General features: G+C 49.9%; 6 protein-coding genes across 13 annotated transcripts; 2 read left to right on the top strand and 4 right to left on the bottom strand.

The window, feature by feature from the left end:
* The first annotated feature begins 22,989 nt into the window (after positions 1-22,989).
* On the top strand, positions 22,990-37,594 carry DOK4 (docking protein 4). Of its 2 annotated transcripts, XM_032157445.2 has the most exons (9): positions 22,990-23,179; positions 29,822-30,067; positions 33,550-33,657; positions 33,879-33,993; positions 34,280-34,399; positions 34,520-34,709; positions 35,467-35,605; positions 35,777-35,900; positions 36,018-37,594. In XM_032157445.2, the coding sequence occupies exons 2-9, from the start codon at positions 30,002-30,004 to the stop codon at positions 36,134-36,136; spliced, it is 981 nt and encodes a 326-aa protein (XP_032013336.1). In that variant the 5' UTR covers positions 22,990-23,179; positions 29,822-30,001; the 3' UTR covers positions 36,137-37,594. The 2 variants fall into 2 exon arrangements, with proteins under 2 accessions (XP_032013336.1, XP_032013333.1); XM_032157442.2 differs by having other exon boundaries at positions 35,777-37,594.
* On the bottom strand, positions 37,507-46,833 carry POLR2C (RNA polymerase II subunit C). The gene is made up of 9 exons (XM_032157446.2): positions 46,686-46,833; positions 46,416-46,465; positions 43,494-43,562; positions 43,288-43,340; positions 40,213-40,341; positions 39,748-39,799; positions 39,380-39,548; positions 39,155-39,229; positions 37,507-38,535 (listed from the first exon to the last, which is right to left on the bottom strand). The coding sequence occupies exons 1-9, from the start codon at positions 46,769-46,771 to the stop codon at positions 38,391-38,393; spliced, it is 828 nt and encodes a 275-aa protein (XP_032013337.1). The 5' UTR covers positions 46,772-46,833; the 3' UTR covers positions 37,507-38,390.
* Positions 46,834-48,221: 1,388 nt separating this feature from the next.
* COQ9 (coenzyme Q9) lies at positions 48,222-61,999 on the bottom strand. 6 transcript variants are annotated; one of them, XM_032157437.2, is made up of 9 exons: positions 61,856-61,999; positions 58,243-58,411; positions 56,512-56,647; positions 52,828-52,970; positions 52,459-52,543; positions 51,121-51,225; positions 49,760-49,915; positions 49,381-49,434; positions 48,222-48,900 (listed from the first exon to the last, which is right to left on the bottom strand). In XM_032157437.2, the coding sequence occupies exons 1-9, from the start codon at positions 61,926-61,928 to the stop codon at positions 48,865-48,867; spliced, it is 957 nt and encodes a 318-aa protein (XP_032013328.1). In that variant the 5' UTR covers positions 61,929-61,999; the 3' UTR covers positions 48,222-48,864. The 6 variants fall into 6 exon arrangements, with proteins under 6 accessions (XP_032013328.1, XP_032013329.1, XP_058297006.1 ...); XM_032157438.2 differs by lacking the exon at positions 61,856-61,999 and adding an exon at positions 61,743-61,811; XM_058441023.1 differs by lacking the exon at positions 61,856-61,999 and adding an exon at positions 61,398-61,669.
* On the top strand, positions 61,996-80,826 carry CIAPIN1 (cytokine induced apoptosis inhibitor 1). Of its 2 annotated transcripts, none has more exons than XM_032157439.2 (9): positions 61,996-62,092; positions 68,411-68,622; positions 70,031-70,183; positions 72,633-72,709; positions 75,133-75,301; positions 76,781-76,854; positions 78,104-78,219; positions 79,033-79,114; positions 80,093-80,826. In XM_032157439.2, the coding sequence occupies exons 2-9, from the start codon at positions 68,466-68,468 to the stop codon at positions 80,201-80,203; spliced, it is 939 nt and encodes a 312-aa protein (XP_032013330.1). In that variant the 5' UTR covers positions 61,996-62,092; positions 68,411-68,465; the 3' UTR covers positions 80,204-80,826. The 2 variants fall into 2 exon arrangements, with proteins under 2 accessions (XP_032013330.1, XP_032013331.1); XM_032157440.2 differs by having other exon boundaries at positions 62,058-62,092; positions 68,435-68,622.
* Positions 80,827-93,062: 12,236 nt separating this feature from the next.
* On the bottom strand, positions 93,063-95,271 carry CCL17 (C-C motif chemokine ligand 17). The gene is made up of 3 exons (XM_032157436.2): positions 95,141-95,271; positions 93,956-94,073; positions 93,063-93,360 (listed from the first exon to the last, which is right to left on the bottom strand). The coding sequence occupies exons 1-3, from the start codon at positions 95,208-95,210 to the stop codon at positions 93,264-93,266; spliced, it is 285 nt and encodes a 94-aa protein (XP_032013327.1). The 5' UTR covers positions 95,211-95,271; the 3' UTR covers positions 93,063-93,263.
* A 28,349-nt stretch (positions 95,272-123,620) lies between these two features.
* On the bottom strand, positions 123,621-136,477 carry CX3CL1 (C-X3-C motif chemokine ligand 1). The gene is made up of 3 exons (XM_032157434.2): positions 136,324-136,477; positions 128,935-129,055; positions 123,621-126,634 (listed from the first exon to the last, which is right to left on the bottom strand). The coding sequence occupies exons 1-3, from the start codon at positions 136,391-136,393 to the stop codon at positions 125,632-125,634; spliced, it is 1,194 nt and encodes a 397-aa protein (XP_032013325.1). The 5' UTR covers positions 136,394-136,477; the 3' UTR covers positions 123,621-125,631.
* Positions 136,478-137,574: the final 1,097 nt, after the last annotated feature.

Below are 137,574 nucleotides of genomic sequence, written 5' to 3'. Positions count from 1 at the left end.
TACCTAGAGGTAGGTGTGGACACAATAAATTACAACCCCTTTTTTTTTCCCCTAGCCCTGCCCTAGGTAGTGAAATTACAGGCAGTTTTATTTTTGGTATTTAATTTCCACACCTTCTAAAACCAGCAGATTTACGTTAAATCTGATGGAAACAGTGATTAGAAACATGGTAGCAGGCGGGGCATGGTGGCTAACGCCTATAATCCTAGCACTTTGGGAGGCTGAGGCAGGCGGATCACCTGAGGTCAGGAGTTCAAGACCAGCCTGGCCAACATGGTGAAACCCTGTCCCTACCAAAAATACAAAAATTAGCTGGGCCTGGTGGCAGGCGCCTGTAATCCCAGCTACTTGGGAGGCTGAGGCAGAAGAATCGCTTGAACTCGGGAGGCGGAGTTTGCAGTGAGCCGAGATTGCACCACTGCACTCCAGCCTGGGCGACAGAGCAAGACTCCATCTCAAAAAAAAAAAAAAAAAAAAAAAAAGAAACACGATAGCATACACTTTTGATCTTTCCCAGTCAAAGTGGCTTTTGGGGCATCTGCTCTTTTGATGGGACCCTTTAGGTAAATTCTCAGTACCCGGGCCTGCTTTCTGCAGAAGGAAGCATTGCCAGGATTATTCTAGCATAAAGAAGGTGGTGAGCTCCCTGTGTTTAGGGCTGTGCAAGGAGAGGCTAGGGCTCCAGCCTGGCACCAAAGAGCAGTTAAATTCAGTTGACAAAGGGGCTGCCTGCTAGGGGTGGGAGAGCTGCACTAAATGATTTTCTCTCTTGGAGTGGCCTAGTTAAGAGGGAGCCCTGAGGCCACAATGCTCAGAGCTGTCCCAGGGACACCAAGAGCCCTGGGGACTGTGAAGAGGAGAGAGGCAGACCCAGGAGCCCAGCTGGGCGCTAATAAATATGGGCACTGAAAAATTTTCCGTTGCCAACACTAAATTAATGATGTTAGCGAGGTGGGTTTGCTGCCATGGCAAAGCCCCTGGGCTCTGAGGGGGATGGAGAGGCTGAGTGACACAACCATGGGGACTCCCGCTTTGTGGCCAGTGGAAAGTCAGCGCCAGTGGAAAACAGGGCTTTGGGAAGAAGGTCATTTCCTGCCAGGGATCTGTCTGCTTTCTCTCCCAAATAGGAAGTTGGTCCCAGAAAAGGCTGAAAGTGCTGCCCTTTGACCCTGAAGAGCTAGGAGGCAGGAGCCAGGCCCTCACTGACACTGGCTCTAAGAGCCACCTCTGGCTGGACCTGCCAGAACTGCCATTCCCAGACACAGAGCAGACCCCGTCTGGCGCGGCCAGGCTCCCCCAGACTCCCTGGCACCACCTGTGAGATAGCACTGAGCAGGGGCCTCATTACAGCCCTATCTCCCAGGCAGACTGCTCCTAAGAATGTCAGCAAGGAGAGGGTCTGGCTTCCCACCTCCATGGTACACAAGAAAACAGGCCTGGGGAGGGGAGGGACGGTTGCAGATAGGGCTTGGAGATGGTCCCAGCCTGGAATGCGTGCTGCTTCTGCTCACAGCCCTTCTGTGGCTCCCCAGTTTACCTGCAGAGAAAGTCACCTAGTGGTCATGGCGGCCACTGCCAAAAGAAGCATTAGCCTTGCCGCACATGATACTTTAAAAAAATATTTAATGCGTTGCTAACATTAGTAATGAGAGGTTTTCCCACAAAAGCGTGGGTTTACCTCTCTTGAGAAGTTAGCATCTCTGACCAGCCTGGACTCACTCCCACATGGCTACAGCTGCTGGGCTGAGAGGAGGCTGCTCCCTGGGGTGGGACATAGGCACCCTGGGCACTACAGTCCCCACCACCACTCCCTGCAGGCTTCCCTTGCACCACCCTCAGTCATTTAAATTACTGCCCCACTCCCGGAGGCATTTGAAGATTTTTCCTCGGGCTTAGTCCAGTTTCTCTTTGAGCAAGTGAGGAAACAGAGAGAGGGGGGTCGCTGAGCCCGCCAGCATGAAATGTAGTCAGGCCAAGAGCACGTGTCACTCGCGGGCTCAGATCCCCTGCAGGCTCCTGGTCACTCCAGGGGTGACTTTCAAGAACAGCTAGAATGTGTTGAGCCCCCCTCCCACCCCCCTGTGCCTCACAGGCATCATCTCACTGATCATTCCCAACAGCCACATGTGGTAGGTGTCACCATCATCGTCCTATTTTATGCTGAGGATCCAGGGGCTCAGAGAGACGGAGTGATTGTTCCAAGGCCACACAGCTGATTAGACATGAAACTGGGATCCCAGGCCAGAGCCCACACTCCTTTATTGTTTTTATTTATTATTATTATTTTTTGAGACAGTGTCTCTCTGTGTCGCCCAGGCTGGAGTGCAGTGGCACAATCTCGGCTCACTGCAGCCTCTGTCTCCCAGGTTCAAGAGATTCTCCTGCCTCAGCCTTCCATGTAGCTGGGATTACAAGCATGTGCCACCATGCCCAGCTGTTTGTTGTTGTTGTTTGTTTTTAGTAGAGATGGGGTTTCACCATGTTGGCCAGGCTGGTCTCAAACTCCCGACCTCAAGTGATCCACCTGCCTTGGCCTCTCAAAGTGCTGGGATTACAGACATGAGCCACCGCACCTGGCCCACACTCCTGATCATGGGCCGCCACCCCACCCTCCAAGGCAAGGCCCCATGTCGCCCCTGCCCTCTGCCGCACCACCACACTCTACTCTGCAGACGCTGCAGCTCCAGCCATGCCAACCTCCTTACTGCCCCGAGTACTGCCCTGTACTCATCAAAGTCCCACCAGCCCTTCAGAACTCGGTCTACTGGGTTCATTCTTAGCACGTTAGAGGGGCTGTTTATGTGTCTGCTGCTTCTGCCTCCCTGGCTGCTCCTGGAGGGCAGAGAATCCTCTAGCAACCAGCACATGCCTTGGGCCTAGTGGGAATCTTTAAGTGTTAGAGGGGAGACAGGAGGGAAAGCGTGATGGATGCATGGAAGGATGGATGGAGGAAGGACGGATGGGTGGGATTGTAGAAGCTGAAACCAGAACCCCATCCCACCCCCAGCTCCACTGCAATAACTGCCAGGCCAGTTCTAGGAGGGTCTTGCTGCTGCCCAGCTAAGTCTTCCTCCTGGAGGGGGGCATGGAAGTCCCCCAAGCCCAGGTACCAAAAGCCACAGCAGCCAAGGGGCAGCAGTGCCAGGGCCTCTCCTCACAGGCCGGAGTGCCCAGGTGGACTGGAGAACCAGCTGAGCCAGACACTACCCCACCACCCGGCCCCTCCTCTCCTGTAGTGGGAGGGCTGAGGGCCCTGAGCCTGTCCTTCCTCTTCAGCCAAGGCCATTTTGTCCAGCCTGACTCTACCAGGCAGCCCCTAGGGGTTCCTGCCTAGAAATCCATGTCCAACAGTGAGCCCTCTGCACTCCAGCCCTCCAGACAAACCTGGCTTCTGGCCCCAGCCTGCTCTCTGATGGACTGTGTGTCTTCCAGTGAGCTCCTGCCTCTCTCCCAGCTTTGGTTTCCCGATCTGTCAAATGGGGACAGGAACAAATGGGCTGTCCAAACCCGCCTTCACTGACATGACTGTGCCGTTCTATTCCCCCTCTGACTCTCCCTGCTGCCCTGTATTTCCTCCCAAGCCCACGCTGCCTTGTCTTCCTGGGGCCCTCCAGCCACTCCAGGCAGCACTTCTGGGCCAGTGGAGGGGGGCTGGAGGCAGCGGCAGCATCCAGAAGCCAGCTGCAGCTCTCAGCCGGCCGCCTCCCACCCCCACCACCACCGGCTCCCCTGCCTACTTTACTAATTGCAGGGTTGCAAGATGCCATCTCCCTCCCAGGCCCCAGGCAGGCGCCTCCCAATGGAGCAGGGCCCCCCCGGAAAGCCTCCCCGTCTTCCTCAAGCCCCACAGACCCAGCTGCACTGGGGGTGGTCTCCAGAGTGCTCAGATTCCCTCCCCATCCCAGGGAGGGGGCCTGAAAAGGTGGAAGCATGAAGCCTTCCTCCGAGGCTTTCCCATTTCCCAGGCTTCCCCTACGTCAGAGAGGAGCAGCCTGGCCTTCCCCTCCCCTGCTGAAGGCCTAGCAGGGCTGGCCACATCCTGGCTCCTGGGGTGCCCCAGACTCTCACCCTTGAGCACATTCTCCAAGTGGGCTCAGCTCCCTGTTGCTCTAGGAAAAAGTCCAGATGGGCCCCTTGCTATGGCCTCTCCTCTTCCCCAACTGCCTTCCCCAACAATGCCACTGCACCTGCCTTGCGACCTGAGCACCAATGACCTGGTCTGACTGCATGCCAGAGAACACAGGGATTTGGGACCATGCTCCATCAGCCCACCCCTGGACTCTGAGCTCTGAGCTCTGAGGGCAGGAATCCTGCCTGCAGGAATCTGAGTGTGTCCCCAGGAAGGGAAGGAGAGTGTCATTCAGGGCTCATGCTCCTTCTCTATTTTACTGTTTAATTTTTACCTTCATAACCCCCTGGGAGGTGAAAAATGGCAAATGAGAAAACTGAGGCCCAGAGAGGGAAGGATCCAGCCAGGAAGTAGCAGGATCAGGATTCAAACCAAGGTAGCTCCAAAGGCTGGGCATTTGCAGCTACAGCACTGAGCCAGTGATGAGCTGACAGCTGTCACCAAGCCCTCTCCCTTCAGATCATTCTGCAAAGCCCTTTCTCACCCAGAGTCTCACCTGATCCCCTAACTTAGAAGGGTTGCAATTGGGAATCTCATTACCTAGATGAGTAAACTGAGGTCCCGAGAGCAAAGTGGTTTGTCCCAGGATACCCAGCATCTGTGTCCTGAGAATCCCCAGATCCTCTTAATTGGGCCATAATCCATCACTCCTTTATCCCCCACCCATTCCTTTTTTTTTCGTAGTTAAGGAAATAATGACCCCTTCATTATCATAAATTCAGAGAGCGTAACCAGACAGATGTGGATTTGCCTCCACCCCTAATCATGCAAGCCGCACAACTTCTCGGAGCCTCAGTTTCCACCTATGTAACATGGGATGTGCTTTGGGGCTTAGAAAGGACCTTTGTCATGCCCCTCGCACAGGGTCCAGTATTGCTGTGTGTCCACCTTTGTCCCAGGGCACCTGTCAGGTCTGTGTGGGAGATCAGTTGTTCAGGCAAAAAAAACACACTTGTCTACACTGGGGCAGTATCCTTGTCCAGGATCTGCCTCTGCCTATACGGCCTGCCCTACCCAGCCGCACGTGTCTCTCCCTGCCCTCAGTCCCCTCAGAAACCTCCACCCGATCACTCACCCAGGTATCTTTTTTTTCTTTTTTTTTTTTTTGAGACAGAGTCTTACTCTGTCACCCAGGCTGGAGTGCAATGGTGTGATCTTGGTTCACTGCAACCTCCGCCTCCCAGATTCAAGCAATTCTCCTGCCTCAGCCTCCCAAGTAGCTGGGACTACAGGCATGCACCACCACGCCCAGCTAATTTTTGTATTTTTAGTAGAGACGGGGTTTCACCATGTTGGCCAGGCTTGTCTTGAACTCCTGACCTCGTGATCCACCCGCTTCGGCCTCCCAAAGTGCTGGGATTACAGGCGTGAGCCACCGCTACTGGCCCACCTAGGTATCTTAATGCCGAGCTATCTCAATTCCAGGATAGGATGGGATTGGGAAGTGGCGATGCTTGGAGAGCAGTGACACCTTTGTCTGTCCCTGGACCACCACTCTGTCCCCACCACCCCTGCCCTGATGGCTGATAAACTGGACTCAGGTGTATAACAAAATCCTGTAGGAATCAGTCTGGTAGAAATCCTTTATCAGATGAAGCTTATCTGGTCCCCCAATCCCTGAAGTGTAAACTGAAGAAGCTGCCAATCTAAGAAAGGTAGGGGCAGAGAGAAAAAAGAGGTGCCAGGCTAAACAGGCTGACTTCGTTATTTCTTTTGATGCTCCTGACAGCCCAGTGAGGTGATCACAATTATCCCCTGTAAGGGGATAGTAATTAATTATCTTACAGGTGCGAAAACCAAGGTTGAGATCTTCAGCAGCTTCCCAGGGTCTCAGAGCAACTAAGAGGCAGGGCTCGAACCAGGGCTGGTAACCCCACTGCATCTGCTGCCCATGGCACACCCTAAATATAACACACACCTCTTCCCGGGCCTCCCCGGGGCCCTGAGGTCTGGATGGTGTCTCTTTTCACAGCTTCATCTCCCCACAGCGCCCTCTCCCTGACTATATTCCAGTCCACTGGCCTCCTTTCCGCTCCTCCAACACTCCAATCCCACTCCTGCCTCGGGGCCTCCAGCCAGGCTGTTCCTCCTGCCCAGAACCACCTTTCCCTCCTTCACATCCTTCCAGTCTCATTTTAAAGGTCACTTCCAGGCCAAGTGCACTGGCTCACACCTGTAATCCCAGCACTTTGGGAGGCTGAGGCGGTGGATCACGTGAGGTCAGCAGTTCGAGACCAGCCTGGCCAACATGGCAAAACCCCATCTCTACTAAAAATACAAAAATTAGCCAAGCATGGTGGTGCACGCCTGTAAACCTAGCTACTAGGCAGGAGAATCACTTGATCTGGGAGGTGGAGGCTGCAGTGAGTGGAGACTACGCCACCGCATTCTGGCCTGGCTGCAGAGTGAGACTCTCTCTCAACAACAACAACAAAAAAAGTTAAAGGTCATTTCCCAAGGGCAAGGAAGTGGTAAGGGCTTCCCTGACTCCTCTAGCTAAAAGGATACACCCTCTCCTGTGCCCCTATTAACCTGCATTTCAGTCCCTTGACATTGATTTTTCTAGATGGCTTTACTTTCCTCATTGCCAATATTTTCACCTAGCTGGTGCTGCCCTCCTGTGCCCTTGCCAGCCAGCGAGTTCCTCCTTTTTGCTCACCTTGGTGCCCCCACCACCTATGCCTGCCACATAGCGGGAGCTCATTAAGCATTGGATGGATGGATGGATGGATGGATGGATGGATGGATGGATGGTTGGATAACCTCCCATGCTCCCTCTCAGGCCCCTGCTCTGGGCACTCGAAGGCAGCAAGAGCTGGAGAGAGAAACCAAGTCAGGCAAATGCACTGCACAAAGTTTTTTGAGAGGAAACTCAAAGATGCAGTGCTATTAAAAATTGATATTTCAATGAGATAATCCCTCTCCTAGGCTTTTAATTGATTGTCTAAAAAGCCTTCCTCTGTTGTTGCGCTTCTTTATTTGCAGGGACCATTAATTTTTTTATGGATGATCAAACCCGGATAGGGTGGAGGGGCTACCACACGGCTGATTCAAAAACAGTAACAGAGGCGCCAGTGAGGAACATCTGGGGTCTGGCCATGGAGCTGGCCTTGGCTGTGGGTCCTGGCAGTGGGGGGGCCGACACCCTTGAGGAAGGAAGGGAAGCCCCTATGCATCCAGGATACACACGCGCGTGCGCGCGCACACACACACACACCCCCCTCTGCCCTCTGTCCCAAGGGACAGGCTTCGTAAAGGGAGGAGAAGGTGGAGGCTCAACAAGGGACTGGGGCAACAGGCCCCCCAACATTGAGGCAAAGCCCCATTCTGGGAGGTGGGACTCCTGGGTTTTTCCCTTGCCACTGGTGGCCAGTACCCCATCCACTCCAGGCATTGGTCCCTTGCAGGACAGGGCTGGAGGTGGACAAGGAAGAACAGAGAAGGGGACTCAGGATTTCTAGACGCTGCCCCTTCTCCCTTCTGGGCCTCTTTCCTCCTCTATTCAGTGGGGTAACAGTGGCTCCAGTCTCAAGGGATGGCTCTTCAGGCCAAGCACAGCACCTGGCACCCATGAGTGTGCAGGAAGAGCTTCTGTTGCTCTTACTGTTGTTAATCTCAGCTTTCTTCTCCCGCTCCCCAAGCAGCCGTCAAATCCTTGCCACGCCACTCCCTCCCACATGCTGGGCTTCCACGGCTTTGTGGCTGCAGAGGTGTTATGCAAGCACCTGTCTGCCAGGTCACCGGCCCCATCTGCTTCTACCGCATCTATCCACTCCATCAGCCTGACAGGCAGCCTCAAGGAGGACCCAGAGGCTCTCCGGCTACCCGGCAGTGAGCCAGGGCTGGGCTGGGCTGCTCCCTGAGCTGGTCTCCCACCCTTACCTCCTCTCTGCTGCTCCACGCCTGCAAGACCTCTTTTCTGGGAGGAAGAGACTTGCCAAGAAGGCCAGCTTCATGGTCGTGGGGGCAGCCTGTGCTGTCCCTTGGGGCCCTACACTTCTGAGGGCCCAGGGCTTGGTTAATGCTCTATTGTCATTCCTCAGCAATTTATTAATAATTTGTCGGCAGGGCACATATTCTTTTTGTACTGGGCCCCGAAAATGATGTGGCCAGTCTTGCTGCCAAGGGACAATGCTGCTTCAGGAAATGGCCACAGGGTGCATCCCCAGGGCAATGCCCATACCTTTAGGACATGGACAGTTTCTGCAGAGGGTTGACCTAATCCCCACACCTTCCCTCTTCACCCTACCCTGGTCCTCCCAGCTGCTCACTGCAGATGCCCTTCAGGGGATGCGCAAGTTTGTGGGGAATGATTTCTCCACACGTCGCTAAGTCTCAGACCCTGGAGAGGGGACTTAAGGGTATGACAAGGGGGGTCCCCAAACCCATATGTTCACCAAGTCTCATCTGTGGACTCAGCAAATAATGTTTCACCCAAACAGGTATGACTCTTGTCAAGTGGAAGTTCGGAGTCCACATAGCAGAGGAGGAACAAATTAATTTAAATCGTCTGGGGAATTCCTAATAGCCTTTGGTCAACATATTGGTCTTGGAAGGGTTTTGTTTGTTTGTTTGTTTGTTTCAGGTACTGAATATTAAAGGTAAGACAGCTTTGACCTTGTGGGCATCAGAAGGTTTCCTCCATCAATGCCCGCCCTCAGATGGGAACAGGGCAGGCTGGCGAAATGCAGCAGAAACAGTTCACTTTGAGAAATCTCTCCTAAGGAAGTCTGTAAGCACACATCATCTATAAGTGCAGGCGCAAATATTTAGCCACATGAGTGCTCATTGTGGCATTGTTTACAAAAGCAAAAATAGAGACAGCTAAATGGCCGCGGTCAGGGGCTGGTTAAATAAATGACAGTGTGTTTCTCCAGGGGCACGTCGGAGACTGTTGGTAAAATTCACCTTGTCCTGCGAAAGAAGAGGGAGCGAGTGAAAAATCAGTTTTGGAAAAAAGCGTCCAACGTGGGCTTGGTTTTCTGTCTATATCTGTGGAGGCACTGAGACCATAATGTTCGTCTCAGGGTCATTGTTTTTCTTCCTTCTTATCCTTGAGTGTCCTGGCTTCCAGTAGCCAATCACCAAGGAGTCAGGGACACTTGTCATTCTGAAGATCTCTCAGACCTCTTCAGAGCCACCAACCTTCTCACTACTCACCACCTCTCTCCTTCGAGACTTGCTCTTGCTTCCTGTCTTGCTCCCCCAGTTCCACTCGGCCCCCTCCATATGCTCTCTAAGGACAGCCAGAGGGATGCTTTCTCAAAATATAAACTGGGGCCGGGCGCGGTGGCTCATGCCTGCAATCCCAGCACTTTGGGAGGCTGAGGCAGGTGGATCGCTTGAGGTCAGGAGCTCAAGACCACCCTGGCCAACATGGTGAAACCCCATCTCTACTAAAAAAATACACAAATTAGCCAGGCATGGTGGCATGTGCCTATAATCCCAGCTACTCAGGAGGCTGAGGCAGAATTGCTTGAACCCGGGAGGCAGAGGTTGCAGTGACCCAAGGTCGCGCCACGGCACTCCAGCCTGGGCGACAGAGTGATACTCCATTAAAAACAAAAAGTCAATTGGACCTTATCTCCTGCTTCGTGTAAAACCCTTGACTGGCTCCCTGTTACTCTTAAGACAGAGATGGAACCCTGGGACTGGCCTTCAAGACCCTGTGTCTGGCCTCTCCAAGCACCACACTTCCCCTCCTCACTGCACTCAGCCACCCTGGCCTCCTTCCAAGCCCATCTCCAGGCCAGGTTCTCTTCTGCCAAGGGGCCTTTACACGTGCAGTTTCCTCTACCCAGAACACTCTCCCTCTCTTCTTTACCACGTTAACTAATCTTTCGCTTTCACCTTAAGGGTCCCTTCCTTAGGAAGCCTTCCCAGACAAATCAGGTCTCCCTGTATCTCTGTCTTTTGTTTTTAGTTTTTAGAGATAGGGTCTCTCTCTGTTGCCCAGGGTGGAGTGCAGTAGCATGATCTTGACTCACTGCAGCCTTGACTTCCTGGGCTCAAGTGATTTTCCTGCCTCAGCCTACCAAGTAGCTGGGGCTACAAGCACATGCCACCATGCCTGGTTAGTTTTTTTTATATTTCCTTGTACAGACAGGGTCTCACTATGTTGCCCAGGCTGGTCTCGAACCCACAGCCTCAAGTGATCTTCCCACCTTGGCCTCCCAAAGTGTTGGCATGAGCCACTGTGCCTGAGCCCCGTATCTCTTCTAGCACCCTATAGCTGTTTCCACTCCCTCTGCCCTTCTCACAGTTGCACTTGCCGGTCACTTGCACTAGACCGTGAACTCCTCAAGGCCACGGGCTCTTCATGTGGAACACCATGTCCCCAGTGCCCAGCGCCTGGCACAGAGTAGGTGCTCAGATGTTTGCTGAGTGAATCCATGAATCAGGGAGGGAGAGGAGGCTGGCCCAAGCACTTGGCCTCCCTTCACTCCTGCCTGTCCAGGGAGCAGCTTGTCAGACCTGCTATTAGCATCTCATGCATATGCTCAGGAAGGCAGTCCAGGGAGAACCCTGTGCGGGGAGGTGGGGCTGGAATGTTGTCCCGGGCCTCCTTCCTGTGAGCTGCTCTCTGAGCCCATCAGAAATCGCCCCTCGCCCAGCCTCCTCAGGAGGAAGCTAAAGGATCTAGGGGGCCCCTGTCTCCTTCCTCTCCACGCCCCTCCTGGTCAGTCCACTTTGATGTGAAGGTTCCTGGGGAGGCTGGTTTGTGTCACTGTCGAGTTGGGGAGGGAGACAGGAAGAGGCCTCATCTCTCTCTCTCTTTTTTTTTTTTTGAGATAAGGTCTCACTCTGTCACCCAGGCTGAAGTGCAGTGACACAGTCATGGCTCACTGCAGCCTCGACCTCCCGGGCTCAAGTGATCCTCCCACCACAGCCTCCTGAGTAGCTGGTACCACAGGCATGCACCACCACGCCCAGCTAATTTTTATTATTATTATTTTTTTTTTGTAGAGACAGGGTTTCGCTTTGTTGTCCAGGCTGGTCTTGAACTCCTGGGCTCAAGCAATCCTCCCACCTCAATCTCCCAAAGTGCTGGGATTACAGGCGTGAGCCACCGCACCTGGCCAAGGCCTCATCTTAACTGGCCAACAGGGCCAGCTCTCAGTGCTCCTGTGTAGCTCTCAAGACACCAGCCTCTCACCAATGTCATTTGAAAAGAATTCATGGCCAGGCGTGGTGGCTCATGCCTGTAATCTCAACACTTTGGGAGGCCAATGCGGGAGGATCACATGAGGTCAGGAGATTGAGACCCGCTTGCCCAACATAGTGAAACCCCATCTCTACTAAAAATACAAAAACTAGCCAGGCATGGTGGTGGGCACCTGTAGTCCCAGATACTCTGGAGGCTGAGGCAGGAGAATCATTTGAACCCAAGAGGCAGAGGTTGCAGTGAGCCAAGATCGTGCCACTGCACTCCAGCCTGGGCAACAGGGTAAGACTCCGTCTTTAAAAAAAAAAAAAAAAAAAGAGAGAGAGAGAGAGAGAATTCACCAGTCTGCTACCTGCGGTGACATTGCCCAGGATTCAGGGGACTCCAGGTGTCTTCCTCTTCCCTGGGCCTGGCACCTGGCTCTGTGGAGCTTACCCTTTTCCCCAAGAGTAGACCTGGGGGGTGTGGGGGGAGCAAGGACCTTGTGAGAGGCCCCATTGAAGGCTGACATGAACAGGGACCCCCATCCTTCTAGGTTATGCCAAGGCCCCAAGCAACGGAGTCTCCAGGGTCACCAGTTCAAGTCCTGGCATGACTGCATCATCTTGGACACATTCTTCTATTTCCTGGGCCTCAGTTTCTCTATCTGTGAAATGAGGATTGCTGCCGTGAGGTTCAATAGGCTAGTAAGGTGTCTCCCCAGGTGTGCAGCACACCATGGTGATAAATACAGTGATGTGAGCCACACTCCACAAAATGGCCTTAACCAACACTGGGCTGAACTATGAGAAAGCAATTCCCTATTCGTTTTTCTTGTCCTTCTCTGACTATTGTCAAGGGGAAAGCCTCAGACAGGTGGTAGCTTGGGTTTGGCCTCTCTCCGACATGTGCTGAACTCCTTTTAACAAAAGCCTTAGAGCTTTCCAGGCAGGCATTGTTTGCCAGCCCCGGTTGAATGTGCTTGTCTTATTTTCAAGGTATTTTATTTATACAGTTTGTTCTTGAGGCAAATAGAAAAATGTGAGGTGATTTAAAGAAAGGTCTTGAGCAAATAACAGTAGAGGAGATGCTTGAATCTGGCAAAAATCACAGAGTAGCTAGAATGGCCGGGCTTGCGAAATGCTTTTATAGCGTGGGCAAAAATTCCCTGAAAACTTTCATGTGTGGTATACACACGGTTTGAGGTCGAGGGCGTGGAAAAGTCACATCACAGAAGGGCTTTGCCTTTCCTGGGTGAAAACTTCAGGCTTGCGGGGGCTAAGGCCCAGAGAAGATGATTAAAACAGTGGTTGTCTGGGCATAGTGGTTCACACCTGTAATCCCAGCACTTTGGGAGGCTGAGGCTGGAGGACTGCTTGAGGCCAGCCTGGGCAACATAGAACCCTGTTTCTACAAAAAATATGAAAATTAGCCAAGCAGTCGTGGTGGCACACATCTGTAGTCCCAGCTGCTCAGAAGGCTGAGGCAGGAGGATCACTTGAGCCCAGGAGTTCGAGGTTGCAGTCCATGATAGCACCACTGCAATCAAGCCCGGGCAACACAGTGAGACCCTATCTCAAAAAACAAAAGCATACAGAAATTAGCTGGGTGTGGTGGTGCACGCCTGTAGTCCCAGCTACTTGGGAGGCTGAGGCAGGAGAATTGCTTGAACCTGGGAGGCGGAGGTTGCAGTGAGCCAAGATCGCACCACTGCACTCCAGCCTGGCGATGGAGCGAGGCTCCGTCTCAAAACAAAAACAAAACCAAAACAAAGCAAAAGCAAAACCCCTCAGTACTTGCGACAACAGGCCTCCCTCCATTCCATGAACCAGGTGGGTGTTTCCTCAGGTCTTATTTCACTGAACTTTTAGTGTTCTCATTTCCAGAGGAGGAAATTGAGGCTCTCAATGGTGAAAGGACCCAAGGTGGAGCTGGGATTGGCCCCAGATCCTTCCCTGCCTCCATTCTCAGTGTAGATTTCCAAGTGCCAGGGACGCCGCCTCCTTCCCACCCTCTCCCAGTGGATGCCTGGGTTAGGCCCTGAGGCGTGGGCTGCCATCTGTGCCCAGGAGGTAATCAGAGTCCAGTATGTAACCCCTCACAGAACACTGTCCCCACAGCACCCCCAAAAACAGCCCATGGTGGGTGGGTGGGTAGAGGAGGGGCAATCACATCCCCACATGCCGGAGCCTGTTCCAACAGCTTTGTATCTATTTCCTCGTGATTCTAGAAGGAGAGACACTCTTATTATCACCCTCATCAACCCCACATTACAGACAGCAAAGCTGAGGCACAGAGAGGCGAGGTGAGTTGCCCAAGTGTGGAACCAGGGCTCGGAGAGCGTGGTTTGGCTCTAGAACCAATGTCCTTTAGCACCATCCTTCTCTGCCTGGAATCTTCTTGTCCTTTACAGCACAGCCTCTTGGGCAGGCCATGTGAGGTTCACCCACCCCCATTTCCAGGGGGAAACAGAAGTGCAGAACTGAGTCCACCTCATTCACTGTCCCTTAATTGCCTCAGTTTCCCTAAGCATCACATTCTGACTGGAGGTCATGATTACCAGGGCCTTGGTGTTCCTTCCTGGCCGAGGAGTCAAGGGAAGCCCCAGGTCTGGGCGCCAACCTGGGGCTGCCATCACAACCCCAGGCTTCACCAGATAATGCCCAGGAGAGCATCCAGCTCTCTATCTCTCCATCTCTCTCCTTCATGGCTGCTCAAGCCTATGTCCTCCTAGACAACTTGAGGCAAAAGCCAGCACCCAGAGCCACCAAAAGCCCCAGTAATGCTCAGGCGGGGAGTAAAGCCAGTCTTCCCACCTAGAAAGAGTGTTGGCCGAGGAATGAAAATGTAAGACAATAAAATCCATCTGCCGGGTGGGGCTGAGGGGCCCTGGTGACGGCCATTTGGGGCTCAATGGACTGCTAACCTCCCATGACAGTGACGGCAGCCTTTTGACTCTGCAGGCTGGGGCCCAAAGGATCTAATAAAGCAAACACAGCTGGGACCAGCATGCTGCCCCCAGCCCCTCCTGGCCTCAGGCCCAGCATCAATGCTGGACTGAAACAGGCTGAGGCCCCTGGCAGTGAGCTGGAGGGGTGTGCCCAGTCACACCATCCTCATTTAACCTCTCCTAGGCAGTGCTGGGGGATGGAGCGGAGACTGTCATCTATAAATTTCAGTGCAGCCCTGGGTCCCACCCAGGATTTTATTTAATTTATTTTTTGAGACAGTGTCTTGCTCTGTCACCCAGACGGAGTGCAGTGTCACTATCATAGCTCACTGCAGCCCCCAACTCCTGCGCTCAAGTGATCCTCCTGCCTCAGCCTCCTGAGTAGCTAGGACCAAAGGCATGCACCACCACACCTGGCTAATATTTAACAATTTTTTTTAGAGATGAGGATCTCGTTATGTTGCCCAGGCTGTTCTCAAACTCCTGGCCTCAAGTGATCCTCCAGCCTCAGCCTCCCAAAGTACTGGGATTACAGGTGTGAGCCACCACACCCAGCCCCACTCATGATTGGGGGCCCTGAGGTTCCAGGAAGGAGAAGCACTTGCCAATGGCCTCACAACCAGAGGACATCAGGCCGTAGCTGAGACACACACTTCAGTCTCCACTCAATCAATTCTTGGTCATCCACAGTGCCCACAACCCCAGGCCCTGCCTACACCCAAAGGCGGCACGAACACCTACAGGGTCCAACTTCTAAGATCAGATTTGGAAACTGGACCTTAGGAAGATTTTTCGTAGTAATAGATTGCAAATACTCGATTCCAGGTAACACGTGAATGAAACAGTTTCAGATTTTGATATGTGATGGAGGTATATATTGTATATGCTGTATTGTGATACATATGCGTTGTGTGTAAGCATATGTGTGTGTGTCTCTGTGTGTGTGCACACACGTGTGTGTATGGAATCATACAGAATGTACTTGTCTGGCTTCCTTCACTCTTACTCAGCCTAATTATTTTGAGATTCATCTATGTTGTTGCAGTAGTTCACCCCTCTTACTGCTGAGCCGTATTCCAATGTATGTATATGTCTATTAAATTATTTTAAAATGCAAGCTGGCCAGGCACAATGGCTCACACCTGTAATCTCAGCACTTTGGGAGGCTGAGGCAGGAGGGCGGTTTGAGCCCAGGAGTTTGAGACCAGCCTGGGCAACATAGTGAGACACTGTCTCTACAAAAAATAAAAAAAATTTTTTTAATTAGCTAAGTATGGTGGCACATGCCAATAACCCTAGCTACTTGGGAGGCTGAGGCAGGAGGACTGCTTGAGCCCAGAAAGTTGAGGCTGCAGTGAACCATGATCACGCCTCTGCATTCCAGCCTGGGTGACAGAATGAGACCCTGTATGTAATAAATAAATAAATAAATAAACATGTAAGCTAATAGATAGTGATTGAAGGTAAATCAGTGGTTGCCTGGGGACTGACAGGGGCAGGGAAATGACGAAGAAGGAATGTAAGGAAGAAAAAAACTATAAAATGACAGATATACACACTAACTTAATTGTGCTGTTAGTTTCCTGTGTGTATAACTATGTCAAAATTCATCAGATTGTGCATTTTAAATACGTGAAGTTTACTGCATGTCATATACTTCAACAAAACTATTTATACATATGCATACACACACACACACACACACACACACACACACACACACACACAAACTAGCACTATCAGACCTGTGATTTAATGGATATTCTTGCTTATTGCCTAGTTCAAGGGCAGGGCAGAGCTGGTGCTTATTTCTTTAATTTTTTAAGTGAGTTGGTTCTTCTGCTTGTGAGATGATGGAGTAGGCCTACTTTTTCCTATTCTTCCCAGTAAGTACAACTAAAAACCCTGGAAGTTATAACCAAAACAAACACAAGAAGACTCTGAAAGATGGAGAGAAGGCAGACAGACTAGGGAATGTGGGACTCAAGCAACAACACAGTGGTGATTTTCCTGGGTTTTCCTTTTGCCTCATACATGGCACACTTGGAGCTGAAAAGGCCAGCAACCCAGAAATGTCAGTGGGCACAGAGCAAGAAACACCACCAAATGAGAAAAGCCTGCTCTCTCCAGCCAAAGGACCAAGAAAGGGACATCCTGGCTAGACATAAAATGTTTGGACAATAAGCACTCAGCTCCAGCCAAAAACCACAAAAACAAAACAAAACAAAACAAAACAAAACAAAACAAAAAAACTGGTCTCACCTCCACCCATACCAGCAAAGGCTTAGTGGAGACTCTAGATTTCTTCTGAGACAGGGTCTCGCTCTGTCGCCCAGGCTGGAGTGCAATGGCATGATCTCAGCTCACTGCAGCCTTGACCTTCCTGGGCTCAGGTGATCCTCCCACCTCAGCCTCCCGAATAGCTGGGAATACAGTCTTACACCACTACACCTGGCTAATTTTTTTTTTTTTTGTAGAGATGGGGTTTTGCTATGTTGGCCAGGCTGGTCTCAAACTCCTGGGCTCAAGCAATCCTCCCACCTCAGCCTCCTAAAGTGTTAGGATTACAGGTGTGAGCCACTGCGCCCAGTCCAGGACTCCAGATTTCTGCCCTCGTCAGTCTATAACAAGGCACCTTAACTTTCCCACCAGCCAAAATTGAGACTCTCCTGCTGCCGTGTCAGTGTAGAGCACATGGGAAGCCTGGACCTGCAACTGACCTGGTAGTAATGAAGTGTCCCTCTCCCTCCCTTCTGGGGTGGTGTCAGAGGTGAAGAGTCAAGTCTTTCACTACTGCCCAGTAGTAATGAAGCCACCTCCACAGTGGTATCAGTGGAGAACATGAGGATGCTGGAACTTCCATCCCTGCCCAATAGTAATGAGTGGGCAGCCTGCTGCAAGATATAAACAGAGGCCAAGTGGAGAACGTGGACTTCTATCTCCACCTAACTGTAAGTAGGTGGTGCTCCCCTTCCCCTGCTGGAGCAGTAATCAGAGAAAGCCAGCTAAAACAGGAGGCTTAAACAAACCCCAAAGTCTCATAACATAATACGAAAATATCCAGGTTTCCAAAAAGCACTCATCCCAAGAATCAGAAAAATCTCATACTGAATGAAAAAAAGGCAATCAATAGATTTCAACACTGAGATGACAGAGATGTTAGAATTATCTGACAAAGATTTTAAAGTGGCCATTATAAAATGCTTCAAGGACCAACTGCGAACGTGCTTGAAACAAGTAAAAAATAAAACATAGAAAGTCTCAGCAAAGAAACAGAAGGTATAAAGAGATCCAGTGGGAATTTTCGAACTGAAAAACACAGTAACTGAAATAAAAACCTCAGTGGGTGGGCTGAATAGCAGAATCGGGGAACAGGAAAGAATCAGTGAACTGGAAGAGAGAGCAATAGAAATTGCCCAATTTGAACAACAGAGAGAAAATACACTGAAAAATACAGGACCTGTAGGACTATAACAAAAGATTTAATATTTGTGCCATCAGAGTCCCTGAAAGAGAGAAGAAGGAAGACAGGGCTAAAAAAAAGTACTCAAAGAAATAATGGCTGAGGCCAGGCACAGTGGTTCATGCCTATAATCCCAGCACTTTGGGAGGCCGAGGCAGGCAGATCACCTGAGGCCAGGATTCAAGACCAGCCTGGCCAACATGGTGAAACCCTGTCTCTACTAAAATTATAAAAATTAGCCAAGCTTGGTGGCACACGCCTGTAATTTCAGCTACCCAGAGGCTGAGGTGGGAGAATCGCTTGAACCCGGAGGCGGAGGTTGCAATGAGCCGAGATCACACCACTGCACTCCAGCCTGGGCAACAGAGCGAGACTCCATCTAAAAAGAAAAGAAAAGAGGCTGGGTGCGGTGGCTCACGCCTGTAATCCCAGCACTTTGGGAGGCCGAGGCGGGCGGATCATGAGGTCAGGAGATCGAGACCATCCTGGCTAACATGGTGAAACCCTGTCTCTACTAAAAATACAAAAAATAAAATAAAATAAAATAAAATAAATAATTAGCCAGGTGTGGTGGCGGGCGCCTGTAGTCCCAGTTACTCGGGAGGCTGAGGCGGGAGAATGGCGTGAACCTGGGAGGTGGAGCTTGCAGTGAGCCGAGATTGCACCACTGCACTCCAGCCTGGGAGACAGAGTGAGACTCTGTCTCAAAAAAAATAAATTAACAAAAAATAAAAATAAAAACAAGAAAGAAAGAAAAGAAGAAATAATGCTTTTCCACCTATCTTGGTTACTTCATCGTGTTAAAGATCTAAGTTTTTGGCTGGGCGCAGCGGCTCACGCCTGTAATCCCACTTTGGGAGGCCGAGGCGGGCGGATCATGAGGTCAGGAGTTCAAGACCAGCCTGGCTAACATGGTGAAACCCTGTCTCTACTAAAAATACAGAAATTAGCCAGGTGTGGTGGCAGGCACCTGTAATCCCAGCTACTTGGGAGGCTGAGGCAGGAGAATTGCTTGAACCCAGGAGGCGGAGGTTGCAGTGAGCCGAGATGGTACCATTGCACTCCAGCCTGGGCAAGAGAGCAAGACTCTGTCTCAAGGAAACAAACAAAAAAACAAACAAAAAACAAACAAAAAACAGGCTGAAGATGAAAAATCATATATTATATTATATCAGTCAGTATAGAAAAGCATTTGACTAAATTAAACATTCATTAATAGTAAAAGCTCTCAAAAAATAAGAGAGGAGTACTTCCACAATTTGATAAAGAGCATCTACAAAAAACCTACAGCTAACGTTGGTCCTTAACGATGAAAAATTGAATGCTCTCCCCGAAGATCAGCAACAGGGCAAGGATGTCAGCTCATACTACAACATAGTGCTGAACATTTTAGCCAATGCGATAAACCACTAACAAATAGGTAGAAAAAGAGGAAAAAAACCTTTTCTACATGCAGATCACATGATTATCTATGTAGAAAATCTCAAAGAATCTACCAAAAAAAAAAAAAAGAAAAAAACCTCCTAGAACTAATGTGTTCAGCAAGGTTGCAAAATATAATTATACAAAAATTATTTCCATATACTAGCAATGAACTCATTCATAGGCAGCAAAATTAAAATGCAATACCATTTAAAATCACCAAAAATAAGTAAATAAAATAATTAGGTGGAAAGCTAACAAAATGTGTATAGAACCTGTATGCTGAAAACTCCACAATGCTGATGAAAGACATTAAAAATAAATAAATAAATAAATGGAGAGACATACTGTGTTCTTGAATTGGAAGACTCAGCATAGTAAAAATGTCAATGCTCCCCAATTGATATACAGGTTTAATGTAATTTCTATCAGAATCCCAGCAAGATATTCTGTAAATATAGATAACATTATTCTAAAATTTACATAGAAAGATAGAGAATATTACTAGGACAGCTGAAACAATTTTGAAAAAGAGTAAGTTGGGGCTGGGTGCAGTGGCTCAGGCCTGTAATCCCAACACTTGGGAGGCCAAGCTGGTAGGATCACTTAAGGCCAGGAGATTGAGACCAGTCTGGTCAACATAGCAAGAACTCCATCTCTACACAACAATTTAAAAAATTAGCTGGGCATGGTGGTCTCAGCTACTCAGGAGGTTGAGGGTGGCAGATTCCTTGAGCCCAGGCGCTCAAGGCTGCAGTGAGCTATGATCACGCCACTGCACACCAGCTTGGGGGACAGAGTGAAACCTTGTGGCAAACAAACAAACAAACCAATAACTTGGGAGGAATTAATAACAATCTACCTCAGAGGTCCCCAACCCCTGGGCCACAGACCTGTACGGGTTGTGGTCTGTTAGGAACCTGGCTGCACAGCAGGAGGTGAGCAGCTATGAATGAAGCTTCATCTGTATTTACAGCTGCTCCCCATTGCTCACATTACCACCTGAGCTCCGCCTCCTGTCAGACCAGCAGCGGCATTAGATTCTCATAGGAACAAAACCCTATTGTGAACTATGCATGCGAGGGATCTAGGCTGTATGCTCTTTATGAGAATCTAATGCCTGGTGATCTGTCACTGTCTCCCATCACCCCCAGATGGGACTGTCTAGTTGTAGGAAAACAAGCTCAGGGCTCCCACTGATTCTACATTATGGTGAGTTGTGTAATTATTTCATTATATATTACAATGTAATCATAATAGAAATAAAGTGCACAATAAAGGTATTGTGCTTGAATCATCCTGAAAACAACTCCACAACATCCATGGAAAAATTGTCTTCCATGAAACTGTCTGTGGTGCCAAAAAGTTGGGGACCACTGGTCTACCTGATTTTGAGACTTTTTTTTTTTGAGACAGAGTTTTGCTTTTTGCCCAGGCTGGAGTGCAATGGAGCAATCCTGGCTCACTGCAACCTCTGCCTCCCAGGTTCAAGCGATTCTCCTGCCTCAGCCTCCCAAGTAACTGGGATTACAGGCACATGCCACCACACCCAGCTAATTTTGTATTTTTAGTAGAGATGGGGTTTCACCGTGTTGGCCAGGCTGGTCTTGAACTCCTGACCTCCAGTAATCCACCTACCTCGGCCTCCCAAAGTACTGGGATTATAGGCATGAGCCACTGCTCCCGGCCTTAAGACTTACTATATAGGTATAGTAATCAAGACTGTTATTAACAGAGAGATAGACATGCAGATCAGTGAAACAGAACAGAGAATCCAGAAATATGTCCAACTGATTTTTTACAAAGTTGCAAAAGCAATTCAGTGAGAGTCTTAACACCAAAAAAAGAAAAAAAAAGAAATCAAACCTAAACCAAAAAAAAGACATTAAAACCTCTATCAAATCTCACACCTCCTATAAAATTCAACTCAAAATGGATCACAGACTTAAATGTAAAATAAAATAATGGAACTTTCAGAATAAAACACAGGAGAAAATTCAAAGAGTGTTTAGATTGGGCAACAAAAGTGTGATCCATAAAAGGAAAAATGGATAATTCAGACTTTATCGAAATTTAAAACTTGTTTTGTGAAAGACTCTGTTAAGTGGATGAAAAGACAAGCTACAGACTGGGAGAAAATATTTGCAAACCACATATTCAACAAAGGACTAGTAGGTAGAATATACAACTCTCAATTCAACAGTAAAAAAGCAAATCATCACATGGGGTGCAGTGGCTCATGCCTGTAATCCCAGCACCTTGGGAGGATGAGGCAGGTGGATTGCTTGAGCTCAGGAGTTTGTGACTAGCCTGGGCAGCATGGTGAAACCCTGTCTTTACAAAAAAAATCCAAAAAATTAACTAGGCATGGTGGTGCACGCCTGTAGACCCAGCTACTGAGGAGGCTGAGCAGGGAGGATCACTTAAGCCCCGAGGCAGAGGTTGCAGTGAGCTGAGATCACACCACTGCACTCCAGCCTCAGTAACAAAAAAAGATGGCTTTTTATTGTGAAAATTCATTTGTGTTGTTGTTGTTGGCCAAAGCTCCCCTAGAGGTTTTTGGTATTGAAAAACAGTTTGCTGTGATGAATCAAGTGCTGGGAGCTTTATGGGCTGTGGTTTGAAGCAAAGCAGGTGAGGTCAAGTTTGAAAGATGCATAGGGAGGTCAGGAGGTCGAGGCCCAGGCTAGCGTGGCCATGGGCCTGGGGCTGGTTAGCTCAGGCTGATCACAGACACCACAATGACCATCAGGGAAATTTTCAGACATCCAGAGGCAGCCTCCTTTTAAGCTCCCTGGGCAAGGTTCTCCAGACACCTGAGGCCCAGGTGGCTCTGGGGCAGGGGCATGCATTCCATGGGTAGGTGTTGGGATCCTTGGTCCCTCACTGCTTTAGGCCTATTCCTCTGAGACACCTGGACAGTAGCTGGATGTGGAGGTATTTTCATTTCTCAGGATTTTGGCTGTTCAGGTGGCCTATTATTTTGTTTTGTATATGTGGTCTAAAGCAGTGGTTCTCACACATTAGTGTGCATCAGAATCACCTAGCCTGTTAAAACACACTTTTCTGCTGGAAACTCCCAGAAATTCTGATTTCATAGGTCTGAGTAGGGCAGGGAATTTGCATTTCTAACAAGTTTCAAGGTGATGGGAAGCTTCTGGTCCAGGGACTACACTTTGAGAAGCCCTGGTGTAAAAAGGTACAGACGTGAAAACCAGAGGGGGGACAGCTCCTCCCCAGAGGAGGCACTGGGCAACTTCTCTTGTCCCTGCCTGGCACAGCTGAGGCCTGTAATTGGGGATTCCGACAGATCAGTGACTCAACCGCTGCACAGGCCCGAAGGGCAGAGGTGAGGGGGTGGAGGCTGGGTGGGGGGAGCAATGAAGGGGAATGAAGTTTGGGCTTGAGGGCAAAGTCTCAGGGGGACCTAGAATGGGAGAACTGGATGTTTTGAGGGTGGAGAGGAGACCAGGGAAGACAGAGGCGCTGGTGCGGCTACTTGAGGAGGGGTAGCAGAGGAGGTCACTGTGGGACTGGGAGAGCTGGGCTGTGAGGGCCCAGAGAGTCATGATGGGGTTAGGGGAGCAATGGGTGTGTATGTGATTCCTGAAGAAGTGAAGGGGTTGAGATGTGGGGGTCTGGGAGCTGATGTGGAGTTCAGCTTTCAGGGGCTGAGAGGCCATGTGGGCTTTGGGGCCCAGGGAGGGGCGGTGGGAATGAGCTGGGGGTACCGGGGGCGACCTGAAGCGGGTGCGGGGGTGCCAGGGCGCCAGGGCAGAATCACATGTCCCGCGACTCGGAGGAATACGGCGGGGGCCGGCCGCCAGGGCGGGGCAGGGGGCGGGGCGCAGCGGCGAGACCAGGCGGAGGAGGGAGCGGAGCGAAGTCCCAGCCCCAGCCCCGGCCGGAGCCCGATCCCGAGCCCTGCGGCCGCGCCTCCCTCACCGTCCCCGCCTGGAGCCCGGCGCCGCCGCCGCCCTGCCGCCCCCGCCAGCCGCGCCGTGACGGGGGCATGAGCCTGCTCCGCGGCCCCGCTGAGCAGGCGCTCCTGGCCCGGGCCTCGGCGCCCAGGTAAATTGGGGGGCGCGAGGCAGGGAGGGGGACATAGGCCGCCCAGAGCCTGCGAGAGCCTCGGCGACTCCCACCCCTGAGGACCCTCAGTCACTTCCCGAACCTGAGGACGCTCCGTCCCATGGGACCTTCCTACTCTCGGGTGGGGGACTTAGAGACCCGCCCCCCAAAAGCCAGTGCCTGGGCCCTGAAACTCCCTGCGCTCTCTCCACCCGCAGCTTTCCTCTCCGGGGGAGCCCAGGTCGCGAGCTGACCTCACCCTCACCCACACAAACCTCATCCGAGCAACCCAGGCCCTGCGCTCCCGGGCCTGCCAGCCGGAAGGGGCATAGCCCAGCCCCTGGCAGCTCGCAACCTTCTCTCTGCCTTCCTGCTCCTCCCCGGGGCCTCCTGTTCTCTCAACTCCTCCAAATTCCAAGAGATGATTTTCTGTACCCCAGCTGGCCCCCACTGCCGACCCCCTCCTGCGTATGGGGTTTCTCCCCACAGCCCAAACTCATGGCCAGCTGCCTCCTGTCCTTGACTTTCTCCATTGGCCCCCAAGGTCCTGTCCACCTTCTCCCCCATGGCCCTCAAGGCCCTAGATCCAGTTACATGCTTTGTATTACTGAAAAGGGGCATGAGCCGAGGCTGGGCACCTGGGTGATGTGGCAGAGCAGGGGCTCCCAAGCCATGGGGACACGTCAGTTGCTGGGGCGCTTCCGCTTGGATGGAGGGTGTGGGTTGGAGGGATCTGATGGCCAGGGCAGCGAGGGGCCTGGCAGCAGCTCTAGGAGACTCCACTTGGGCAGTGTGGGGTGGGCTTGCTTAGGGCAGGTTCTTTCATGGACCCTTTCAGAGGGATGTGGCGCTGGTACAGGCTCTTCCTGCCCCCGCCCCCAACTCTGATCCCAGGAGCTGTGCCTCCTCTCCCCAGTTGCTTGCCTTGCTGTGCTGGTACTGGTTACTCCCAACACTTCCCTCCTGGGCAGGGCAGCAGGGCTGGGCATGACCTCACCCCACAACCCTGGCCAAGGTGGGGCCACCCAACTAGGCCTGGCCTCGGTGTCAGCAGCACGCTCTTCCCTGAGGCAGCTCTGAACCACACTGCGGGGCTTGGGCGCAGCTGGTTCTCCAGTAACAACAGCCTGCTGGCCATGCCAGTCAGCTCTGAGACCCAGGAGCTGGGAGCCCACTGTGGCTCACGCACCTCTAGAAGCTGAGCCAGGTCCAGCCAGATGGAGGCTGGTGGTGGTGGAAGAAAGGATGGGGAGGAGGACAGGTCCTGGAGAGAATTATGCGTTCAGCCCCCAAATATTGAGCATCTCCTCCCCACCGGGCACCATTCTGGGAGCTGGGATAGAGCTGTTAACTAGACAGATGAGGCCGAGCCACCAGGGAGCTGACATTCCAGATGTCTCTCTGTGGCCAGAAACAAATGGACAGATGTAAGAACAAGAAAATCCCATGGTGGTGTGCAATGAAGACAGCTGCACCTGATGTTGTGAGAGAGGCTGACTAGTGGGGGTCCTTTGGTGACGGTAGTCAGGGAAGGCCTCCTGGAGGAGGTGGATGAAGCAGTGGAATGAACCATGAGCATGTGAGGAAACAGTGTTGTAGGTGGGAAACAGCTAGTGCAGTGGTCCCTCGAGGGAGGGGGTTTGGCATGTTGAGGGGTGAGCAGGGGACCCAGGAGAACCAGAGTGGTATGGGGCCACAGCATTACTCTCCTGGCTTAGGGTCTGGGAGACCGTGGCTGTTCAGATGTCCCCTCCTTCTGCCGTCCCTGTCTGCCTAGGTGTGTATTTGGTCTGTCTTTGCCATCCATCTTGATGGGACTCACCATGTTGTGGCTGGTGGCCCCTATGTGGATCTGTTGGGAGCACTCCCAGCCGGCCCCTGATAACAATCTGGGAGTGGGGTGGGGGCAGAGCAGCAGGTGATGGGAAATGGCCCTGGTGCTGGAGAGAATCCCACAGATCCGAGCTTCGCCGTCGGGTGGAGACAACCAGACGACACTGAGATGGTGTCCAGGTAGTGCTGTTCCTGCAGCCCTAATAAGATCCGATCTGTCAGGGGTGGGGAGGCCCAGCCAGGCAGGCAGCCGCCCGCCCAGTCACTGGTTGCCAGCCTCAGCGAGTAGTGTTTGTTCTGGAGCCAAAGCCTCCAGGCAGAATCCAGGTGCGAGAGGGAGTGCTCAGCATGGCTGCCCCGTGGGGCAGGTGGGCAGTGAGGGCCCTGGGAGTCTCCCTGCTCCCCCCACCCCAGGACACCTGCCCTTCCCGGGGAGAGGAGCATTTTGGAGCTGGCTCTCCCTGCGCGGAAGCCTGTGGTGGCCTGGCACCAGGCAGGTACTGTCCCTGCGTAAGCAGCAGTGTTGGTAGCAGGCTGGGAGGCGAGATGCGGGGGGCCCTTGCTCCCCTCCTCCCTCACTGGAACCCTGGGAGGAGCTGCTGGACACCCTGCTTAGCTGGGAGCTTGGAGTTCACAGTGTTGGGGAAGGACCCAAGACCTCAGGTCCTCTCGAAGCAGCAAGCATTCTTCCTGCTGCAGGCCTGTGAGGCTGGTGGTGGCTCAGGAGTGATGGGGACAAGGGCCTGAGGGACAAACAGGGCAGGGGCTACTTCAACCCAATTCCTGGCCTGCCTAGCCTCAGCTGCCCTCCACTTTTTATATTTTTTTAATTGATTTTTTTGAAATTTTTTAGAAACAGAGTCTCACTCTATCACCCAGGCTGGAGTGCAGTGGCTTGATCATAGCTCACTGCTACCTGGAATTCCTGAGCTCAAGTGATCCTCCCACCTCAGCCTCCCCAGTAGCTGTGACTACAGGCACGTGCCACATGCCCAGCTTATTTTTTCATTTTTTGTAGAGACGGGGTCTCTCTGTGTTGCCGGGTCTGGTCTTGAACTCCTGGCCCCAAGTGATCCTCCCACTTTGGCCTCCCAAAGTGTTGGGATTACAGGTGTGAGCCACAGTGCCTGGTCTGCCCTTCACTTCTTGCTGTCCTATTGGGCCTTCACAGGCTCAGCTTGGGGGCTGCTTCGCTTGCTTAATGCAGTGCATTCCTTCTGGAGGATGGTGGGTTGGTTCTGGGCCTCCCTCACCACTTGACCCCACTGCCTGTCAAATTTGTGGGTCCACCTATTGGCCCTGACCTTTCCCTCCTCCCCTTCCCAACCCCTCTTTGCCACACCATTTTGGGTCCTAAGTTAGGTCTTGCTCTTGCAAACATCATTAAGGACTAAGTGTGGCCAGGGGTCCCTGTGACTCAGGGCCGGAGTGAGCTGGCAGGACTTTGGCACCCAGCCTTTCCCGTGAAGGTCACTCTTCCCGCTGGGGACCTGGGGTATGGGACAGGGTGGGGCCTATGGACAGATGCAGCAGGAGCACTCCTGAGAGCTTGGGGCCACAGTCCCTGGTGGGGCAACACTGGGAAGGAGCAGGCTGGCTTCTGGTGGTTTCACCGCCCTGTCTGGGCAGCAACTCTTGAAGAAAACTATATATATATATATATACACACACACACACACACACACACACACACACAGCCCTTGGAGTTTTCAAGGCAGAAGCTCTGGCCAGGCACAGTTACTCACACCTGTAATCTCAGCACTTAGGGAGGCCAAGCCTTGTGGATCACTTGACCCCAGGAGTTCAAGACCAGCCTGGGCAACATGGTGAAAACCCATCTCTAGGGGCCGGGCGCAGTGGCTCACGCCTGTAATCCCGGCGCTTTAGGAGGCCGAGGTGGGTGGATCACAAGGTCAGGAAATCGAGACCATCCTGGCTAACACGGTGAAACCCCGTCTGTACTAAAAATATAAAACAATTAGCCGGGTATGGTGGCGGGCACCTGTAGTCTCAGCTACTCGGGAGGCTGAGGGAGGAGAATGGCGTGAACCCGGGAGGTGGAGCTTGCAGTGAGCCGAGATCGGGCCACTGCACTCCAGCCTGAGCAACAGAGTGAGACTCTATCTCAAAAAAACAAACAAACAAAAAAAAACCAAACAAAAACCCCATCTCTACAAACAAGTTTTTAAAAATTAGCTGGGCATGGTGGTATGTACCTGCAGTCCCAGCTATTCAGGAGGCTGAGGTGGGTGGATCACTTGAGCCTGGGTGGTTGAGGCTGCAGTAAGCCGTGATGGCACTCCTGCACTCCAGCCTGGGTGACAGAGCAGGACCCTGTCTCAAAAGAAGTAAAAGAAGGCTGGGCGCAGTGGCTCACGCCTGTAATCCCAGCACCTTGGGAGGCCGAGGCAGGCGGATCATGAGGTCAGGAGATCGAGACCATCCTGGCTAACACGGTGGAACCCCGTCTCTACTAAAAATACAGAAAATTAGCCAGGTGTGGTGGTGGGAGCCTGTAGTCCCAACTACTCGGGAAGCTGAGGCAGGAGAATGGCGTGAACCCAGGAGGCGGAGGTTGCAGTGAGCCGAGATCGCGCCACTTCACTGCACTCCAGCCTGGGTGACAGAGGGAGACTCCGTCTCAAAAAAAAAAAGAGGAAAAAGTAAAAGGGTAGAAGCTCTGTGTCCCAAGTGGGCAAGCAGGTGCCTCATGAATTCATTTCCTCATTTAAAGTAGGTAGATTTATTCTCATTTTTTTCCAATGGGGAAATTGAGGCACAGGGTCCTAAGTGGCTTGCCCAGGACCACACAGCCAGCTGGATTCACACTCCGGGCTGTGCTATATATGTCTGGGCTATGTTGGATGAACCTGGGGGTCCAGTGGCTTCCTGTGGGCGTGTTCTGACTGGGGGCTTCCACACTGTAGACCCATAGCCAGTGATCAGCCTGCTAATCATCTTGGAGGGGAACTCCTGAGCTGGTCCTTGCTCTGGGGAGAAGGCAGCCCCAGAGGCAGACGGTGAAGACAGAGCTGAGAAAATTGACCCATCTCTGGCTGCCAGAGCCCAGGTGTGGCAGAGCTGTTGGGGATCAGTTGCCAGTGAGGGGACCCCAGACCAGACTTTATAGGAGGAAAGTAGACCGCCTAACTGTGGGAGGGTCTTGGACCCCAGGGAGCTGGGATAGAGGCAGTGAATGGGCAGGAGTGGAATTGAGGGGCTATCCGGGTGCAAGTGGGATAGGGGCACATTACCCTCTCTGTCCCTCCCTTGTTTGCGTGTGCCCACTGGGGTAGTCCCATCTGTTCCTTGTTAGGCACTCAACAGACAGGCCTCCAGGACATTAATTAATGCCAAGCTGCTGGCACAACCAGCAGCATGCCTGTCCCAGGGCCCCGTTCTGGCAGCACAGATACCCAGCTGACCCCAGAAATGCTGCTCCGTTCCCACCCAGTGATCCTGAAGACACAGGGGCCACATTGCTGGCATAACCCTGCCCCCGAGGCTGGATGGCAGGGAAGGCTTAGGTGGTGGCAGGCAGCCAGAGATGGCAGCAGGATGCTCCCTCCACAGACTGGTCTCCATCACCACCCTGGACCTTCTCCTTCATCCCTGGCTCTGCCCCAGGCCTGCTGTGTGACCTTAGTCATGTAGCTTACCCTCTCTGGGCAACTTTCTTTCCCCATCTATAAAACTAAAGGGTTAGACTGGGTCATCACTGAAGTCTCCCTCTGAGTCTGAGTCTTTGTTTTCTGTAGATCTGCCTGATTTGAGGTGGCTCTGCTGGTACCCCCATTTCCTGCTCCATATTTACCTCCCCTTGGTGTCCCACATTGTCTCCTGCATGTCTTGTTGCCCAGGCCCTGGCTGGTTCTCCTATAATTAACTCCTGCCCATGCTCAGGACATGGAGGCCCTGCTTGGCTTGGCCAGACCCAGTGGCCTGTTGGGGCCCGGGCCCCACCCTCACAGACTGGCCAGCGTTCCCAACCCCAGGGCCAGGGCAAGGCATCTGCTCCCACAGTGGCTACCTCCAGCCGGCCCAGCACATTCCTCAGGCTTATCTGGGGGCCCGCCCCACTGGACTCTGCCCTCCCACCCAGGAAGCAGCACCCAGAGCTATGTGCGGAAGAGTTGCAGGGCCTGGGAACAGGCCCTGCGTGAGCTCAAGGTAGTGATTCTTAGCCTGGGGCTGGAGAGAAACAGGTAGAGGACTGGGTGGGGCAGGAGGGCAGAGGGGTTTGTGGGGGCTGCTGAGCTGACCAGGCAAATTGTCTTTAACATTGCAGAGCATAGGGTTCACTCAGACACCCAGGAGTCATCTCCTGGGACCCTCCTCCCCCATCTCTGGGAAGCGCTTCCCCGCTACCCCTGGGAGTTCTTGTACCCAGGAAGGGGCTTTTGCTCTTGGCAAGTTGCCCTAAATTTGCACCAGAGTTATCACAGCTGATGGGGCCACGAGCCCAAAATGCTGAGGGACAGCAGCTCCCTGCCACTTCCCTTCCTGGATCCCCACCTCCACAGTAGGAGCCGGAGCCAGTCCTCCCAGGAAGGGGTTAACTGCCAGCCCCAGCCGTGAGGGAGGGGACTGGGCTGGACCATTTTCCTCACTGCTGCCTCCACCTCGGTTTTCCTGAATGGTTCTGTCGTCCTGGGGTGGGGAGGGAAGGGAAGGAAGAAGGGCGGGAGGAAGGAGGGAGGGAGGAGGGAGGGAGGAGGAGTGTGGGAAGAGGAAGGAAAAAAGAGCGAGACAGCGAGAGGAAGAGAAAGATGTCACTGTCTCTAATCTCCCTGTCATTTTTATTTCCAGCAGGCGAGGGGCAAAGGAGCTGCTAGAACAATGCTGAGGCGGGTGAGGTGAGGAGCAGCCCCTCGCGGCAGCCCGACAGAGTGTCTGGAACAGGTGATTGGAGGAGCCGGAGACCCAGGCACCTGGGCATCCTTCCCCTCGCCTCTGCCAGGCCCCGCGCCCCTAAAAGGTGGGAAAACCATGGCGACCAATTTCAGCGACATCGTCAAGCAAGGCTACGTGAAGATGAAGAGCAGGAAGCTCGGGGTGAGTGACCCTGAGCTGCGGAGGGGCCCTGCCGAGGGATGGGGGCCTGAGGACTCGGTCCCAGGCTTGGAGGCATGGCGTGTGGGGCACGCGGCTGCCCTCCGGCTGCTGGGCATCGTGCATCTGTGGTCTTGGGGCTCCTCGCCAACGTGCTGCCTGGCATGTGCCTGGGCTGGGTTCTGCCTGCTGCAGCCCCCGCTCCAGAGGGCTGGCTGGCATCCCAACAGCTGGGCCAGCGGTGGTGATGGTGGCAGCAATGGTGGCCACCGATGGGCAGGCAGCTCCCCTGCTATTGTTGAAGTTATCACCACAGCAGCAGCAGGAGAGGCTGGCAAGGCTGGGCTGTGTCTGAGCTGAGAAGCAGCGTCTCACTTCCCCGGCCTCCTCTCCCTTCCGTTTGCCCCCCGCCCCCGGCCTCCCCTCACCTCTCCTGGCCTCTTTTCTTTTAGGTCATCCTCTCCCCTTGCTTCTGACTGCTTTCCGTGTGCAGATATTTAGTAAATTTTTGGTTGTCGAGTTTAATGTTAAAGAAGTGTTTGAAAAGGGGAGTGGTTGGCTGGGGGAGATGGGGTGGTGTGAGGCACTGAAGCTGATATTTATGTGGTTTCCAAATGAGAACTTTGGGCAGAATGGTCCAGTGCTCTGGGACAGGCTGCTTCCCTCCAAGTTGTTGGCAGGTGACTCTGTGCTTGCTTGGTGCTTGGCCCTGAACTGGGGGCTTGGAGGGGCTACGGAGAAGAGGTCTTACTGGGCATGCATCCTGTCCTACCCCCTGTAGACCCCCAACTGGTGAAGACCCCTCAGAAGACAGGAGCAGAGGGGATCAACTTCATGATCTCAGCGAGGCTATCTGAGAGCTGCCTCTATTCCTCTGCCAGGCCCCCCTGCCAAAGACAGGTCTGGCGGCTGCCCCTTCCCCTGTAGGAAGGACAGCCCTGGTGACTGAGGTCACTCAAGTCTTCTGTTTGACCCAGGACTCCTGTCCCTCTCTCCCTTCTCTCTCCCATTGCCTTGAAGGGGGCGGGTCAGCTCAGCTGCTCAAGGATCCCTGGCTCAGCCTGAGTGGGGTGGGGGGCATGCGGAGTGGGATAGGGATCTGCCACCCAGCTTCCCTACCTGGGTACCAGACAGAGCAGGGCTGGCCTTGGAGAAGGTGGTTCTGGCCTCACTTCCCCTCCTGTGCCTCCCTGCCCTGGGGCTCAACCTAGTTGAGACTGGGCCCTGGCAGCCATGGGCTACTTTGCTCTTCCTCTGAAAGAGGGATCAGCTCACTGACTTGGAGCACAGAACAAAGAGAGAAGCTGAGGCTGAGGTAGGGAGGCCAAGGAGGCAGAGGCTTCGCTTCTAACATCACTCCTCATTCCTATGGCCTCAGACTTAGCAGGTCCCCAGGGGTCAGCTGGGCTGAGGCCTTGCCCGGGGCAGAGCGTGCCAGGAAGGCACCAGCCATAAGGGCAGCCACTTGGGCTCAGTATCAAACCTGTTCCAGAGGGAGACTGAGTGGCTGACAGGTGGGCACAGCCCGGATGGGGAGGTGGGATGCAGCCAGGCCCTATCCATGCAGGGAATTGTCTTCCCTCTAAAGCCAGGAGCCTCACTTCCCCTGGTGTGAGAGGCTGTGGTCCCTCCCCAGCAGCCGTTCTCATCTCAGCCCACAGAGGTGAGGGGGGAGGGGCTGAAAGAGATCAGGAGCCGGCTCTCCTACCTGCCAGGGCCTTTCTCCCGTGGCAGAGCTGTGGCAGAGTGTTTCTGAAGCACTGATCAAAGCCCTGTGCGAAGTGGGAAGGAGGGCTCTTGAGCGCGTGGCTCCCTGGGGCTGTGAATGTGTATCCTGTAACCAGGCAACTGGCATGCTCAGGCCCCCAGGCCTTCTGCCCCTGAAGCTGCGGGCTGCATGGAGCCCACCCTGGCAGGGTGTGTCTGGGTCGGCAGCATCCATCCATTCATCCATCCATTCATTCACGGTTCCTTCATGTGGTCATTCACTTGTTTAGCATGGCTGTTAGATGCTACCAGGATATGAGTGAGGATTCCGTGGATAAAATTCAGTGTCTGTCTTAAAGGAGCGCTGCAGCTGAAAGCTGAGGACTGCTGTGGTTTAGGTGGGTAGAACAGGGGCCAAGCCAGGGTCAGGGGCGCAGGAGCAGACATGCCTCCTAGGGTCCCAGATAAGAGCCAGAAATGGCCTGGCTCTGAGTGATATCTTGAAATGGGGGCTGCCTAGGGCCACTGCACCCTGGGACCCTGCCTGCCAAGGACCTAGTTTACCCATGGCACAGTAGGGTCGAGGAGGGGGTGGGGCCCAGCGGTCCTGGCCTCCTCTGCTGTGCTCTCGGCCGCCACTCAGTCTCCCTACTGTTTCCAGTAAGAGGAACACCAGAGATGCCTGGGGAACAGGCTCTGCCGGGCTTTTGGAGTGACCGCTGCAAGGAGTAGGTAAACCCCAGCCACAGACTTTGGGCAGAAAAAAGCCTAGGCAGGAGGGAGGGGTCGTGCAAGGGCAGCTCTGGCCGGTGGCTGGGGCCAACCTCCCCTCCATCCCACATGAATGATAGGCCGGTCTGTCCCTTCAATCCTAGAGTGGCCACTCCCCTCCCCTCCCCTCCCCACCCCCTTGGGGGAGTCCCTGAAGCTACAGGGAATGTAGGTGGTTTAAGGTACAGGGGCCTCAGCAGTGGCCAGGACCAGGAGGGAAGGCACCATACTGTGGGAGGAGCCTCAGATTCCTAGCTCCGCCCCTTTACCTCAAACAGCTTTGGGTTCCCAGCTGGAACAGGGCCCCTTACACTTCAGGGTTGGTAAGAGAATGAAAAGAGAGGGTGAGTGAAAGCCCCAGGAGACAAGAGTGGGGGTTACCTACGTAAAGACCCTCACCTGACTCAGAGAACTAGGGGCACGGGGATGTACAGGTGGGCAGGGGGCAAGGGTCTAATTCCTATCCCCAGGAGACCCCTCTGTTGTGGCTGGCACTGCCCGAGCCCTGGCCAGATCCTGCAGTGGGCTGTGAGGGTCTGCGCTGGATCTAGACTGCCTGCTGCAAATACCAGCATCACCATTCCTTAGTGTTTTGATGCCTCCCTTTCCCCATCTATAAAATGGGGATGCTAACAGAACTGATCTCAGGAGTGGCCCTGAGACTGTGCAGTGCTAATAACAGGTGTGAGCAGGAAGCACTCAGGAACGTTGGCTACTCACACTGAACTCAGCGGTGCACACAGTACATGGCAGGTCAGGAGAGCGCCCTTTGTGGAACAGCGTTTTGGAGCCAGCCAAGAAGTCAATGACTTTGCAATTTGGGGAGGAGGCTTCTCTCCCAGGGAGGTGACACTGCTGGTGACTCCCACCCCTGGTGTCCCCAGGCTGGTGCTCCAGGGAAGGCTGTGCGGCACCGCCCCCTGTGGCAGGCAGGGGTGGCTGCAGGGCCGTGCTGGTGGGGTGGGAGTGGTCCAGGGAGGCCTGACCCCTGTCATCTCGCTCCACAGATCTACCGGAGGTGCTGGCTAGTGTTCCGGAAATCCTCCAGCAAGGGGCCCCAGCGGCTGGAGAAGTATCCAGATGAGAAGTCGGTGTGCCTTCGGGGCTGCCCCAAGGTTAGGAGGCCTGGGCCCTAGCTCCCCCAAGTGGCAGGGCTGTGGGGGATGGAGAGAGAGAGAGAGGGAGAGAGGGAGAGAGAGAGAGGGGGGAGAGAGGGAGAGAGGGAGAGGAGAGAGAGAGGGAGAGAGGGGGGGGGGGGGAGAGGGAGAGAAAGAGAGAGAGAGAGAGAGAGAGAGATGCACTGGCCTGGCTAAGTCCCTTGTGGATGCTGTCCCAGGTGACCGAGATCAGCAACGTCAAGTGTGTCACGCGGCTCCCCAAGGAGACCAAGCGGCAGGCAGTGGCCATCATATTCACTGACGACTCGGCACGTACCTTCACCTGCGACTCAGGTGAGGCGCGAGTATGGGCCTCCATCTGCCTCCCCTGGGGTGGTCGTGGTCAGAGGTCCAGCTAGGAGCAGGCAGAGCAGGGCTAACCCTGGGTGGAGATGGTGGTGTGGTGCGTGTGGGGTTGGGGGTGCTTTCAGGGAGCAGGCCCTCAGGGTTGAGGCAGGACAGGCAGGCAGAACCCACTGTCCTTACCCTCCCTGCTGTGCATGGTGGCATAAGTCAGGCTGGGCAGATGGGGTGGGCTACCGGGCTCTGGAGCCGCATGATGAAGTAGCATTTTCTTCAGAGCTGGAGGCAGAGGAGTGGTACAAGACACTATCTGTGGAGTGTCTGGGGTCCCGCCTCAACGACATCAGTCTGGGAGAACCTGACCTCCTGGCCCCAGGGGTGCAGTGTGAACAGACAGGTGAGGCTGGGCCCTGGCCCTGGGGGTAGGGAGGGGGAGGAGGAAGAGGAGAGGAAGGGAGGGAGGAAGTCCCCATCTGGGGCAACTCTGGGCCCACTTGTCCACCCTCCCCCACTCCAGATCGCTTCAATGTCTTCCTGCTGCCCTGCCCCAACCTGGATGTGTATGGCGAGTGCAAGCTGCAGATCACCCACGAGAACATCTACCTCTGGGACATCCACAACCCCCGTGTGAAGCTCGTCTCGTGGCCCCTCTGCTCACTGCGTCGCTATGGCCGGGATGCCACACGCTTTACCTTCGAGGCTGGCCGGTAGGACCCTCTCGCCTCCCAGCCCTGTCCCACCATGGTGTGATGGTGGCTGCCATTCACTCTGTGTTGGGCACTGTGCTAGGAGCTTGGTTTACTTATTGGCCTAGCAATCCCAAGGGGGAATGTAATGTTCCCATTTTACAGACGAAGAAATGAAATGGAGGCTCAGAGGAGTAACTTGCCCACAGCATGCAGGTCAAGTGAAGCTATTTACCAAAAGTCATATACTACTTTGGCTTAAGTCAAATGCGGGTTCAGGCACTTATTACTTCTGTGACTGTGGATCTGAGTCTGGGTTTCGGGGATAATAAAGTACCTAACCTCCTAGAATTATAGTGAAGACTGGGTATCCCCTCGCTTGAACTCTGGAGTCAGTCTGCCTAGACTGAAATTCCATCTAATCCTCTGCAGAACCTTGGTTGAGTTACTTAGCTTCTGTATGCCTCAGTTTCCTCATCTGTAAAATGGTTTGGGAAAATGCATAACAATGAGGAAACCATTAATGGTACAAAGACCAGAGGGAGGTGGTAGAGAAAACTGAATGGGTTAATTCTTATAATGCATTTCAAGCACCAGCTGGTATAGAATATGCTCAGCACATTTGCACCGTGTGGTCAGACCCCCAGACCACAGCCCTGCCTGTCCTCCCGGCCTGGAATGCAGCCACAGCTTGCAGTTGCAGGAAAGCCTAACTAATCACATGCATGTCTGTGGTGGGTCCCCACCATCTTGCCCTCTGTGCTATCTGTGTCCCCAGGATGTGTGATGCTGGGGAAGGACTCTATACCTTCCAGACCCAAGAGGGGGAGCAGATTTACCAGCGCGTCCACAGTGCCACCCTGGCCATCGCAGAGCAGCACAAGCGGGTCCTGCTGGAAATGGAGAAGAACGTGAGGGTGAGGCAGCGGGCATCAGTCCAGGGTACGGGGGGAGGGGGGAGGGGGGAACGGGCGGGCAGGCAGGGCCAAGTGCCTGGGGTACACAGTAGAGGCAGGTAGGGTCTTGGGGTGGCTGCTCAGGCATACTGTAAGCCACTAATGGGAGTGACCCCTTCCTTTGCCCCACAGCTGCTCAACAAGGGCACAGAACATTACTCGTATCCCTGCACACCCACGACCATGCTGCCGCGCAGTGCCTACTGGCACCACATCACGGGTTCCCAGAACATCGCCGAAGCCTCCAGCTATGCTGGTGAGTCGCTTCCATGCCCCACACCCACCTGCCAGGAGGCTCTGTGGAGGATGAGGCCTATTGGGCAGGGGTCTTTCGACCTAGCTCTGAGTTCTGAGCCTGCTTCTGTGCCCACAGGTGAGGGGTATGGGGCAGCCCAGGCCAGCTCGGAAACAGACCTCCTCAACAGATTCATCCTGCTAAAGCCAAAGCCCAGCCAGGGGGACAGCAGCGAGGCCAAGACCCCATCCCAGTGACCACAGTGCTGGCGAGCACCGATGACTGCTGGGGGCTGCCTGCTGCGGGGCTGGCTGCAGTGTACCGTGGACAGCCTCAGGGGGCTGTCGGCCAAGAGCCTGGAGAAAGGGAGCAAGCTGCCCCCTCCTTGCCCCCAAGGATGAGGCTGGACTGAGGCAAAGGGCTGGCCACACCACCTGAGCATGTGTGAGGGGTTGGAGCTACCGTGGGACTATATACTGTTAATGATTTTAATATATATGGCTTATGACATACTCTGTATCCATGAGATCCCCTCACCCTCACCCCATCCTTCCCCACCAATACACACACATTTTTAAATCCCATGACCAGGCCACGGTCAAGGCTGTTTTTGAGTATGAGGGCAGTCGTGTCCATCCTCCATGGCACAGCCCTCCTGCTGCCAGGACCTGCTTGAACTACCAGGGCCAGAGGAGGGGGATAATCAGAGCTTGAGGCTGGCACTCTGACTGCTGGCTTTTCCCAAACAGCCCAAGGGCCGGAACAGCAGGTGGCTTCTCAGTTCCTCTGGGCCTGGAGTGACACAGGAAGGATCTGCGCTTCCACTGTGCTGCTTGCCAGCCTTGCAGTTGGAGTTTTAAGCAGAGGTGACATCTGGTTGACGCCTCAGGTGAAAATCTGGTTTTAAAATGTAACTTCTGCACAGGCTCCTTCCTGCTTTGTAGGCTGGGTAGATGCCCTCGGGGTAGGGGTGCTGATTACCTCAGCCATGTGGAGGAAGGCTGGAGCTTGTTCCTGCCCCAGGGCCAGGCCAGGAGGGAAGGCCGCAGCAGGACTGCCGTGGGGAGCACCCCTGCTGCCCCCCTCTCACTGACCAGGGGTGGACAATGCCCAAGCAGAGGGAGCCCCCTGGCCCTGTTTGGCCACCCTCCGGCCAGCCAAAAGCACTCTGAAACCAAGACCTTCCCATTTCCTCCTCCCCACATGGTGCTGAGGCTCCCTGCTGTAATGCAATTAAAGCAATTGATTTTCTAGTGCTGGTATTTGTTGACTACCAAGCAGAAGGGCTATCTTTCTATTCACGTCAAACCTTTGGTTGTGTGGGGTTTTTTGTTGTTGTTTTTTGGGTTTTGTTTTTTAATACTTTAGGGTCCTGAATTGTGGGAACAGACCTTCTTGTAAATAACCACTATTTGAGTTGTGGCAGGAGGATGATAAAGCACTCGGCCCCTCCCAAAGGAGCCTTTGAGCTAGGGAGGTGGTGCAGTCAGCCTCGCTGTCAACGTGACCCGGGGAATGACCACCCAGAGGGATGAGCTAGCCTGTAGAGGGGAACTGGGGTCCAAAGGTCTTTGGGGAGGGAGGCAGAGCTGGCTGGCTCAGCTAAGTGGCACGATGACGCATGAAGGAGATTATGTTGTGCTCTTTATTGCCAAAAATAAACACTTTTAAAAAGACAACTTCTGTTAATCAATAAATATCCTTTCCTTTCTGTACTAGATCTCTGGTTTTCTCCAGGCTGCCTAATTAACTGCTTTGTGCATGTTCCTATCTGGAGACAGTGCTGAGGGGTTAGGGCCAGAGCCTTCGTTAAGGAGAAATGAAATACTCCTCCTGTGTATGTGGGAGGGGGCCCTTGCTCCTGCGGCTGCTTCCACCCCCACCCCCACCCCCACCAAACTAAATGATCAGGCCATTGGAGGTGAAGGGGTTCATAACTGCTGGACAGAGAATGAAATATCATGTTTATTTGGTGGGGAGGGGACAGCCAGGGTCTAATGCTATTCCAAAAGGTTACTTCTCAAATTAGGGACACCTGGGAATTTGAAGTGCTAGCAGGCCAGCCCTGGGGCAAGGACTGGAAGGGTTTATAGGCCCCTTGAATAAAGGCTCTGGCACTTGATCCTAACACCAGACATCTACGGTACAACTGAAAATGACTCATTTTGGACAGAAAGGGTTTAGAGTAAAGAGCTGGACTAACCAGGAGAGAAGTCTAGTTGGTTCCCTACAGGTGCACTGGAAACAGTCCAGCAGGGACCTTCTGGGATCTGGGGAGCACTGCTGCCAATTATTAACAGCAGTCAGGGCCAGTAAAGACCTATCCTGCCTAAACACCACTGCATCCCTGGTAATCTATCTGTGACCCGCTTCTAGTTGGTACTGATGTCCTGCAAAGAAGCTCAACCAACAGTAGACTAGATTCTCAGAAACTAGAAGAGTCTGAAGAGAGACCCCCATATCCAGCTGCTGGCCTGAATCTCCGTTTTTGCTGAAGCAGGCAAGCTGCAGTTAATTTATGGTTAGCACATCACTCTGGATCTCGTGGCTTAATTGAGTTTGTAAATCACTCAGTTTCTTCTTCAATCCAGAGAGGGCTGACAGGACAATGGTTTCAGGACGCAGAGAGCCACAGGACTCCACGTTGTAGTAAAACCTAGGAGGCAAGAGTCCAGTGAGCGCACTGCGAGGCAGGCTGGCCGACCCGAGCTCTGGCCATGGACAACCCTTCCTCCTTCCAGGTCTTGGCTCTGTTCCCACATGGAACTTGACCTTGGGCCAGGGCTAACTTCCTTTCATGTAAAACCTCTTACATAGGGTAGTTTCAACACACTTTGCAAACCCTCAAGGAGGCTACAACTACCTCATAAGGTACCTGTGAAAATCCTAAAGTTCTGTATGTATGCATGCCCCTGAGGAGAGAGTGGAAAACCAAGTGAGCAGTGACCAGTGACAGACCTTTCACAGTCACCCTGTGGAACTGGGGTCCAAATCTCTGCCCCTAGTGTTGACCTGAAGAATCTCTTCTTTGGGGGCTGAAAATCAGAATAGGAACCACCTGGATAACTGGAGGGTCCTCTTTGTCAGTGACCAAAGGGGGCTGACAACCTGCCCCTGGGATGTGCACATACCACAGGTCTAGTTTAGCAGTCAGCAGCCCCTCCTCAGCTTATGAGAACTGCGAGGTGGGGGAGAGGGACTGCCTAACTCACGGCCTGAACCAAAACCATCCCTTCTTACACACTTCACCTTCCCATGTCCGACCAGGCTCTTACCTTTCTGGCTTGCCGTTGGGGTCATAGGGAGCCTGTGACTCATCCTCATCCAGCTCCGAGTACTCACTCTTTGGCCTGAGGTCAAACACAGGTCAGCATAAGGTTGCCACTGCTCCTTTTGGGGCACCCAAGTTCCTAGACAGCCTGCCACATCTCAGTCAACAACAGCCATTTCTATGCCACACCCATCCCAAATGCCTGCCATCACCCCTAAGGGGAACATACCATTCCTCGGGCTTGGGGTACACTGTGTGCCTCAGGGCATTGTCTGGATCGTATTCAAAAGCCACCCCTGCAGTAGGGTTCCACTTGGCATGCTCCTTGCCAAAGCCCTTTTTGGCATAGGCTCGAAGTCTCAGCTCCTGGCCCTTTCTCAACTTGACGATGAGGATGTCTGCAGGGAGAGGCACAAGTCAGTCAAGGGCCAGAAGAGACATGGTTCTCCAAATTCTGACTTGGAGTGCCAATGCAAGACCACACACATCTGGAAAAATGGTCTAAAGCCAATTTTTGAGGAGACCAGGCAGCACGAGAGACTGTGTCTGGTCCCTCCTTTCCGCTGGCCCACACGGTGACAGGTCAGGAAGACTTACCATCCTGTTCCACGTAGTCATTGGGGTCATTATCTCGATTCCGGGACGTCACCTGTAGGGGGTCCACCAGGCATTCATTAGCTGCTCACCTCCCCAGTCACCTCCTCTGGCATCCATATCCCAGCACCTCTAGACTGCAATTTGTCAAGCAGGGAACGAACACCTGACAAGGTGGTGGCACAGATGCCCCCAGGCCTCCAACCCCCACTTCAGGGTGTGGTGATAGCCTCAGGCAAAACAATTCCATGGCCTTTAAAAGAGTCCCTGGGTGATAGAGGGCACGCAGCACCAACGATGCTAATGATGCCCAAGAAGAATCCAGAATTAGCACTTCTCCCTAGATTAAGTCAGAGGGTAACAGGGAAAGTCAACATTTTCTAAGGATCAACGCCGGTCTGGTCCACTTGGAGCCAGCAAGAGAAGAGAAAAGATCCCAGGGAAAAGAGGATGCTCTCCCGCACTGACCGGAATGACCCGGGGGCTGTTGGAGATGAGGTCTCGAGACGTGACATGTCGCGTCTGGTCTTCATTGCATCGCACGTCGAGGGTGAACTCCACTGAGCACTCGGGGCAGAACTCCTCACATGTGCAGTCCTAAGGCAGGAAGGGAAGCAGGAATGAGTCAACAGGGAGATGGCAACTCCTGCCTTGGCTCCTTGTCTTGGCTTCCTGCATCTAATGCCCAGTTCCTTAAGTTTCTTCATCTGTAAAAAGGGGTTCACCAGTATCCAGGTTCTCGTGGGCTGTGACAATCTGGTATACCATTCTCACGGACTGCCCAAGTTTAGAGACAACTTATACATACATTGGCACCCACATTTCCTTCCCACTCCCACCAGCTGCCAGGCCACCTCTGGGGACACACTGCTAACATCTCCCTCTGGTCCTTGAACTACTCTTCCTCAGAGAACCAAGGCTATGAGGCAGAGGAGGATGTTTTCACACTCTATAGTTCAGCTTCCCAAGAACTAAGAGGACCAGCTTGGGAATGTAACCATCATTTAAAATAAAACCACCAAGGAACGGAAAAAAGTACCTTTCAAGTTCTAGACTACTCACCTTTTCTAAAAAATCCTTTCTATTATGGAAAATTTCGTACATATACACAAATAGAGAAGCATGTAAGAAACTGCCATCCCATAACCATCAACCACCTTCCATAATTATTAACATTTTGCCATTCTTAAAACAACTGATTCATTCCCATGTTAGGGACTATTAATTGCAGGTTCACTTCAGGCAAGAAGACAGTTACTAGGATGCAATCAGGCAAGCTGTTCTCTCCCTCATACCAGTGAGGAAAACCCAAAACTCTTTTGATGTTTGCATGATGAAGAAGAAGCAGCAGCTAGAGGTCCCACCTGGGTCGTCTGCAGTCACACACAGGTGAGGTAGGAGGGCAACCCAGACCCTTGAGACAGAATCACTTTTAGAAATATGAAATGGGGCTGGGCACAGTGGCTCATGCTTGTAATCTCAGCACTTTGGGAGGCTGAGGTGGGAGGATCGCTTGAGCCCAAGAGTTCGAGACCAGCCTGGACAATATGGCAAGACCCTGTCTCTACAAAAAATACAAGAAAATTGTATTTTTTGGGTGTGGTGGTGCACAGCACCTGTAGTCTCAGCTACTTGGGAGGCTGAAGCAGGAGAATCATTTGAGCCCAGAGGCTGAGGTCACAGTGAGCCAAGATCATGCCACTGCACTCTAGCCTGGGTGACGGAGCGAGACCTGTCTGAAAAAATAGAAAAATAAAGAAATATGAAATGGGAGAATCAAAATGTAACGCAAGATAAAAATATGAAAAGTTATTTAACCTAAAAAAAATGTACTGAAAGGAGAGGAGTCTGTTTGAGATGAAAAGAGACTAAAGTGCTATGAGGACCAAATGAGTCTTCACTGGATCAAGACTGACCCACAAACAGAAAAACAATAAAGGATATTTGGGGAAAAACTAGGAAAATCTGAATATTGATATTACAGATTAATGCTAACTTTCTTAGGCACAATAAAAGTGTGGTTACATAGGAAACTATTCTTATTAGGAAATGCATACTGAAGTACTTGCAAGTGTTAGGATGTCTGCAACTTTCACACAGTTCAGCAAAAATAACAACATGTATATGAAAAATAAGGCAAATGTAAAATATTAATTGGTAACTATAGGTGAAAAGTCAAGTGTATTTAGTTTTTCAACTTTTCTACAGATTTTCAGAAAAAGCCAGAGAGAGAGACAGAGACCATGCCATCTTTGTGCAATAAATACTAGAAAAAACTTTAATGAAAGGAACTGCTAGGTGATAGAGCATGCGTATCTTTATGTAAGATATCGCCAAATTGCTCTTAATTGGTTGTACAACTGTCCCCACCAATATCTATGTTTTATTTATTAAAAAACAAAAATCTGGAGATCTGAAACAAATAGGGCAAAATGTTAAAATGTGACAACGTAGTATTAGGTGGAAGCATGAGTATTTATTACACTAGCTCCATGCTTTTCTGTGCTTGAATATTTCTTTCTTCTTCTTTTTTTTTTTTTGAGATGGAGTCTCGCTTTGTTGCCCAGGCTGGAGTACAGTGGCACAATCTCGGCTCACTGCAAGCTCCGCCTCCCAGGTTCACGCCATTCTCCTGCCTCAGCCTCCCGACTAGCTGGGACTACTTGGGAGCGGGACCACGCTCGGCTAATATTTTGTATTTTTAGTAGAGACAGGGTTTCACCGTGTTAGCCACGATGGTCTCGATCTCCTGACCTCGTGATAAACCCGCCTCGGCCTCCCAAAGTGCTGGGATTACAGGCGTGAGCCACCGCACCCAGCTGAGTATTTTTTAAAAAATACACACATATTTATAAGATAAATCAAATTAGCCATCACAAAAATGACATGGCCCTTGAGAATTTAGAAAATGGACTGATTCTGGAACACCCAAAGCCATCAAGAGGGAGTAGCCTTAAGCTGCTGTGTAATGCAGCCTAGTGAAAGGATGAAGGTAACCTACTCCTATCCCACTCTCTCCAAACTCTGAAGGCCTGTTAACATGCCATCAGGGAGCAAACACGACCAGGAGGAAGGGGGTGAGACACTAAGAGTGTGGCCATGTTTAAGCAGCATCACCTGCGTAGGAGGGGACAGCATGAATCTGCAGAAACCAGGACTAGTCACCCAGGAACTGCTCTTGTGAGACAGCTCCCATTCCCTCTGCTCCTTGCCTGCCCCAACCTTCTGTTGACTCTCCTGTAGCATCCTAAGGCCCCTGCTACTGGGAAGAGATGCTTTGGAAGGAAGAACCTCCACTCTAAGTATAAATGGGCATTCTGGTGGAGCTGCCCAACAACACTCCCTGATGTTCTGCATGCTAATCAATCTGAAGCCCCATCAGAACCAAGGACCAAGACCTGCCCAGGCTCTAGACAACATCTCCATATTGTTGTTCCAGAACTACAACACTGTGCAAGCTGGATGCCAAATGTCAGGAAAAATCCCTTTGAGAACCAAAGCCTCCCCACCAAACCTCACATTCCACCCAATCACACAACATACCCGAGAGTACTGCAGCTTGTCCACAATGTCATCACTAATGAGGGGAATTAATCCTGTGAAAAACAGAAAAGCACTTTAAAGAAAACCAAACAGCCAAGCCAAAATGAGAACCCAGAAGCCTTCTGGGGGTGAGGCTGGAAGGAGGCCCCCTCCTGACACTAGGCACAATACCCTCCCTTTAACCTTCTAATAAAAGGAGTACTCACCAAGCCTGTGAGCGATGAATTCATCATGAAGGACTGAGGAATTGGCATCAATCTGAACCCAGTCAATGGCTAAAAAATGAAAGAAGCAGACATGGAGTTTAGCCATCAAATTTACCTACAGACTTAAGGCAGTGGTTCTCAAGATTTAGGAATCATCTGACACTAAACTGCAGATCGCTGGGCTGATTCCACAGCATTAGAGTGGGGCCCAGGAACTTGCATTTTAATAAGACCCACACACATCACACCTCACCTCCCTGCCCAGGTGAATTTAATGCAGGGGGCTCCCTGCTTCACAGAAAACACTGACTTACAGAATATCATAAAAGTAGAAACATGTTTATTTGAGCTGAGTATTTCCATGAGAAGCACTTAAATCTGCTACCTGTGCCACCACTAAATCCAAGAACATGAACTATTTGAGCACTTCAAAGTCAGGGAAAACCTCACAGAAGTAACACAGACTTATGGGCCATACTTCATTTTAGGATATAATGACTGGACTGCCCAACTTAGCACTTTTTAAACACTCAATCAACAAATGTTTACCAAATTCTTTTAATGCGCAAAGTATACTAAATATAGAACCCAATCCCTAGCAGCAATGAGCTGGTAGAAGGGTAAAGACTGTATTATCGATCACACACTCTTGACTTCAACACACATTTATTCATTCATAAACATTTGCATGGAACCAACTAAATCCAGGAATCAAATGGCACTGGAGCCCAACTGCCAAATGAGGGACACAGACACTAGGAACAGCAGTCGAAAGAGGACCTCCACCTGCTCTGTCCTGCTATGCTTCCCATTGCTTCCCCAGCCCAAGCCAACTGAGAGAACCCTGACCCAAGTTTTTCTGTCTCTTTAATCCCCCGGCCCTTCCCTCCAGCACACCCTTCCCCTCCTCGCTGTACAGGTTAAGATCCTCTGTGCCTCCTGAAAACTAAGCCTTGCCCGCCCTCTATGCTACAGGTGTGACACTCCCTCCCTTTCAACTCCTCTCTCACAAAACTCTGTTCAGACTTCCCTGAAGACACTTGTCATAGTGTGCCTTGTGTCATATTTGTGTAGCTATGTCTATACCTCAAGCTTCAGAAATTCCTTCATGCAGGTCCTGGGATGTCTTTGTATTCCTAGCATGGGTGCTCAATACTATTTGTAGAACTAAATTTGTCGGGAAAGAGGCATTTAGACTCAGAATGGCAGGGCTGCATCAAGAAGTACAACTCCCTCACCTGACTCCTGATGAAACTGAGGTCCAGAGGCATGAAGTGCTTAGGCAGGGGGAGGTCCAGCACTCCACGCTGAATTGAAGAAGTGACTGGGGCGGGGGGGAGTGGAGGGGGTGCTGGTAGTGGACAAACTACAATGTTCTCTTGCCTAATCATTTGGCCTGCTTATTTCCTTAAAAGTCTAAATATTTGATACCACAGCTATGACTTATATTTATTTTGCCTAACCCAAACTCTCTGAGCTGACTCTCAGAAATGCTTGAAGTATTTCATGCAAGTATAATCAATGCATTAAGCACCTGGAGCAGAGTGGCTGGAACCAGACCAGAAATTGATCTTCCCTCCTCTAAGAGCCAACTGCACCATAACTATGCTTCTCCTGAACTACTGATCAAAGTCTACCTTGCTTTAGTGTTATCTGTGGATTCATCTCTCGCCTGCAACCTCACTGTGGACTCCATGAGGGCAAAAACCCTGTTCTCTACAGCTTTGCATTCCCAAAGCTTACCACCATGCCTGCCACTTACATGCTCCATAAATGCTGTTGAAGGAACAGATTAATAAAAAAGCTATCTACCAGCACTGAGCACTCACTAAACACAAAGAACTTATATGGATTACCTCACTTAATCCTTAACATTACCCTGATAAGGATCATTAGTGGCCAAATGTTACAGATGAGGAAACTGCAGCACACAGAAGTTTAATAACTTGCCTAAGTTTCACAAAAATAGTAAGTGATGCGGCCATAAGAACGAACGAAATCATGTCCTCTGCAGCAACATGGACGTGGCTGGAAGCCACTATCCTCTTTTTTATTTTCTTTTGTTTGAGAAGGAGTCTCACTCTATTGCCCAGGCTAGAGTGCAGTGGCATGATCTCGGCTCACTGCAACCTCCACCTTCTGGGTTCAATCAATTCTGCCTCAGCCTCCCCAGTAGCTGGGATTACAGGTGGGAGCCACCACACCCGGCTAATTTTTGTATTTTTAGTAGAGGCAGGGTTTCCCCATGTTGGCCAGGCTGGTCTCAAACTCCTGGCCTCAGGTGTTCCTCAGTCTTGGCCTCCCAAAGTGCTGGGATTACAGGCGTGAGCCCGGCCTGGAAGCCATATCCTAAGAGAATTAACACAAGAACAGAAAACCAAACACCGCATGGGAGCTAAAACTGGGTACACATGGACATAAAGATGACAATAAACACGCTGGTGACTACTAGAGCTGGGAGGGAGGCAGTGGGGCTAGGGGTGAAAAACTACCCACTGGGTACTATGCTCACTACCTGGGTGAAAGGATCATTTATACCCCAAACCCCAGCATCACGCACTATACCCAGGCAACAAACCTGCACCAATGTACCCCGACTCCAAAATAAAAGTTTAAAACACTTAAAAAGCTTTTGTAACAATAGTAGTGAAAACAGTATTTGAACCCAAGTCTGCACACTGCTAAACCCATGCTTCTCAGCAATGCATACACAGGACAAGGGTGGACCTAAGTGCCCCGTGGGCGCCAGGGAGGCGGCCACTGAGCCAAGGGCACAGGGTATGGTCAAGTCTCCAGCAATGCACTTTTCTCAGCACTACCACCCTCAGCCAGAACCAAGGACTGGAAGGAGCCCCAAGGAGTGTGGGTGGAGAGCGGGGCAGGAACCCGTGGGCCCGGGAACGAGGAAGGGAAGTCGCTTACCTATTATGGGCACCTCAGCGATGAAGACCCTCCGAATCGAATTGGCCACGCTGAAAGATGAAAAGCCAAGGGGCGTGAAGGCGCTGCAGCCTCGACAGGCTGGGCCCGCGCCGCAGGCTCCCAAAGCTAAAGCCCTTGGTGCAGGGGGGCAGCTCTGGAAGGACATCGCCCCCACCCCACCCCACTACACCCCCGCCCCCTGCCCCCGGGGCCCCGGCTTGGACCTCCCGGCGCCCCAGAGCCGCCAGCCTCTTCCCTCGGCAGCCTTACGCCAGGTCGGTGTTCTCGATGATGAACTTGACATTCTCGTCAGTGAGCTCCGTGATCCGCACGGTAGGCTGGTTAGCGTACGGCATCGCGGCCACTGGCGACCAGCCTCGGCGACAGCTCCGCGGTGACTGCGCGGCGCCACCGCCAACACCGGAAGTCAGTCAGCGAGACCTCCGCGGCTTCCGCAAAGACGACTCACAGCGCCGCCTGCTGCTCGGAGGCCAGAACCGCCGAGTGTCTTCTACCGTCTCCTGCTTTAAAATGCACCAGATTCAGCTATCTCGGAGGGTAGTTTGGCAAAACACGCATACGTCCTTGACTCAACAGTAACACTTCTAATTCATACTGCAGAAACACTTGCAGTTGTAAACAAAGATACGAGTGCAGGGACGTTCGTGGTAGTACTGTTTGTACTGTCCATTGATAAGAGACCTGGTGAAGTATACACACATGCAATACTATGAAGCCCTTAAAAAGAACTTGTATATCTATAGAAAAACAAAAGTATATTTTAATATGAACGTATATTTTAGCAAAGTATGCCTGAATTGTAAGTAAATACCCTTTCCATTGCAGTCTCAAGTATGGACCATGCACTTCTGAAAACTTCAGGAAAAGATACAATGTTCTTTAACCTAATGCTTCCTCTACAGTCTGTGTGGCTGTGGTGGGTGAGGGGGAGCTCTTTGTCTCTGCATCCCCAGTGCCTGGCAGTGGGCACCATGTGGGGTGCATGCTCAACAAAGAACTACTGAAGTCCCCTAAACAGACTGGAGAGAGGTTTAAATGGGCCTCAAAAAAAGTGGCAGCTGCTCCAACAGAGAAAAGCTCTAAAACAGAACTCGGCAGGACCTACATTTAAGAGTTGGGAGAAGAGTAACCAGATAAAGAGGAGTTTGCCTTTGCAAAGTGACACCTCTTCCTGAAACAGAGGGTGGGCACTGACAGAACCCTGCTCCATAACCTGTGTCATCTTGGTAAATTAAGAATTATGTTGTCTGCTGAGTGTGAGATGGATGTTATGAAGGAAAAAGGAGAATGCAATGAAAACTGGAACAGCTACTGCATAAACTTCACAGGATGTCAAGAGATACAAGGAATTGAGAGGTGCAAAAAGGATCCAGTGGAAGACCCACAAGAGATCTGAAATTCAATTAGTTGCTGACCTCCTCCATTAATATTCAGCTGACAGGCAGAAGAGAGCAAAGCAGAAAACAGAGCTAACCAGACATGCAAAGGGAACCCAGCCAGTGTAGAGGCTGAGAAAATTACTGGGGCTAAAGAATGTACCACTAAAATCGTCAGACAAGAGCAGCCAAGGGAGCTAATGGTCTGTGGGAAGGCTTCTGTTACCCGTATTTTACTGATGGGAAGACTTGAGCCCAGAGACGCAGAGATACCGTAATTACCACTATGTATTAGGTAGTGGCAGCGCCAGAACACAGGTCTCCTGGCTGCCATAACTGAACCTGTCTCCCTCTGGGGTCCTGGACACCTATCATGATTGATAAGGAAACTAACTACACAACGGGAAACTACTTCAAACATATTTATTATTTTTACAGACTCAAAATACAGTAATAATCCTGCAATGCATGCTGGTGTCATGTGACACCAGGCCTGGAATCACACCTCTGTCCAGCAGGCACTTGTCTCAGGTGAGGCAGTTTTCTGAGGGGGCTCCCAGGAGCAGCACCTCAGGACACCTGAGAGGGAGGGGGCTGCAAGGAACACCTCTGTGTGCACACGCCTGTGCCGTGCTGGAGATGAGCTGTCACCTTGAGGTGGCGTCAGACCTTGACTCTGGCTTGGGAGCCCCAAGGTTAAGGGAAGGTTAAGACATGATCAAGGTGCCCATGAGATCGTGACAAGGACATGCTGGGTTTCTGTGGCTTGACTGCTTGGATGAACATCTCATTTTTCAATCACACAGTTGCAGTGCAGAAAGGCATCAGGAGGCTTGGTCTGGTATTAGGAACTGAAGAAGCAGCCCAATCCCTGACCAGAACAGTAGCATCAAATGCCTTGTGGTTTCCAGGTGGCTGTGGTAGTGACTCAGGAGTCCTTTAGTGTGTTCTCATGAACACCAGGTTATGTGGATGGCACCTTATACTTTTCAAAGCTCTTTCAATCTGTCCGCTCATTCTCTTCTAGGCATTGTAGCTTACACCCCTTCCTCTCACCGACGCTGGTTTAGACCTGTCAAGTTCTTGAGCTGACAAGGGAATGGAAATAAAGAGAATAGTGAGGGCTGCCTGTAGACTCTAACAGAAAAGACCTAGCTTTTCTTTTTCTTTCTTTTTTTTTTTCTTTTTTGCATAGAGATAGGGTTTTGCTATGTTGCCCAGACTGGCCTCAAACTCCTGGGCTCAAGCGATCTTCCCAAATCGCTGAGATGGTAGGCATGAGCCACTGCACCTGGCCAAGATCCAGGTTTGCAAGGTGGCAGGTGTGGCTATGATACAGAGACTTGATATAGCAGGGTCCCAGGAGTCAGTGATATCTCCTGATGACAGGAAAAAATAAAGAAGTGGGGTTTTTGGAACCAAGACACTAGGGCTGAACCACTGTCAGCCTTATTATTAGATTATTGTTTCCAGGTTAGCGCTACAAAATGATGTGAAGTCAGTAACACATGTATCACAGGGCTGGAGTGGGAGAGAGGAGGGGCAGGGATGTGCTGGGCAGTACTCACCGTCACTGCTGCACCCATGAGTCCTTGCACCAGTGCCTCTCCCGTGGACTTTACCTAGAAGGAGTCAGTGTCAGGTTCCCTTAGGCCACCAACACAAAGTTAAAGTTGAGACAGGCAGGACAAATCAGGAGGCCTATGAGCCCCAGAAGGTGGAGACAAGGGGGCCACGTTACTGGAAGGAGAGCTTTGGACAACACAATCACAAACGGGCAAAGTGTGGCTCTTAGGGAAGGGCTGGCCTGAGGAGGAACCAGCCAGGCCCCCTGGGAAGGCCCTCAGGACTGTCAGCTGAGGCCAAAAGGGAGCAAGACCAGCTGTGACCTGAGGAGAATAGGTATGCCTTCTAAAGAGGGTTCTCCAATGGCTAGTCCCCAGCTACCTGCTTGGCAGTGTGGCCCATGTTCATTGCATCATTAACTCGGTTTTCCAGGAAGCGCCAAGTGTCCTCAAAGTCTGGAGAGGAGTCCTGCATCATCACCAGCTCTGTCGTGTTGTAGATGGCAGCCAGCATGGCTCGGCGGGTGTACCAGTTAAACTGCAAAGAAACCCACACTACCGCTGTGGGCTGGGCAAGTCTGAGGCAGTTCCTACCCAACGCCATGGGAACTCCTGGGTTCCCTCTTGACTACTTCTTTCTCTCACAGATACATCTGGCCCTCTGGCCAACACTACCATCTCAAACTTGACTGAGCATCAGAATTACCTACTTGATTAAAAATGCAAGCTCCTGGGCCCAACCTCTTAAGAGCAGAGTCAATGGATCTAAATAAAGTGCCAGGAATCAGGAAACTTAGTAAGTATCCCAGATGATTTGGCTACATCCAATCCATTTTGGAACTGCTAGTAGAAAGCCTACATCTTAGGACATCTGAGTCCCAGAAGATGCTGTAATCAGCCAGCTAGGACCAAACCTTGGTGTTCATCAATAAAGTGAGGGCTGAGACAGGCTCATGGACAGATTACAATACCTGGGCAAAGCTGAGAGTTCAAGTCCCTCAGCAACTTCTCATTGTTCTGGCAAACTACTCTTCAGAGGACCAGCTCAGCTGCTTGGTGTTTTATTCAATTTCTTTGCTTTCTAATTTCATTTTCCTACCGTCTCTGTTGGCGTTATATTCCCACATGGAGGAAGTTTATTAAAACACTTTGTTATAACTATGGTGGGAGTATTTCTGTGCCTCCTCATCCAGGATTCCACAAAGTATCATCACATTTTCTTTTATGAAGGTGTATTTTTTAAAATTTCCTACCAGAAATATGATAGCATTAACAAGTCAGATTCTTTCCTGGTGCTGTTGAAAGAGCCTTATTGATCTCTTAGCAAAACAGGCCAAGATGGGCTGGGGAAGGGAATTTCTTTTTAAAGCAATGGGTGCCTCCATGGCATTTCTTTTTTTCAAAAGAGGAATTTTGCTGCAGAATCTACATCTTAGGAGAGAGGGAAATGATAATAAAATGGCAGCCCAATTAGCTTTTGCCAACGCTAAAGGCTCTCTAACAACTGGTGTCACCACAAGCTGGAAGAAATAATAACTGGTTTGTGGCTAGCATGCTGGTCCCTGAATGAAGATGACCTAGATCCCACTTTGGCTTCTTGATGACCTTCCTCATACCTTAGATGGGAATGACACTGCAGCCCCCCTGCAGGGGCTTGTGATCAAAGAAATTTCACAAGCTTCTTAAAGAAATGCTTAACATAAGCCTTTCCCAGCCTCCTGTGGGCCTGCAGAAAGCACTCACATCAGTGGACTGGTCCCCAGCGTAATGCCACATGTCATCCACCATGCTGGTGAGCAGGCTCAGGCTGGACGGGATGTTGTGAGGGAGCATGAGGACGCTGAGGGCCTGGGGAGAGAATGGCAGAGGAGTAAGCTCTGCTCACAGGTAATGGTGCATAGTTGACCAGCATCTATCTCTCCAAGAGGTGTATGAGGGGGACTGCCAAGCTCTGGTTCTCTGAGACCAGCATCTTCACCCACCGGTGTGAGTTCTGGGCAGCTAGCAATGCTGACTACAGCTGAGGAGAGCCCAGGGGCATAGCCCTGTCTTATGCAAGCCTAAGCACATTCTCCATCCCTAGCATTTGGAACTGGGAATGCAGAGGGTGAGAGGATCTAGACTGGTCTAAGCAAGGATGGGCAAAGATACCCCAGTCTGTCACACAAAGGAAGAAGCAGAGATAGGAGTCCGTTCACACACATCAGCTCCTACTGACAAACAGAACAAGATCCTGCCACTTTACCAATGCTACATCCACTGGGGAGGTGGTCAGAGAGGTCCTGGATTGGCTGTAAGGTTTTCTCTTAGTGAGGTAGCCCAGAAGAAAACACTATGCTGAATCAGGAAGGCAGCTGAGGGCCTCATACATGCACTTCCACTGCTTTAACTGCAAGGTGGAATGAGTCACACTCGGCCTGGGGTTAGGCACCACCATAAGTGTTCAAATGTCTATCAACTGAATGACTGAAACTATGTGCTCAGTAGTCTTCCAGCTGAGCAAAGGACACAAGATATCTGAGTCCCTCTCACTTCGGGTGTACTTTCACTCTGTACTTTCTTCACTCAGAGAATGGCCCATACGTGACATGCTTTAAAAACAGAGGAAAAAGGAAGCTTCAAAAAAGGTGAAAAAACCCCTTGCAACGAATATGCCAGTCCCCAAGCATCACATTGACAATTGACAAATCCCAGTCCTCGAGATCTAAAATGCCACAGGGCTGTTATTCAAGTGAAGACAGCCAATAAAATCTTCTGACTCTTCTAACCTCCTGCATGGATTCCTCCTCCCTGCAGACCTCGTGGCACGCTCAGGCCACTAGGAGAACCCCACCCAGGATGGGATCCAGTACCCGGACCACTCACATTTCTAAGAACTGAGACACAGATGGCTCAGAGTCACTCTCTTTGGTATGCCCAAGTTTGAAACCCAGCTCTACCAAGTGTACTAAGTATTCTCGGGTTTATAGAGATTGAGGAGCTAAGTTCTGAACAGTGTACAAAGTCATCTGAGTGAAAGGTGCTGAGAATGATAAATATTAGGATTATTGTTGCTCTGGGGCCTAGATATGGACTTGGTACCCGCGGCCAGTGCTCAATGTACGGGATCAGCATTCTCAGTCTGGTTTCCACTGCATCCCTCAGGAACTGGTCTGTCTTCCTCTTCCTGGGAGAGGGAAAAGAAAACAGTGTGTCTCTGAGTGAAAGGCAGGGGCTCAGTGCTCCACGGTTTACTCAGCCCTAGGGAGGAGGGTCCCACCAGCTCCTGATGCTGGCCTGACTAAAGCTGTCAGAGACAGGCTGCCAGGTTTCAGTCCCATCACAGCAGCAGGGCTGCCCAATGCTGCTCTCTTTGGGTTCTGCTTGGATTGGCCTCCTGGGGATAGCTGGTAGAGCCCAAGTTCCCTGATCCTTAGCTGCCACCCTGAGTAGTAATGCCATGGGACTTACTCCGCCTGGCCCAACTGTACCAGCTTCTGCTCCTCTTCCAGCACACGTGTGAGCCGGGTATTGCACTGGGTCACAAAATGCAGTATTAGCTCACTGCCATCCTTCCCGAACATGCTGGCTGCTGCACTGGAGAGACCCAGAGACTACAAAAGGGGAGACAGAAAACAGAAAAGCAGTGCCCAAATGTCGGGTACATTTGTTGCCTGTTCATCACTAGAGTCTCTTCCTAGTAACAGCAGCTTGATTTCTTCACTCTGGGTCCATGTGATTTTGGTGAAACTGACCACCACTGGTCCCTCCACCCCGCAAAGCCCCTTGGTGTGTGTGCAAGAGTGGGATCTAGGCTTGAATAACAAGTTCACAGAGACTAGCTCAGGGATGAATGTATCAACAGGTCTTCTTTCTTTTTTAGAAACTAAGCCTGCAGCTGCTTTCTCCAACTTTGTACCTAACACATCTAAGGCCAGTCTTTCCATCTGTTGTCCAGATCCCATAATTCTTGCCTTCAAGGAACCTCATCCTCTTGATTTTGACTATTTTCTCTTGTAAATTCACCCTCACTCTTGTTTCTTTCCTTTTTCTTTTTTCTTTTTTTTTTTTTGAGACAGTGTCTTGCTCTGTCACTCAAGCAGTGGCATGACTGCAGCCTTGACCTCCTGGGCTCAAGCAATCGTTCCATCTCAGCCTGGGACCACAGGCATGCGCCACCACATCTGGCTAATTTTTAAATGTTTTTGTAGAGATGGGGTCTCGCCACATTGCCCAGGTTGGCCTCAAACTCCTAGTGTCAAGCAATCCTCCCGCCTCAGCCTCCCCAAGTGCTGGGATTACACATATGAGCCTGGTCCACTCTTGTTTCTGTACTCTTCCCATTTGTGTTCAATCATGTGCAAACTTCCATCTGTTTCCTCTGCTTGGTGCACCCTAGTTCTCTTCTACCCCTCGCAGCCAAACGCCTCGCCACTTCCTCGCCTTCTATGCACACCTCGATCCACTCCAGTTGATTTCTGATCCAGTTCTCCACCCAAACAGTTGTTGCTCCAGTAACCAGTGTCTAGCTGCTTAATCCACACTCTCCTGCTTTGCCTCCAACATCAGGATGCTCTGACTTAGACTTTGACGGCCCATCCTATTCTACTCTCCCCTTAAAAGTCCGCGTTCCTTGAGAGTCTGGACTCCCCTCTCATATGACATTATATTCTTGCCCTGGACAATCTCACTGACTTCCATAATTATTATATATATATATACAGTATATATATGCACGCTGATAATGCCCAAATGTGTATCTCTAGTCCAGCTGTCTCCTCCAGTTCCCGACCTGTATGCTTGATACCTCCGCTGGTTGACTCAAAAACTCCTCATACTCAACAAGGATCAAGACTGTACCCTTCCCCAAAGCTGGTCCTCTTCCAATGGCCTTCACCTTAGAAAACACCACCATTGTGTACCCACACATGCAAACTTGCAACTCTGGTGCCATCCTGTCACTCCCTCCCACGTCAAAGCTATTCCTGAACTTACCCACTGCCATTATTCTAAGCCAGACCACCTCATCTCTCCTGTATGTCTGGCAGCAGCCCCCAGTGAGTCTCTCTCTGCCTCCAATCCACTTTTCATCTGGCAGCCAAAATGAGCATTTTGAAATGCCAAATTTAATCCAATATCTTCAATTGTTCTTAGAAGAAAAACTTGACTCCTCATCATGACCTTTAGGACCTTGCCTGATTTGACCTCGACTGACCTTTCTAGCCTTGCTCATCTCCAGTCTCTCTTCCTGCACTCTCTGCATGGTGGTTCTCTGTGGTTCTCCTAATGTACCATCCTTCTTTTTCTTTCCACCTTGCCTGTGCAGTTTCTGTATTTGGACTTGTCCATCTCCTACCCACAAAGTCAGGTAAAGCCTATTCATTCTTCAATTCTCAGCTCAAAAGCCTTTCCTGACCACCCTGTTACCCACCCCATATATGGTTTGAGACAAGATCTCACTCTGTTGCCCAGGCTGGAGTACAATGGCATCATTATGGCTCACTGCAGCCTCGATCTACCAGGCTCAAGAGATCCTCCCACCCCAGCCTCCCAGGTAGCTGGGACCACAGGCAAGCACCACCATGCCTGGCTAATTTTTGTATTTTTTGTAGAGATGGGGTCTCTCCCTATATTGCCCAGGCTGGTCCCAAACTGCTGGGCTCAAGTAATCCCTCTGCCTTGGCCTCCCAAAGTGCTGGGATTATAGGCATGCGTGACTGTACCCAGCTCTCCAACCCCTTAATAGGACAAATTAAACTATTTATCATAGTTTAATAGGCAACATGTTTTCTTTTTTTACTGATGAACTTAAAAATGGTGCTTCTTACAACCAATGGCATCTTAGAGTCAATGAAATATGGTAGTTTTGATCACAGACAATTCTTGCCAATAGGTTGCCTTTAGAACACAACTCTCAAGAACCAATTCCATAGTTCATTACTTTTATATCTACAAAATAAAGCCATTTCCACCCTATTGAGGGAAAAAAAAACAGTCAATCTTGTACCTGTGACCTGATCTAATGATCGGGTCCCTCCATTATACAGCCCAACAGCACCTTTCCTTGATAGCACTTACCACATTTTCTAAGTAAACGTCTGTATATATTTTATTAATGTTGCTAGACTGGAAGCTCAACAAGGGCAGGAAGCAGGTCCATCTTGACCACCTTGACCCCTGTCATGTCCCTTGGACTAGCACAGTGCCTAGGGCACATTATTTGCTCAATAAACATTTAAAGAATGAATCATATAAAGGGTTTTAATTTGAAAGATCTAGGCATAAATGTTGACAGTATGATCTTTGGTGTGATTATAGGTGTTTTCTACATTCTTTTTTATATTTGTTTGTATTGTTCAGTTTTCACAATGAGCCTACAGTGGAGTCAGAGCACCCGCATTTCACTAATGAGACTTCTGTTACCAAATGTGCACTTGGGAGTGAGAGAAGACAAAGAAATAACAGTTAAATTTCAGTAAAGCAGCAACCTTGCCCACTGTCCATGGGTAGATGCCCTGCAGCAAGCCTGGGGTGGGAGATGCAACTCTGTCATCCCCTCAGTCTCTTGGAGGATGGTATCTTGCTATGCTGGAGGATTCTCTACAACATGGCCTGAACATGAGCCTACTGCCTAATCTAAAGCAGCAGTCTGTACTAATGCAGGAAATGCTATTAGTTTCTGGGAAAATAGTCTCCAAAGTGGTGCCTTCTTGGGGGTTTTCAAACACCATATGTCATTAATTCTAAGATGCAGATATATTTTTCATTTTAAAAAATCAGTGTGAATCATGGCAGTGCTCTGTCATAGTTCGAAGGGCAGTATGTTTTCTCTTTTACTGATGCATTTAAAAATGGTGCTTCTTACAACCAATGGCATCTTAGAGTCAATGAAACATGGTAGTTTTGATCACAGACAATTCTTGCCTAATAGATTGCCTTTAGAACACAACTCCCAAGAACCAACTCCGTGGTATGTTCTTTATAACTACAAAATAAAGCCAGTTCCACCCTATTGGGGGAAAAAACCCAGTCAATCTTGCAGCTGTGAGGGGCTCTGAGCTAGACTGGAACAAGGCATGAGGCCCTCCGCTCTGCCTGGTGTGACTCCATCCTGGCTCATCTTGGTCAGGTGGCCCCACCCTCACCTATACACACCTGGGCTCCTTCTGCAATCGCCTCTGCTGTCCACCCGTGGGCGGGCACAAACTCCAGGGCTGCCGTCAGGATGCGATGCTGCAGCTGCTCCTCACTTTCATAGTCCTCCTCCTCCTCGCCGCCCTGGTCTGTATACCTGAGACAAGAGGACACAGCCCAGCATACTTCATCTCCTGGCATGTACAATGGGCATGACCAGAAACTAGGGGCTCTGAGTCTCCTCTAAGCACATGCTGGGAAGACATTTACTCTTGTGTCACTATCAATGTGGTTTTTTCGTTTGTTTGTTTTTTGTTTTTGAGACAGAGTCTCCCTCTGTCGCCCAGGCTGGAGTGCAATGGCGTGATCTCAGCTCACTACAACCTCCACCTCCCGGGTTCAAGCGAGTCTCCTGCCTCAGCCTCCTGAGTAGATGAGACTACAGGCATGTGCCACCATGCCTGGCTAATTTTTGTATTTCTAGTAGAGACAGGGTTTCACCATGTTGGCCAGGCTGGTCTCGAACTCCTGACCTCAAGTGATCCGCCTGTCTCGGCCTCCCAAAGTGCTGGGATTACAGGCGCGAGCCACCGCGTCCAGCCAGTACCAATGTTTTAATGCCAACAGAGTAAAAACTAGATCATCCTTCCCCTCCCCATGGGCACGGAGAGGAATCCAGCAAATGAGGCCATGTGGTATGAAGGCATTGCTGCACCCTGGAGTTCCCTGTCTTCAGCCCTTAGCACACTGTGCTCAGAAGGTTTCTTCATCTAAACTTACACCAGACTACCTCCCTGAGGGCAGGAGTAATGCCATATTACTCACAGGGCCTGGCATGATAGTAGGGCCTCAAAAAATATTTCTTGAATTGAAATGAAAAGTACTTTAGTTAGGAAATCAGAAAAATGAAAAGGAACACGCTAATTTCAGATATAGAGAAACTTTTCAATGGCAGGATTAGGAAAAAAAAACACTAATGGAAATGTAAATTAGTATTACTTTTCTGGAGGGCAACTGGCCCACATAAGTAACAAATCTTTAAATGTACATATCCTTTGACTCAGTGCTCCCACTTCTAAGGAGAGATTCACACACTTTATCACATTATTTCTTATACTAGTGAAGGAAATGTAAATATCCATCAATAAAAGACAGGTTAAATAAATTTCGGCACAGCTATTTGCCGGAATGTTATACAACTATTAAGCTATGAAAAGACATTACAAATGTACTGTTGAGTGAAAAAACAGGTTCTAGAACAGCTATAGAGTTTATACACATTATATCTATTCTATACAAAAATTTACATATGAAATAAGCTTAGAGAAACATCTAAAAGGATATTCACAAAAATGTTAGCACGGTTATCTCTGTAATTTTGGATAAAACTGCTTTATTTTTGTGAACGTCTCTATACTGTTTAGGTGTTTTAGAACAAACAGGCACCAATTTTATAAAAACAATAGGTTCTTTCCTAAGATAGCCTTGGGGCCAGGTGCAGTGGCTCACACCTGTAATCCCAATACTTTGGGAGGTCTAGGCGGAGGACAGCTTGAAACCTAGGAGTTTGAGACCAGTCTGGGCAACGTAGCGAGAAGCCATCACTACAAAAAATAAAAAATTCTAAAAAACAAAGATGGCCTTGGAAATGAAGGAAGGTACAAAAGGGGATGGAGAGGAGAGAGGAAGTGAAGGAGGAACAGACATACTGAAGCATGTGAAGTAGCCAGAAATAGGTGGATTGGTGCCTACCTGGGAGGTGAATGAGAAGACTCTGGATCAGGTTTTTCTGCCCCCTGTGTCTCAGAATGCTGCTGAGAAAATGAGTTGGGAGGCTGCTGCTTCTGCTCATCTGAAGACCTTAGGCCCACAGCTGAAGCATGGAAGGCACGCGGCACCAGGGCTTGTCGGCAACGGGCCACTGAAACAGAAACTGGTCAGTCAGGGACATTCAACAGAGAAGACCCTTTCAGACCCAGAGTGGTAACACAGATAAGGAGGAGGAAAAGCAGGCCAGAGACTCCTGTAGAACCACTTATCCAAGTGTTGGGTCCCACACAAAAATATTGGGTAAACTGGGAACTTTGGGACATGAAGTGGTAGCAAAAGTGGTAAGACAGGAAAAAAGATCTACCTAGCATCTTGACCTGTTTCTACCACTTGTTACCTGGGTGGTAATTGGCAAACAATTTCACCCCAATGTGCAGATTTTTAAAACTGCAAATTTAGAGTAATAATCTCTACTTGCTCAATGAGAGCACTGTGTGGCCCAAACAAAAAGTAAAAGTGCTTTTGCAAATGTTACAGATTTATATATATTATGGCAAGAGCTCTGGAATAGTAATTTAATGTCTCAGTCCTACTCCTCCAGTGTTTATATGGTATCTTTGGACAAGTCACTAATCTCTATCTGCTTTCTCATCTGCAATATCTGCAACATCTCCATTTACTTTAAGAAAGATGAGAAGTATGTTTCCTAAGCATCAACTCATAGTACTTTGTTATTTCCCAACATTTTTTATTCTAAATTTTTTTTTTTTTTTTTGTCAGAGTCTCACTCTGTCGGCCAAGCTGGAGTGCAGTGAGATTATCTCGGCTCACTGCAACCTCTGCCTCCCAGGCTCAAGTGATTCTCGTGCCTCAGCCTCCCGAGTAGCTGGGATCACAGGCACCTGCCACCACTCTTCGGCTCATTTTTATATTTTTAGTAGAGACGGGGTTTCGCCATGTTGGCCAGGCTGGTCTCAAACTCCTGACCTCAAGTGACCACCCGTCTTGGCCTCCCAAAGTGCTAGGATTACAGGTGTGAGCCATCATGCCCAGCCTATTATAAAAATTTTCAAACATGCAAATTGAAAGAATTATGGAATGAACACCTGTATATCTGCCACTAGGTTCAACACATCTGTCATGTTCTTCATTCATCCATCTTGATTTTCAGTGCATTTGTTGCAGATATCAGTATTATTCATCTCTAAACATTTTAGCATGGAAGACTTCTGTGTTCACTGTTTTGTTATTCAGATGCCATTTACACACAATGAAATGCATACAGTAAGTTTCTATGAGTTTTGACAAATGTATACACTTGCACAACCTAAACCCAATCTAAACAGAGAACATTACTGTCACCCCAGAAAGTTCTCCTATGCCTTTTCAGTCATTCCCCATTCATACTGTTCTGAATTTTTCACTCTAGGTTAGTTTTTGCTTGTCTTAGTTTTGCCTGTCCTAAGATTTCATCTACATGTACATGTTTCAGTAAAGCTTCTTTCACTTAGGACTATATATGTGTGTGTGTGTATATATATATATATATATTTATTTTAAGTTTAAATAGAGACAGAGTCTTGCTATGTTGCCCAAGATGGTCTTGAACTCCTCGGCTCAAGCAATCCTCCCACCTCAGCCTTCCAAAGTGCTGGGATTACAGGTGTGAGCCACCACACCTGGCCCACTAAGTATATTTTTGAGATTGATCCATATTTTTATGCCTCTCAGTAGATCTGGCAAAGATTCTCTCCTTGATCAGGCTCTAACAAGGCTCCTCTGAGCCCTCTTCTTATCTAGGCCTCAACCTTGGCCTATAAAGACTTGAACACACACTAATATAAGCATCACTCAGGGCCACATCCCTTAAGATAACCCTATCCCTCTTTAAAGTGCCTGCCTGAGAAAACTCAAGGCTGTCAAAAAAATTTTTACTGTTTGTTCTGGCTAACACTTAAGGATAGGGCTTGTCTCCCTGTGGAAAAACAGAATCCTAACTTTGTTAACTGCCAGCTAGCAGACCAATCTTATTTATAATTATTCACTTTCCTGACTCGAGTCCCCACCTGCCTTCCTCCCTCCTCCCTCATTTTTTCTTTGAAACACCCAGTTACTTCTGCATGCACTAAACTCAAGGTTGGGCTCCGTTCATGCTAGACTCTTTTCCCTATTGCAATAGTTATTACTGTTAATTAAAAACGGTCCTCATCACTTTAGTGTCCAGCTTTCTCTTTGACTGATTTTTAGTTTTTATTGCAGAATAGTATTCCATAAAAAAAAAATATTTTGTTGCTAGACAACTGGACTGTTTCTGTGTTTGGCTACTATGAATAAAATTGCTATGACTATACTTGTACTAACTTTTTTGTAGACACATACCTTCATTTCTCTTGGTGGATTTACGGGGTCATAGGCATTACTTTTACTACACATCTTTAGTTTGGAATTTCGTATAAATACAACAAAAGGGGGCTAGGCGGTGGCTCATACCTGTAATCCCAACACTTTGGGAGGCTGAGGTAGGCGGATAACTTGAGGTCAGGAATTTTGGACTAGCCTGGCCAACATGGTGAAACCCCGTCTACTAAAAATAAAAAATTAGCTGGGCATGGTGGCACAACCCCAGCTACTAGGAAGGCTGAGGCAGGAGAATCACTTGAACCCAGGAGGCACAGGTTGCAGTGAGCCGAGATTGTGCCACTGCACTCCAGCCTGGGTGACAGAGTGAGACTCTGTCTCAACAACAAAATTAGCCAAGTAGGGTGGCACGCACTTGTAGTCCCAGCTCCTTGGGAGGCTGAGGAGCCAGACCCTGTCTCAGAAAAAAAAAAGAAAAAAAAGAAACAGAATAGTATGTAAATATCAATATTTTAATACATGTACGGAAAGATATGGCACAAATACCCATAAAACTTTGAAAAGGAAGAAGCAGATGCAAAGTATGACTGTAGTACCACTGAGGGTCATGAGAAGATTTTAGGTGAAATACAGGTGAACGTTTCATCAGTTATGTATGTATGCTAAAGGGTTAATGCATACGTTCTAATTAAGAAAGGCGATATTAGCTTTCCATTTATGACAGTGATATAAAGTTTCCTCTTTAAGAACTCCTATTTAAAAATAAAAATACTGAGTACATAGTGGCAAAGGTGGTAAGAGAGTATCCCACAGAATTCGTGAAGTGGTGAGGAAACGACTGGCTTTCGGGAAACAATGGACTAGGCTCTCTGTGGCCGTGTCCACCTGTCCTTCCAGTGGACTTGGCGATGGAGTTGAGAATGGGTCTGCGACTGCCAGTTCTGTAACCAACAGGCTCAGGCTGCGTGACCTTTGTACCCCCAGCCCTCTCTGAGGCTCTGCTAACTCCATGAAATGTGGGTGACAGGCCCTGCCCCGCTGCACCTGCCCCTCACAGGCAGCGGAGCAGGGCCGAAGCTAGCCAGGCGGCTCGCCCGGGCCCGCGCCGATGCCCTTCACCTCACCTTGCTCGCGGGCCGCCCCAACGGCCTCTTCCCCCCACCGTCGAACCCAGCTGAAGCCGGCCTCGCGCCCCCTCCGCGCTCCCCGCCTCTCCCTGGCTTGGCAGCCCCCTCACCGGGCAGGCATCGCAGCTGCAGGAGCCTCCAGCCCGCCCGGCCAAGCGTACCAGACACCGCCGCCGCCGCCATTTTGGAAGCGGGCACGTAGCCCACGGCGACGCGACCGGCAGCGTCGGGACCACGGCGCTAAGGAGGGCGGAAGTAGTCGCGCCGTGGAGGCTCCTCCTCTCGCGAGAGGCGCGAGGCGTGGAGTCCACGGCTGGGGAGAAGCCGGGAGCCAGCCCAGGCGGCAGGTGAGAGTGGTGGGGGCCAGCTGAGCGCCAGAGCTCCCTCAACTGTCCCCTCCCGGCCCACCCTCGTCCCCACATCCTCTCATTTCCTCTTCCCACCCCGTTCCTCGATGGAAACGCAGCCACGGCCGCCCCGCTGAAAGCCCCGGCTGGTTTATTCCTGAGAAGTCGGTGTGAGGGGCCAGGGCCGGCCCTAACCGCCCCGGGGTCCTGACCGGGACTTTCTGCCGTTCCCCGGCTGCCTCGTCCCTTGCGCAGCCGGCCCTACTCTGAGGCCCCGGGGACACCACGCTGAGGAGAAAGGGCCCCGAGCTCTGGGGTCCGGGAGACCTGGTTCTGAGACCCGGTCCTACCAATAGCCAATCGTTGTGACCTTGGGCCTCAGTCCCCGTGACGTTTCGGTCCCTGGGGGTTCCTGGCAGCAAAGCACGAAAGACTTGGAGTCGGGGGGTACCTGAGCTCACGATTGTAATTTCGAACCTGCAACTTGTCCGAACCCCCAGCGTGTTGAGTTGATATGATTAAGTATCCAGATCGGAAGGATGCTTGTTACTAGAACAGACAGCTAGGCCTTTGTCCAGAAGGATTGATTGAGTGGGTCTGGGTGTGGTCCAGGAATCTCATTTTAACCACTCCCTCGGGTGATTTGTAGGATCTGCAAGTTCGGGGAAGGCTGGTGCCCTTCATTCTGACATTACTGAATGCCAAGTTCTGGATGGCTCAAGGAGGTCACGGTCCAGCCACTAACAGAGCACTTCACCGGGTGTCATTAGAGAAGGCTTAGTAGGAAGAAGTAAATGGTTTTTGGACTAAGAGTAACTGACGACAAGAGCATGTGATTCTGTCGATTTTGTGTTTGCAGTCAGACCCCATCTTTGTATCTGTTGAAGTTGTGCTTTGCACACCCCTTGTCAAATCTAGGCTTTTCAGAATATCTGGCTCCCCCCTGCACGGGTGTGGGGAAGACCTCCTAAGCCAAAACTTACCCCAAAGGTTAAAATTTTAGATCGATATTTCCGGTTTTAGGTAAAACACTCCTCTCCATGAGGATTTGTTTCTGAGTTCTATCCATGCATCTCTGAATGAGCCTTTCCTGTGGAAATTAACATTTGGGTATCCTTTCTGAAACCCTAATTCCTGACACACGCCAAATGCCTGGAGACATTCCTTTTTAATTGTTGATTCTCACTTTTTAAAAAAAATTCTGGGCCAGGCTCATGCCTGTAATCCCAGCAGTTTGGGAGGCTGCAGCGGGTGGATCACTTGACCTCAGTAGTTCGAGACCAGCCTGGGCAACATGGCGAAACCGCATCTCTACAAAGAATACAAAAATTAGCTGGGCGTGGTGGTGGGTGCCTGTAATCCCAGCTACTTGGGAGGCTGAGGCAGGAGAATCGCTTGAACCCCGGAGTCGGAGGTTGCGGTGAGTCAAGATCGTGCCACTGCACTCCAGCCTGGGCAACAGAGCAAGACTCTGCCAAAAAAAAAAAAAAAAAAAAATCTCTAAGGTCTTGGTCTAAGTGTCTAGACAGAGTGTTCTCTTGAGGGCAGGGAACAAGTGTCTTCTTGTCTGTTTCCCGTGTAGGGACAGGCACATAGTAGGTTTCTTAGGTCTCATTTGCAGGTTCTAATTGTGCCTTCCTACCATTCTGCTAAAGCTGGCAGGGAAACTGAGGCCCAGAGAGGGGCAATGGCTGACTAGGATTGCACAGCAGGCTGGTTAGGCCCACTTGGTACTGGTCACCCAGAGGCCAGGCAGTGACATGTATGTGCACAAGAGCTTCAGTTAGTTAATTTTATTTTTTTAATTTAATTTTTTTTTATTTTGAGACTGAGTCTCACTCTGTCTCTCTGGCTGGAGTGCAGTGGCAAGATCTCGGTCCACTACAACTTCCGCCTCCTGAGTTCAAGCAATTCTCCCTACCTCAGCCTACCAAGTAGCTGGGATTACAGGTGCACACCACCATGCCCAGCTAATCTTTGTATTTTTAGTAGAGACGGGATTTCTCTATGTTGGCCAGGCTGGTCTTGAACTCCTGACCTCAGGTGATCCACCTGCTTCAGCCTCCCAAAGTGTGGGATTACAGGTAAGTCACTGCACCCAGCCCAGTTAGTTAATTTTAATTAAGATTTTCCTTTCTGATAACTGTCAGTATTCTTGGAACTTTTATGCACCTGAGTTAAAGAATTTTTTGAACTGAAGCCCAAACTTCAGTGTTATTTTTTACTTTTGTCCCCTTTCACCAGAAGAGAGACCAAATGCCTCAAGATTTGATGCTTACTGGGCACCTAAAAAACAGTCTGTTCTCAGACATCCGCTTTTACTGCCTGCCAGTAACATTTTAGAAGGGCCATGCACATGTGTGTGCCTCAGTCAGAGTTGGAGAGGTACCTAACAAGCTCAGTGACGTGACAATGATGCTACCTCTTATTATGAAACTGGGTCCTGACTCACAGCTTCTAAGCATGTTGTCTTAGATACTGGACACTTTTTCCTTACGGGTTTTTTTGTTTTGAAAGACAAATTCACAACAGCAACATAAAACTCTGATGATGAAAAGTATCACACTTTGGCTTTAGATATTTAAAAGAATATTATCTCCTATTTTATTTGAAAAATGCTGACTGAAAGTAGTGGCTATGCCTGTTTTTTGAGGGTTGATGTTTAATGAATGTAGTTCATAAGCTCCTCTTGCCATAAGATTAGTTTTGGGAGATACGGAACGCAAAGCATTTTACATTCTTCTAATTTACTGACACAGTCCCACTGGAGTACTGTCCAAAGATCGTAAAGCGCAGCTCTTACACTGATTCTAACAATGAAAAAGCAGCTTCCCATCACTCCCTGGGGTGTCCTCCTATCAGGCATGGCTAAGGAGAAGCAGGGTTTTATAGGACTGTTTGAAGCAAAGGCAGGTAAACTAGCCACAGAGAAGTGGAAGCCCAGAGTTCTAGAACATTACTTTACGGAGCTGTGTGTGCTAGAGCCTGCTGAGTGCCTTGCATATTTTTGTCTTCTCATTTGCTTCTTACAGCAGCCTCGCAAAATATGAGGTTTTTATCCCTACTTTACTGATGAGAAAACAAATTCAAAGAATCTAGTAACTTATCCATGGTCATGTGCCCGTAGGATCCAGTGGTAGATAGAACCCTAGGTCATCTGCACTCAAAACCTGTGCCCTATAAAAGCCTCTGTAAATGTTGCTGAAAAGGTCTAGACATTTGGCTTTTTGTTTTTCTCTAGCTAATAAGTAAGCTTTTGCCCCTTGTTTTCTTTATGAGGGTTTTTCTGTAAGTACAGTGCAAAGTTGTAGTAGTCTAGTAGGTGGGGTCTTTTTCATCCTTTTCTATTGTCCCAAGGAAGAACCTATTCCAACATCATTCTAGAAACAGGTCATTTTTTTTTCTTATAACTTAATGCCCAGCAATACATACTCCCATCTTACCTGGCTGGTTCTTAAATGTGAGATTGATCCCATATTGCACACCTTGAAGTTTGCAAGGGTTCTTCCTCGACATCATGTGCCAGTTAAAAGTTTCAGTTCTTGATTGTGTGCTGTTTAGGGATTTAAAAACCAAAATCGGCCAGGCACGGTGGCTCATGTCTGTAATCCCAGCACTTTGGGAGGCCGAGGTGGGTGGATCACTTGAGGTCAGGAGTTTGAGAATAGCCTGGCCAACAACTCTGTCGCTACTAAAAATACAGAAATTAGCCAGGTGTGGTGGCGTCCACCAGTAATTCCAGCTACTTGGGAGGCTGAGGCATGAGAATTGCTTGAACGCTGAAGGCGGAGGTTGCACTGAGTTGAGATTGTGCCACTCCATTCCAGTCTGGGTGACGGAGTGAGACTCTGTCTCAAAAAACAGAACAAACAAAAACACCACAGAATTAGCTGGATGCCATGGCTCACACCTGTAATCTCATCACTTTGGGAGGCCAAGGCGAGTGGATCACCTGAGGCTGGGAGTTCGAGACCAGCCTGACCAACATGGAGAAACCCCGTCTACTAAAAAAATGCAAAAGTAGACGGGCATGGTAGTGCATGCCTGTAATCTCAGCTACTCAGGAGGCTGAGGCGTGAGAATCGCTTGAACCCAGGAGGCGGAGGTTGTGGTGAGCCAAGATTGCACTCCAGCCTGGACAACAAGAGTGAAATTCCGTCCTCCCCCCCACCCCCAAAAAAAACATAATTATTCTCTTTTTAATTTTTTTTTCTTTTTTTCCATTTTTACTTGCCCTCTGTCATTAACAAAAACAGTTAAATGACTAAAGAATCCTACCTGTCTGATAACACGTAGCATCCTTTTAGGGGCGCTTGCAGTTGGATCATATGGAAGGAGCTAGATAAAAGGCATGATGAAGGGAAAACGCAAAGGGTTTTCATAGAATAAGGAGGGATCACTTTGGAGTGGTGGGAGATACAGGTAGAGCCAGATTATGGAGGCTGTGGATCCAGAAGGCTAATTGACATCACTCTAGCAAACAAAACCTTTAGTAACTCCTTTAGAAAAAGAGTGACAAATCAAAGTGCTATAGTATTTAATGCTTGAGTGTTAAATATTTAACATCCTGGGTATGTTCTGTAGGCAAAGAGGAGAGTTACTTGAAGTGAACTTTGATTTTTTTGAGACAGGGTCTGGAATGTAGTGGCACAATCTTGGCTCACTGGAGCCTCAACCTCCTGGGCTCAAGCAGTCCTACCACCTCAGGCCCTCTCTTCCACCCCAGTAGCTGGGACTACGTAAGATTACCACATAAGACTACCATAGATTCTGCCACCACGCCCAGCTAATTTTTGTATTTTTAGTAGAGATGGGGTTTCACCACGTCACCCAGGCTGGTCTTGAACTCCTGGACTCAAGGGATCCACCTGCCTTGCCTTCCCAAGGTGCTGGGATAATAGGCATAAGCCACCACACCCAGCTATAATTTTTTATTTTTTAGTAATTGATTTTTTTTGAGACGGAGTCTCGCTCTGTCACCAGGCTGGAGTGCAGCGGCACGATCTTGGCTTACTGCAACCTCCACCTCCCAGGTTCAAGCGATTCTCCTGCCTCAGCGTCGTGAGTAGCTGGGATTACAGGCATGCACCACCACGCCCAACTAATTTTTGTATTTTTAGTAGAGATGGGGTTTCACCATGTTGGCCAGGCTGGTCTCTAACTCCTGGGCTCAGGCAATTCGCCTGGCTCGGCTTCCTAAAGTGCTGAACTTACAAGTGTGAGCCACTGTGCCCAGCCGAAGTCAACATTTTAAAAGAAACAAGAGTGTAGTGACTTGGCTTGAATTCAGTCTGTATCTGGGGTGGCGTGATTGCCACTGAGTTGGCCACCTCTGCAGAAGTCTGAAGTGTTCAACATAAAACTAATCCATTTTGACCCCTCTACCACAAATTGTTTGTTTCATTTATTTGAGCTATTTTAAATTGGAAACTGGTGTCATTAATGTTTAAGAAAGAAAGGAGGAACTGAGTAGAGTACTATCTCTTGACCTAATTTCTTTGTGAGCATATTGTATACTCACCTGAGTATCAAGTGGAAGAGAAAGTTGATCTATGGAGGGAAATTTCCATAGGTTAAAAGCATGGGATTTACAGTCAGATGAATTTGGGTTCAAATCCCAGCTCTCACTTTATCCATGTAGCACTCACTAGCTGTGTGACTTGGGCAACGTAAATTGCCTGAGTTTCCAGACTGTAAAATGGTAATAATATCTAGTTTAAGGCTGTTCTGAGATGCAGTTGAGATAATATTTAGAAGATGCTTTGAACAGTCTGGCTAATATTAAATGGTACAGACATAGTAAGTATTCTTGATCACTACAAATTCAGTGGAATTAAATTTTCATATTTTGATGAAAGGGGAAATACCAGTATTCAGTTTGCAAATTTTAAATGTGTTGTTTCTTTTTAAAAACATTGAATCTGTGGTTGGGTTATTTCTGTCAATTTATTTGCCTTCCTTACCGAGTAACACTTTGCCTAATTGATGTCCTGTGTGTTTTCCATTCCCTTCATGCTGAATTATCTTAGGTCAAAGAGGAAATCATCTTTCTGCCTCCAACCTTCTTACTTGCCTCTAATCCCCTTTCTTGACTCTTCCAAGTCAGGATTCTCACCAAGGAAGCTATCTGCCTTCTTTGGGAATGTTGGGATTATGAAGACTTGAGATAATGGGGTTCATGTATTCAGACTCTTTAGCATATACAGTAGGGTTTCTAATGTTGTCAGCATTCCCTAGTGGGTGGTTACAAGTTAGGTTGGGATTCTAATCACATTTTATGATATCTCACAGATTAAATTGCACTTTGTCTCTGCCCAGTCTTGATTCTCTTTTGGCCAGCAGTTTTTAGGTCCGTCAGTACTGCACTGCAAGAATGGCAGATTTTGGGATCTCTGCTGGCCAATTTGTGGCAGTGGTCTGGGATAAGTCATCCCCAGTGGAGGCTCTGAAAGGTCTGGTGGATAAGCTTCAAGTGTTAACTGGCAATGAGGGCCACGTGTCTGTGGAAAACATCAACCAGCTGTTGCAGTGTGAGTACCCACCCACGTTGTCTTTATGAGGCTGGAGGGGTTTCCATGGGAGTGTTGCATTTCTGTGGTTCCTTGATATCTGAGTTTTTGTTTAGGGTGGCATGTGATAGTGGTGGCTGGTCACCCTGTTGTTTTTCAGTTGAGATATATTGGAGGAACCACCCCCAGTAATTCAACGTAAGTTCTTTTCTATTTCCCCTAAGTATCGGCTGGTCTGAGAAATAAAGGGAAAGAGTACAAAAGACAGAAATTTTAAAGCTGCGGTTCCATGATGCCCCCCAAACCGCAAACCAGCAAGTTTTTATTAGTGATTTTCAGAGGGGAGGGAGTATACGAATAGGGTGTGGGTCACAGAGATCACATGCTTCACAAGGCAATAAAATAAGGCAAATGGGGGCAGGACCCCCATTTCGCAGGACCGGGTGAAATTAAAATTGCTAATAAAGTTTAGGGCACGCATTGTCATTGATAACATCTTATCAGGAGACAGGTTTGAGAGCAGACAGCTGGTCTGACTAAGATTTACTGGGTGGGAATTTCCTTGTCCTAATAGGCCACGGGAGACCAGGGCTTATTTTATCCCTTATCTGCAACCATATAAGACAGACATTCCCAGAGTAGCCATTTTAGAGACCTCCCCCTAGGAACGCATTCTCTTTCTCAGGGCTGTTCTTGCTGAGAAAAAGAATTCAGCGATATTTCTCCTATTCACTTTTGTAAGAAGAGAAATATGGCTCTGTTCTGCCCGGCTCTCAGGCAGTCAGACCTGATGGTTATCTCCCTTGTTCCCTGAACGTCGCTGTTATCTTGTTCTTTTTTCAAGGTGCCCAGATGTCGTATTGTTTAAACACACATGCTTTACGAACAATTTGTGCAGTTAACGCAATCATCACAGGGTCCTGAGGCAACATACATCCTCAGCTTATGAAGATGATGGGATTAAGAGATTAAAGACAGGCATAGGAAATCACAAGAGTATTGATTGGGGAAGTGATAAATGTCCATGAAATCTTCACAATTTATATTCAGAGATTGCAGTAAAGACAGGCATAAGAAATTATAAAAGTATTAATTTGGGGAACTAATAAATGTTCATGAAATCTTCACAATTTATGTACTTCTGCCATGGCTTCAGCCGGTCCCTCCGTTTGGGGTCCCTGACTTCCTGCAACAGAGATACACTGAGCTTAGGAGTGTAGTTGATGATTTCCATAGGTATGTTCTTCTTTCTTGGTAGCTATTCCGTGTTTTTTTAAAACACTCACTCTATTCATCCAGCTTCTTGGATGGATATTGAGTGGTGTCCATTCTCTCAGGGTGAGGTCTGTAGCTTTTGTTGGGGGTTGGAAGGGACCAGGAGATTGTCCCAGGCTGAGGAGATTGCTAATTAGAGTCCTCTTCATTTCAGCTGCCCACAAAGAATCCAGCTTTGACATTATTTTGTCGGGTTTAGTCCCGGGAAGCACCACTCTGCACAGTGCTGAGATTTTGGCTGAAATCGCCCGGATCCTTCGGCCTGGTGGATGTCTTTTTCTGAAAGAGCCAGTAGAGACAGCTGTTGGTAAGGAGATCTTCACTTGAAAAACATGTTTGACAGGGTTGAGTCTTTGAGTATGCATACTGCATCTCCGTGAGCAGGAGGTATCATTGGGAGATCAGTATTCCTGTAGCAAAACCTTTTCGTTGGGGATAAATTGTTAAAATCTGAAGCAACATATCTGGAGAAATTGTAATCTTTGGCTGACTCATTATGTAATAAAATAGAAGGAAACTGCCATCTAAAAATGGGTCCTTTTGCAGGTGAATAAACTTTGATATGTTCATAATATGGAAAGTGATGCAGCAATAAAAAGGAACAAGCTAACTATATGTACATCAGCTTGAATGGATATCAAGGGAAGTAGCTGAGTGAAAAAAGTCAATCTCAAAAGGCTCTGTGCTGTACAAATCCGTTCATATTCTTGAAATAACAAAATTATGGCAGTGGAGATCAGAGTTTGCCAGAGGTTAGAAGTGGGAGGAAAGGGGTGTGTGGAGCTATAAAGGGGTAGTATGAGGGTTCCTGTGGTGATAGAACAATTCTGTGTTCTGAATGTGGTGGTGGTTACATAAATCTACACACGTAATAAAATTACATAGAACTATATAGCCCCCCTCTGCCAAACGAGTACATATAAAAGAAATGAAATCTGAAAAAGCTATGTGGACCATCAATATCAATTTCCTGGTCTTCATATCATGCTATAATTGGGTAAGATGTTAACTGTGGGGAGAGACGAAGTGAAGACCTCCTTAATATACAGAACTTTTTTTTTGTTTTTTCCAACTTCCTGTGAATCTGTAGTTATTTCAAAATAAAAAGTTTAAAAATAATGGCTGAACCCTGGGAATGATGTGGTAATTATTGATTCATGTGAAACTAATGACAGTGTTCATGAAGTAAAAACTTTTTTGATTGGTGGTATAGCTGTCAGAGTGATTCAAGTCTGGATTTTTAATATTTTTCACTAGATTTTCAGTCAAAACAACAATTTCATCAAATAGAATAATAGAAATGAAAGTATTTTGAAATGTATAAAGGTGTTCGTTGTTTATTTGGAAATAGAACTTTGTGTTGTGTATAGTATAAATCAGCATTCTTTGCTGGGAATTTAAACCTTACATGACTAAATGTAGTGTCTTAGAACTATACAGAGAGAGAAAAAGAACTATTCAGAAAGAATACTTGTATTTCTGTGCACTTTGTAGTTCATAAGCCTCTTTTCATAGTCATTATCTCACAACCTCTGGAAGGGGTTTCAAGAAGCAGAGAGTGATAAAAAACAATAATAACGGAATTATAACATTTGAGAGCTTAGGTAAAAACACTTCGAACAACAAAAAGGATTTGTCAGATTAAAATAGTATTTCACTATGGCCAGGCACAGTGGCTCACACCTGTAATCCCGGCAGTTTGAGAGGCTGGGGCAGGTGGGTTGCTTGAGTCCAGGAGTTCGAGACCAGCCTAGGCAACATGGCGAAACCCCGTCTCTACAAAAAATACAAAAATTAGCCTGGTGTGGTGGTGTACACCTATAACCCCAGCTACTTGGTGGGGACTGAGGCAGGAGGATTGCTTGAACCTGGGAGGTCGAGGCTGCAATGAGCCGAGATCATGCCACTGCACTCCAGCCTGGGTGACAAAGTGAGACCCTGTCTCAAAAATAATAATAATAATAATAATAATAATAATAAAATAGTATCACTAAAATATATATACAGTTGTCCTCATCTTACAATGGAGTTACGTCCTGATAAATACTATTAAGATGAAAATGCATGTAATTCATCTAACCTACTAAACATAATTGCTTAGGTTAGCCTAGCCTACCTTAAACATGCTTAGGACACTTGCATTAGCCTACAGTTGGGCAGAATCATCTAACACAAAGCCTATTTATAATAAAGTGCTTAGTATCTCATGTAATTTACTGAAAACTGAAGTATACAGTTTCTACTGAATGAGTATTACTTTCACACCATCATAAAAGTTGAAAAATTGTAAGTAGAACCATCATTAAGTCAGGGACCATCTGTACATTAAACAGAATAAGGTATTATTTTTTTTTGTTTTTTCTTTGAGATCAAGTCTCATTCTGTTGTGCAGGCCAGAGTGCAGTGGTGCAATCTCGGCTCACTGCAACCTCCGCCTCCTGGGTTCAAGCAATTCTTGTGCCTCAGCTTCCCAAGTAGGTGGGATTATAGGCATGTGCCACCACACTTGGCTATTTTTTTGTGTGTATTTTTAGTAGAGATGGGATTTTGCTATGTTGGCCAGATTGGTCTTGAACTCCTGGCCTCAAGTGATCTGTCCACCTCAGCCTCCCAAAGTGCTGGGATTACAGACATGAGCCACCACGCCCGCCTGGTTATTATTGTTTGAATGCCTGCTAACCCATATAGGATTGAGCCTTTATTATTTTTCCTACTTTGACTTATAAAGCTATTAATTGGGATTTTCCTTTTGGCAGATAACAATAGCAAAGTGAAGACAGCATCTAAGCTGTGTTCAGCCCTGACTCTTTCTGGTCTTGTGGAAGTGAAAGAGGTATGTTTGTAGACAACTTTCTTTGCTGCCCTGCAGGTGAGGTAATCAGTATTGCCTAGAACTAGGAAACAAGAAATGCTGTGCATGTAAGATACATGATGCTTCAAAGGACAAAACTTGGGAGAATCGGCCGGGTGTGGTGGCTCATGTCTATAATCCCAGCACTTTGGGAGGCCGAGGCGGGTGGATCATGAGGTCAGGAGATCGAGACCAGCCTGGCTAACACAGTGAAACAAAAAAATTAGCCGGGCCTGGTGGCAGGCGCCTGTAGTCCCAGCTACTCGGGAGGCTGAGAATGGCATCAACCTGAGAGGCGGAGCTTGCAGTGAGCCAAGATCACGCCACTGCCCTCCAGCCTGGGCGACAGAGCGAGACTCCGTCTCAAAAAAAAAAACAGACAAACAAAAAACTTGTGAGAATAATCAACTTCAAAGAGACTCAGCTTGGCCCATGTGGACTGGGGCTTGTTCTTGTCTCCTTGGTACTAGTTTAGTGGTGGTGACAGCTGAGGGGCATGAGTAGCAGCTCTGCTGCTTCCAACACCCACCTCTCAGTAGACCCGAATCCTAGGCCTGGGTGAACACTGCCTACTAGTTCAGCCTCACATTTTTGGTGGGAGACTGGAATAGGTTAGGGGACAAAGTTCCTTTTCTGACAATTCAGTGGAAATGTTTAAATTAAGCAGAAGTATTTATGTTTCTACACTCTTTGATGTTAAAATTTTCTTGTATGTGGGAGAGGTAAATGTTACAGTATGATAGCTGTTGTGCCTGTTATTTCTTACATAATGTAGGGCCTTAAATTCTTTGTTTTTTAATTTTTTTCTTCTTTTTTTTTTCTTTTTTAAATTTTTTTTCTTCTTTTTGGAGACAGTCTCGCTCTGTTGCCCAGGCTGGAGTGCAGTGACACGATCTCTGCTCACTGCATCATCCGCCTCCTGGGTTCAAGCAATTCTCCTGCCTCAGCCTCCCGAGTACCTGGGATTACAGGCGTGCGCCACCACACCTGGCTAATTTTTTGTATTTTTAGTACAGGTGGGGTTTCGCTATGTTGGCCAGGCTGTTCTTGAACTCCTGACCTCAGGTGATCTACCCTCCTCGGCCTTCCAAAGTGCTGGTATTATAGGCGTGAGCCACTGTGTCCTGCCAGGCCTTAGATTCTATATGCCAACCCTTTCTTATTTTTCCTTTTAGCTTAAGGTTTTCTGTGCTTGATTTTAAAATAAGGAATGTGTATTAGGCCATTCTTCTGTTCCTATAAAGGAATACCTAAGACTGAATAATTTATAAAGACAAGAGGTTTAATTGGCTCACTGTTCTGTACAGGAAGCATGGGCCTGCAACTGCTTGGCTTCTAGGGAGGCCTCAAGGAACTTTTACTCGTGGCAGAAGGAGCAGGCACATCACATGGCAAAGGCAGGATCAAGAAAGAGAGGAAGAGTCAGGGTGGGGAAGGTGCCACACTTTACAATAACCACATCTGGTGAGAATTCAGATGGTGCTAAACCATTCATGAGAAATCTGCCCCCAAGATCCAGTCACCTCTCACTGGGCCCCACCTCCAACACTGGGGATTACAGTTCAACGTGAGATTTAGGGGGGACACATATCCAAACTATCTCAGACTCCTCATAAAAATTCACTTTACACCAAAGCATACAGAATATAAAGTGACATCCCACTTCTTGCTCACACTTCCCTCCCCAGAGGAAGCCACCAATGCCTTTTCGTATGTCTGTTCAGACCTTTTCCTATGTATTTACAAGCATCTACATGCACATACTTTTTTTAAAATTTAAATAAGATCATATGTATACATTGTTCAATCACCAGCTTTTTTCCCACTCTTAGATATCATAGACACTTACCTACTTCAGTGTATTTCCCTTCATTCGTATTAATGATGTAATAGTATTCCATGCAATAGATGGACTATGATTTATGTAACCAGTCTATAATTATTGGACATAGAGGTGGCACCCTGACCCTTTTTTTCTACCTTTGTTCTCTGCTACTTTATCCCAAGGAACATAGAAAGGATCTTCCTCCCCCTTTTTCTTTTGGGATATAAATTTATGCTGTCTTCATTGTGGGCGTTCTTTCTGTTACACAGTAGGACCACATCTGGTTCATTTTCATAATTATATTACATCCCAAATAACTAGCATATGCCTCATCCCTAATATTTTTTAAGTACTTTTACATTTTCCAAGGGGTAGGCTCCAAGTAAACATGCAGACAAAGGTTATACTCTAGGGTTCTGATCAGTGAGAAACTGAATGTGAGGCATAAAGTGATATCTGTTACCATCCACTGTTACATCCTTAATGCACAGAAATGAGTCTTTAACTCCTGTGTAGGTAGACATAGTAAACCATTTTATAGAGGAGGGTGGACTAATCCTTTTGATGTCTTGAATTCTAGCTGCAGCGGGAGCCCCTAACCCCTGAGGAAGTACGGTCTGTTCGAGAACACCTTGGTCATGAAAGTGACAACCTGCTGTATGTTCAGATCACAGGCAAAAAACCAAACTTTGAAGTGGGTTCTTCTAGGCAGCTTAAGCTTTTCATCACCAAGAAGTCTTCTCCTTCAGGTAAGGCTGGCCTAGGGACATTCTTCTGTTTGAATGGGCTTAGAGGGACATGTTAGAAATTGAGCCAGCAATAAATGAAATGGTGATATTTTTAGAGAATTAGTCCTTTGATTTCTGCCATTTCCACATAGAATACTTAATATACTATTATCATGGGCATATTAGGATCCAAAACTGAAGTAATACATAGGTATTATCTAGTTCAGCTCCTTCTTCTGCACCAGAAGATACCGAGGCCTCCTAATTCTATAGGACTGAGTCACACAGTTTAATTAAATGAGGTCCTTCCAGGTCCCAGAATAAACGTTTATCCTCAGAAGGCCTCACAGTGTAGTGATAATGGTGGATGAGAGTGCCCTGTTCCTGTTCTCATGTGCTTTTTTCCCCGTGCCAGGAAAATCATCTGTTCTTACTTTGAGGATGCTAAGACACTTACAAAACTATATTTCTTCTGCCTAGAAAATTGTGTACAAGCACACGCGTGCGCTCGCGCGCACACACACACACACACACACAGTCCCATCCTCATCCTTCCTATCACTATTTTTAAATGCCTGAATTGACCCAGCTGTGAGGTATGCAGACATTTACAGATATTTACTGGTACATCCCCACTTGTATGGTTTTGACTGTCTAACCTCAATCTTCAAGAAATCCTTTGGAATCTAACCTTTCGATTCATGGTTCCAGAACGGGTAGGAATAGCTTAGAACAGTTGGCCCTGTGGAAGGTATGAGCATCCAGCTGTGACAATGATCACTAGAGGATACTCTTACCCCAAGGGCCTGCGAGGATTTTCCCACACTGCATCTGAGCCTCAGCTCTCTGGCTCTTCCTTGCATCCTCCTGACTAGACAGAGAACCAGGAGGTGTGAGGTTTGTCTGCCACTGATGGTGTTACCTTGCCACCAGCAGCTCTAGAGCCTATTTTCTTGTATGTAGCAGGTTTACATGAGGCTAAAGCTCTGCTATTTTTGAAGGTTTTGACACATTTCTCATTTAATCCTCAAAACACCTGCAGTAACATAGGAAGTACGATTTAGATTCATGTTGTAGAATGGAAACTAAGGTATCGAGGAGGAAGCAATATGGAACGGAGGTTAAAAGCATCAGACAGGCTTTGCAGCCTGTGGAACCAGCCTAAGTGTCTAAACCTGTTTCCACAGCGATAAAACTAGGATGACAGATAGTTACCTCATAAGGTCGTCAGCAGAATTAAGTTAGATAATGTATATAAGTGCTTAATATGGTGCCTGGTGCAAAGCAAGAGCTTAGCAAATGGCGACTTCTGTAACTATCAGAAAGTGGTTGGCCCAAGGTCAGACCTCTAAGAGGGGTAGAGCTGGACTTTGAACCCACATCTTCTGCCTCCCAGGCCAGTGTGTTCTCTTCTACACAGCAGAAAGCATTTACGTATGTTTGTAATTAATAGTTTCTGACTGCGTTTATGGAGTTTTTTCTTTTATTGCTTGGACTCAGTGAAGCCTGCTGTGGACCCTGCTGCTGCCAAGCTGTGGACCCTCTCAGCCAACGATATGGAGGACGACAGCATGGTGAGCTGGCAGCATTGTCACTTGATTACTTTCTTTCAGGCCTCAGTTTGGGTGTGAACAGCTATAGTGCCCTTTCTGGACTTGTAGGTGTGAACGTATTTAAAGCCCAGATTTGTGACTATGCCTGTCACATCTTTGATTTAGAAGGAAACTCCATGTTGGTTGGTGGTTGGTTTTTTTTTTTTTTTTTTTTTTTTTGGAGACAGAGTCTCGCTCTCTTGCCCAGGCTGGAGTGCAATGGCACGATCTCGGCTTACTGCAATCTCTGCTCCCAGGTTCAAGCGATTCTCATGCTTCAGCCTCCCAAGTAGCTGTGATTACAGGCATATGCCACCACACCTGGCCAATTTTTGTGTTTTTAGTAGAGACGGGATTTCACCATGTTGGCCAGACTGGTCGCAAAACTCCCGACCTCAAGTGATCTGCCTGCCTCAGCCTCCCAAAGTGCTGGGATTACAGGCGTGAGCCACTGCGCTCAGCCATGTTAGTGGCCTTTTAAATTTTTTAGCATCTCTTTTTCCCCACATAATTTCTTGTTCTCACTTCATGCAATATGTTGAAAACTCTTGTGGGCATGTGTAAACCTGAAAAGATTTTGTCAGCTTAAATAGTTTTATTGGCACCTTTGGGCAAGTTGCTGACTGTTCCATGCTTTAAAAAGCACTATTTTCCGTCTTTGATTGGCCGTGTCTGTAATAAAGTTCTTAATTTCTACACCTCTACTATTGAAGTTAGAGTCGTGAGCAAAGTAAGTGAGGTTCATGCTCTCATAGGGTTTACAGACTAAGTGTCTACACATTTACAAAGAATTACATAAAGGTATATATAATTATTTGATTTTTATCTGGGATTATGTAAAAGATATTTTATTCCCTTTTTCACATGACTCTTCATAAACACTTCTCTCTCTCTCTGTTCTGCCTGTTCCCTCCCTTCTCCCCACTCCTGCCCCCGGCCCCCAACATGTGTATATTCTCTACACATTGCTGGCCAGTCATACAGCTTTTCCTCATGTAAATTTGTTTCTAATTCCTTCGCATGCTAGTGCATCTTCTGTGGATGTAGTTTAACTCACCGTTGGCCTCTTGAGCATGTGGTCAGGTTGAACATGATGATCAAGCAAAAGGAGGACAGGGTGGACACCTTCATTACCCTGGACTCCACGTTTCCTCTCGAAGCCTGCGGTCACTTTAGCTTTTCATTAGCAGAGACCACGACTGTATCACTCATTGCTTTGAACACTCTCCAGGATCTCATTGACTCAGATGAGCTGCTGGATCCAGAAGATTTGAAGAAGCCAGATCCAGCTTCCCTGCGGGCTGCTTCTTGTGGGGAAGGGAAAAAGAGGAAGGCCTGTAAGAACTGGTGAGTGTTGGGGTGACTAGAGCCTGCCATGCTGCCTCCAGTGGCTTCATGCTCAAGTCATCGCGGTGCTGTACTATTTTTAAAACATACATTTTCCAGCCTGGGCAACACAGGGAGACCATCTCTGCAAATAATTTAAAAAAAAAAAAAAAAATTAGCCAGGCATGGTGGTATGTGCCTGTGGTCCCAGCTACTTGGGAGGCAAAGGCAAGAGGATCACTTGAGCCTGGGAGGTCGAGGCTGCAGTGAGCCGTAATTGTGCCATGTATCTAATTTCACTCTCCCTCAAAACCCTACCAGTAAGCCACGATTGTGCCACTGCACTCCAGCCTGGGCATCAGAGTGAGACCTTGGTGTCTTCACATTTGTTTTTATAAATGGATGGGAAGGATTGTAGAAAGTTAATCAGCGGTGTTCATCATCAGTGTTAATCATCAGTGTTTTTTAAATGTAAAAGCTGCCAGCATTTACAAATCAGGAAATTTCAAGTGAAAACACAGATCTTTTTCCCTTCTGTTCTTGAATTTGGAAAATATGGCAAACTGGGTCCACTTTCCCCAGCATGATAACCAGTTGAAGCTGAGTAGTGGCTGCCCTCTGTAGACAGAGCACACACGGTACTTCCCTCATCCTCCTCCCACTTCTGTCTCCCTCAGCAGCCTCTCACATTGCTGCTGTCTGCCTGGCCCATAGGCTTCTGAGTTATGACACTGGTGTGAAGAGAAAAGGCTTAAAGCACATTTTGGCACTGTTAGGATTTGGGATTTCTGGGTGGTGACAATTCTCGTTCATTAGTTACTGATTTTCCCACAGCACCTGTGGCCTTGCCGAAGAACTGGAAAAAGAGAAGTCAAGGGAACAGATGAGCTCCCAACCCAAGTCAGCTTGTGGAAACGTAAATATCAGGATCATTCCTCAGCATTCATAAACCCCCCAGGGGGATTAGACCTCCTTCTAAACTAAACACAGACAAGCTACACCTCAAATATTTTAGTAACAGACGAATGCGTGAGCACACGAACGTAGGTAGTAATGGGGATAGAGGCTGTCTCCTGAGAGTGAGAGTGGGTTAGCGTGCTTGTGCTGGTCAGGGAGGGTCTTGTTGCTTTTTATTTTTGGCCCATTTCTTTGTACTTCAGAGTGGGACCTGATGGTTAGACATTTAGCTAAATTTGGTTGTGTTTTGAACTGCATAGAATATAGAACTATGGCCGGGCGCAGTGGCTCACGCCTATAATTCCAGCTATTCCAGGGGCTGAGGCAGGAGAATCACTTGAACCTGGGAGGTGGAGTGAGCTGAGATCGCACCACTGCACTCCAGCCTGGGTGACAGAGGGAGACCCCATCTCAAAAAAAAAAAAAAAGGCCGGGTGCGGTGGCTCACGCCTGTAATCCCAGCACTTTGGGAGGCCAAGGAGGGCAGATCAAGAGGTCAGGAGATCGAGATCATCCTGGCTAACATGGTGAAACCCCATCTCTACTAAAAATACAAAAAAATTAGCCGGGCATGGTGGCGGGCACCTGTAGTCCCAGCTACTTGGGAGGCTGAGGCAGGAGAATGGTGGGAACCCAGGAGGCGAAGCTTGCAGTGAGCCGAGATCGCGCCACTGCACTCCAGCCTGGGTGACAGAGGGAGACTCCATCTCCCAAACAAAAGAACTGTGGCCTCCTAGGGAACTTTTCATGACTATAGTTTTTCACGAAACCAGAAATCTTGAAAACTCTTAGTATTTTGGTCTCAATTGGACCTGCAAACATACTCAGCCATTTCCTTCAGGCCACTGTGGCCACATTATGAAATTAGACATTTCTTTCTTCTGGCTGGTATACCTGGGATAAGCTGACCCTTGGCTTCCCCATTCTCTCTCTGCAGTGCTACCTGGGCGATGCCTTCCGGTGTGCCAGCTGCCCCTACCTTGGGATGCCAGCCTTCAAACCTGGGGAAAAGGTGCTTCTGAGCGATAGCAATCTTCACGATGCCTAGGAGGTTCCTGACATGGGACCCATCTGCTCCTCCAGCCAACTCCTGTCCCTCACATCCCACCATGGTGGCTTCTCCCACCTCCTCTGGATTTGTTCACTCTGAGATCTATTTGCAGAGTGGGTGCTTAGCAGACAGAGTGAAGCTGGCTGGGGGGCACAGTGGTGTATAGTGCTGCTGTGTATCAAAAGACCAAGGTATTATGGGGCCCGGTTACTCAGAATGGGATGGGTTTCTTCACCTCATGTTAAGAGAAGGGAGTGTGTCCTGAAGAAGCCCTTCTTCTGATGTTAAAATGCTGACCAGAACGCTCTTGAGCCCAGGCATCCTTGAGCATTAACACTCTGTGACAGAGCTGCATGCCCCTGCCTTGAGTCTCATCTCAGCAATGCTGCCACCTGCTTGTCTTTCAGAGTTGTTAGTTTACTCCATTCTTTGTGACACGAGTCATCAAGTGTCTCACAACCTCCTCAGGACACCAGAGGACTCACTCACTGGTTGCTGTGATGATATCCAGTGTCCCTCTGCCCCCTTCCATCCCCAACCACATTTTACTGTAGCATTGCATCTGTGTCCTATTGTCATTTATGTTAACCTTCAGGTATTAAACTTGCTGCATATCTTGACATCTTGAGATTCTGCATGTCTTGTAAAGAGAGGGGATGTGCATTCGTGTGTGATGGTGGATAGTCATCCACGCTCAGTTTGGACCATTGGAGGAACTTAGTGTCACACACAAATGGGGCTATTTCTATGCTTAGAATAGGGCCTGTCTGCCCACTTTAGAAGAGCCCAGGTTGGTGAGCATTTAGAGGGAAGCAGGGCAGAACTCTGAACAATATGTCTCTCTGAGCAGAGACCCCTTTGTTCTTGTTACCCACCCGTACGGACTTGGAATCAATCTTGCCAAATATTTGGAGAGATTGTGTGGATTTAAGAGACCTGGATTTTTATATTTTACCAGTAAATAAAAGTGTTCATTGGTATCTGTCCTTGAAATTTGATTTGATTCTCCAAGTTTGCTTTGCTTATCCTAGTCCCTGCTGGTGGATTTTAGTTGTTTGTGTGGCTAATTGAAGTTTGGCTCCAAAGCCCCTTTTATACACAGGTCTAAGATGACACCTAGTGACTCATGCCCTTGTATAATAACCTCCCCCTGAGTTTCAGCAGGACCTGTGAATGTGATGGGATAATCCCTACTGCAATTAGGTTACATTCTGTGGCAAAAGTGAAGGGATTTTGCAGATGTAATTAAAGTTCCTAATGGACTTGAAATTAATTAAAAGGGGGATTATCCTGAGTAGGCTTGACCCAATCAGTTGATCCTTTAAAAGAACTAGAGAAGAATTTCTCTTGCTAGCCGTGAAGAAGTAAGTGCTGTATTAGTCTGTTTTCATACTCCTATAAAGAACTGCCCGAGACTGGGTAATTTTTAAAGGGAAGAGGTTTAATTGACTCACAGTTCTGCATGGCTGGTGAGGCCTCAGGAAACTTACAATCATGGCAGAAGGCAAAGGGGAAGCAAGACACCTTCTTCACAAGGCGGCAGGGAGGAGACATGCCGAGCAAAGGAGGAAGAGCCCCTTATAAAACCATCAGATCTTGTGAGAACTCACTATCATCAGAACAGCATGGGGGAAACCGCCCTCATGATTCAGTTACCTCCACCCCTCTCGCTTGACAAGTGGGGATTATGGGGATTACAATTCGAGATGAGATTTGGGTGGGGACACTAAGCCTAACCATATCAGTTGCCAAGTAGGGAGAGGGCCATGGGCAAGGAACTGTGAGTGCAGGCTCCTCACGTGCTGGCAGACAGTCGAGGAAAAGGGGACCTTAGTCCACAGCTGCAAGGAACTGCATTCTGCCAACACCAGGTTAGGTTGGAGAGGACCCCAAGTTCCAGATGAGAATGCAGCCTAGCCGGCACCTTGTAAGATCCTGAGTAGAGGCCCCGGTCTTCTGTGCCAGGACTCCTGGCCCACAGAACTTGTGATAAGAAATGGGTGTTTTAAGCAGCTAAATGTGAGGTCGTTGATTACACAGCAGTAGGAAACTAATTCAGCTCCAGAATGGTTTGACAGTAACAAAATTATTATTTTTTATTATTATTTTGAGACAGAGTCTCACTGTCGCCCAGGCTGGAGTGCAGTGGCGTGATCTCGGTTCACTGCAAGCTCTACCTCCCAGGTTCAAGCGATTCTCCTGCCTCAGCCTCCCGAGTAGCTGGGACTACAGGCATGCACCACCACGCCCAGCTAATTTTTTGTATTTTTAATAGAGACGGGGTTTTACCATGTTAGCCAGGCTGGTCTCAAACTCCTGACCTTGTGATTCACCTGTCTTGGCCTCCCAAAGTGCTGGGATTATAGGTGTGAGCCACCGCACCTGGCCCGATAGTAACATAATTATTAAGCTGCAGGGCCACTGTTGGTTGCTTCTGCTGCACTTGCCCAGATGAAGGACAAAAATCTCAACCTCCAGGTTGAGGACAAGAGATCCTGAGCCAGAGCTTCCTGGACAGGCCTAGCAAATGCCACAAGCCCTCGCTGATTCTTGTTCTGAGTCTCAGCTGCTGCTGGCAAAAAGGATGCTGCCACCTCCTGTCTGCTGCAGTTGGCATAGTTAATGATTTTACGCCGGCAGTTGCTGTGTCACTCCACAGGGTCCGGGGCAAGCCAGCCAGCTCAGAGTCTGGGGCCCAGAGTGAGGGAAGAGTCCTTGCCAATCAGCAGCACACACCTGAGCCAGGGGCTCAGCCACACCTGCACCTACACCTGCACCCAGTGAGGCAACAGCCAGACAGGCTAGAGGTTTCAGCGTTCAGCAAACTCACAGTATTGGAGCCAACATGGGCTCTTATAATCACTGAGTGCAACCTCATCTTATATCTGAGGAAAGGGTGAGACTGGGAGGGTAACCTGCTGCCACCATTTACCTGAGCACCTCTTAAAAGTACTGAGGCCTGGCTGGGTGCGGTGGCTCACGCCTGTAATCCCAGCACTTTGGGAGGCTGAGGTGGGTGAATCATGAGGTCAGGAGATCGAGACCATCCTGGCTAACACAGTGAAACCCCATCTCTACTAAAAATACAAAAAATTAGCCGGGCATGGTGGTGGGCGCCTGTAGTCCCAGCTACTCAGGAGGCTGAGGCAGGAGAATCGCTTGGACCTGGGAGGCGGAGCTGGCAGTGTGCCAAGATCGCACCACTGCACTCCAGCCTGGGAGACACAGCAAGACTCCGTCTCAAAAAAATAAATAAAAGTACTGAGGCCTGGCCCGGCACAGTGGCTCACACCTGTAATCCCAGCACTTTGGGAGGCCGAGGCAGGTGGATCACTTGAAGTCAGGAGTTCGAGACCAGCCTGGACAACATGGTGAAACCCCACCTCTACTAAAAATACAAAAATTAGCCAGGTGTGGTGGTGCATGCCTGTAATCACAGCTACTTTGGAGGCTGAGGCAGTTGAAGCGCTTGAACCCGGGAGGCGGAGGTTGCAGTAAGGCAAGATAGTGCCATTGCACTCCAGCCTGGGTGACAAGAGTGAAACTCCATCTCAGAAAAAAATAGTACTGAGGCCTGATGTCCTTGGACGTTCTGAGTCAGCCCAATGTGGACTGAGGTGGGGCTGGGGGTGTAGTATATCTTCTTTTTTAGTTTTCTAAAGTCTCTAGCTTAAAACTTGGCAGTGTACATTTGGGACTTCCCCCTTCTGAAATCACTCAAAAGCAGTAAATGGAGGGGACAGCAGAGACAAATCACACCTTCCTTGGGGTTAGGAGGCAGCCAAAACAGAACCACAAAATACTTGGGAGGAGATGAGAGCAGAGGCTTTGGAGCCAGAGTGTGGACAGGAGAGAAGGGAGAGCAGATGAGGGTGCAAACCTGCTCCAGATGAAGATACCCGTGAGCTGCAGAATGGGCCCCCATTTGTAACAATGGGGTCCAAGTGCACAGGCAGGCAGTGGGGCTGAAGGGAGAACCCCACAGTAGAGCCTGGCATGCTGGAAGCACCCTGGTCTCTGCACTGGAGAAGAGAGACTGTGAACAGCCCAGCTGCCTGTCCTCGTGGCAGGGAGAAGGCTAAACAGAAACCTTACCAAGTATTGGTGAAAATGTGGCCAGGTGAGAACTCACTGTTGGTAAGGATACTTTGGGCAATGTCACCCTCATGTCACTTTGAACACTAGCTGCATATTAGAATCACCTGGATAGCTTCCAAAAATAAACCAAACCAAAACAAAAAAAAAGCCTATTCCTGGGTTTCCTCTCCAAAACCCAATTCAGCCAGAATCCCTTGGAGTAGGGCCCAGGACATCAGCAGTTTTGCAAAACTGTCCCAGGTCATTGTAGAGTGCAGCCAGGATTGAGAACCACTGCCCTAGAGAAATTCTTTGGCCCATACACCAGGAGACAAGTATTCAAAGCAGCAGTACTTCTAAGAGACAATCCAAATGGCCATTAACAAGAGCGTGAATGAATGAGCTGTGTGTCCAAGCAGTGGAACACTGCACAGCAATGATGAGCTATAGCTGTGCACTTCAACATGGAAGAATCACGAAGCAAGAGAAGCCACAAAAGCAAGTCACAGAATGTGTGTGTGTGTGTGTGTGTGTGTGTGTGTGTGAAATATTTCATTTACATACAGTTCAAAAACATGCCAGATCCATCAGCTACATGCCAGATCCATCAGCCTGTCATTAAGGATAGACACATACATATGTGCATATACATGATGTATACACACGTGTGTATGTGTGACAAAATAAAAAAACTCAAGGGAAGATTCTCGCTCTGTCACCCAGGCTGGAGTGCAGTGGTGTGATCTTGGCTCACTGGAACCTCTGCCTCCCAGGTTCAAGCGATTCTCCTGCCTCAGCCTCCCAAGTAGCTGGGATTACAGGCATGTGCCACCATGCTCAGCTATTTTTTGCATTTTTAGTAGAGACAGGGTTTCACCATGTTAGCTGGGCTGGTCTCAAACTCCTGACCTCAGGTGATCCACTCGCCTTGGCCTCCCAAAGTGCTGGGATTAACAGGCGTGAGCCACCACGCCCGACCGATGGATTTGTATTTCTAAGAAACTTCATTGAAAAAACCTGAAAACCTCTCACATAAAACCCTGGGTCTTAAAGAGAATACTGCTAGCCCAGGACAAAGTCCTGCATCTCCCCAACACGAACCTCCGTGGAACACTTGACCCCGTTATCATCTCATGCAAAATTTTTAAAGTGGAACTAGTACGGCATCTATGTAAAGCTGCCTCAGAATAATAGTAACAGAGGGAGAAGGTTGTCGTCACAGAGCAGGTGAATACTGTTTGTGACCAAAATTTTTGCTACAAATTACACAAATGTATAAAATACCTTTGTGCTGAGTAGGGGTGGCGACGGGGCAGCTCTCGAGTGGCTCTTACTTCACCCCTCTCGGGGAAAGCAGGGACAGAAGCCCCCACTCAGCCCTTAGTGACTTCAGGTCTCACCTTCAATGGTCACTCCTGGTGGTCAAGCTGGTGGTCTGGTCATTGGTTACCCATGGCCCACCATCCAGCATGAGGCTTTCACCTCTGCAAACCTCTGTGCTGATCTGGAGACTGCATTCAGACTCAGCTGAGTTAGAATGCTCCCTCCTTTCCTTCCTTCTTTCCTCCCTTCCCGCTTCCTTCCTTCCTCCCTTCCTTCCCCTCCCTCCTTCCCTCCTTTCCTTCCTTCCCCTCCTGCCCTCCCTCCCTCCTTCATTCCTTCCCCTCCCTCCCTTCCTCCCCCTCCCTCCCTCTCTTCCCTCCCACCATCCATCCTTCCTTCCTTCCCCTCTTCCCCTTCCTTCCTTCCCCTTTCTTCCTTTTCCTTCCTTCCTTCCCTTCATTCCTTCCTCCCTCCATCCCTTCCCCTCCCTCCCTTCCCTCCTTCCTCCCTTCCTCCCTCCTTCCCTCCCTTCCTTCCTTCCTTCTTGATTTTCTATAATTACTTAAACATTTTATCTCTTAAATCATGAAAGATTTCAAATACAGAGAATTTCCAACAGACAACTACCTTTGCTGTGTTTGATTCCGATCGCTCCTTTTTTCATACCCAAGTGTTACAGCAGTGGCGAAATCCTTTCGCTGCCCTCCCAGAGGACTTCTTTGTCCTGAGCTGATGTATGTCTCATCCAAGCCTGCTACTCTACAGAAAAGTGAATATTGAATATGTCTTTTTTATGAAATTTGCATAACATAAAATGAACGATTTAAAATAAACAATTCGGCAGCATTTGGTACATTCACAGTGTGGTGCAACCACCACCTCTATCTAGTTCCAAAATGTTTTCATTACCCTAAAAGGGTTCCAAAATGTTTTCATTACCCTAAAAGGAAACCCCATCCCCAGTAAGCAGTCCCTTCCCATCTTCCTCTCCCACCATCTCTGGTCACCACCAGTGGGCGTTCTGACTCCATGAGTTACTTCTGACATTTCATATGAATGAAATTATACAGTGTGTGACTTTCTGCCGTTGGCTTCTTTAGCTTAACAGAGTGTTTCGAGCTTCACCCATATCATAGGGCGTATCCATGCAGAAAAATCTTCCTTGTATGGTTAGACCACTTTTGTTTATCTATTCGTCTGTTGATAGGCCTTGGGCTGTTTCCAGCTTTGTGCTGTAGTAAATATCCCACCATGAACATGTAAGTGCAAGGACTAAACAAGTCTTTTGAAAGCTGATTTTTGACTGTGACAATTTCTCAGACTTCCCTTGTTTTGGATGAGCTTAATCATTTTGAGGAGTACTGGTCAGGGTTGGTTGGTTGGTTTGTTTTGAAACAGAGTCTCACTCTGTTTTCCAGGCTGGAGTGCAGTGGACTGATCTGGGCTCACTGCAACCTCTACCTCCCAGGTTCAAGCAATCCCCCTGCCTCGGCCTCCCAAGTAGCTGGGATTACAGGTGTGCACCACCATGCCCAGCTAATTTTTGTATTTTTAGTACTGTCAGAGTTTCACCCTGTTGGCCAGGCTGGTCTTGAACTCCTGACCTCAAGTGATCCGCTTGCCTTGGCCTCCCAAAGTGCTGGGATTACAGGTGTGAGCCACCATGCTTGGCCGAAGGCTGACTTCTTAAAGCCCTGATCCCTTTGCTCGTCTGAGTATTTCACCCCTGTGGTTGCCATGCTGGCTTTGGAGAAGGGCACAGGGAATATCCAGGTGATGGCAGTTCAATTATGAGGAAGTGGCAGGTTTTCTTTTCTTTTCTTTTTTTTCTTTTTTTTGAGACAGAGTCTCACTCTCACTCTCTCACCCGGGCTGGAGTGCAATGGTGTGATCTTGGCTCACTGCAACCTCTGCCTCCCAAGTTCAAGTGATTCTCCTGCCTCAGCCTCCTGAGTAGCTGGGATTACAGGCACACGCCACCATGCCCGGCTAATTTTTGTATTTTTAGTAGAGACGGGGTTTCACCATGTTGGTCAGGCTGGTCTCGATCTCTTGACCTCATGATCGTGAGCCACTGCGCCTGAACAGAAACGGCAGGTTTTCTAAGACTGTGGTCCGCTAAGGGCAACGTGAGAGGTAGAGGAGTAGCCATATTGGCACGTCCCCAAACAGGTGAGAGAAGGTCCAGTTCCATTGCTTCATGGAGAAATAGGCTCAGACAGGTGAGGCTCCTGTGTCCAGGTCCAACGGCCACTCAGTGGCAAAGCAGAGACTCCAAACAGGTCCCTGACCCTTTGTGTTAAAATGTACTTTCGAAGATAAACTTTTTTTAGCTCCCACATGAGTGAGAACATGAGATATTTGTCTTTCTGTGCCTGGCTTATTTCACTTAACATAATGACTGTCCATCCATTTTGCTGCAAATGACAGGATTTCCTTCTTTTTTTATGGCTGAATCGTACTCTGTTGTGTACATGTACCAAATTTCTTTATTTATTCCTCCATTGATGGACACGGGTTGGTTTCATATTTTGGCTATTGTGAATAGTGCTGCAATAAACATGGAGGTGCAGGTATCCCTTTGATATATTGATTTCCTTTCCTTTGGATAAATACCCAGTGGTAGGATTGCTGGATCATATGGTAGTTCTATTTAGGGGAGAGGGGGTGATGGGGAGAGATTGGTTAATGGGTACAAACAAACAACTGGATAGAAGGAATAATTTCCAGTGTTCGATTGCACAGTAGGGTGACTATAGTAAACAATTTATTGTGTATTTCTTTTTTTTCTTTCTTTCTTTTTTTTTTTTGAGACGGAGTTTCGCTCTTATTGCCCAGGCTGGAGTGCAATGGAGCAATCTTGGCTCACTGCAACCTCTCCCGGGTTCAAGCAATTCTCCTGCCTCAGCCTCCCGAGTAGCTAGGATTACAGGTGCCTGCCACCACATCCAGCTAATTTTTTTGTATTTTTAGTAGAGATGGGGTTTCATCATGTTGGCCAAGCTGGTCTAGAACTCCTGACCTCAGGTGATCTACCTACTTTGGCCTCCCAAATTGCTAGGATTACAGGCGTGAGCCACCATGCCTGGCCTTTTTTTACTTTTTGAGACAGGGTCTCCCTCTGTCACCCCTGCTGGAGTGCAGTGGCGCCATCACAGTTCACTGCAGCCTCGACCTGCTGTGCTCAAGTGATCCTCCTACCTCAGCCTCCTGAGTAGCTGGCAGCACAGGCACATGCTACCATGCCTGGCTAATTTTTGCATTTCGTAAAGACTGAGTCTCACTATGTTGCCCAGACTGGTCTCAGACTCCTGGGCTCAAGTGATCCTCCCACCTTGGCCTCCCAGAGTGCTGGGATTACAGGTATGAGCCACTATGCCCAGCCTATTGTATATTTAAAAATAGCTAGAAGAGAAGATTTGAAACGTTCCCAACACAGTGAAATGATAAATGTTCGAGGTGATGGATATCCTGATTACCTTGATCTGATCACTATGCATTGTATGCTTGTGTCACAGTATCATATGTGTCCCATAAATATGTACAGTTACTATGCATCAATTTAAAACGTTTAAAATGTACCCACAGGATTTGAATTGATGGAGGTGACTGAGTGACAACACAGAGCGAATACGGCCACTGAAAGAAGAATTTATCGCTTGCATCTCCCAGGAGAACAGGGCATGGCACACACGCAGACCACACACGGGGGCCACAGGGGGAGCACCAAGTTTGGTCAGGAGGCTGAAAGGAAGGATCAGAACAGCACAGGCCACAGCCTTTTGTGGGGTTTCCACCTGAAGGGCAAGGCAGGCTGGGGGAAGCAGCCCAGGTCTGGCTAGTTGGAATAATTCCAGAGGGCCTTGGGCATAGGGGCCGTCCCTAGTTGTGTCTACCGGCTCTGGGTGATTTAGGGCAGGGGAAATACTGGCTTGGTGTGAGAGTTAAACAGAGATGGTTGGGGGGGTCTGTGATTGGGATTGGTTGGAGGGTTTGTAACTATTATTACTTTCAAACACTTGCAAAAAACAGCTCGCAGCAGAGGTATAAATGCCTTTGGCCCTGTGATTTGGCCCTGTGATAAATGGGTGCCAAATGGACCAAATACAATCTCTAAGAAAATACAGTGAAACACCCCGGCCAACAGCTCTTGGCACTGCCCAGGTTGCGTCTGGAGTTAGTGGCCCTGCTAGTCCCAGCAGCGTTTCTTCCTTCTTCCTCTTCATCCAGCAAAACCCAGACAGTGTAATTGGCGGTTTCTTTGCTTCTGTTCCCACAAGAGGAGAGCTGGCCAGCTACAGACACCCTTGCCCCAAGGCCTAGTGCAGCTACAACCAGATGTGGCTGATCCCAGCCCCTGGGGACAGCGATGGGGCCGGAGTCCCGCTGGTGAGGTCAGGGGCTCTGGCGCATCCGCCTCAGAACTTCCTCCTAAGAGCAGAGTGCCCTCTGGTGGGCCATTGGAAAACAACCCAATTCTAATTTCCACGTTTGGAGATGCAATATGCTTCAAGCCCGGTTATTAGGGCTCCCCAGAAAATTTATCTTTCCCCACTAGTGCCCCTTGTGGAATTCACCTGAGCAGCACTGATGAAAATGTATAAATCAAATATACACTATGCACGAAGCTTTTTTCCCTCCTCATAAATGAGTCTGGTACTGTTTCCTGACCCAAATACCTGCTCAGTGAGTTTATTGGGTAAATCACCCAAGCAGCTCCAATTACAAGGGGTAGAGTGTGGTCAGGATTAGACTGAGGTGAGCGTTGGGTGCAGGTGGAGGACACACAGCTGAGGTTCAGTAGGCTGGCTGTGGCGGAGGCAGCACTGAGTTGAGCGTCGAAGAAAAACTGGATTTCAGAATAGTGGCTCATGCCTGTAATCCCAGCACTTTGGGTGGCCGACGTGGGCGGATCACTTGAGCTCAGGAGTTCAAGACCAGCCTGGCCAACATAGTAAAACCCTGTCTCTTCTAAAAATACAAAAATCAGCCAGGTGTGGTGGCGCACACCTATAATCCCAGCTACTTAGGAAGCTGAGGCATGAGAATTGCTTGAACCCTGGAGACAGAGGTTGCGTGAGCCAGATCGCACCACTGCACTCCAGCCTGGGTGACAGAGCCAGACTCCATCTGAAAAAAAAAAAAAAAAAAAAAAAGCAGGGGTGGGGTGGGGGAGGAGGGGAGGCACCTACCTAGTGAAAGAAACAACGTAAGTCTGGCGCTCCTCCTCAATTTTCACCCCGAACCTGCCCATTCCTCTTTTTCCTTCCTGGCAGTCTTTCCAATCACAGCAGTCTCCAGGTCACACCTCCTTAAAATGCCCTAAGGTCACATGGCAGTTGTCCTATCTCTTGCATCTCACCATCCCCCAACTTGCACCTGATGCTGCTCGTGAATACTTGGATTCTGAATCCTGCATTTTGTTGCCAGTCTTGGATCCACCTCTTCTCTGCCTGTATGCAACGCCCCCACCCTATCTCACTTTCAGGGACCCTCTGGCAATTCTCCACCTCCTCACAGGCCTCCATGGCAGCTCTACTTAACTAAGCTTACAATACGGGCTTCTGAGTAGGATCTCAGAAGGGAAAAAAAAAAGATCTAGCTTTTTTAAACGAAGTTTGCTGGAGGCCAGGCGTGGTGGCTCATGCCTGTAATCTCAGCACTTTGGGAGGCCAAGGCAAGTGGATCACATAAGGCCAAGAGTTCGAGACCAGCCTGACCGACATGGTGAAACCCTGTCTCTACTAAAAATACAAAAAAATTAGCCGGGTGTGGTGGCAGGTGCCTGTAATCCCAGGTACTTAGGAGGCTGAGGCAGGAGAATCGCTTGAACCTGGGAGGCGGAGGTTGCAGTGAGCTGAGATGGAGCCATTGCACTCTGACAGTCCTTCCAGCTCTCGCCTGCAGGGTGCAGGGGTCCAGACCCCGGCTGTCTCTGGCCTTTGCTGTCTTAGGAGCTTCTCCTTGCCTCCCTCCCTTTTTAGATCATCCTTCCTCCACCCGGTGGATTCAGAGGACAATTTTCCATGAAGAACTCAGACTGGGCCACCCCTAGGACTCTGGGTCTTAGGCAGTTGTTCAAGGGATCCTCCTCTGCATCAGGACAGGAGATGAGCCCACTTGCGGCTGAAGAGACCCTAGAGTCACAGGCAAGCCAGTTCACTGGTTTTATCAACCTTGTTATCGCTGTGCCCCTACTGGAAAGTAAACTTGCGTTCTATAATCTGCCCTGCAATGAGCTGACTGGCCACAAGGGAGCAGCAGGAGGCAACAGCCAGGCCTGGAAATTGCCCTTCGAACCGCAGCCCCATCAAACAATGCCCGCCACAAGGTCCTCGGAAGAGAAGGACCCGCGCCCCTGCCGCCAAACTGTGTTCAGAGAGAAGCCATGGCTTCATCGATGGTTGGGAGAGTGAGAGAGAACTAGAAGGCGAAGGCCCCTAATCTTCTGTGCTCAGCCCTTAGCTGGGCATGGGCAGAGGGGTCTGGGGGTGGGGTGTCCTGAGCCTCTAGTCCCCATCTTTTTGAGCACAGGGGTGCGGGGTCCCCGGAGTGTCTCACGGAGCTCTCAACCTAATGGAGGAGCTGGGACTGCCACACACACACACACACACACACGCGCGCGCGCGCGCACACACACACACACGAACCAATGAGAGAACCACGCGGAGAATGGGTCGGCTTCAGGGCAGTCCCTAAGAGCTGGGGGGAGCGAGTCGGTGGGCGGTTGTGCTGGGCCGGCTTCCAGCAGGCTGGGCATAGCTGAGCTAGAGGGGAGGTCAGCCCGGGCCGGGTGGGGATCACACTTCAGTCAGGAGGAACCACAGGGCCGCGTGGCTCCCGCCTGCCTGGGCCTGGAGGCGGCTAGGAAGGCAGCTGCAGGCAGAGAACCCAGGGTCCCCGCCAGGACCCAGGACCCACAGAGCCCCCTCGCCCTGGAGCAGGTCTGGAGTTTGAGCGGGGAGAGGGAATCAGAGCCAGGAGGAGCCGGGCCAGCTGGATTGCAGTGAGTGCAGGGGGAGGCAAGGACAGGGCTGCAAGATTCCCCCACCCTCGGCCAGGGGGCTCCCCAGCACTGAGCAGAGCTGTGGCCTGCGGCAGGGTCCTGGCCAGTCTGTGAAATTGACTCCAGCACCTCGGGGAAGCTTGTCCTCAGCTCCACGTGGGGCAAGAACAGGAGCTGGGCTGGGGGGAAACCGGGAGACCTCGGGGTGGGTAGGGAGAGAATCCAGCAGCCGCCTCCCAGGACTCCGCCAACCCCGCCCCTGCCAGGGCCTCTCACCAGGGCCTCCCCTCACTGGTACGTGGTCTGCAAAGCCACGTGCCCTTCTCAGCCTCAGTTTCCCTTTCCGACCTGCACAGGGCAGGACCAGATGTTCTCTGAGGACCCTCCCAGAGTGACAGGCCGGAGTGGAAGCGCATCTTGTGCTGTGGGGACAGACACGCTGACACAGACTGAGGAGAAAGACTTTAATCTGGGCCCTTTGTGCCCATGGCTCCAGTTCAGACAAGGGGATGGGATCTACTTCACTGTGGCTCTTCTTCGTCCTTGGAAGGCCTCCCCTGGACCCCGGCGCTCAGAGTGGGGGCGGTGACACCAACGGTGGAGGTCCCAGGTGGTCCCGGGAGACAGTCAGGAGTCTGGGGTGAGGAGGCTTCAAAACTTCTTAAGGCTTTGCAGGTATTTAACTGCATTCTTCACTCTCTTGTTGTTGGGGTCCGAACAGATGGCCCTGTCCTGGACAGTTACAAAACTACACAGAAAGAGGACGTTACCAGTAGTGGCAGAGGGGGAAGGGCCCCCAGAGTCCCTGGGACGGCCCGCCCTGTGCTGACCAGGATTCCAACGCTCCAAGAGGGGCAGGAAGTTGCTGCAGTCACACAGGGCATTGGTGGCAGATCTGGGACTTCAGGCTCTGTCCCAAGTAATCTCGACCCTCCCAGGGAGCCGGGGCTGCAGGACCTTGTGCCCACCCCTCAGCCTGCCCATGTCCCCAGACAGCCTACAGCCTGGGACGTGGAGACTGCGGGCAGGGCTCAGGCCCAGGCCAGGGGAGGTGACCAGGGGAGGTGACATTGCCCCTGACCAGCTGTGTGACCTGGGGGTGTTCATCGCTCCTGGGGCCTCGATTTCACCACAAATCAAGGAATAGGTTGGACCTCATGGCCTGCGGCCCTTTTGGGTCCCACAGCGTGGGGAACATGAACTGCCCCAAGGAGCCTGCAGGGGTCGGGGAGGAAGGCCCCGCTGTCTCTTCCCTGCTCCCCAGTGGCCGTCCTGGGAGCTCCAGGGTGCACTTGTCCCCATGCTTGGCCCTGAGGAGCAGGGGTGGAGCCAGGGGGACTTACACGATGGCATCCCGGGAGCAGTCCTCAGATGTCTGGTACCACGTCTTCAGCTTTCTAAGGGGAATGGCTCCCTTGAAGTACTCCAGGCAGCACTCCCGGCCCACATTGGTCCCTCGAGCTGCAGGGAGAGGAGCGGGGCAGGGGTGTCTGTGAGTGTCTGCGTATGTGTTGCGGGGACCTCTGGGGGGTGTTCGTGGAAGATCTGCATGTGTGGGTCCATGTGTGCATGTGTGTGGTGACTGCATGTGTATCACTGTCTATGTGTATGTGTGTGTGTCTGTGTGTTACCGTACACAGGTGTGTGTGAGGCTTCTGTGTATGTTGTGGGGTGCCATGTGTTTGTGGGTATGCATGTTTGTGTGTGTCTGTGGGGGATCCTGTGTGTCCTGTGAGTGCCTACGTGTGTGTCTCTGTGCGTCTGTGTGCGTCCCTGTATGTGTATACCTGGCAACCTTATTTCATCTTTCCTTTCCCAACGTAATATAAGAATCTCTTTTTCAGTCTGGGCACCGTGGCTCATGCCTGTAATCCCAGCACTTTGGGAGGCCGAGGTGGGTGGATGGCCTGAGGTCAGGAGTTCGAAACCAGCCTGACCAACATGGTGAAAACCCATTGGTGGCGTGGTGGCCGGGCACTTATATTCCCAGCTATTTGGGAGGCTGAGGCAGGAGAATCGCTTGAACCGAGGAGGCAGAGGTTGCAGTGAGCCGAGATTGCACCATTGCACTCCAGCCTGGGCGACAGAGCGAGACTCCGTCTCAAAAAAAAAAAAAAAAAGAATCCTTTTTTACATGCTCTTGGAAACAATTCTCCTATCTTTATGCTGATTCCCTCATTGTGCATAAAACCTGTTAATAAAACAGAAGGTAATAAACAATTTTGAGAATTGTTCATTTTCCATTGCACAACTACAGCCACAGCCCCCACCTCACAGCCATTGCAGCCCAAGATGTGCTCGCCTTGGTCCTCACCAAGCCCACCCGCAAGAACTGGGGCATCGTCATCATCAACATTTTTCTCTGCTTGTTTCCCTCAAAATCCTAGTGCTGTGGGTTTCTCATGTCTTTTGTGGGAGTAGGTAGGGTGTAAATAATACACAAACATGTATGTTGCTGCGGTGGTCTTCATGCCCCCAACTCCTGTCCTCCCAGTGCCTGCCCCTGGCCACCTGTCCCCTGCTCTCACCTGCGTGGATGTGCTGCAGAGAAGCCCCCAGGAGGAGGGTGACCAGGGCCAGCATCTTCAGTGGGGCCATGCTGCCAGGAGCCCAGGAGGGAGTCTCTGTGTGCAGGTCCCTCTGCTCAGGGAGACACCCTGCTGAGAGTCGAGGGTGGCAGTGACCTATTTAACCTCTTTGGGGGTCTTGCCCCGCCTTCTGTCACCTCCTCACATCCTTCCCTAGACCAGTGAAGTTCGAAGAATTTGAGATAATTCAGGAGAAGTCCAGCTCTTGGAATGTTTGTGGATTTCCAGAGAATGGGCACTCAACTAGAGACAGAGGTGGGGTACATGTGTCTGAAGCCCATGGCAGTGACACACTTCTCCTTTCAAAGGGGACATTTCTTGGTTCCTCTATTAGAATTGAAAAGCCTCCATGCACAGCTGGGTTCATCTCTCTGTGGCTGGAGAGCATCCTTCATGCATGGTGGCTTGAGCGGGGGGTAGACGGAAGTGTTGGGGAGTCAACCAGGCAGAAACCAAGCAGATCTCTTCTCCTGGACCATGAGTGAGCTTCAGGGTGCTGCCAGGGCCACCCTGGCTGCCGGGCATGGGCACATGGGCATCACTCTGCAGAGAGGTCCATGCTTTATCTGCCTCGGAGAAGCTGAGGCCCAGCCAGGGCACAGAGCAGCTTTGGTTGGTATCCCATCCCAGGTGAGGCCCTGACCGCAGGAGGCAAGAGCCCAGTGGTGCTTCGATCACCATCCAGTCCAAATAGCTCAGGAAACCACGTTCCCCTAAATGGGATGCCTTTACACTAAGATACAGAACAGAACGAAGGGGTCAGTGGGAGATGCTGCTTCTCACTTCTAGCAGAGCTGTGTCCCGGAGTCAGTACTGGACGCCTGGTCAGGGTCCAGCCTGAGCCAGGCCCTGAGCTGACTTTCCAGGCACCCCAGCTCATTGCAGGGCAGATGACAGAACGCAAGTCCACTTTCCAGTGGGGGCAGGAATAAAACAAGAATTGCAATAATAGGGAGGTTGATAAAGTTGGTGAACTGGCTTCTCTGTGACTCTAGCGTCTCAGCCCCAGGTCACGGCATCACTGTATGCGGGTCAGGCCCCTGGCCACCCGAGGAAATTACCGGTCGCCCTGTTGGGGCTCCCAGGAGCCGGAGCACGGGCATCCCTACAGTAGGATGAGAGTCCCATGGCCTTCAGGTGGGCAGCACCAGGGAAGGGCGGCTCCAGGCAGGGCAGCACCTGGACTCTGATTGCGACATGGGGGACCTTGGCCTGGCTTCATCCTGTCCCTGCATGACCAGGGCCAACTCAAAATGACAGCACTGCCCCTCCAAAACATGGCACAGGTGCCTTCCACCCTCTCACAATCCACCCTGTGTTAATCACTGAATCGTTACTGAGTTTTTCACTAACTGTCATGATAACTGCAACAGCCGCTATTTGTCATGAGGTTTCTGTTTCTTGTTTTTAGATTCTGGGGATACCTGTGGAAACCCCACACTACCGGAGCATCGCTCAGAGCTAACCTCATCAGTCCTTAGGTAGAAGGGCAGGGATCCTACGAGAGGAAACCAAAGACCCTCGACCTCGGAGGAGCCTCAGGCGCTCCTCTCCCCACCCCTCAACAAGGGTGGCCTGGGAGCCTGTGGCTGCTTCTGCACCTGGGAGTGGGGCTTCCCTACCCATGGCAGAATCTTTCTGTGGGCAGCATCCTTTATGTGACCTCAGGCGGCTCACAGACCCTCTCTGGACCTCAATCTCATTACCTATAGAGGGAAGCTTGGTCTGTCCCACAGAGCCCTGCCAAAACGGTGGATCTCAGGATGATGGGGTCCACCTTGGTGGGCCTCGCACCAACATTTCTCTGCTTCTCTGGGGGTCGCCTCAGCTGCCAGACACCCTGACCCTGCCCCCTCCTCAAGCCACAGTCCAGATGGGTTCTTTGCCTCCAGCCACCCTTCCTGTGCCCGGGGCTGGCTTCCATTTGCACGTGCAGAGGAGGGGGAGGGGAGGCTGCTCTTCCTGCCTGGGCACCTCCTTGGTGCCAACATCCCAGAGAAAGGGAAGGGCAGCCTCAGAGTAGCTCCCTGCAGAGTCCCCCTGCAAAGGAGGCCGTGCTGGGCAGGGGAAGGTGTGCAGGCACAGGGCAGCCCTGACCCGGAGACAGAGCCTGAGCCCACAGGTGCAGGGCCAGGCCTGGGTCCTGGGAAGAGGCAGGAAGGGGCACCTCTGCCAACCACCCCTCCCGCCCTCGCTGCCCTCCATGCGCTCTGCCCTCTTATGGGGGCTCCACTTGCCGCAGAGGCCACCACATGCTCTTCTGTGCTACACAACTGCAAGGGACAGCTGTGACCCAGTGAGCAGCCTGATTAATGATGAAGCGGCTGCAGTCCCTGCTGCTGGGGAAACTCCCCGGTGAGTTCTGCGTCCTCTTTGCTTTCCCACAGACTCAGAGCTTTCTCCAGAAGGACCCAAATTCCCCTGTTTGTTCTGGGGAATAAATCATGAAAGTAGCAGTGGAAGGTTCTGGACTAGGAAGGTTCTGGTTAAGCTCAAGGCTGGTGCAGGCTGCCTGGCTGGCAGGGGCAGCTGAGCCTCTTGGGGCTGTGCCCAGGGCTACAGGGCGGACAGAGGCCAGACCCTGCTGTTGTGGGGTTTCACAGTGGGTAAGGGCGGGGGAACAGGGCCTGACCCCTCATAGGGACATGCAGGTGAGATTAAAGGGCTTCAGGGCACAGACTGGGGAGAGGCTGCCTCTGGCCAGAATTTGTGGAAGGCTGCCTGAAAGAGGTGGCTGTAGGGCACAAAAGTTTAGAGAGGGGAATGTGCAGAGATAAATTAGGGCAACAGCATGAAACCCTGGCATGGGGCACTGCCTAAATGCAAGGCTGAGAGCCAGTCACACGAGGACAGGCTGTGTCTACCTTGCCCCGCGCCGTGGGCATCCCCAGCGCCAAGCATGGTGCCTGGCATGCAGTGAACCTTCAGTGTCACCCGACCAAGTAAACACAGGACTGAAGGAAGGGAAGGCGAGATGGACGCAAAGGGCCCAGTGTGCCTCAGTCTTCTTTGGGAGGCGGCGGGGACCAGGGACATTTTTGAGGTGGTTTCCTCTCCAGGGATTAACCGAGTTTATTCCTCCTCAGTTCTCTCAGGCTATGAGATGGATGCCAAGGGACCTTCCAGACACAATATCCTGGAGTCTGGGCCTGTGAGAAGCATCCTGAGAGATCTTTATGCTGCTGTGAGGACTCTGGGACGTGGAGGTCTGTTAGGGCAATCAGGAATGCTCCCTGGAGGAGGTGGCAGTGAGGCAGAGCTTTGTGGAGGGGCAGCAGGGGAGAGAGTGCTGTGGCCAGAGGAAGGGAAAGGGCCATGGCAGGGAAGCAGGCCAGACACTGTTAGGCCTATTAGGAGAGTGTGAAGGGTAATTGGATCTGAGTGGGAGGAGCGGCTGTGGTAACTCCTTGTCTCAATGCCTCTGACTAAATGGCCAGGCACACCACCCAGGCACCTGCTGCCCTTGCCCCAGGGGCTGCTGCAACACCCAACTCGGCTTTGGCCAGAGGGCACTGGGCCAAGCAGATATGGGGTCCTTCTCCCTGAAAGACAGGGAAGGAAGGTTCCTGCCCCAACCCCAGGCTCTGCCCAGGCTTGTGGAGAAACCTGTCCCCGAGGCAGTGGGCGGAACCAGGATGCTCTCAGTCACAGAGCAGCCAAGCGGCTGGGGCCGCAGCTCTTCATCATCTTCAGTTGCATTTGACAGCTGTGGCTGACCGGGAGGGGGCAGCTAGGCAGAAGTGTCATCCTGGTCACACCAGTGTCACCTGAGTCTCATCAGGCCAGTGACTTGCCCGGGGTCTCCTGGAGCAGCTCAGTTAGGATTGAGCATTTGTTTACTCATCTCCATCGCTGACAGCTGCAACTGGATTCGTCCTGCCCTGCCCAGGGGGCCGGGAATCAGGGATCAGGGCCAGCTCAGCTGAGACGTGAGGGTCCCAAATGGTATTTCCACCGCTGACCCCAAAATAGGCCCCAATCCCCTGTCCCAAAGGCTTGACGTGCCCATTGATGTGTCTGTCATTCTTGACAGGGTGTCCTCTTGGTTCCTCAGGTTAGAAACCCAAGGGTCATCTCTGTCCCTGGGCTCTCCCTCACGGCTCACATCCAGTCCATCAGCAAAGTGTGTTAGTTAGCTACCTGCATGCGTCCTGAATCCGTCTCCTTCTCCTCCTCCATCTCTCTGCTGGACCACAGCCGTGAACTCATGCCCCAGCTTCCAGGCCTTCCTGGTCCAGTCCACCTTCCTCTCAAAAGCCCAGTGATCTCCAAAACACAAGTCTGAGCAAGGCTCTCCCCTCTTGAAATCCTTCAATGCCTCCCCATTACTCTCAGGACAAAGCCCACATTTCTGCCTACTTCTCCAGGCTCGACTTTTTCCTCCAGCTCCATCACCCACCACATCACTTTGTCCCAGCCACATGGACCTTCTTTCAGTTCCTTGAAAATGCCGGGCCTTTACTGATGCCCAAGCCTTCGTACATGCTGTTCTTCCTGTCTGGAACATTCTTTCCTGTTCCCCCGTCTCACTTCCTTTCACTCCTACTCTCATTTTAGAGCGCAGCTTGGACCCTTACTCCCTTCTTTCTTCTATGTCCCCAGAGTTCATTGACTTCCCTCATCTTGGCTGTCTTCATATTGTATTGTGATTGCTAGTTTATTTGTTGGGACTCACACAAAAGACTGTAAAATCCTTGAAGGATCTGTTTTGTGTTCCAACTTATCTCTCCAGGACTTAGCGTCTTAGCGGGTGCTCAATAAAATATGTTTATTAGGCCAGTGTGGTGGCTCACACCTGTAATTCCAATAGTTTGGGAGGCAGAGGCAGGTGGATCACTTGAGCCCAGGAGTTCAAGACAAGCCTGGGCAACATGGTGAAACCCTGTCTCTACAAAAAATGCAAAAAAATGACCAGGTGCAGTGGCTCACACCAGTAATCCCAGCACTTTGGGAGGCCGAGGCAGAAGGATCATAAGGTCAGGAGATCGAGACCATCCTGGCCAACATGGTAAAACCCCCTCTCTACTAAAAATACAAAAAAAAAAAAATTAGCTAGGTGTGGTGGCATGTGCCTGTAATCCCAGCTACTCGGGAGGCTGAGGCAGGAGAATCGCTTGAACCCAGGAGGCGGAGATTGCAGTGAGCCGAGATCGCACCACTGCACCCCATTCTGGGCAACAGAGCGAGACTCCATCTCAAAAAAAAAAAAAAAATAGTCAGGTGTTACAGTGTACACCTGTCCCAGCTACTCTGGAGGCCGAGTAGGGAGGATCACCTACATCAGGAAGGTTGAGGCTGCAGTGAGCCATGATTGTACCACTGCACTCCAGCCTGGGCGACAGAGTGAGACCCTGTCTCAAAAAATATATATGTTTACTGAATGTATAAATACGTGAGTGGTTGTATGGATGGGTGAATGAATGAATGGGTGAATGGATATGGATGGGTAAACTGAGTGAATGGATAGATGGTGGATGGATGATGGATGGAAGTGTGGATGAGTGATGGATGGATGAGTGGCTGGAAGGTGGATGAAAGAATGGATGGATGGATGGATGGTAGATAAATGGATGGGTGGATGTGTGTATGGGTGATGGATAGATGGATTGGTGGATGGATGGTGAAAGAATAAATAGATGGATGGGTAGATGAATGGATGGATAGATGGATGGATGAATGGGTGGATAGATGGATGGGTAGATGAATGGATAATTGGATGGGTAGATGGATGGATGGTAGATGGATGTGTGAATGGATGGTAAAAGAATAAATAGATGGATGGATGGGTAGATGGATGGATGGATGAATGGATGAATGAATGGATGGATAGATGGATGGATGGTAGATGGATGTGTGGATGGATGGTGAAAGAATAAATAGATAGATGGATGGGTAGATGAATGGATGAACGGACGGGTAGATGGATGTGTAGATGGATGATAAAAGAATAAATGGATGGATAGTAGATGAATGAATGAATGGATGGACAGATGGATGGATGAATGGATGGATACATGAATGGATGAATGAATAGGTGGATGGATGGATGGATGACAGATGGATGGACGGATGGAAGGATGGATGAATGGGTTGATGGATGATGGATGGATGCATGAAACTGGATGGGTGAGCAGATGGATGGACTGATGGATGGGTGGGTGTATGTGTAGACGTATGGATAGATAGATGGATGTGTGGTTGGATGGATGAATAGAAGGATGGATGCATGGCTTGATAGATGATGAATGGATATATACATGCATGAATGCATGGATAGATGGATGGTCACTTAGAGATTCTGAACTACAATATGGGCTCAACTTATATTCTATCCCAGGGCCTCCTTCATCCAAATTGTTTTTAAACCAGTGTGTACTATCATTTCAAGAGACACACCCAAATCCTTCTGTCATGGATAAAGCAGAGGAATCTAACCAAGGACACCCTGACTCCTCCCCCATCTAGTTTACAACTTCCTTGTGGTTGTGGCCATTTTTTGCCAAACCTAAATTGCTTCAACTGTGGCTTGGATCTCAACCTCTATTCATCCCAGAGGGGCCTCCTTCCCTCAGTTGTGCTGCCATCTTCTAGCTCTTTACTGTCTCCAATCCCATGACCCCCTTTCCCTCTGCTGACAACATGATCCTGTCTCTCCACTTCCGTAAAGACCTCCCCTTGACCTCAACACACTCGCATGCTGCCTTCCCATTTCTCCTTTCATTCGTGACCAAACTGCTCCGATGTGTGGTCTGTACTTCCCTCTACCATTTCCTCTCTGCCCACTTGTGATTTAATTAATCCTCAGCAATGTGGCTTCCAGCTCTGATACTCTAGGAAAGGTGCTCTCACTGAGCCTCTTGATCCCCTCCAGCCACTCCCTGAACCTCCCATTGCCTACATTGGGCAGTGTGGGGCAGTGATTACCAGCAGAGGCTCTGGAATCATTACCTACAGCCCTGAGTCCCAGTCACTCTTCTACTTGTTCCTGGTTGTGTGACCAACAGCAATTTTATGAACTTCACTTTTCTCATCTGTGAAATGGGTGTGATGATAGACACTCCCTCATGGTATGGCCTGGAAAACTGACTGAGATGAAGTCTTTAAAGTTCCTGGTCTCCAGCTGGCTCAGGGAATCGCCTTGTCATCCCTGGGAACCTACCTCCCTTCTTCATGCTCTTCCCACTGGGATTTGGGACATGGTTCTTCCCTGGGCTCCCTGTGAGCTCCTCTTCTCAGAAATGTCCCTGAGCTCTCACTATAGGCTGGGGTGGGTGTTGGGGCAGGGGAGTCTCAGCAGTTAAGTCTATTAGTTTACTTTGTCCTCACAACAGCTTCAGGGAGTAAGAGCTATTAGTTTCTACAGATGAGAAAATTAGTTTAAACTACCAGAGTAGTTTAAACAACTGGTCCACTGTAATCCCAGCACTTTGGGAGGCTGAGGTGGGAAGATCGCTTGAGCCCAGGAGTCTGAGACCAGCCTGGGCAACATAGTGAGACTCTGTCTCTACAAAAAAAAATAAAATGAAAATTAGCCCATCATGGTGGTGCATGACGGAGCCATGACTGTGGCACTGCGCTCCAGCCTGGGCAAAAGAGCAAGATTCCATTAAAAAAAAAAAAAAATCTACTTCATGGGTATAGAGCTAGCTGGTGGCAGGAGCAAGCCTGGGCCTCTGTCCTAGACTTTGTTTTTGCCTCAAGCAACTTTCTCTTCCTCCCTGACATCATCTACCCCAGATATTTTACCTCTGGATAAATACTTCTTAAATCTCTGTCTCCAGCCCTGACCAGTAACCAATCAGACATGCCCACCTGGACACTCCTCCTTCTGGCCCATCTTTCTGTGGCACCCCTCAGCTCTCTCTGCCTTGCAGCCTGGCCAGCTCTGTGCAGTTCTGTCCCCCACACTAACCTGTGAGCTGCTGGGAAGCAGAAGTCGGCCCTGCTATGGTTCACTCAGCCCCAAGTACCAGAAGGGCAAAACCTTCACACCACTGGTGTGAGTTCCCTCTCACACCAGCCTCCCTTTTTTCTGTTCAAGCCAGCATTGTTTCCCATCTCCCCACCTGCCCCCCAGTCTGAAACTTTGCCCTCGACTCATTCCTCGCCTCCATCCCCCACATTACATCAGGCAGAGACTCTGCTCAGCGCTGTCTTCAGTGGGAGCTTGGCTTCCTCACTTCCTCCTCATCTCCACTGGCTCAGCCCTCATCCTTCACACCCAGAGAGTCTCAACAACTTCTGGGCCTGTTTCCTCCTCTCTGGTCTCTCCTGACACCTCCCTCATCAGTTGCATGCCCACATGTGATGGATCTTTCACAAGGGCTGCTCTGACCATATAATGCCCCCTTCCTCCAAAACCATCAATGGCTCCCTGCTTCCTTCCCCATCCAGTCAAAACTTTTCAGGCCAATCTTGAAGCTGTATCTTCCATCTAGCCCCTCCTTCCTATCCAGTTTCATCTCTCTGCTCCCCAACATTCAGCTTCCTTGAGGGCCTGTGCGTCCCCTCACTTTATGACTTGGTTTGCTGCTTCCAAACTCCTGTCCCCTTCTTGTATCGATTATCTTCCCTCGATCTAAAGTCCATCCACCTTCCTCTAAGACACGCCGTGAAAGATCCAGCGAGGAGGTCACCTCACAGTGGTGGGGTTAGGAGCAAAGACTCTAGGTCAGGTCACCTGGTTTTGAATTCAGCTCTCCCATCAGCAGGTGGTGACACTGTGAGCTCAAAGTCACTTCTCTCTGAGCCTCAGTTTCTACAGCTGCAAAATGAAAATAATAACAATAATTACATTAGAAGGCTTTGGTGTGCATCAACTGCCTTACTGCATGTATCTGGCAAATAGTACACGTTTCTGACTTTAAATATCATGTATATGCCAGCCACTCCCAAGTTTCTCTCGCAAACTCCAGCCTCCTTCTACGTCCAGCTGCCTACTCGCCATGCCAAATAGGCAGCTCCAACCCCCAAGTCCGAAGCTGAATTCCTGATTCCCACCCACCCCTACACCTGCTCTCTCCTCCTTCTCTGCCAGCCCCTTCCTTCCGGTTACTAGGGCCAGAAACCTGGGCGCTATTCCTGACGCCTCTTCCTCTCGCCCCCAACTTCCCATCTGTTGGGTGAGCTCATGTCTCTGCTTTCCAAATACACCCAGAAACCAGCATCAATCCCTGGCTTCCTACAGCTGCCTCCTGGGTGCTCTCCCTGTCTCCATCCTTGCCCCCTACAGTGTATTCTCAGCACAGCAGCAGAGGGACCGTGAATCTCCTGTGTTCAGAACGTCCCTGTGGCTCTCCACCTCACCCAGAGGACAAGTCCAAGACCCTCCGGCAGCCAAGAGGCCCCGTGAGCTCTGTGCCCTGTCCTCTGCCCACCTGTGTCTCCTGGTTCCCTGGTTCACACTGCCCCAGCCACACTGGCCTTCTCTCTATGCCTCAAACCAACCAGGCAGACATGCTCCTTCCTGAGGAGGTTTGCATGGACTCTTCTTTCAGCCTGGAATGTTCTGTCCCCAGATACCTGCAGGACTCACTCCTTCACCTTTTTCAAATCTTTGTTTAGCCCGGGCGTGGTGGCTCATGCCTGTAATCCCAGCACTTTGGGAGGCCGAGGCAGGTGGATCACTTGAAGTCAGGAGTTCGAGACCAGCCTGGCCAACATGGTGAAATCTCATCTCTACTAAAAATACAAAAATTAGCTGAGTGTGGTGGCAGGTACCTGTAGTCCCAGGTACTTGGGAGGCTGAGGCAGGAGAATCGCTTGAGCCCAGGAGGCAGGGGTTGCAGTGAGCTGAGATCACGCCACTATGCTCCAGCCTGGGCAACAGAGCAAGACTCTGTCTCAAAAAAAAAAAAAAAAAGTCAAAGATATATATATATATATATGTATTTGTTTAGATTACATCTTTCAGTGAAGTCAAATTGCATGCCATCCCCATCTCTTCCTCTGCTCTTTTTTTTTCTTTTTTACTGAAATGCTTATATCCTTTGACATGTGAGACCATTTGCTTACTTATGTCTGCTGTTTGCTATCTGTCTCCCTCCTGTACCCCCAGCCCCGTCCTACTAGGATGTAAGTTGCATGGGACAGAGGTTTCTGTTTCTTTTCTTTAATGGAATATATCTCGGCACATGGTAGGCCCTCAATATATAGTTTTTGGATTAAGTGAGTGAATGGATAAATGGCTGGTGTTTTTCCTGAAGCAGAATGCAGAAACCCTTCTTGTTACTCTCATTTTTACCAATGGACTTGTCTTAATGTCTCTCTGATGCCTGGGCTCCAGGACTTCTGAGCTTCCACTCAAGCCTTGTAAATGAGTGCCTTTTATTCATTGCTAGAGTCTGACTCTCTTTCCAAGGAACATCTGTCCCTGTTTCCAAGCTACTTCAAAGACAGGTCTATGGTCCCCTGATGACATTGGGAAAATTCGAGGTTCACCCCTCAGGGTGTAGTGACAGAAGTCACTGAGAACTCAGAAGTCCTCTGCTCCTAGTGTGGCAGCCTGCCTGCAGTGGGGGTGGGGGGATTGTCCTGCCAAACTCGACCCTCTGGGCACCCGAGGAAGATCTGTTCAGCACCAGGATCAGTGACGAACAGCCAGCATCCTGGGAAGAAGCCTCGCACCCTTTCCAAGGAGCCTGGTGGATCTGGCCTCTTTGAAAGGCCTTGGGAATCTCAACCACTGCAAAAGCCAGCAGGGAACGGGGTCACGTCTCAACAGCATTTGGGGATTTGACATGTCACACAGTGCCACCTGGGTCATGGCTCTCCCCAGGGGAGGCTGAGGGTATCGGGAAGGGATGTGGCCACTTCTGAGCAAGCCCCAGACCTGGAAAGCAGGAGTCCCTAGAATGCCCTTTGCAGGGAGGAACAAGCACCTCAGCTGCCCCCTGAGCTGTGGCTGTCCCTCTGCACCACTGGGCTTTCGACTGAACCACACTTGGCTAACGATAGTGTCCCCCTTCCTTTCTGCCTTGCCTGGGCTCTGCTCTCTCAGCTTATGGGTGACGGCTCTCTCCACTGTCTCAGGTTGAGTTCATTAAGGATGTGCTCCCTGGGGAAGTGGTGGGAAAGTGGGGGAGTGAAGACAGAGAAGGGGTGGAAGTCCAGCAAGGGTGTGACCTCAGGTGACATCCCTGGGGTGCAGCTTCAGCCAGATTCCTCGGAAGGGCACGGGAGAGTGATTGAAAGTAAAATCAACCAAAAGGGATGGGGCCTGGGTAAGGCACCAGCGTTGCTAACCATACTACTGTACCTATCACCAGGTTAACAGATGTATTACCACGTCACTGAGCCCTGTTTTCCTCCCCTAATCACAGCCTCTATGCACTAGAGGAACAGAATTTGGCAGCCATTAGTCCCACGCATTTCTTCACATCTCGCTAACTCATGTGTGTATGTCCTTAAGCAATATATAGCATTGTTCATGCACATTTCTTTCTTTCTTTCTTTCTTTTTCAGACAGAGTATTGCTCTGTTTCCCAAGGTGGACTGCAGTGGTATGATCTTGTCTCACTGCACCCTCTACCTCCAGGGCTCAAGCAACTCTCCCACCTCAGCCTCCTGTGTAGCTGGGATTACAGGGGCGCACTGCCATGCCCAGCTAATTTTTGTATTTTTAGTTCCACCATCTTGGCCAGGCTGGTCTCAAACTCCTGACCTCAGGTGATCCTCCTGCCTTGGCCTCCCAAAGTGCTGGGATTACAGGCATGAGCCACCACACCGGGCCTGTTTATGCTCATTTCTAAGCTTTATATCGACACCATCATCTTGTATCTATACTTCCACATCTTGAAGCATTACACCTGACAGTGTCATTTGTGTTGATATATGCCAAATGTATAGTTCTTTCTTTTCATCATTGTATGCTATCCTATACACCAACTATACCAAATTTTTTTTTTTTTTTTTTTTTTTTTTGGTGTGAACCCAGGAGGCGGAGCTTGCAGTGAGCCGAGATTGCGCCACTGCACTCCAGCCTGGGTTCACACCATTCTCCTGCCTCAGCCTCTCCGAGTAGCTGGGACTACAGGCGCCCGCCACCACGCCCGGCTAATTTTTTTGTATTTTTAGTAGAGACAGGGTTTCACCGTGGTCTCGATCTCCGGACCTTGTGATCCGCCCGCCTCGGCCTCCCAAAGTGCTGGGGTTACAAGCGTGAGCCACCGCGCCTGGCCAATTATACCAAATTTACAAAAAAAAAAAAAAAAAAAGAATAAGAAGAAGGGTGTCTGGAGTGAGGCTGCCTGCTGGCTTAGTTACTAAGTGCGTGGCTTTGGGTAAGTTTCTTTTTTTTTTTTGAGATGGGGTCTCGCTCTTGTCACTCAGGCTGGAGTGCAACTCGACTCACTGCCACTTCTGCCTCCAGGATCAAGTGATTCCTCCCAAGTAGCTGGGATTACAGGCACACGCCACCAAGCATGGCTGATTTTTGTAGTTTTAGTAGAGATGGGGTTTCACCATGTTGGCCAGGCTGGTCTGGAACTCCTGACGGCAGGTAATCCACCCCCGTTGGCCTCCCAAAGTGCTGGGATTACAGGCATGAGCCATTGTGCCTAGCCCGGGTAAATTTCTGAATCTCTCTGTGCCTTTGCATTCCCATCTGGAAAATGGGGCTCGGATGGAAACCAGCCCAATGCTCCCATACACTGTTCTTTGGACAAACATAGAAATTGACCCTTCTGGTCTTAAAGCTTGAAACTTATATTTGCTTTATCTGAGTTCTTTCCACAAGTAATGACCGTTGGGCCTCTCAAAAAAAAAAAGTATCAAAGAACTGAAACCTACCAGATCACTGTAGGAGATACCAGACCCCCTCATTCACCATGATTGCTTCCTTGCCCCTGTCTAGTTCCTGTTTTCTTTTATATTTTATAATTTTTTTTTTTTTTTGAGATGGAGTCTCACCCTGTCGCCCAGGCTGGAGTGCAGTGGCGCAATGTCGGCTCACTGCAAGCTCTGCCTCTCGGGTTCACGCCATTCTCCTGCCTCAGCCTCCCGAGTAGCTGAGATTATAGGCGCCCGCCACTACTCCTGGCTAATTTTTTGTATTTTTAGTAGAGATGGGGTTTCACTGCGTTAGCCAGGATGGTCTCGATCTCCTGACCTCGTGATTTGCCCTCCTCGGCCTCCCAAAGTGCTGGGATTACAGGCGTGAGCCACCGTGTCCTGCCAGTTCCTGTTTTCTTATACATTGTTACATTTCTTCTCTGCTGTATAAACTCCTGGTTTTAGTCAGTCAGGGAGATGGATTTCAGACTGAGCTCCCATCTGCTTGGTTGCAGCGCTCGATTAAAGTCTTCCTTGGCAATACTTGGTGTCTCAGCGATTGGCTTTCTGTGCGGGGAGCAGCAGGACCTAGACTGCACTCATGGTGTTTTGGTGACACTATGAGCACGAGCTCATCTTTGAGCTGTGACAGGGATGACAATGAGAAAATGCATCCAAAGGCTCACAGGGATGTCATGTGGACAGTGAACCTGATGAGAAGAAGGTCCATGTCAGGCCAGGTGCAGTGGCTCACGCCTGTAATCCCAACACTTGGGGAGGCCAAGGGGGCAGATCACTTGAAGTCAGGAGTTCAAGGCCAGCCTGGCCAACATGGTGAAACCCCGTCTCTACTAAAAATAAAAAATTAGCTGGGCAAGGTGGCACACACCTGTAGTCCCAGCTACTTGGGAGGCTGAAGCAGAAGAATCACTTGAACCTAGGAGGCAGAGGTTGCAGTGAGCCAAGATTTCACCTTTGCACTCCAGCCTGGGTGACAGAGCAAGACTCCTTCTCCAAAAATAAAAATAAATAAATAAATAAATAAAAGAAGGTCGATAACTTATTGATTAGCATCTCTGGCAATAAATGAATGACTCCTTTCCTCCACCTCTCCCCAGACCACCACTGCTGTTGCCCTGGTGGTTACCTGCCCCTGACACTCTGGAAAGACGGCCCCAGCCATGTGGATGGGATTTCTATTTCATTGATCTGATAGTGGTTGTGGCAATGAATAAGCACCTGGAAACAGGTCACACAGGTCCAGGTGAGAACCAGGGGTGGGGAGAAGGGGAGGCCCAGGAAAACATCCAGAAGGCAGAAGCTCTGGCACTCGGAGAGTCCTGATGCAAGATCTTAGACTCATCAATGAGGCAATAATTCCTCTATATCCAGCTGTACCTAACCCCTATACCCTACTCTCAAATACCAGAGGAAGCAGAATTGTTCACTGTTCTGGACCTCAAGGATGGCTTCTTCTGCATTCCCCTGCACTCTGACTCCCAGTTTCTCTTTGCCTTTGAGGATTCCACAGACCACACGTCCCAACTTACATGGATGGTCTTGCCTCAAGGTTTAGGGATAGCTCTCATCTGTTTGGTCAGGCACTGGCCTAAGATCTAGGCCACTTCTCAAGTTCAGGGACTCTGGTCCTTCAGTATGTGGATGATTTGCTTTTGGCTACCAGTTCAGAAGCCTCATGCCAGCAGGCTACTCTAGATCTCTTGAACTTTCTAGCTAATCAAGGGTACAAAGCATCTAAATTGAAGGCCCAGCTCTGCTTATAACAAGTCAAATATCTAGGCCTAATCTTACCCAGAGGAACCAGGGCCCTCAGCAAAGAATGAATACAGCCTATACTGGCTTATCCTCACCCTAAGACATTAAAACAGTTGCAGGGGTTCCTTGGGATCACTGGCTTTTGCCAACTATGGATCCCCAGATGGCCAAGCCTCTCTATACTCTGATCAAGGAGACCCAGAGGGCAAATACTCATCTAGTAGAATGGGAACCAGAGGCAGAAACAGCCTTCAAAACCTTAAAGCAGGCCCTAGTACAAGCTCCAGCCTTAAGCCTTCCCACAGGACAAAACTCTTTAAACGTCACAGAGAGAGTGGGAATAGCTCTTGGAGTCCTTACTCAGACTCGAGGAACAGCCCCACACCCAGTGTCCTACCTAAGTAAGGAAACTAATGTAGTAGCAAAAGGCTGGCCTCACTGTTTATGAGAAGATGCAGCAGTGGCCGTGGTAGTATCAGAGGCTATCAAAATAGTACAAGGAAAGGATCTCACCATCTGGACTACTCACGATGTAAATGGCATACTAGGTGCCAAAGGAAATTTATGGCTATCAGACAACCACCTGCTTAGATACCAGGCGCTACTCCTTGAGGGACCGGTGCTTCAAATATGCACCTGTGTGGCCCTCAGCCCTGCTACTTTTCTCCCAGAGGATGGGGAACCAATTGAGCATGACCGCCAACAAATTGCAGCCCAGACTTATGCCACCCAAGAGGATCTCTTGGAAGTCCCCTTAGCTAATCCTGACTTTAACCTAAATGCCGATGGAAGTTCATTTGTGGAGAATGGGTTACGAAGGGCAGGTTATGCCATAGTTACTGATGTAACAGTACTTGAAAGTAAGCCTCTTCCCCTAGGGACCAGCGCCCAGTTACCAAAACTAGTGGCGCTTACCTGAGCCTTAGAACTGGGAAAGGAAAAAAAGAATAAATGTGTATACAGATAGCAAGTGTGCTTATCTAATCCTACATGCCCATGCTACAGTATGGAAAGAAAGGGAGTTCCTAACCTTTGGGGGAACTCCCATTAAATACCACAAGGAAATCATGGAGTTATTGCATGCAGCGCAAGACCCCAAGGAAATGGCAGTCTTACACTTCCGAAGCCATCAGAAAGGTGAAGGAGAAAAGGCAGAAGGAAACCATTGGGCAGACGCTGAGGGCAAAATTGCTGCCAGGTGGAACCTCCCATTAGAAATACCTATGGAAGGACCCTTGGGATGGAACAACCCTCTCCAAGAGATTAAGCCCCAGTATTCCCCAACTGAAACAGAATGGGGACTTTCACAGGGGGATAGTTTTCTCCCCTTGGGATGGTTAATGACAGAAGAGGGAAAGGCACTCATACCCGAAGGCAGCCAGTGGAAAATACTTAAGACCCTCCACCAACCTTTTCATATGGGTATTGAAAACACTCATCAAATGGCCAAATCCCTATTTACAGGGCCAAATCTCCTCCAGACCATCCGACAAGTAGTCAAAGCCTGTGATGTGTGCCAAAGGAATAATCCCTTGGCCCATGGTAAGGCCCCTCTGGGGGAACAAAGAATAGGGCTCTATCCTAGAGAGGACTGGCAGTTAGACATCACTCATATGCCTAAGTCAAGGGGATTTCAATACTTGTTCGTGTGTGTTGATACCTTTACAAATTGGATAGAAGCCTTCCCTTGCAAGACAGAGAAGGATCAGGAAGTGGTTAAAGTCCTAATTCATGAAATAATTCCTAGATTTGGGCTTCCCCAAAGCTTCACAATCCAGCTTTTACACTCTTACATTTCCAAGCTCACCTATTACACAAGCAATGAAAAACCCATACACAGCCCTGTAACCACGAATACCATCTTAACTTTCCAAGCCCTTTTATGCATCCAACGCAACCTGCTATCAGGCCTGCCCCTGGGGCACCTACTATCCCATCAGTGTAATTACACCCTACAACTTCAAGACCCAACTGATCATAGTAACTTCTGACTCACCCAAACAGCTCCATTCAGATGGCTTGTCCACTTCTCAGGGCCTCCAAAAATCATCTCCTGCTTCCAGCTTAACAAACAGTCCAGGTTTTGTAATGGCAAACATATTCCCTGCATGACCATTCACCCCTGGACCTCCTGCAGCACTGCCCCCACCACTAGTGAATGCCTTCCCATCCCCTATTTCAATAACTCTCTTGAATGGTTCCTAGTAGATACAAAACAATTTTTTCTCCAACGGTAAAATAGAACACAGGGAGCCACTCAGTTTGCTCCCAACGCTCCTTTACAACCACTCACCAGAGCTACCTTGGCAAGTACTCTAGGAGTACGGGAAAATGAAAACAACAAACTCACACACCTTTTTAACATACACAACCAGTTCTGTCTACCTAGCCAAGGCATATTCTTCTTATGTGGAACTTCAACCTATATCTGCCTCCCCACCAACTGGACAGGCGCATGTACCTTAGTCTTCCTAATTCCCAACATTGACATTGCCCCACGAAATCAGACCCTATCAGTGCCCCCAAAGCTCAAGTCTGTCAGTGCAGAGCAATACAACTAATACCCCTACTTATAGGGTTAGGAATGGCCACTGTTACAGGAACCAGAATAGCCAGTGTATCTACTTCATTATCCTACTACCACACACTCTCAAAGGATTTCTCAGATAGTTTGCAAGAAATAACGAAATCTATTCTTACTCTACAATCCCAAATAGACTCTTTGGCAGCAGTGACTCTCCAAAACCGCTGAGACCTAGACCTCCTCACTGCTGAGAAAGGAAGACTCTGTACCTTTTTGGGGAAGAGTGTTGTTTTTACACTAACCTGTCGGGGATAGTATGAGACACCATCCGGTCTTTACAGGAAAAGGCTTCTGAAATCAGACAATGCCTTTCAAACTCTTATACCCACTTCTGGAGTTGGGCGACATGGCTTCTCCCCTTTCTAGGTCCCATGAGATCCATCTTGCTATTATTTGCCTTCGTGCCCTGTATTTTTGACCTCCTTGCCAAATTTGTTTCCTCCAGGATTGAGGCCATCAAGCTATAGATGGTCTTACAAATGGAACCCCAAATGAGCTCAACTAACAACTTCTACCGAGGACCCCTGGATCGACCTTTTGGCCCTTTGGCCCATTGAGTTCCCCTCTGGAGGACACTACCACTACAGGGCCCCTTCTTTGCCCCTATCCAGCAGGAAGTAGCTAGAGCAGTCATCGCCCAATTCCCAACAACAGTTGGGGTGTCCTGTTTAGAGCAGGGATTGAGAGGTAAAGCCAACTGGACTTCCTGGGTCGGGTGGGGACTTGGAGAACTTTTCTGTCTAGCAAGAGGAATGTAAAACGCACCAATCAGCACTCGGTAGCTAGCATTGTAAAATGCACCAATCAGCGCTCTGCAGCTAGCGAGGGGATTGTAAAATGCACCAATCAGCACTCTGTAAAAATGCACGACTCAGCACTCTGTAGCTAGCAAGTGGATTGTAAAATGCCACAATCAGTGCTCTGTAACAACGCACCAATCAGCACTCTGTAGCTAGCAAGAGGATTGTAAAATGCACCAATCAGCACTCTGTAAAATGCACCAACCAGCACTCTGTAAAATGCACAAATCAGTGCTCTGTAAAACACACCAATCGGCAGGATTCTAAAAGTAGACAATCATGGGGAGGATTGAAAAAAAGAGCACTCTGATAGGACAGAAATGGAACATGGGTGGGGCCAATAAGAGACTAAATGCTGCCCACCCCCAGCCAGCAGCGGCAACCCTCTTGGGTCCCCTTACATGCTGTGGAAGCTTTGTCCTTTTGCTCTTCACAGTAAACCTTGCTACCACTCACTCTTTGGGTCTGTGCCATCTTTAAGAGCTGTAGCACTCACTGCAAAGGTCAGCGGCTTCATTCTTGAAGTCAGCGAGACCATGAACCCACTGGCAGGAACCAACTGAAGACACACTGAGACTCCAGAGCTTCTAGATTCTCCCTTGCCTCCTCACTCTTCTGGAGAGATTGAGCGACAAGCAGGGCATGACCCAGTCCAGGCTTCCTGGGGATTCTGGCCTGCCTGGGGACAATGTCTTGGCCAGGATGTGCTGGTGATTGCGTAACCACAGGACCAGCTCAAACCAATTAACAATTGCTTAAGTTGTTACAGATGGCACCAAGCCAAAACTGCATGTCATGTAGCCTGGCTGGGTGCAATCAGAGAAAACTTCTCCCTCCTGATCATTAGCACCACCAGCGTGGCAACCGGCCACGTTGGCATCCCCTGGGACTAGTTAGCTGTGCCATAAAAACTTGACCCACCCAGGGATCAGGGAGGCAGATTTGAGTGTTGTCTCCTGTCTCCTTGCCAGGTGACTTGGAATAAAGCTTTTCTTTTTGCAAAAGTGGTGCTATAATATTGGCTTCTATTCATGTCAGGCAGCAAGTCCATTACTTGATAACAATTGGAGGATTCGAGGAGCTCAGGAGTGACTTGAACACAACACAGATGATCACTTTCAGTCTCTGACAGTCCTTTGAGGGAGTTAAATATTTTCCACCAGGAAATTCCTTGAAATGTGGTGCCCCACAAGGACAAGGTGGGCTTTCCATCAGTTGGAAAGGGGCACGGCACAAGGAGTGTGAAAAGACACAGATGAGTGGGCTCTGGCCTTTCCCCCCTTCACCCTTTCCAGGACCTGCAGTGGTCACTGGGACACAAAAGGGAACAGGATACATCCATGCCTTCCCTCACAGATCTTTCAGAAACACAGTGGGGCAGGCAGGTACAGCCAGGTCACGTGAGGGTTATGAGGGAAGACCCCAGGGGCCGTGAGTCCCCCTAGCAGGAAACCTTCCTTAAACTTAGAAGTCAGGGAAGGCCTCCTGGAAGAGGTGACGTCTAAGCTGAGACAAAGGATGAATAGAAGTTGGCCAGGGGACTAGTGAAGGGGTAAGTTCTCTCAGACAGAGAGAAGATTGACTTGAATACAAAGAAAATCAGCGGGGTGCAGTGGCTGATACCTGCAATCCCAGCACTTTGGGAGGCCGAGGTGGGTAGATCACCTGAGGTCAGGAGTTTGAGACCAGCCTGACCAATATGGTGAAACCCTGTCTATACTATATACAAATAATTAGCCAGGCTTGGTGGCACGCACCTGTAGACCCAGCTACTTGAAAGGCTGAGGCAGGAGAATCACTTGAACCCAGAAGGCAGAGGTTGCAGTGAGCCGAGATTGTGCCATTGCACTCCAGCCTGGGCAATAAGAGCAAACACTCTGTTTCAAAAAAGAAAAAGGAAAAAAAACACTTAAAAATCTGTAAAATGCACCAATCAGGACCAATCACTTTGGGAGGCAGGTGGATCACCTGAGGTCAGGAGTTCGAGACGAGCCTGGCCAACATGGTGAGACCCCATCTCTACTAAAAATACAAAACACACACACACACACACACACACAAAACGAAAACAAAAACAAAAACAAAAAAAAACCACATACAAAAAATTAGCTGGGTGTGATGGTGTGTGCCTGTAAACCCAGCTCTACTCAGGAGGCTGAGACAAGAGAATTGCTTGAACCTAGGAGGTGGAGATTGCAGTGAGCCAAGAGTGTGCCACTGCAGTCCACCCTGGGTGACAAAGCGAGACTCAATCTCAAAAAAAAAAAAAAAATCTGTGGACAAAGGTGCTGGGAGAGGGTGAGAAGGATGGGAACTGGCAGTAGGAGGATGAGGGTAAAGCCAGTTGACCCATGGAAACCCTCCAGGAAAACTAAGACACAGAAACTGCCCTTGCTGGTCCCTAGAGCTGTGCCTATACACCTGATTCCTGTGCCCACAGGCCCAGGTTACCCTGGTTTGGCTTCTGGGCTTAGGAGGTGCTTGCAAAATTGGCCCACCCAGATCAACTGGCAACAAGGTGAGGCTGGATAATGTTACTATTCTTTTCCCTATTTACTTCCTTGTCTGCTGAAGCATATCTGTATTAGTCAGGGTTCTCTAGAGGGACAGAACTATTAAGATAGAAGTATATATAAAGGGAAATTTATTAAGGAGTATTGACTCCCATGATCACAAGGTGACATTCCACAACAGGCCATCTGCAAGCCGAGGATCAAGGAAACCAGCCTGAGTCCCAAAGCTGAAGAACTTGGAGTCTGATGTTCGAGGGCAGGAAGCATCCAGCATGGGAGAAAGATGTAGGCTGGGAGGCTAAGCCAGTCTAGTCTTTTCACGTTCTTCTGCCTGCTTTTATTCTGGCTATGCTGACAGATGATTAGATTGGGTCCACCCAGATTGAGGGTGGGTCTGCCTCTGCCAGTCCACTGACTCAACTGTTGATCTCCTTCGGCAACACCTTCACAGACACACCTTGGAACAATACTTTGCATCCTTCAATCCAATCAAGTTGACACTCAACATTAACCATCACAACATCTGAGCCATTAAAACTCTCGAGCACCAACATATTTCAGAGGAACTGTAAAGCCTTTCCTCTTTCCAACTCCACTCAGTGAGGATTCCAGATAAATCCATAGACACCATAGACAGTGGGCCGTGCTGAGGGTGACCTCCAAGCATCTGCAAAAAGGACGAATGAAGAGATGAAGAGGAGAGCCAGCTAACAGCATGTTTTCAAGCTTTTTTTTTTTTTTTTTTTTTTTTGAGACAAGGAATTGCTCTGTTGCCCAGGCTGAAGTGCAGCAGCATGATCATGGCTCATTGTAGCCTCAACCTCCCAAGCTCAAGCGATCCTCTTACCTCAGTAGCTGGAGCTACAGGTGCGTGGCACCACACTTGTTTTTTGTTTGTTTGTTTGTTTTTGTTTTGTTTTGTTTTTCTTGTAGAGACAGGCTCTCCCTATGTTGCCCAGGCTGCTGTCCAACTCCTGGACTCAAGCGATCCTCCCGCCTCAGCCTCCCAAAGCGCTGGGTGTGAGCCACCCAAGTCCAGCTTGTTTTCAAGCTTTTTTTTTCCTTTCTTTTTTGTTTTTTTTTTTGAGTCCCTGTAGCTGGAATTGGACTATAGATGCACACCACTACACCAGGCTAATTTTTGTGTTTGTAGTACAGACGGGGTCTCCCCACATTGCCCAGGCTGATTTCGAATTCCTGGGATCAAGTGATCCACCTGTCTCAGCCTCTCAAAGTGCTGGGATTACAGGTGTGAGCTACTGGGCCTGGTGTTTTCAAGCTTTTTAATAGCATCATGCAGATTACTGACAAGTCATGCCTATTTAGTCCAAGCAGTCATATTTTTTCTTCCTGGATGCTGTATCCATCAGGATGGGCTAGGATATGCTGCAATAACAAATATCCTCAAACTCTCTGTGGCTTAAACCGTGAAGGTTTATTTCTTCCTCACACTTCGTGACATAGATTAGCTGGGGCTCTTTCCATGGCTGGAGGCTCTGAGTCACCCTCACTCTAGGACCCAGCCATTTTCTGGAGTGTTGTCAGATGCTGTGCTGGAGGTACTGAAAGCTCTGGTGGGTCTTCCACCAGCAATTAAATGCTTGAAGCTTGTGTGACACACGCTGCTTCCACTCCCAGATCACTGGCCAGAACTGGTCATTTGACACCCATCAAAACCCCAAAAGGCTCAGGAAGAGCAGTCCCCTTGAGTGCTCAGGAGGCAGCAACCAGAAATATTCAGGAAACTGAGTACTCCAGTCGCCAAGTTCTTGAAAGCAAACAGACTTTCCTTTCTGTCCCAAGTCAGCCTGCTAGCCAACAATTAATTAGTTGAGATTTGTGCATTTTGACCTTACCAAGTATCTCAGCCTATTTTCTGTTGCTTAACTGAATACCACAGACTGGGCAATTTATGGTGAAAGGAAATTTGTTTCTTACAGTTCTGCACGCTAGAGAGCACAAGGTTGAAGGGCTGCATCTGGTGAGAACCATCCTGCTGATGGGGCCTCTACAGAGTCCCAAGGTGGGGCAGGGTATCACATGGTGAGGGGCCTCACAAGAGAGAGTGAAACTGGTTTTTATAACACACACAATCTTGTGATAACTAACCCCCTGCCAATAACCCATTAATCCATGAATGGATTAATTCATTCATGAGGGCAGAGTTCTCATGACCCAATCACCTTCAAAAGATCCCACCTCTCAACACTGCCGCCATTGGAGACCAAGTTTCCAACACACAAACTTTTGGGAGTCATATTCAAGCAATAGCACCAAGTTCAAAAGTAATTTGGAAAAGTTACATCAACTTGAACAGCATCTATGAGCTTAGGGAAAAATTATGCAAATTAAGATGATTATTTTTTAATTAATCAATTTATTTATTTATTTTTAGAAACAGGGTCTCACTGTGCCACCTAGGCTGAAGTGCAGTGGTGCAATCATAGCTCACTGTAACCTCGGACTCCTGGCTCAAGCAATCCTCCTGCCTCAGCATCCTGAATAGTTGGGAATACAGATATGTGCCACCATGCCTGGCTAATTTTTTATTTTTTGTATATATAGGGTATCACTATGCTGCCCAGGCTGATCTCAAACTCCCCACCTCAAGCAATCCTCCTGCCTTGGCCTCCCAAAGTGCTAGGATTACAGGTGTGAGACACTGCACTCAGTCACAAATTATTCTGCTCTCGTTAATGACACTATAATGTTTCTTCACCCTACTTTACTGAAAACCAAGAAGACTGCATTTCTTTATAGATATCTTATAATTCTACAGTCTTGTTTGGGTACCCAATAACAAAAGCAAATATAAATAGGTTACTTCAAACCCTTTGAAAACATCTATTGCATGATCATACGTCTATTTACTGAGAGCTCACTATGGGAATGTCATTTTTCTACGTGTTTAAGGGTTATCTCATGATATCTTCACCCCTGAGATGAGTTGTTATTATTCCCATTTTACAACAGAGAAAACCAAGACCCAGAGAGGTTAGGTAACCTGCCCAAAGTCACGCAGCCAGGGAGTCCCATGTTATGTTTTGCTCCTGCATTGCTAGAAATTGCTCATTGCAAATAATCCTATTCTGGCCTCTGGGGATAGCAGGATCCCCTGAAGGTAAGAGAGGGGCATCTCTTCAAAACATGTGCTGCTCTGGAATTCTCCTGGGTTCAGAGGCACACTCCTCACCTCAGTTTGGCACAATTAAAGAGATCCTGCATGGGTTTCAGCCATTGAACTTTGCTGCCAGTTCAGGAAAGCCAGCCTGGCAGTAGATCTTTTCTTAAGTCTTTGCAGCTAAATCATTATTTATCCAGGAAAGCACATGACTGAGCAGAAGTGAACAGGGCACAGGTGGTCTCCTGAGTGCTTATGTACATCTGGGAGGAGCTGGGCATTTGTGCACACACAAAGACACACATGTGCAGAGCACAGACACATATACACACAGAACACACATATACACACATACGCATAAACACACGCATATGCAAACTACACACACTCATATAAACATACACTACACATATGTACAATGCGCACACATGCACAGTATACACATATGCATGCATACACACACATAACACATGCATACATACACTACATGAATACACACATATACACTACACATACACAAAATGCACACACATGCACAGTACACACATACACATGCATACACATAAACACATGCATACACACACTACACACACATGCACACAATGCACACATATTCATAGTACACACATACACACATACATACACTACACACATATATTCACTACACATATGTACGATGCACACATATGCACAGCACACACATACACATATACACATATGCATAAACACATGCATACATGCACTACACACATACAGACAATACACATACATACATATATACATGCTACACACATACACACGGTGCACAGACACACTACACACATTCACACAATACACATACACACATATACAAACATACCACACACATACACTACACACACATATACACACATACTACACACATACACACAATGAACACACACATATACACACACATACTGCACAATACACTATACACATATACACACATACTACACACATACACACAATACACATACACACATATACACACATACTACACACATACACACAATACACATACACACAATACACATACACACATATTACACATATACACACATACTACACATGTACACATAATGCTCACACACACACACACTACACACATACACACAATACACACACATACACCATGCCTTCCGGGCGCCTGTTATTCAACCTCAAGCAGGAAATTCCCAGCCATTCATTTCTGTGTTTTTCTGTCTGGCCTCACCCTTTTGGGGAATGTACAGAGGACACAGGGGACTCAACGCCAAAGATCAGAGAGTGAGAAGCTCAGCGCCTGAGAACCTTGGGGGGTGGGGGCCGGTGGTCCGGTGCAGTGAGCTCCAAAACTTTGGCCAGGCATCAAATCCCCTAATTTGGAGGCAGTGCAGGGTGAACTGAGGAAGAGGAGAGAGAAGGAGGCTGAGGCGGGGGTCGGAGAATGGTGCAGCTTGAAGGGGCAACCCCCACGCCTGAAGCCTGAACTCAGCAGGTCAGAAGTGGGGCTCAGGAGCCTGCACTTTTGAAACTCTGTGTCTCACACTTTTCTCTGTAATGCTCAGGCTGAGTTCTGGAGAAAGACCTTGAGTTCTCTCCCTGCTCTGCTGCTTACAAGCTGCGTCACCCTGAGCAAGTCACGTGTCCTTTGAGAGCCTTTCTCTCTCTTTTCTTTTTTCTTTCTTTTTTCTTTTTCTTTCTTTCTTTTGTCTTTCCTTCTTTCTTTCTTTTTTTCTATCCTTCTTTCTTTCTTTCCTTTCTCTTTCTTTCCTTTTTTTCTTTCTTTCCTCTTTCTCTCTCTTTCTTCTTTCTTTCCTCTTTCTCTTTCTTCTTTCTTTCTTTCTCTTTCTTTCTTTCTTCTCTCTTTCTCTCTCCCTTCTCTCTTTCTCTCTCCTTCCTTCTTTTCCCTCCCTTCCCTTCCCTCCCTCCCTCCCTCCCTCCCTCCCTTCCTTCCTTCCTTCCTTCCTTCCTTCCTCTCTCTCGCTCCCTTTCTCTCTCTCTCTCTCTCCCCCCTGTTTCTTTTTTTCGTTTTTTTGAGGCAGGGTCTTGCTCTTTTGTCCAGGCTGGAATGCACAGGCGTGATCATGGCTCACTGCAGCCTCGACCTCCCTGGGCTCAGGTGATTCTCCCACCTTGGCCTCCCAAGTAACAGGCACTACAGGCACACACCACTGGGCCCAGCTAATTTTGTATTTTTATAGAGATGCGGTTTCACCATGTTGCCCAGGCTGGTCTCTCATTTCTGGGCTCAGGTGATCTGCCCGCCTCTGCCTCCCGAAGAACTGAGACCACAGGCTTGAGCCACCACGCCCAACCTGAGAGCCTTGCTTTCATCATTAGTAAGATGAGGATCATTGTACATAAAGAATTTCACACATTGCCTGGCACATGGTAAACATTACATGAACAATATCTGCTATTATTTTATAACTAGTGTTATACAATAACACCCGTACTCCCCCAGGGTGACAGTGGGCAGGTCCAGGCAGCAGCTGCCATTTGAGATAGAGCAGGCTTGGGTCAGCTCTCCCGTTTCCTACCATCCCCTCTACCTGCTGGATCCCCTAGACCTTGTACCCACATCAGTTACCATTTATCACTGCCTTTCTCTTGTTTTTCTTATAGTGAGGATATTTTTCTCTGAGCCCAAGTCTCCATCAAAAGTAGGTCAAGGGCCAGGCATGGTGGCTCATGCCTGTAATCCTAGAACTTTGGGAGGCCGAGGGGAGCGGATCACAAGGTCAGGAGATGGAGACCATTCTGGTTAACATGGTGAAACCCCATCTCTACTAAAAATACAAAAAAAAAAAAATTAGCTGGGCATGGTGGCACGCGCCTGTAGTCCCAGCTACTCAGGAGGCTGAGGCAGGAGAATCCCTTGAACCTGGGAGGCGGAGGCTGCAGTGAGCCAAGATCGCCCACTGCACTCCAGCCTGGGTGGCAGAGTGAGACTCTGTCTCAAAAAAAAAAAAAAGGTCCCGTCCAAACTGTGCATTAATTGTGGGAATGGCTTCAGCTAACATTTAGCTCTGAAACTGAAAGAAAAGGAAACTACACAAACACTCCAGGATCCCTGGGGAATTGCTCTGGACTGAGCCAGAATACAAGTCTCTCCCACTCCTGCTTCTCATCCTGAGCCTGCTGAGAAGGCTGCAATCTTACCTAAGAATGTGATGAAAAGACAGAGACACATCTTTTCATTTCAAAGCCTCTGTTGGTGTCTTGTGTTGCTGCTGGGTGGTGGGCAGGGAGAGTTTGGGGGCTGGAACGAGGCCTGCGGTGGACCTCCTTCCTGGGGGTGGGAAGGGGCAAAATCTACACAAGCTTGGGTTTGGGGCAGAGCAGGGGGAGCTCACTGCAGAGGGGAGAGCCGGAATTTACAGCATTGCACAGAGGCAGAGTGATTCCTACAAGCCCGAATCTATGAGGTTTAGCAGGTAGTGAAACAAGGGAAGCCAGCAGGGTATGAGAGAAGCCATGTGCCCATCATGGTCTGGCTTTCCTTGACCTACTTTTTTTTTTTTTTTTTTTTTTTTTTAGACGGAGTCTTGCTGTCACCTGGCCTGGAGTGAGTGCAGTGGTGGAATCTCAGCTCACTGCAGCCTCTGCCTCACAGGTTCAAGCCATTCTCCTGCCTCAGCCTCCCAAGCAGGCGGGATTACCGGGGTGTGCCACAACACCTGGCTAATTTTTGTAGTTTTAGTAGAGACAGAGTTTCACCATGTTGGCCAGGCTGGTCTTGAACTCCTGACTTCAAGTGCTCTGCCCACCTCGGCCTCTCAAAGTGCTGGGATTATAGGTGTGAGGCACTGCGCCGGCCCTTGACCTACTTTTGATGGAGACTTGGCTCAGAGAAAAATATCCTCACTACAAGAAAAACAAGAGAAAAGCAATGATAAATAGTAACTGATGTGGCCACAAGGTCCAGGAGATCCAGGAGGTGGAGGGGATGGTAGAAAACCGGATTGCTGACCCAAGCCTGCTGTATCTCAAATGGCAGCTGCTGCCTGGACCTGCCTACTAAAAAACACCATTCATGTAGACATTGAATCTAAGATACGATTGATGGTAAGATGTTCTGATATTTAACAAATTACTAATAAAGAAAAAAGCCTGCCAATTAAGCTGTGACAAGCCATTGATTACAAAACAAGTCTCAATTCCACACATGTCACAATGTGAAAAGGATGCATCCTAACATTCATGAAATATTGGATACCAGTAGGCTGGACTTGGTCTGTGGCAGCCTTGTGCAGTTTCCAACCTGCACAACTGTACACAGCAGCTCTTATGAAGCCTCCCAGAACACTGAAAAGCTTAGGGGCCACCACGAGGCTCACGCTTGGGGCACATCTATGAACTCCCAGGTCCCTTAAGAAGTAATCCCTCTTTGATCTTCATCTGAGCAGGAAGGCTGCAAAGAGGAAACTACGGGCCAGTTTCCTCCCATGGGGCACCAGTTCACTGAGAGTGGTCCCAGGGCCCCTGGGATGGTGGTTCAGCAGGCATGGGGTAGGGCTTCATGAGGGATTCTGAGTCCTGCCAGACTAGGAGAGGCCTCACACTCACATGTATAAGACCCAGAGAGGTGAGGGCCCTGGCCCAACATCACACAGCCGGGCAGAACAGAGCTGGGCTGAGGGCTCAGCACTCCTCACTCCAATCCCTGGTGCTTCTTCTCTTGCTGACTGTAAAAATGTCTGCTCTTCTGCCCCAGGTGAACTGGAGATAGGGGTCTCTAGGGCTGAAAGGGGTCTTGCCGCCACCCCCCCACCCCTCTGCTCCCGCCCCACTCCTTCCCCTCTGAAGCCCTGGTTGCTGGACTTGTCCCCAGAGAAATCACCCATGTTGATTCACAAGACTTTTAAATTTTATTAGTAAAATACAAAATGGCACAGACATTGGTGATGAGGGTTGGAAAAGTAAAAGGATCAACCTATTCTTTCCAAAGTCTTCCTAGATCATCCTTGCCCATGTCCTGCTTGGAGAAATGAACAAAGTCCATGGAAGGGGGACCAGCTGGCCCCAGCAGCTTCCTCACAAAGGAGGCAGGGCCCTATCACAGGGTGTCCCACCCCTGGAAGGCTCTCCCAGCCTGGAAGAGCCAGAACAAAGTGCATCGGACCCACTCCCACCCTCTCTGAGCTGTTAGAGTGACCCCACCTGAGCCAGGCCTGAGCTTCCTGAATATACTGTGCCACGCCCAGCACGGGAGTGCAGAGGCTGGGTGGGCAGGGCGGCACAGCGTCTTGCTCGCTGTGGAGCAGAGCTGGGTTTCCTTCCCCCAAGCACCCATCTGTGAAGGAGTGTTCCTAGCACCTGGGTAGAACCCAGCCCATAAGAGGCCCCTCAGGTAGAGGGCAAGGGTCGGGGACAATCCAAGGGAGAGGTGAGCTGCCACCAGGGACCCTGAGGGGCCAGGCCAGCTGGTGCAGCCCCATCCAGGCATGCTCGAGCCTTCAGCAGGCAAAAAAGGGAACCCCTGACTTTATGCCTACAACTTCCCCTTTCCCATGTCCCAGCCCCCTTCCCGGGTAGTGTCCCTTTCAGAAACAAACAAGGGACTCATGGAAAACATCATGGAAATCCCTGGTCCTGTCTGCGGTGGGGACAAAGATGAAGGAGAAGGTCTTGGAGGGCAGAGAACAGTGTTTTCAAGGAGTGAGAGAGGTGGGAGGGGAACCCAGCCTCAGGAAAGAATCTGGCGTGTGTGGGGTGGGACCACAAGGGTCTTGTGGCCTGGCTGCCTGCAGGAGACTCTGAAGAAGTGTCAGGAATGTGGCTGCTCCTGGAGCCTTTCCTGGGCTTCTTAGACAGGTGTCTGGAGCCCTCCCTCCTCCCTCTTAGGGGGTGATGGGAGGCAGAGCCCAGGCTGTGTCAGTGGCTAAGCCTGGGCGGGGCCTTCAGGGATGGTCTCTGCTCTGCCCACTTCCATTTGGGGGCCCACAGGGCAGGATCTGTGCTATCAACTCACTCCCTTGCAGGCCCTCTGGGCCTCGGGGTCCAAAGACAAGTTAGTCCATCGGCAGCGACTGTCTAAGGTGCTCTGCTGATAAGGACTGTGAGGCTGCATCCAGGGGCTGGAGAGAAGGGCCTCAGGTCAATGAGTGATGTCAGGGGGACAGGTATTCCTTACCTGCCTCTTTCCTTTCACAGATGGGAGTATGTTGGTGGGTTGATGGTGGAACTAGGATCAGAACCCAGCCTTCAGACTTAGCACAGTGTAGACCAAAGAGGAAAGCCACCAGATACTCTTATCTCCCCTTCCCACAATGCCTAACCAAGGGCAGAGCCTCACTGGAAGCAGTGCCAGGAAAGACCACACTAGCCTCATGCAAGAAAAGACATGTCACCAGTGGGGGCGTGGGCTCTGTACAGAAGACAGGGCTGGGGGAGATAGCACCGCAGGTGGCCGGGGTGACTGGCAACTGCAGCAGGACCAAGAGACACAATGAGGTTGTGGGGAGTGGGCAGAGGGCCTGGCCTGATGCTCATGTGTGAGATGGGAGGACTGTAGTACTCACAGGGCAGTGTGGGTCAGAGGGGGCTGGGCATTTAATAAATAATTGTTCATTGGGGCTGGGATGGTGTCAAAGGGAACCTCTAACCAGCCAGCAGCAGAGGAGAGTTTTGGGGCTGGGGTGAGCTGGGAGGCTACCCCCTCTGTCCCTGGCAGGTGGAGAATGGTCAAGGCTGGCCTCCTGCGGTGTGCTTGGGAGCTTGGAGCTTGTGCACCTGGAGGATCCCACCTCCCTGCTCCAATCATCCCAGCTCAGGCCAGGCCCTTGGGTGGGGATGGGAATTAGGATGAGGGATCCCAGGCAGCTGTCTGAATCAAACAACTAGACACAGGCTGGAGGAGTTCACACGGGCACCAGGACATATGAGTTACTACCACAGCTCCGGGGGATGTAGCGAAGGCCCTCCGCCATCTCTCCCGCCATCTTTCGAGGGCAGCCCTGGAGGCTCTGGTAGGCGAACATGGCCACCCCCAGGCAGAAGAGGAGGCCAAGGAAGGCCAGCAGCCCCACCGCCTGCCTCCGGGTGGCAGCCTGGGCGTCAGGGACAGGAGTGATAAGGACGCCCAGCCTCTGGGGGTCCATGGTGGCATGGATGGGTTCCTCAGCCTTAGGGGTCCAGCTGCCTGAAGCCACTGGCTCCCTGCTGGGGGTCCTTTCTGAGGAGACAGGGACCACAGAGACGTGGGCCATGCTGCCAGGCCCCCAGTCCTGGAAGGCATCCGTGTGCGCTGGCACGGGACCCATCTCCTCCCGCTCCAGAGAGTTCTCTGGCCTGGGGCTCTGTCCCTGACCCCACACACGCTGGCCTTCAGACGGAGCATTCTCCTCTGGGGCTGGGGAGGACGTAGTGGAGGCCTGGGTGGAGGGGTCCTGGGTGGACGGGGCCTCAGAGGTCTTTCCCTCAGCCCAGAGGCCGGGCCCAGGTTGGTGGGGAGCAGAGCTCTGCCACGTGGCGGCAGTGGAGGCGGGAGGCACTCGGAAAAGCTCCGTGCCCACAGGCCCTCCATCCTGAGCCTTTGGTGTCAGGGGGAGCCCGGTCCCTGAGGAACCAGTCACGCCCGTCGGCAGCTCTGGGGAGGTCCCCAGGGCCCTCTGTGCCTCCTGGGAAGAAGGAGTCGGCTCCAGGCTACTGCTTTCGCCTGTGGCTTTGGGCTCCAGGACCACAGACTCGTCCATTCCCCTGGCGGCAGGGGTGGTCCTGGGTTTCACCTCGCCGATCTGCTTCTCGAAGGTGCCGCCATTTCGAGTTAGGGCAGCAGCCTGGCGGTCCAGATGCTGCATCGCGTCCTTGACCCATTGCTCCTTCGGGTCGGCACAGAACAGCCTGTGCTGTCTCGTCTCCAAGCTACAAGGGAGGAAGACAGGGATCCAGTGATGCCCAGATACCAGAAACCCAGGCCAGCGTGGTGTGGGGGCACAGCACCAATGCTCTGCAGGTGAACACACCCGGCTGGAAACCCTGCCCTCCCACTTAGCGGCTGTGAGGCAACTGACCAGCTGGGGCAACCTGCCCTTCTGAGCTCCCAGGTCCTCATCCGAGAAATGGAGATAGGAAAGCCTCCCATCTGTAGGGTGACCAGCCATCCCAGAAAAATTGGGATGGAGGGGGTGCTCAGGATGGGGGACTTTCCATTTTAAAACTGGGGAAGTCCCCAGGCAAACAGGGATGAGCTGATCACCCTACTTCTGTGTTACTGTAAAAAAAGGTAAATTATGTGAAGTACCCGGCTCAGAATAGATCAGTAGTAGCTGAAAATAATCACAATGTCGATAACATTGTTACCATTAAGGCAGGGGGCTCTGGGCTTTGAGTCTTCTGCTGGGGGGGACTTCAGGTGAGCTCTGTATGGGGCCTCCTCACTCTGGAACAGGCCTTATGAGACTTTTTGAGTCTTGTTGCTCCTCTCCTTCGGTTTCACAGCTACAGGCTGTGCTCTGGGCCCCTCTCCTCCCCTCCTGATGTATGTTCATGGGCAGAAGGGGCTAGAGCCAAATATGTGGCAGCCTCACTGGGATCCCAAGTGCCCTCCAAATCTTGAACTTCCTCTGAAGCCCTGTGTGGCTGGTTCACCACCAAGCCACACAGCTCAGAGCTGACAGAGGCCCTGGCTCCATGCCACGGCCTGTGCTTGGCATTTTGCCCATGTTTAAACCTTACATCCATTCCACAAGGTGGCTACCAGGCTCATCCCCATTTTACAGATGAGGAAACCAAGGCTCAGAGAGGTGAAGTAAGGGCACCTGGCTCCAGGATGCCGGGAAGCCAGAGAAGTCCAGGAAGCAAGTATGACCCTGCAGGCCCCCTGGGCACAGTGATCCCCTCCCCCACTTCCTTCTTCCCCTTCATCTAGAAAACAAAAAATACTTGGGGGTGTCTTGGGGAAGTAAGCCTTGACCGATCAGCAAAGAGGTCTGGCAGGAGCACGCGCAGTACCTTGCTCACCTTAGAAACTGCATAATTGAGGAGAGGAAGTGCCAGACTTCCTTTAGCTGAGCCTAGAAAGCAAAGGGCCATTGGCCATTTCCTGCTGCCCGGCCCCTAGGTCTGGCTGAGGCTGCTTTAGGTCCCAAAAGTCAGTCCTGGGGAAAGGCCTCAGGGCTGGCTGGTTAGACAAGACCCAAGAGAGCCCCCAGGAGGAGCAAGTGACCAAGATGGCCAGGGTCCTCAACAGCCAGGGGGACAATGGCTCAATCCCTCCCCCAAGTCTCGAAATGGCCCTGTTTCCTGTCTGTCAAATGGAGATAGTGATCTCTGCAGCTCCTACTGACAGCACCCTGCCAGGCACTTTATTTATTTCTCTTTGTCTTTTTCTCTTTTCTTTTTCTTTCTTTCTTTTTTTTTGAGATGGAGTCTCACAGTGTTGCCCAGGTCAGAGTGCAGTGGTGCCATCTTGGCTCACTGCAACCTCCGCCTCTCCGGTTCAAGCGATTCTCCTGCCTCAACCTCCCGAGTAGCTGGGATTACAGGCGCCCACCACCATGCCCGGCTAGTTTTTGGATTTTTAGTAGAGATGGGGTTTCACCATGTTGGCCAGCCTGGTCTTGAACTCCTGGCCTCAAGTGATCCACCAGCCTCGGCCTTCAAAAGTGCTGGTATTACAGGCATTAGCCACTGCGCCCTTGCCAAGCACTTTAGTTACATCCTGTCCTAGCTACCCATTTTACAGACAAGGAAACCAAGGTGCAAAAAGTAAGCAATGGAAGCAGGGCCACCCGGCCAGTAAGAGGGAAGGCAGGATTTGCATCAGGTCTGTTAGAGTCTGGAAACTGCATTTTAAGTAAGACCGTCATGCTTTACGCCTACCCACACCGCCCCATGAAATACAGTGGGTTCGAGCATGGGTTAACATGTGCTTCAGCCCAAGAGGAATTACCACCCTTCATGACTGCTACAGGCCACAAGCCAGGGTGGCTGCCACCCAGCCACACTGGGCCATTCAGGAAGCCACTCTCCACCTTAGCCATGTGGCACAGAAATTAAGGTCACTTAGGTGGCCTGCAGGCCAGGGGCAAGAGAATCGTGTGCTGAGGCCTTTGCCTAGGAGCCCAGGTCTGGGAGCAGAGGTGTGGACGTACATTCTCAGAGGTCTGGGAATATTCCAAGGGCCCGTACGGGATTTCAGAGGCCTCGAGGGCAGTACCTACACGATTGCACGTTTGCCGCACGATGCCTGGTTCTGTTGATAGTGGATGAGCAAAGCTACAGGTATCTTTGACGTCATCTTGCTGCACGTGATTTTGCATTTCGTCACACCGTGGTGCTGTCCTGAGTCCAAAGAGGTTCCTGGTCAGCAGGGATGTCTGTGGGCATCTGGCTTCCCAACCCCGTGCCAGATTGTCCCAGCCACACCACCCAAGCCAAAGCTGATCCCCTGTACGCCCTGGCCTTCAAGGCCTTTGACTCAGCCTCCCTCCCCCGCCAAACTTCTGTATGCCTCAGTTTCCCCACCTGTAAAATAGGAACAAAAATAGTATCTACCTCATAATCTTATTGTAAGAATAAGAAACGTGAATTCTTATTTATAGAGTTCTTTTTGCCTGGCACATATTAGGAGTTTAATTTTTTTTTTTTTGAGATGGAGTTTTGCTCTTGTTGCCCAGGCTGGAGTGCAATGGCATGATCTCAGCTCACTGCAACCTCCACCTCCTGGGTTCAAGTGATTCTCCTGCCGCAGCTGCCTGAGTAGCTAGGATTACAGGCATGTGCCATGACGCCTGGCTAATTGTGTATTTTTAGTAGAGACGGGGTTTCTCCATGTTGGTCAGGCTGGTCTCAAACTCCCGACCTCAGGTGATCTGCCCTCCTTGGCCTCCCAAAGTGCTGGGATTACAGGCATGAGCCACCATGCCCGGGTTAATTTTTAAAATTAAGTGGTCCATTGTGCAGCAGGGGGGATGAATCTGAGAGTGACAGGGACCTGCTAAGGTCACACAGCCAGCAAGTGATGGAATAGGTTATCCTACCAGGCCGGCTCTAGTTCCCACCGGGCCTGTGGCCTTGCCTATCCCCTCACCTCTGCCTTATTTCTTCCCGCTGTCTTTTTTTTTTTTTTTTTTTTTTTTTTTTAAGAGATAGGGTCTTGTTCTGTTGCCCAGGCTGGAGTGCAGTGGTATAATCCTAGCTCACTGCAACCTCAAAATCCTGCACTCAAGAGATCCTCCTGGCCAAGTGTGGTGGCTCACACCTGTAATCCCAGCACTTTGGGAGGCCGAGGCAGATAGATCACCTGAGGTCAGGAGTTTGAGACTAGCCTGATCAATGTGGTGAAACCTTGTCTCTACTACAAATACAAAAATTAGCCTGTCATGATGGTGTGCACCTTTAGTCCCAGCTACTTGGGAAACTGAGACAGGAGAATTGCTTGAATCCGGGAGGCAGAGGTTGCAGTGAGCCGAGATCGTACCACTGCACTAAAGCCTGGGTGACAGAACAAGACTCCGTCTCAAAAAAAAAAAAAAAAAAAGAGATCTCTTGCCTCAGCCTCCCAAGTAGCTGGGACTACAGGTGCATGCTACCATGCCTGGCTAATTGTTTTAAGAGACAGGGTCTTGCTATGTTGCCCAGGCTGGTCTTGAACCCCTGATCTTAAGCGATTCTCCCACTTCAACCTCCGGAATAGCTGGGATTACAGATGCAAGCCACCATGCCCAGCAATAAACTTTTTAAAAAAAATATAAGTACAACTGCTTTCTAAGGAAGGTGGGGTCTGCTGAATAGATGATCCTTTGTTCTGCTGCTAAGAGCCAGAATGAGCCTGAGAGCAGTTGCTGAAAGGTACTGAGTCATCCTGCCTAGGAGGGAAGAGGCATTTGAAATTCCTGGAGCGAGAAGAGTAAGGAGGAGGGTTGGAGATGGATGGTATGAATAGGGTGGGGGCAGAGGGGGGCGGAAGGGGCAGGCAGTAGCTGAGTGTCACGTGGAACCAGAGAGAAACCCCGGGACAGGACAAAGAAACCCAACTATTTGATATAAACATTTGAAGTTGTTTACATTGCATTTCCACCTTTTCTCTTCCCCTATAATCTCCAGCAATTTTTTTCTGCTTAGTGTGAGCTCAAGGAGGATAAGTATAAAAAACAAGGAAGAGGCCAGGCGCGGTGGCTCACGCCTGTAATCCCAGCACTTTGGGAGGCCGAGGTGGGTGGATCACGAGGTCAGGAGATCGACACCACGGTGAAACCCCGTCTCTACTAAAAATACAGAAAAAAAAAAAAAATTAGCTGGGCGCGGTGGCGGGCGCCTGTAGTCCCAGCTACTCGGGAGGCTGAGGCAGGAGAATGGCGTGAACCCGGGAGGCGGAGCTTGCAGTGAGCCGAGATGGCACCACTGCACTCCAGCCTGGGCGACAGCGGGACTCCGTCTCAAAAACAAACAAACAAACAAACAAAAAAACAAGGAAAAGCTTGAGTTTCAGATCTGGGTCAAGGTTATGTGCAGCAAAAGCAAGACCCCAGAGGGTTTTGCAAACATCTGGAGGCCAGGGCAGTCAAGAGAGCAAGCTGATCTTATCTAGCCCTTCAGAGCCTGGGAAACCCCCAGCGCATCCCTGGGCTCCACCAGAACATGAACTGCTCATGCATAAATACTTTCATATATGTGGCCATGCAAACATACTCCACTTTCCCAAATACAGGCGCATGCACGCATGCGCACACACAGAAACTTTGTAGAGTCTGCTGCTTCCTCTCTCCATCGCTCCCCCTTAGCTTTGGCCCACCCTGCTTTGTGGGAAGGTGGTTTAGGGCTGACAGGTCTGGGTTGAGTCACCAAGGAGCAGCACTAGTAGCTTCAGGGGGTTGGGGGCTGTGTGCAGGAGGGGCTCCCCAGGTCACAGGGCTGTCCTTTCTCTCTGAGTAACCAGGATATAAAAGTCACTGTGTGGGCTGGCCACCCTCCTTCTGCAATGGGACCTCAGACTGACTCACCTGCAGCCTCCCCAGGCCCTATTGAGTGAAGCCAGGTAGCAGTCCCCTAAAATGGCCTGCAGGTGTCTTCTTTGGGAAGCCCCAGAAAATACGGTGCCCCTGAGTGACCAGAGACAGGAGGAGGCAAGGAAGGCTGCCCAATGGATAGGAAAGAAGGTCCATTCTGTGCGCCCCAAATCCAAGATGGGGAAAGCCATTGCCCACCTCCAGGGCTTTAAAGAGCCACAGAGTCATCCTGTCTCCAAAGTCCCCACCCTCTGCCACGGTCCCTGAGTGGTCCTGGCCCGGCTCAGTTCTTGGTTCTGCCAGGAAGATTGTTTAACTAACCTGGGGAGCCTGTCCTTTCTCAAAGCTGTTTTCCTTTCTGTAAATGGAGACAATGCCTCATCCAGCCAGTCATATATTATCTGTCATAGGAGTGTCAGGAAGGCAGGGACCTCATCTGTCTTGGTATCACAGTTTCCCAGCATCAATCACAAGGTGGATACTCAATCAATATTCATTGAATGAAATTAGTCTCAATTTACTTATCTCTCTTTAATGCATCTATCTACCTATCCATCCATCAGTCCACCCACTCTTATCAATCTTCTACCCATTCCTCACCCACCTGCCACCTCCTGCCCATCCCCTATTCATCTCCATTCATCCATCTACCCACTCCCTCTCCCCTGCCTACCACCTGTCAATCTTCCACCCCCTTTTATCTCACCCACTCATCCATCCCTCATCATCCCCTCCCCATCCCTTCTTCCATCCATCCATCCATCCATCCATCCATCCATCCATCCATCCACTTCCTGATTCAGCCAACACTGGCTGGAATTACTTTTGAGTATATACAAAAATCTCAGGCCCTCTTATTCTTAACCTTGAGCTCTTTCTCCCATAGGCACTGGTGCTGAGTTTGGAGAGAGTGCTTCCATCCCAATAAATGCCATCGGATCACTCTGTTTATTCAGTCAACCAACAAATGCTTGTTGCTCTTGCCAGGCCCTGTACTGGGTGCTGTGAGGTACAGTGAGATGAACAAGGAATGCCTCTGGCCTCAGAAGGCTCCCAGCCTGATGGACAGGTAAAACAGGCACACAAAGTATCAGAGCTTTTATTTATTTTTAATTGAGCACCTACTGTGTATCGGACCCTGTGTCCAGCATGTACACATCTGCTCTCTTTAATTCCCAAAATCCCTGCAAAGGGAGTATTATGATCCCCACTTTACAGATGCAGAAGCTGGGAATAAGAGAGGTTAAATGTGCCCAGTGCCACACAGCTGCGTGGTGACAGAGCTAGTTTTCTACCCAGTCCCTAAACACCCCACTGTTCCAGGCTACCCTAGATGCCAGGTAGAAACACTGTGTTCCAGAACATACCACAAACATACTGGGGTTTACATGAGGGAGAGGCCACTTCCAACTTCAAATGATCAGGGGAGGCTTCTTGGAGGAAGTCTCCTTTAGGCTGGACCTCAAGGACTTCTAAGAGTCTTCCAGGGTCTTAGGAGACTCAGGGAATGTCCTGGGTTGCTGGATGAGGTGATAAAGAGAGAGCTTGAGCCATTGCCCAGCTGTGTGTCCTGAGCAAGTCACTCGGACTCTCTGAGCCTCAGTTTCCTTACTTGTAAAATGGACGTGACAATACCTGCTTCACAGTGTGGTTGTGAGAATAAGCATTTTTTAACATCTGGAGCATTTTTCCCTTAGGGCAGGGTTTCTCAACAGTGACACTACTGACATTTTGGACCAGACAATTCTTTGTTTTGGGGGCTGTCTCGTGCACTGTAGGAGGTTTAGCAGCATCTCTGGCCTCTACACACTAGAGGCGAGTAGCTCAACTGAACCAAAAACATTGGGACATTTGTAACAAGTAAAAAATGTCTCTAGAAATTGCCAAATGGCCCATGGGGGAGCAAAATTACTCACTGAAGACCATTGCTTTAGAGATATCCACATGGCTCCCTCCGTCACCCCCCTCCAAACTGTGCAAAGCCACCTACTCAGTGGGCCACCCTAACCCCCTATTTAAAATGTCAACACCTCTCTTCTCCCCTCTCTGTTTTTCTTTTCCTTTTCTTTTCTTTCTTTCTTTTTTTTTTTTTTTTTGAAATGGAGTCTCACTCTGTCACCCAGGCTGGAGTGCACTGGCACGATCTCGGCTCACTCCAACCTCTGCCTCCCAGGTTCAAGCAATTCTCCCGCCTCAGCCTCCCAAGCAGCTGGGACTACAGGCATGCACCACCACACACAGCTAATTTTGTATTTTTAGTAGAGACAGTGTTTCATGATGTTGGCCAGGTTGGTCTTGAACTCCTGACCTCAGGTGATCTGTCCACCTTGGCCTCCCAATGTGCTGGGATTACAGGCATGAGCCCCTGCTCCCAGCCACCCCTCTCTATTGTTTGATCACAGTGCCTTTTCTCCTTCCAACAGACCACACTGTTTACTGATTTACTTTGTGTATTATCTGTCCTCTGCAGTTGAATTACAGCACCCTGAGGGCTGAGGTCCTTGGCTGTTTTATTTATTGATGCCACCCCAGTACCTAGAACCAGGCTTGTCACAGAGTAGGTGTCCAATAACTATTTGTTGAATGAATGGACAAAATGCCTAAGGAAGCGCTTTGTGACATAATACCTTAATCAACAGAAAAATGGAGGAATTTTTATTTAAATTCGACAGGGGCCTGGATCTGACACTCTTGAATTTATCCTCCCATGCCCTCCCCATCCACCCCCACTGCTAATGAGGCGGGTAGGCTATGGGAGCTTAAAACAGATTCATTTTTTTCTCTTTCTTGCCAGGACTTGAGTGGGAGTGAATGCGTCAGCTCTTGGAGTGGGGGGGGCAATGCTCTGCACTGACTCGTAGCTGCAGGTTTGTTATATAAAGCACAGAAGCCTCCTGCTTGACACAGCCCCACAAACCCACATTTGGGGACTGACGCAGCTGCCCCACACTAGTCAGGGCAGCAGCTATGAAACCCCCAGCCTCCTCTTGGGGTCTCTCTGGCTTCCAAACCACCTCCTTGTCCTATAGGGGCTCCCGAGGGCCTCTCAGAGCCATACATGTCAGCGCAGGAGAGGACTTCCATGGTGAGCCTGGTCAAATGCCCAGTTTTACAGGAGGAGAAACTGAGGCTGAGAAAGGTTCCAACAATGCCCAGGATCTTCCAGTAAAGCCAATGACCAAGATGAAGGCAGAAGCCTGGTTCTAAAGCCTCAGGCTGCTAGTCTGAGCACCCAGGGTCCCCTTTCCATCCTAGCCTAGGACCCTTCCCCCTCTCAGCTTAGTAAAAGTAATCCTCCTCCTCCGCCCTCTTCAAAACACCCCCATAGGCATTGGAACCTCATCACCCTCCCCCAATCCACCGGAGAGGTAATAGCTATATTTAAAGATGCAGCAACTGGGACCAGAGGAGGCAAGACCCTGCTCAGGGTCACACAGCAAGACTGTGGCAAAGCAGCCGCCATCTGACTCCCCACTTTCCAGATCTCACTGTCCCCAGACACCTCAGGCTTCAGGGCCCAAGCCCAGAAAGCAGGAAGCCAGCAGGAATTCACCTCCACCACCCTCACGTGCCCACCCACCCACGCACCTGCTCCCTGCCCCAGGGTGAGTTTGCTCCATGGAAATATCTGGATACTGGGGACTACTTCTCATTCTCCCAGACTTGCTGTGTGCCCACAGGCAAAGTCTCACCTTCTCTGAATGTCAGCCTGCCAGATGGTGGGGGCACTCCCTGAGGAGGGGGCTGGCTAGCGGTTCATAGAGATGATGTGGCCCACAGAGGTGGTGAGTGTGCACCTGTGCTCTCTCCTGCATTCAGTCCCATGAGTCTTACCCTCTCCTGCCCTACTTGCTGGCTGTGCATCCTCGGGCCAGTTTCTAAACCTCTCTGGGCCTCCATCTTATCCATATCAGGTAGGATGGTTAATTATGTACCCCTACCAGGTCCTGGGCTTCAGTAAGCAAGTGACTAGAGGCAAAAGCATTTTCTACACTGTGCTTGGAGGAGGAAGACAGCATGATGGGTAGACACAGGCAGAGCAACTGGGGCTATAGACTAGCACAGCAGCGGCAAGCCCCAACCATGAGCTGCAGTGACCTTGACCTTCACTCGTCCTGGGCCCCCTAATCCTGGGGGCTTTGAAAACAGGACAGGAGAAAGTTCCAACTGTGGCTTGGCCCAGGGCCAGGGCTGCGGGTTACATATTAACGCCTGATGGAAAGAGCCAGCCACTGTCAGCCAGGGCCTCCCACCCCGGTGCCCACCAGGAGCCTCTGCAGGCTCCCTCCACCCCCACCCTCCTGGCACACCCACACCTGGCTCCCTTATGCCACCCACACCACCTCTCCATGCTTCCAGGCACAGCCACTTTGCTCGCTGGGCCAGGCAGGGCAGTCCCTGGCAACTGGAAATCTGTCCAGCGCTGCATCTGGGGGAGGGGAGGCGCCCAGCGCCCTCCCGCACATCCCTGGGGAAGGGGCTGCCAACCAGCCTTGAGCTTTACCCAGGCAGGGTCTGGGGCCCCTGATGTCAGGCTTGAGGGATAGACAAGGGGCTGGGGGCTCCCTACCCTGTTCGTGCCCAAGTCCAGGACCCACTTACCGGCCAGCAGGATGGTCAGATGGCAGAGGGTGGCCAAGCGGAGCAGCCACGAGAGAGATATCGGAGCCATGGCTGAGGGTGGGCAAGAGTCCCGGGGGGGGCCAGGCAGGCAGCTAGAGCCAGGCGGCAGAGCTCAGTGCTGTCCCCTCGCCGCCGCCAGAGCTCTGTGGCTTTTTATAATGGGGTTGGCTGCCTCCGCCTCCAGCCCCCGCAGGCAGGAGGGTGGGAGGGGAGAGGAAGGGAGCCAGTGTGCAGCCGCTGGATTCCTCAGGATGTTGCCAAGGAACCAAGCCGGCTTTGTGGCCCTGGGCTTCTCACCATCCTAGGCTCGTCATACTGGGACCTTCCCCGGGAGGCTGGACCAGGCCTGCCTGGGTACAAAGGCCTCCTCTCCTGCCATGAGCTGGGAACACGCCCTAGGATCTGGCCTGGGGCCCTTGCTCCTAAGTGGGCAACACACAAAAGGCCAGCAGGCCACGGAATAGAGAGTGGGGTGCCAAGGGGCTGGCCGGGACTCAGGGCCCCTCCATCCTGGGTCTGACAAACTCTTCTTTGATCCAGGGAATGCCTCGCCCACATCAAGATGGACCCCCAAATTTCCCTTCTTAGAATCCCAAGCTCCTGGGGGACCTTGTTGATCTATGCATCTCCAGAGCCCAGCAGGGAGCCTGAAGTCAGCAGGGGCTCAGTGCAGGGTCTGCTGAAAGAAGGATTAAGTCCAACTTCATATGGATAGATGGGGAAACTGAGACCCGGAGCCACCCCAGGTTATCCACAGCATCAGAGTGGAGAACCCCCCTCCCACCACCATGATGAGCAGAATGTGGACAGCTCAGGACCCAGGAGAGAGCCCTGGCCTCCCTGCCTCCACCTCCCGGCCTCCTGCTCCCTGCTTTGCACCCACTCCCACCTCTGCTGTGGCCCCTGTTAGCCCAAAGAACAAGGTGGCTGCCAACCCATCCCTGATAACTCTGTGGCTCTTGGCTCCTCAACTCTGCAGCCATGCGCTGGATAAGCCTTGCCTCTCGTGGGGCCTGAGTTCTCTATCTGCCCAAGGAGAGCATTGGGCTAGTGCACTGCGGAGGGGGCTTCCCAGCACCGGCCCTCCCAGGTCATTCTCCATGAGAGGTGGCGACAGGACCACACGGGGCCAGCCAACACGCTCTCACCGAAGGGTGCAGAGGCTTACCAGCCTTGGGAGCACATTAAAACACAGTCTGCTTTCATGGCAGCTTTCCCTAAAGGCAGTGG

The sequence above is a fragment of the Hylobates moloch genome, unplaced genomic scaffold (genome assembly GCF_009828535.3).
Source record: "Hylobates moloch isolate HMO894 unplaced genomic scaffold, HMol_V3 SCAFFOLD_6, whole genome shotgun sequence".
NCBI classification, from domain to species: domain Eukaryota; kingdom Metazoa; phylum Chordata; class Mammalia; order Primates; family Hylobatidae; genus Hylobates; species Hylobates moloch.
This window is presented reverse-complemented; position numbering and strand designations above follow the sequence as displayed.

Bases quoted from the DNA above. Each gene is read 5' to 3' on its own strand.
- DOK4 (XM_032157442.2), top strand. From the start codon at position 30,002: ATGGCGACCAATTTCAGCGACATCGTCAAGCAAGGCTACGTGAAGATG. The intron at 34,400-34,519 runs GTGAGGCTGGGC...CCCCCACTCCAG, and splicing joins GGTGCAGTGTGAACAGACAG to ATCGCTTCAATGTCTTCCTG. The intron at 35,606-35,776 runs GTGAGGCAGCGG...TTTGCCCCACAG, and splicing joins AAATGGAGAAGAACGTGAGG to CTGCTCAACAAGGGCACAGA.
- POLR2C (XM_032157446.2), bottom strand. From the start codon at position 46,771: ATGCCGTACGCTAACCAGCCTACCGTGCGGATCACGGAGCTCACTGAC. The intron at 43,341-43,493 runs GTGAGTACTCCT...TGTTTTTCACAG, and splicing joins ATTCATCGCTCACAGGCTTG to GATTAATTCCCCTCATTAGT. The intron at 38,536-39,154 runs GTAAGAGCCTGG...CTTGCCTCCTAG, and splicing joins CCCAACGGCAAGCCAGAAAG to GTTTTACTACAACGTGGAGT.
- COQ9 (XM_058441023.1), bottom strand. From the start codon at position 61,629: ATGGAGTTAGCAGAGCCTCAGAGAGGGCTGGGGGTACAAAGGTCACGC. The intron at 52,971-56,511 runs GTGTGTATAGGT...CCCCTTTTGTAG, and splicing joins CGATTGCAGAAGGAGCCCAG to TCTCTGGGTCTCTCCAGTGC. The intron at 49,435-49,759 runs GTAGCTGGGGAC...GACTCCTTCTAG, and splicing joins TGGGCCACACTGCCAAGCAG to GTAAAGTCCACGGGAGAGGC.
- CIAPIN1 (XM_032157439.2), top strand. From the start codon at position 68,466: ATGGCAGATTTTGGGATCTCTGCTGGCCAATTTGTGGCAGTGGTCTGG. The intron at 75,302-76,780 runs GTAAGGCTGGCC...GCTTGGACTCAG, and splicing joins CAAGAAGTCTTCTCCTTCAG to TGAAGCCTGCTGTGGACCCT. The intron at 76,855-78,103 runs GTGAGCTGGCAG...AACACTCTCCAG, and splicing joins ATATGGAGGACGACAGCATG to GATCTCATTGACTCAGATGA.
- CCL17 (XM_032157436.2), bottom strand. From the start codon at position 95,210: ATGGCCCCACTGAAGATGCTGGCCCTGGTCACCCTCCTCCTGGGGGCT. The intron at 94,074-95,140 runs GTGAGAGCAGGG...CTCTCCCTGCAG, and splicing joins TCTGCAGCACATCCACGCAG to CTCGAGGGACCAATGTGGGC. The intron at 93,361-93,955 runs GTAAGTCCCCCT...CTTTCTGTGTAG, and splicing joins TGCTCCCGGGATGCCATCGT to TTTTGTAACTGTCCAGGACA.
- CX3CL1 (XM_032157434.2), bottom strand. From the start codon at position 136,393: ATGGCTCCGATATCTCTCTCGTGGCTGCTCCGCTTGGCCACCCTCTGC. The intron at 129,056-136,323 runs GTAAGTGGGTCC...CTTTGGACTCAG, and splicing joins TCTGACCATCCTGCTGGCCG to GACAGCACCACGGTGTGACG. The intron at 126,635-128,934 runs GTAGGTACTGCC...CCTCCCTTGTAG, and splicing joins TGCGGCAAACGTGCAATCGT to CTTGGAGACGAGACAGCACA.